This window comes from Oncorhynchus clarkii, unplaced genomic scaffold (assembly GCF_045791955.1).
Source record: "Oncorhynchus clarkii lewisi isolate Uvic-CL-2024 unplaced genomic scaffold, UVic_Ocla_1.0 unplaced_contig_358_pilon_pilon, whole genome shotgun sequence".
NCBI classification, from domain to species: domain Eukaryota; kingdom Metazoa; phylum Chordata; class Actinopteri; order Salmoniformes; family Salmonidae; genus Oncorhynchus; species Oncorhynchus clarkii.
Genome location: NW_027257955.1, coordinates 188367 through 332545, shown reverse-complemented (window position 1 = coordinate 332545; position 144179 = coordinate 188367). Strand labels below are relative to the sequence as shown.

At 44.4% G+C, this 144179-nt stretch overlaps 5 protein-coding genes across 6 annotated transcripts in view; 2 read left to right on the top strand and 3 right to left on the bottom strand.

Annotated features, from left to right (window-relative positions):
* Positions 1–14503: 14503 nt before the first annotated feature.
* LOC139394250 (zinc finger protein ZFP2-like) lies at positions 14504–19910 on the bottom strand. Its single transcript, XM_071142276.1, has 2 exons — positions 19110–19910; positions 14504–15735 (listed from the first exon to the last, which is right to left on the bottom strand). The coding sequence occupies exons 1-2, from the start codon at positions 19720–19722 to the stop codon at positions 14504–14506; spliced, it is 1845 nt and encodes a 614-aa protein (XP_070998377.1). The 5' UTR covers positions 19723–19910.
* Positions 19911–29789: 9879 nt separating this feature from the next.
* On the bottom strand, positions 29790–36975 carry LOC139394249 (zinc finger protein 391-like). Its single transcript, XM_071142275.1, has 2 exons — positions 36321–36975; positions 29790–30586 (listed from the first exon to the last, which is right to left on the bottom strand). Exons 1-2 carry the CDS (start codon positions 36973–36975, stop codon positions 29790–29792), a joined length of 1452 nt encoding a protein of 483 aa, XP_070998376.1.
* Positions 36976–65567: 28592 nt separating this feature from the next.
* On the bottom strand, positions 65568–96716 carry LOC139394239 (uncharacterized). Of its 2 annotated transcripts, none has more exons than XM_071142263.1 (9): positions 94664–96716; positions 94294–94379; positions 89291–89349; positions 81731–81894; positions 80617–80782; positions 80114–80305; positions 78215–78436; positions 75634–75796; positions 65568–66187 (listed from the first exon to the last, which is right to left on the bottom strand). In XM_071142263.1, exons 1-9 carry the CDS (start codon positions 96426–96428, stop codon positions 66113–66115), a joined length of 2892 nt encoding a protein of 963 aa, XP_070998364.1. In that variant the 5' UTR covers positions 96429–96716; the 3' UTR covers positions 65568–66112. The 2 variants fall into 2 exon arrangements, with proteins under 2 accessions (XP_070998364.1, XP_070998363.1); XM_071142262.1 differs by having other exon boundaries at positions 65956–66187; positions 94294–94382.
* An 8527-nt stretch (positions 96717–105243) lies between these two features.
* LOC139394248 (zinc finger protein ZFP2-like) lies at positions 105244–126209 on the top strand. The gene is made up of 4 exons (XM_071142274.1): positions 105244–105344; positions 105465–105599; positions 105687–105856; positions 125059–126209. The coding sequence occupies exons 1-4, from the start codon at positions 105244–105246 to the stop codon at positions 126207–126209; spliced, it is 1557 nt and encodes a 518-aa protein (XP_070998375.1).
* A 14538-nt stretch (positions 126210–140747) lies between these two features.
* The window catches only part of LOC139394240 (zinc finger protein 271-like), a 23263-nt gene continuing 19831 nt past the window's right edge, over positions 140748–144179 (top strand). Inside the window, exon 1 of the mRNA XM_071142264.1 lies at positions 140748–141172. Coding sequence (XP_070998365.1) covers positions 140912–141172 — 261 coding nt within the window. The 5' untranslated portion in view covers positions 140748–140911. The remainder of the gene's footprint in view (positions 141173–144179) is intronic.

Here is a 144179-nt window from a genome sequence, read left to right as displayed (position 1 = left end):
TTGTAATAATGCAGGGTAGAGTTTTGGGGATAGATGTTAAGTTTAGAGAAGCTAGATATAGGTTAATTGGGGTGTATGGGCCACAGGTGGCGGCAGACAGGAGGGAGATGGTGGACTGTCTGGCGCCCCTGTGTGTTACAAACAGGCACTTGGTGATAGGAGGAGACTTTAATATAGATTTAGGGTTAGGCGGTGATAGCAGTGCAGGTACCATCTCTGGGCTAATGGCTTGCCATGGTCTGGTTGATGGTGGCCTGCACACTACTCCGGCGGAACAGCTGCCGTGGCATTTTGGCCATGCGGCCAAGTGGCTGCGTGCGCACCCCGAGGTTGAAGTTGCCCGAGTAGGTTTAGACCACAGGCACCTACCTGTACGAGGAGGTCAGGCAGGCAGGGAGTCCTGCGCCTGTAGCGGGCATCTCGTCAGTGGTCTGGGAGGGAGTGCAGGCGCGGGGCCTGGACAACAGGCTCAAGGACCTGAATTGGTTGGGCCTCCATAAGTGCTTGCCGGTACGTGCCATCTTGTACCGGTATAGTTTGGTGCAATCCCCCACCTGTCCAAGATCCTCTTGTGGCAGGGAGGAGACTGTGCGCCATGCCTTTTGGGACTGTGCCTTTGCCGGACTAGTCTGGGCTAGGGCACGGGTAATGCTAGGTGTGGTTAGGAGTGATTTTGTTGTGACATGGGCTAGGCTAGAGAGAGGCGTAGGGAGAGCAAAGGGAACGGATAGGGACAGGTTTCTGCTCTGGCTTCTCATGAGTCTCTTTAAAAAGGGACTGTGGGAAGCCAGGCAGAATTTAGTCAAGACAGGGAGAGATTGGGGGGTGGAAGGGATAGTGAGAAGGGTGGAAGGTGATTTGAGGGGGAAGATGAAGAGGGAGGAGAGGAAGTGGGGGAAGCATGCGGCACGGGAGAGGTGGAAAGGGGGTTTAGGGCTGGGAGTGTTAGAGTGAGTTTGGTAAGGGGATAGATTAGGGAAGGGGAGATAGGGAAAGGGTTAGGTATTGGTTAGGTATGACGGGGAGGGACGATGCTCCCCTGAGGTTTGTTTTTGTTTGATGTTTTTGTAAATACAATGAATTAAGAATGAATGAGAATTATGATTTTGTAATAGTATGAATGGTATTGATTGTAATAAATTATTTTAACCACCACCGTTTTGGTTTGCTTCCTGTTTTTAAGTTTGTTGTGGGTTTTTCTCTTGTTTGCCTCTTCTTGGGCAGATTTAGTGGGTCTCATGGTGGGTGTCTTTTAGGTCCCAGTTGTTGTTACTAGTCAACTTTCAGTGGACACTGTGAGAGCAAAACTGCAACATTATGTTATTGTACTTTTATTGTATCAAATGGTTGTTTTATGCAACAGAATAGAGGGTTCTTAGAACTATTGTGTCTGTGTTCTACTGAGGATGGGCCTCTGGGAGGAAACACTGACAGGAGATTTACAATGTCTTTTGGGTGATTAAAACCTAAAGAGACAGTATTCCAGATTATGAGTTAATGTTTCTGTTCTATATGTTACCAGGGAGAGATGACCCCAGGGCCAGACCCTGGTTTCTACTCAGAGTACTGTTTTTACAGCAGATGCTTATAATTCTCAGCAGACAGTATCTTTCATACAAATCTTAACCTTGTGACCCGTTCCATACATCTGTTGGTCATATAGGTTGAAAGGGGTGTATCTTAGCTATAAAAGACCTTTGTACTTTTGTCTCGTGGCTCTCAACGAATCATCTGGGGGTGATTTGTTGACCAGCCAATATTATCGTAGAGCACTCAATTGATTCACTTTATATGTGTGTGTTGTATTGACCTGCTCCCTTATTAATAAGTGAATAAAGATTTAGTTTAAGAATACATCTGACTTGTGTGATAAGTTTGTTTCTCATTTGATATTAAAGAAATTTAGAACCACATTTGGCAATGTGAATCTTGACTTGGTGACCGCTCCTGACGACCTGGGTAAATCGTCCTTGAGGGATCCCTCAAACTTGGAATCTCATGGAGACCACACTTCGGGAACGGAGCAGATGGACCCACCTGAGGCAGCGAGCAGATTCTATACACCTAGTTTTTTTTAAAGTGAGTTTTTAGAATATCCTCGTAGGCTCTTGAGTGTATATTCCTGTGTGAGGGGGGCACCTTGGAAATGTAAACTGAGCCGAGGCAGTAGGCTCTGAGTGTGTATTCCTATGTGAGGGGGCACCTTGGAGGCGTAAACAGGGCCGAGTCAGGACCTGAGTGTGTACTCCTGTGTGGGGGTGTAAACAGAGCCCAGTCAGGAGGCTCTGAGTGTGTATTCCTATGTGAGGGGGCACCTTGGAGGCGTAAACAGGGCCGAGTCAGGACCTGAGTGTGTACTCCTGTGTGGGGGTGTAAACAGAGCCCAGTCAGGAGGCTCGGAGTGTGTATTCCTATGCGAGGGGGCACCTTGGAGGCGTAAACAGGGCCGAGTCAGGACCTGAGTGTGTACTCCTGTGTGGGGGTGTAAACAGGGCCCAGTCAGGAGGCTCTGAGTATAAATGTATGAGTTGCATTATTCTAGGAACTAACCATGAGATAGAATTGTGAAAATATTCCTGCAGGTAAAAATATTGTTGAAAAACTAATTGATTAGGTATGTTTGGGAATAGCATTGTGTGACATGAGAGTTGTGTGAATGTGGAAATGAGTCTTAATCTGACGTTTGGATAGTAACATATAGAAATATGATTACTCAGATTATTGAAATTTGGATAATAAACGGGATGATATTTTAGAAAGCAGCGGAAGGTCTCTTGTTCCTGGGAGGCTTGATTTTGCCGTGGTCTCTGGGAGGTTTAGAGAACAGTTGAGGATCCCGTGGTCATTGTCTGGGAAACAAAAGTTTATTTTTTTATTCTGCTGGGAGTATGTTTGGAGAGTTGCTTCTTAGCTATGGAGAGTCCTTGAAAAAACAAATTGAATGGTTTTCGTGAGTAGCTAAGAATTTATTTTTATATGGATTCTGTGAATATATGAACATATGATGAATTGTATGTGTGTTTAATGATTACTAGAGATTTGATAAAGTAAAACTCGGAATATAATTAGATATAATTTAAGCAACCCGTATGTAGACAAACGTAGGTTTTAAGTTGGTATCTTTAATGGATAATTTGATAAAGATGAGGTTTAAGCATTATTAAACAGTCTGCAAAGTCTGTGCAGTTGTCTCAGAAACTGATGGGAGTGTGTCCACTACAAAACACTTATAGGATTTTCTCAGTCGGGGTACTACATTTGAAATAAAACTGCCCTTAAGGCCTGTTGGGGTCTTCCCAGTATGAGAGGAGTTGCTAGATTTATTGAATAAACCTTTTTTCCATCAAGTTTGAGTGAACCAAAGTGTCTGACTAACTGTTGATGTTGAAGGAGCGTCCCATCCACTAGATTATACGTCACAGTGGCAGAATCACCTGAAAGACACATCGCCATCTGCTGACTGGAGTTGGTATCGCAGTTGAGAAAATAACTTTCAGACAAAAAGCTGAAAAAGTTATTTGAAGAACCTTTTGTGGGAACCCCTATATGTCATTTGAAGAACCCCTTATCATGGTTCCTCAAAGAACCTTTGGGGTTCATTTTTTAACTCCCTGTCCACCTTCCCTCCATTATAAAAACATATTATAATAATATTGACAATATTGACTTAAATAATTCATTGTTTATTTAGTGGCACAACAAATGTGAATTAATATTTACAAAACAATTTACCCAACAACATTTTTTTTAAATGATGATGTACAATAAAAACAACATACATTAAAAATGAATCATAGGTAAACTAACAACATGGTAGACTTGGTAATAAATGCAGAATTTTCAGCTTTAGTGTGTATATCATATTCACCTAGTTATGTTAGGAAGTTTGCCATCTTTATGACCGGCCCTGGTAACTTCACCCCAACTTCTCCTATCCCCAGAACACAGTAACTTAACAACATAAGTGTTTTTCTGACATTTTTGGGAAATTTAAGGGAAATTTTTAAAAAAAATACAGCCGAAGCAGAGCCCCAAGTCCCATGGAGACGTCCTCGAGGGCGTGGATGTTCTCCCCATCAAAGGCCAGCGGGATTTCACTCTCATGGTGAAATGGATTTCCGCCGATGTGCAGTAAAGGAGTGAAGAGCGGGGAAATCTGTGTCAACAAAAGTAAGAAAAGATTAATACACATACAATTAACAAAGACCATAACAAATGTTCAGCTGTAGTTTTATATAAGCGTGCACACCTATGTTTATGAAGAAACAGATGAATGGTGCATAAGCATACCATGTCACGGACATAAAAGGCCACTCGGGTCCTGAAGAGGTAGGGCAAGAGCAGAATCGCTGCTGTGGTCTCCAGTCCTAGTAAAGCATTGATCTTACTACACTTGCTAATTTTATTACAAAATACATTAGAGGAAGGGAAGGAATAAGAGCAAATCCCTCTTCTGTATTTTCCTTCAGGGACTGTCAAAATAGCAGGAAGATGTCCTCCCCCCTGCCTCGCCTCTCTACCTCTGCTAGTCATTGAATTCTCTTTTTGTCTATATCCATTCCATGGACTTGATTCATTTCTGAGAAGTTCTGAAAAGATAATTAACGCGGACATGTAACGTTTCCAAAATGGGATAGTATTGTACATGTAACGTTTCTAAAATGGGATAGTATTGTACATGTAACGTTATGCCCCCTTGTGAGTTAATAGTGTTGCTGGCTGTAGCAGGCTATATGAAGAGAAAGACCTCCATTGACGATTCAGTTCGTTGTACATCTCGTCTGGACAGGTCACCGTCCTTACTTAGTTAAGATTTGCTAGTTCATTATCACAAAACTGAGAACTGCACTAGATTGGAAACTTACGTTAATGAGAGTGTAAAGCCATGTTGGCTTTATGGAAACGATATACAATACATGGGAACAAATATAGTTGAGGGAAATAATCCAAACCTTGTTGTGCCTAGTTAGGACACAACGTTATCTAGCTAGATAACGGTACTGTACTGTAGCTCATACAACGCCGACGGTCAAACCCGGCTTTCTAATATTTACGGTAATTAACTATAGTAACGTTACGGAAGATACTCACAGAAAACCATCATTGTCTTCGTTATTCATTATTAGTATGTTATATTATTGTAATTATTATTTATAGACATATTCAGAGCCAAACATCAATTAACCTTTTTAACTTGTTGTCGCATCCAAACTTGTCACCGTCGTTTTCAGTTGCAATTGCGAAGTTCCCGGAAAAAGTCCAGCAACAACGGAGGTTCCTCGATGAACCCACCTTCTAACAAGTTCTTTGAAGAACCTTTTGGGGCTGTTTTTCATTGACCAAGAACCCTACGGTTCTTAGGGGATCTGAGAACAACTCCAGTTGAACCCTTCATTTTTGGAGTTGTAATCGGATCTATTTACTCTCAGATTCAAAACATGATGATTAGCATCAACGAACAAGTCAGCTGCTGCTCCAATACAGTATGAGGTGAGACGGTGAACTGATGTTGAATCATAATAATTAAGTTAATTAAAATTAATTAGTGAAACTGTTAAAAAAATAGTGTATGGCATATTAAATATATTACTCTATTGTTATCATATAGAAACATCATGGAATATTGTACATCATATTAGCATCAACATACATTGTTGTTTCATTAGATTTCACATAATAAAGATATTTCATATTTAAAAGTCCAGAAGTCAGAACCCATCACTTGCTATGTAAAAGAGACAGAAGAATGCACAATGGTCAATGCTATCTGGGATCCTTGGGACATCCCTACCCTAAACCCTACCTTAACCATTGTAAATGTCAACTTCAACGGGCTAGTGACTTCCCAAGGATCTATCTCTACCTGAAAATACATGATCTATGTGATTAATAGTTGCTATTCAGCAGTCATAAAGCCTTATTTCCTTTAATGAACTACTAAAATAGTGATTTTGTCAGACAGCAGCTCTACACTTTATTGACTGACTGATCCATTCATCCTTCCATCCCTCCATCCCTCCATCCCTCCTCAGCCTTCCTCTCCTCTGAAGACCCAGTGAGGTTGGAGCTCAGTCAGAGAGCTGTTGAGGGACTGGTTAGGAAGAACACTTCTACAGCCAGAGAGGTGAGAGGTCAAAGATGGTAAATATTTATGTCCCCTTAGTGGTTCATCACATCAGCAAAAGGTAATATGTTCCATCATCCATGTTTATTTACATTAGTACAAATTGTCCACTGATATTGGTGTAATTCCTCACCCCTTCTGGCTGTATGAAAGTTAATTTCCCCTCAGACACAAACATTTGTTCTTCGATATTATGAAGGTAATTTGTGTAGAATTTACTTTCCCCACATCTCTTTACATTGCTTATGCATATTTGGTGGCCTGACTGCGTCGAAGGCCCATCCTGTCAGATCTGAACCTAATGGAGCTTAGTGATCGGATGACAGAAATCACATTTAGGTGCCAGGTGTAACCGAGGCCATAGATGCTCCATATCCATGACTTTGAGTGTTTTATATAATATTACTAAATATATTTCTTTCTGTGTTGCAGGGGCAGTCAAGAAATGGAACGGCAAGGCCACAGAACATGACATAAGCAGAGCTGTGGGAGACCACCTCAAGCCCCTGGTAGAGCCGGGGGTGGTGTTTACCACTCCACCACGCCTTCAGCAGGCTGGAAAAGTGGGATTGATACTGTTTTTCATACTAAGAGGGACCAAGAGTCTGTTGATTGGTCAGTCTTTGGGTTCATTTGTTGAAATCAAATCAAGCTTTATTTATACAGCACATTTCAGACATGGATGCAACACAATGGATTCACAGGAAAAAAACTACATGAAAATAAACTAAAATATTTAGTACACAACAAACAGAATAACAACAACTGAAAGACTAATGAACATTTAAGGAAATTTCATTGATTCAAATATTAATTGGATGCAATATCCAACCCAAAATATAAGCTTGTTTTTTAGGAGGGGCTCTGAAAGACACTATGAGGGTGTCCACTGGAGGTTGACGAGTAACAACAACTGGGACATAAGACACCCACCATGAGACCCACTAAATCTGCCCAAGAAGAGGGAAACAAAAAAAAAACCCTCAAACTTAGAAAGGAAGCAAACCAAAAAGGTGGTGGTTAAAATAATTTATTACAATCAATACCATTCATACTATTACAAAATCATAATTCTCATTCATTCTTAATTAATTGTATTTACAAAAACATCAAACAAAAACAAACCTCAGGGGAGCATCGTCCCTCCCCGTCATACCTAACCAATACCTAACCCTTTCCCTATCTCCCCTTCCCTAATCTATCCCCTTACCAAACTCGCTCTAACACTCCCAGCCCTAAACCCCCTTTCCACCTCTCCCGTGCCGCATGCTTCCCCCACTTCCTCTCCTCCCTCTTCATCTTCCCCCTCAAATCACCTTCCACCCTTCTCACTATCCCTTCCACCCCCCAATCTCTCCCTGTCTTGACAAAATTCTGCCTGGCTTCCCACAGTCCCTTTTTAAAGAGACTCATGAGAAGCCAGAGCAGAAACCTGTCCCTATCCGTTCCCTTTGCTCTCCCTACGCCTCTCTCTAGCCTAGCCCATGTCACAACAAAATCACTCCTAACCACACCTAGCATTACCCGTGCCCTAGCCCAGACTAGTCCGGCAAAGGCACAGTCCCAAAAGGCATGGCGCACAGTCTCCTCCCTGCCACAAGAGGATCTTGGACAGGTGGGGGATTGCACCAAACTATACCGGTACAAGATGGCACGTACCGGCAAGCACTTATGGAGGCCCAACCAATTCAGGTCCTTGAGCCTATTGTCCAGGCCCCGCGCCTGCACTCCCTCCCAGACCACTGACGAGATGCCCGCTACAGGCGCAGGACTCCCTGCCTGCCTGACCTCCTCGTACAGGTGCCTGTGGTCTAAACCTACTCGGGCAACTTCAACCTCGGGGTGCGCACGCAGCCACTTGGCCGCATGGCCAAAATGCCAGGGCAGCTGTTCCGCCCGAGGACCCGCGTTAGACCACACCATTACGCTTCTCGCCTTATACGAGAAGAACACCCGCAGGAGGTAACCGGACCACCACTCTAACACCCCCTCGCACATGGACCGGAGGCCGTCAAGCCTCCGAAAGAAACAAAAAAATTTGTCAACGAAAGCCTGCTCCTCCAGTATATCCCGATCTAACTTCCAGTACCCCCTACCGAAGAGGCAGACTGGCGACCCCACCTGCAGGAACACCCCGTCGTGATCCGTGAAGAAAACAGGCAACAGCCGCCCAGACAACTGACCCAAAGACCTGGATACAAAAATGTAGTCGAGCCTCCGCGCAACCCCCCTGGAGTTGCGCCATGTAGGACCGACCATTGCCGGAGTAGTGTGCAGGCCACCATCAACCAGACCATGGCAAGCCATTAGCCCAGAGATGGCACCTGCACTGCTATCACCGCCTAACCCTAAATCTATATTAAAGTCTCCTCCTATCACCAAGTGCCTGTTTGTAACACACAGGGGCGCCAGACAGTCCACCATCTCCCTCCTGTCTGCCGCCACCTGTGGCCCATACACCCCAATTAACCTATATCTAGCTTCTCTAAACTTAACATCTATCCCCAAAACTCTACCCTGCATTATTACAAAAGTGTTCTCTATTTTAACCTCTCTATGCCCACACAAAATCCCTACTCCTGTTGAGTGCACCCCTCCTATGCCCCAAAAAGATTCCCCCTTATCCCACTCCCTCTTAAATCTACACACATCCCCACCATCCCTCAGGTGAGCCTCCTGTAAAAAACAGAAATCAAACCCCACACCCTCTAAATAACAAAAAACCGCCCTCCTTTTAACATTATCCCTTAACCCCCTAACATTTAGACTAAAAAAAGAAACAGAACTATTCATTTAATTATTTACAACAAATAAAAAACCCAAAACCCAAAGAAAAACCAGGAGACTCACCCGATGCTCCCCTGGTCCATCTCCACCGGCGGGGACGTCCTCTCCTCTCCTGACGCCCCCCCGTCCTCCATCCCAACCCATGATCCAGGCAGTGTGTTGGGTCCTCCCTCCCCACCCACCATCCCCCCCTCCCTGTTTGCCTCGGGGCTGCATATAGGGGACCCCATCTCCCCAAACAGGAGTTGGGATCCCTCTAGCAAACAACCCACCGACCCCTCACTGGAGTCATCCACTAAAATGCAAGGGGCTGAGGCAAACCGGGAGGACAAATTACCCTCCCCTCCCCCCCCCCCGCCACTCTCTTAACCCCCCCCTCCCCCTCCACACCCCCCTCCCTCTCACTTCCTGCCAAGCTCCCCCTCTTTATCCCTTTCTTCTTTGGTGAAGGAGGTAGCGGGGAGACACAACGTCCCATCCCCACTAACCCCTCCACCAAATCCCTCATTTCGACCTCGAGGAAGCCTGGCAGGCTGTCCCCCCACTCCTTCCCCCCATCCCCCCCCCCTCCCACCTCCCCTCCCACCTCCACTCCTCCCTCCTTCTCCGTCCCCGTTCCCTCTTCCACTCCTTCTCGTACCACTGTCCCCGTTCCCTCTTCCACTCCTTCTCGTACCACTGTCCCCTTCTCCCTCTTCTCAGCTCCTCCACCTTCTTCTTCTTCCGTCCCCTTTTTCTTCTCTCCTTCTGTTCCATTCTTTTCTTCTCCTCGCCTCTTTCTTCTCACCTCATCCTTCTTCCCATCTTCTTCCTGCGCCGTCTTTTCCCCTGTGCCATCCATGCAATCCGCACGCGTCCTTTCTTTCCTCCCCCCATCCCCCGCTCCCCCCCCAGCTGCAGACGCGTATAACCTGTGACGAGCCGGGCAATCACGCCACAGGTGTGCTCTTGAGCCACACCCGTGGCAAGCCTTGGGCTCGTCACACTCCTTGGCCTCGTGCTCTTCCGACCCACAAAAACGACATTTCTTGGCGCTGCACGAGGCCAGGATATGGCCGTAGGCCATACAACGCCTGCAGAACGGGGGCTGACGTGCATAGTAGAGTGTTCCCCTGTCAGCCCCCAGGGAGAACATCGCCGGAGGATGGAGGTAGCCATCCACACTCTTCGGGGACTCCCTGAGTAACGCCTGGAAACCTCTCCTCCCGTTCCAGAAACCCAGGGAGTCCCTGAGGTACCTCGCTGAGGAGACATTGTCCATGTACCTCCCCAGAAAGGCCCTCACCTCTTCATCTTTCACATGCGGATTGTACATGGTTACGGTGACCACCCTGAAGTTGTTCTTCGCCAGGCTGGTCACCGCATAATGGCACAGGGGTCCCGTTTTCTCCGCTTCCTTTGCCATCTTCATTACTTCGTCATGTTTCTCTTGCTTGTGAAACGTCACATCAAAACCCTTTTCATTTGGGTTGCCTTGAAGGCAGAGTACTTCCTTCACCTCTATCCTGAGGCATCCCATCAATATGGTCCTTCCAAAAGTTTCCCTGCCCCAAGGTTCCATCTCCTTTTCAGTCCATGAAAATCTTACGGTATTTGCTATACCAATCCCCGGAACCGACCAGGTTTGCTTGTTTGTATTCATTTTTTTTTGAAGAAAAAAAGCTCTCTTCAGAAAGAAGCTACAACCTGAAGTGAAAACATCTTTAACCAAAAAGGTGGTGGTTAAAATAATTTATTACAATCAATACCATTCATACTATTACAAAATCATAATTCTCATTCATTCTTAATTAATTGTATTTACAAAAACATTAAACAAAAACAAACCTCAGGGGAGCATCGTCCCTCCCCGTCATACCTAACCAATACCTAACCCTTTCCCTATCTCCCCTTCCCTAATCTATCCCCTTACCAAACTCACTCTAACACTCCCAGCCCTAAACCCCCTTTCCACCTCTCCCGTGCCGCATGCTTCCCCCACTTCCTCTCCTCTCCTCCCTCTTCATCTTCCCCCTCAAATCACCTTCCACCCTTCTCACTATCCCTTCCACCCCCCAATCTCTCCCTGTCTTGACTAAATTCTGCCTGGCTTCCCACAGTCCCTTTTTAAAGAGACTCATGAGAAGCCAGAGCAGAAACCTGTCCCTATCCGTTCCCTTTGCTCTCCCTACGCCTCTCTCTAGCCTAGCCCATGTCACAACAAAATCACTCCTAACCACACCTAGCATTACCCGTGCCCTAGCCCAGACTAGTCCGGCAAAGGCACAGTCCCAAAAGGCATGGCGCACAGTCTCCTCCCTGCCACAAGAGGATCTTGGACAGGTGGGGGATTGCACCAAACTATACCGGTACAAGATGGCACGTACCGGCAAGCACTTATGGAGGCCCAACCAATTCAGGTCCTTGAGCCTATTGTCCAGGCCCCGCGCCTGCACTCCCTCCCAGACCACTGACGAGATGCCCGCTACAGGCGCAGGACTTCCTGCCTGCCTGACCTCCTCGTACAGGTGCCTGTGGTCTAAACCTACTCGGGCAACTTCAACCTCGGGGTGCGCACGCAGCCACTTGGCCGCATGGCCAAAATGCCACGGCAGCTGTTCCGCCCGAGGACCCGCGTTAGACCACACCATTACGCTTCTCGCCTTATACGAGAAGAACACCCGCAGGAGGTAACCGGACGGGTGTATAACCGGACGAGCAAGCTCCGTCAACAAGAAAGAAACAAAAATGGCGTCCAGCTTGAGGGGGAAATGTGGTACCCCCCTACCTCCCTCCCCGATGGGACAGATCATGCGTGCCCTGGCGACCCACTCGCACCTGCCACTCCACATAAACTGAAACACAAGCCTCACTAGAGGCCTCCTCAGACAAGCCGGCAATGGGTAGATGTATGCCACATACAAAAGAGACGGCAACACATCCACCTTTAGGACCAGGACTTTGCCCATAAAAGACAAATACCTAGCCTTCCACATTGCTAGCTTCCTCTGTACCACTGCGATACGCATGTTCCAGTTTAGCGTCGCTGAGCCGGAGGTCTCAAAATGAACCCCGAGAATCCTCAGGGCCCCTTCACAGAGAGATAACCCCCCAGGCACATCCGTTCTACCGCGCCATCTTCCGAAAAACTTGACGGAAGACTTTGCATGGTTCAGAACTGCTCCCGACGCTCGGGTGAAATCCCCAAAGATGGCAAGGGACCTTGTCAGGCACGAGTCCTTTCTTTCCTCCCCCCATCCCCCGCTCCCCCCCCAGCTGCAGACGCGTATGACCTGTGACGAGCCGGGCAATCACGCCACAGGTGTGCTCTTGAGCCACACCCGTGGCAAGCCTTGGGCTCGTCACACTCCTTGGCCTCGTGCTCTTCCGACCCACAAAAACGACATTTCTTGGCGCTGCACGAGGCCAGGATATGGCCGTAGGCCATACAACGCCTGCAGAACGGGGGCTGACGTGCATAGTAGAGTGTTCCCCTGTCAGCCCCCAGGGAGAACATCGCCGGAGGATGGAGGTAGCCATCCACACTCTTCGGGGACTCCCTGAGTAACGCCTGGAAACCTCTCCTCCCGTTCCAGAAACCCAGGGAGTCCCTGAGGTACCTCGCTGAGGAGACATTGTCCATGTACCTCCCCAGAAAGGCCCTCACCTCTTCATCTTTCACATGCGGATTGTACATGGTTACGGTGACCACCCTGAAGTTGTTCTTCGCCAGGCTGGTCACCGCATAATGGCACAGGGGTCCCGTTTTCTCCGCTTCCTTTGCCATCTTCATTACTTCGTCATGTTTCTCATGCTTGTGAAACGTCACATCAAAACCCTTTTCATTTGGGTTGCCTTGAAGGCAGAGTACTTCCTTCACCTCTATCCTGAGGCATCCCATCAATATGGTCCTTCCAAAAGTTTCCCTGCCCCAAGGTTCCATCTCCTTTTCAGTCCATGAAAATCTTACGGTATTTGCTATACCAATCCCCGGAACCGACCAGGTTTGCTTGTTTGTATTCATTTTTTTTTGAAGAAAAAAAGCTCTCTTCAGAAAGAAGCTACAACCTGAAGTGAAAACATCTTTAACCAAAAAGGTGGAGCAACTAACGGTGTTGACTCTCCACATCTATCAAGACAACTGGAGCACTGGGCCAGACACTCTTAAATAGAACCTGGACCAGCTCAGGTGAAACACCTTCCCACTAACGAGATGGACAAGCCAGCTCAGGTGTAACACATACTGACTAACGAGGTGGCACCAATCGGTGCGACCTACGTGCTAACGAGCTATACGGGCGAAAGTCCAACCTCAAAACATAAATGGAAAAACTGAAGACGAACACCTTCCCCCTTAAGAGAATGCTTACCACCAACATAAAACAACTTCAATTACACATTATAATCAACTACAATGCTTCACCGTCACCAGTATAAACATGGTGTCTACTGGCTGTCAACAATTGAAAACTTCTCGAACTCTCGTCCCCCTGGAACGAGCCCAAACAAAAATCATCTTCAATACGGAAAAACGAGCAGTCAAAATAAATTGTGATCCATGGCAACTCACTGGCTAAGCGCAAAACACAACACTTTTTGACTGCCCACCCTTGAGACAATCAACAACCAAGTTGTCCTTACCACAGACATGTCTGATTTCAAGAGGAAACTCCTGCAATATCCGTAGTAACTTTCCAACTCACTGCGGAGCTTCTCTCTCTTTTCAGGGTTCACTAGATAGGCATGTTGTTGGATCGGGGCCCAGTCCCCAATGTCATGCTCTAGTACATTTGGGTTGGCACATCTGAGAATGAACCCTGATATTCTATAAGAAGGGAAACAATGTCAACATAATTGTAGCCACAAAAATTGTCAGTTGGTTACATAAATAATAATGTATTTTATAAAACAAGCACCTTATAAACTAAGCACCAGAAACGCTGATGTTTTGACAAGTCGCAATAAATCACTGATATCGATTGGGGGGGGATAGTTTCAACAGCACGTACAACCTAACACACAAAAAAACACATGGAAAGTGGAGATACCTTTTACCTCACCAATTAGAGGACAACCTGCAGAAGACAGTCAGCTACATTTTAGAACAAATGAACACAACACTTATTTGTCATAACTCATCAATATCATGTTGAAATCAAGTATGCGAGAGGATGAGGTTGCACGTCCTGTTAAAACTAACAGCTCAAAACCCACACGGTATCTGGGAATAATGTGTACGTCCCTGGTTAGAGGACCATTTGTAGAAAAAAAGCTCGCTACATTTTAAAGTGTTGCTTTTTGTTTCAAGTGTAACATGGTAAGTGTAACTCAACTCTTTTTTTGTTAGTCAATTTTTGTTAAATCACATAAATAGTACTCTTTCAATTCAGAGCCTGAATTTTTCCGTGAAGCTAATATCCCCATCAAGTTGAAATCAATAGAACAGGGGGCAAACATTTAGGGTTCGACATTGTGACATTATTAAAATACTCCTTCTACAATGTTAAAACATTGTACATTGTGACATAAATTCATTGATATCATGAAACAACTTCTTCATGTATGTATTTTCTGATGTTTGATCAGAGGTATTTTATCAAGATCACACACTGATCACAGCTGAGATTTCTCTCCTGTGTGTTTTTTCTGGTGTTTAGTCCGCTTGCTAGACGTAGTATAACTCTTCCCACATTGAGCACAGCTATAAGATTTCTCTCCTGTGTGTGTTCTCTGGTGTTTAGTCCGCTTGCTAGACGTAGTATAACTCTTCCCACATTGAGCACAGCTATAAGGTTTCTCTCCTGTGTGTATTCTCTGATGTGATATCAGGCTGGTTGACTGAGAAAAACTCTTCCCACATTGAGTACAGATAAAAGGTTTCTCTCCTGTGTGTGTTTTCTGGTGTTCAGTCAGACTGCCAGATGTAGTAAACCTCTTCCCACATTCATTACAGCTATAAGGCTTCTCTCCTGTGTGTGTTCTATGGTGCACTGTCCGCTTGCTAGAAGTAGTAAAACTCTTCCCACATTGAACACAGCCATATGGCTTCTCTCCTGTATGTGTTCTCTGGTGTGATATAAGGCCGGTTGAATGAGTAAAACTCTTCCCACACTGAGTACAGCTATAAGGTTTCTCTCCTGTGTGTGTTCTCTGGTGTGATATCAGACCGGTTGAATGAGTAAAACTCTTCCCACATTGAGCACAGCTATAAGGTTTCTCTCCTGTGTGTGTTCTCTGATGTGATATCAGGCTGGTTGACTGAGTAAAACTCTTCCCACATTGAGTACAGATAAAAGGTTTCTCTCCTGTGTGTGCTCTCCGGTGTATAATCAGACTGCTAGATGTGACAAAACTCTTTCCACATTCATCACAGCTATAAGGTTTCTCTCCTGTGTGTGTTCTATAGTGTCGAGTCAGCTTGCTAGACATCGTAAAACTCTTCCCACATTGAGTACAGCTATAAGGTTTCTCTCCTGTGTGTATTCTCTGGTGTATAATCAGACTGCTAGATGTGACAAAACTCTTTCCACATTCATCACAGCTATAAGGTTTCTCTCCTGTGTGTGTTCTATAGTGTCGAGTCAGCTTGCTAGACATCGTAAAACTCTTCCCACATTGAGTACAGCTATAAGGTTTCTCTCCCGTGTGTATTCTCTGGTGTGCTTTTAAATGTCCTGAAGAAACAAAACTCTTCCCACAGTCAGAGCAGCAGTGAGTTCTCTTCCCTGTGGGTCTCTGCTGGTGTTTCTTGGGGTGTTTTGATCTGGAGAGACTCTTCTCTGCGTCATCAGCATCATGAGGTTGTTGAGGCTCCCCAGAGGATCCAAGATAGTCACTTCTCTCTCCTGCGTGAACAACAATATCAGGCAGATGGTTAAAGGCCCACAAAATGAGCAAGAATAGTCATATTTTGTGTTGTTTTCACATTAGTAGTAACTGATGATTGTAGGCTAGAAATGAGTTATTCAAGTTGAAATCCTACGCAGTGTGCCAGGTGACTTTTGGTCTCCAATAAAGGGGCCATTCTGTGCTAAAATTGCGGCATGACGTCGATGCACACGCAATTTGCTTGTAGAATCTCCTCCCTGCTAATGAGGAACCCGATTGTTATGGACGTAGTATAACTGCTAATGAGGAAACCACTAGTTATGGACGTAGTATATCTGCTAATGAGGAAACCACTAGTTATGGATGTACTATATCTGCCTGGAGCAAAAATGGTGAGCAAAGATTTTAGTTTTTCACAATGTATTCTGAATGTGAATGGGGGAAAACTCAGGGAAGTTACCTCCATTTCCAGGTTGCTTATGAGAGCATTTCACACTACTTTGGATTAGAATTGTAAGGCTCGTTTGAATGTCCTGCTTAAAATCATGTTTGTGTCGTCATCACAAATCAACCGCATTGTATTTAAAAAACACTTCAACCAGTAAAATGCTCTTTTTGCTAGATTTTCCATCAGCCTGACAACGAGGGTTTGAACACTAAGTGTTTGCCAAATTTGCCTATAACATCACCTAACAGAAGCATAGACCTACTGTAGGACCAATAACTTCACCTAACAACAACACAGACCTACAGTAGGACCCATGACTTACAACACAGACCTACTGTAGAACCCATAACTTACAACACAGACCTACTGTAGGACCCTTACAACAGACCGAGGACTATAAATCATTTAATATTTCAGGTGAAACATGGAAACTAAAATGTCTTTGTCATGACATTTCATAACCTGATCACCAGATAATTTTGTGAATAATCCCACTAGGCTACTCTGTAATGTGTTGTCATTCTAAATGTCCTGAATAAAGGAAAATATCTCTGTGTTTTGTACAATAGCCTATCCATCAAGGGACAGTTCTCTACACATTATTAACTCAGTGTCTCTGTGTGCAAACAGACTAACAAGCCCCTACTGTAAATCAAGCAGACAATAACACATTATAAACATCAATTTGTTAGGGATGTTGGATCCAACGTGGAGCACGGCATGACTGTCTTTACCAGAGTAATGAATGAAGAAGCACTTTGGTTGTTGTTGCATGTCGTGATGTTTGTTATTCAGAAAATGATTCCCAAGATCCGTATTGAAGTTGAAGTTCATCATATTACAAGCATAACGTTATGACTATAACTACTGTTCCCTGAAGGAGGGAAACTAGGTACAACATACTATTAAATCCGTGCCTCGCTGGAAGCCCCGCCTTCTACAGGTGATGAGTGAGGCTTGGATTTATTCCTTAAATTTAATACCGCTCTTCGCCGACCCAGGAAGGGGCGGGTTCAAACAGGTGTTGTACCTCGTTTCCCTCCTTCAGGAAAGAGTAATTATAGTCAGTTACATTTGGGGATGTCTGATAGTATTTCTGATTGTCTTAACGCTGCACCACCAATGAGTTGTGAAGCTTCTCAAAGTCATTTTTTCTTCACCTCAAACAGCAACAAAGTCTAATCAAAATCAATTGCGAATGACAATAGTTCCTCAAAGTATTTTCGTAAAATATTTCCAGCTCTCGCCCTTTCGATTACCACTCAGAATAAAAGGGAAAAATGTAATGCTCTGATCCAGTGGAAATGTCATACAATACCTGATTACTTCTTATCCTTTTCACAAATAGCCGACAACTGTGTCTGTCCAGAACTCACTGGAACAGGAAACCGAGGGCCTAGAATATTTTATACAATGTTACAAACTTGCTATCACGAGATTCGGGCCAACCATGTTTAAAGTTAATTGTAGACAGGTCATGTGCAGCCAATGTGATTTATAGGATATTTATTTTCATCAGTATATTTTCAACCTGGGTTCAACTTTTTTTTGTGAATTTTGCCCCAATTTCGTTGCATCCAATTGTTAGTAGTTACTATCTTGTCTCATCGCTACAACTCCTGTACGGGCTCGGGAGAGACGAAGGTTGAAAGCCACGCGACCCCTGAAACACAACCCAACCAAGTCGCACTGCTTCTTAACACAGCGCACATCCAACCCGGAAGCCTGCCGCACCAATGTGTCGGAGGAAACATCGTCCGGGGTAGGCAGTCATTGTAAATAAGAATTTGTTCTTGACTGACTTGCCTAGTTAAATAAAGGTTACATTTAAATAAATAAAAAATATTATTTTATGACAAAACATTTTCTATGAATCTGTCAAGGCACCAACTTTGAGAAAGTTTTAAAATTAAGGTCTCAAACCAATTCATGAATGTAATTGAATATAGGTATGTTTCGCCTGAAAATAAATTGGCTGAATATTATACAATGACTTATCAACAGCTGTAACAATTTGACCCCCACAGGAAATCTACACTGGCAATTCTGGAATATACTATATAGCGTAGAAACCTGGTTAAACTATCATTATGACATCATGGATCAATTCTAGAATATACTATATATCCTAGAAACCTGGTTAAACTATCATTATGACATCACGGATCAATTCTAGAATATACTATATAGCCTAGAAACCTGGTTAAACTATCATTATGACATCACGGATCAATTCTAGAATATACTATATAGCCTCAATCTGTTTAAAATGATCATTTTGACCTCATGGATGGCCAGTCTTTGTATTCATAGTGTATTTAATTCAGGGGGAGGCCCTGAGCTGAACTCAAACCTGGGTCCAGTGACTGTCAAGCCAACACCTTATAACTGTTACGCCAAGATGTACGGTTGCTACAATAGATTTCTCTATGCATTTGAGAGTGGTTACACTTCTCCTTACCCCATCCCTCAACTGTTTACCAAACCATGTCTCTGGGCAGCCATTTTCTTGATGTTTAAAAAACCCTCACAACTAATCTGCAGTTGTGACAATAACAAAGCTGTCATTCCACCACTGTTTTGGTAATAAGATGATGGATGGGACTGGAGAAATGTAACTACTCTCAAATTCATAGACAGACCTATGGATGCAAGGACTGACCATCCATGATATCAACATTATAGTTTTAACCATGTTGAGGCTATACAGTGTTGGTTTACATTGTTTCTAAACATTGGAGCAAAAAAAGCTTATTTGGGGTTTTGATGGGGTACAACAGTTGAACTAAGCGGCATGTGTTATATTCCTCAATAATCAATAGCTATAAATAAATAATTTAAAAGTAACAAAATGGATGTAGCAATTGCAGATTTCTGCTTTAACACCAAACATCAGTTCAACAACTGCAGAGTTTGTGCCTCTGTTGTTAAGACAGTACTTACTAGTGTTAATCAGGGCCGGTTCATCGTTAGAACCATTGGATGCCTTAAGATGCGTTTGGGAAACCGGGCCCAGATATCCAGGTTCCTCCTCTTCTTTTGATGTAACAGTCATTTCCCACTCCTCCTCTTTCACTCCAAAAACGGAATCCTCCTCTCCTTTTACAGTAACACCCCCCTCTTCTTTTATAGTAACATCCTCCTCTTCTTTTACAGTAACATCCTCCTCTTCTTTTACAGTAACATCCTCCTCCTCTTTTACAGTAACATCCTCCTCCACTTTTAAAGTAACAACATCCTCCTCCTCTTTTAAAGTAACATCCTCCTCCTCGTTCACTCTGAACGTGTCTTTCTCTTCTTCTTTCACAGTAACGGCCCCACCCTCTACTTCTTGTTTTACTGTGATATCCACCTCTTCCTTAGCAGCAGGAGTGTATTCCTCTTCTTTCAAAGTAACAGCCTCACTCTCTACTTCTTGTTTTACTGTGATATCTTCCTCGTCTTTCACTCTGAACGCGTCCTCCTCTTCTTTCACAGTAAAGGCCCCACTCTCTACTTCTTGATTTACTGTGATATCCTTCTCTTCATTAGAAGGAGAGTAGCTTAGTGACCGCATGGTCGGAGATGTTAGCTAGCTAGGCTAATGCTAACTTAACCAGCCCGCTAGCTGACTAATAACAACACTCTAAATATGAAATGAAATCGGATAACTAACTAGACGACAGAAGTGGTTTTAAAAGACAGTGGCTAATAAACACTAAAGCGTCTAAAGAGCTTTATTGGTTCGGCTATTTGTCTAGCAAGCTACCGAGGTTTCTGACAAACTGTTGCTGCTGTTGAAAGAAGCGTTCCGTCCACTAGATTATACGTCACACCAACAGCATCGCCTTAAAGTCTCAGACCGCCATCTGCTGACTGGAGTGGGTAACGCAGTTGAGTAAAATGTATATTTTATCTTCAGACAACAAGTTAAAGTGTAGGAAGCATGAGTTTTTACTCACCAGTGTAACAATACAGTGTGGTTAAAGACTTAGTAAGCTAATTGTAATCACGATCTGGTTACCTATAAGAACAAACAGTTATGTTTTTGCGTTATTACATATTTATTAACTTATTTTGTGACTCTTCCAAACTACACACATTGCAGTATTTCTCAACGTCATATGGATAATATTCTCTGTGCTACTGAGTTTGTTTGCCAGTGTAACGAAGTTACATTTAAAACATATTTGTATCCTCTATTTAGCTAGGCAATTCAGTGTGAAGGAATTCCGGTCACGACATTTCCGGTCACGACTTGCAGACTTGTTTTTGAGTTGCTGTGCGTTTTGTTGCCAACCTGTTTTGCTACCTGACAAATTTACGGTTTTTACTTTTTAATTACCGTTTATATGTTTGTTTTTTCCTACTCAACTTTTTCACTCCGGACGCTTTATCTGGACACGATTCGTCAGGACCTCCAACAGCCGAAGCTAAGTAGTAACATTAACATGATGCCTTCTAATTGCAGTCGCTGTACTCGCCTTACGGCGAGGATAGCTGTGCTACAAGCCCAGCTTCAGACGCAATCGCTAGGCAAGGGTAATTTCAGTGTAGGAAAGGATGAAACAGCGTCTGTGCCACCAGTAAGTACAGATAGTAGTATAAATCCCCTGGCACAGTCCCCGCAGCCGGACAACTTTCTCACGGTTTCTGGAAGGAAATGCTGTAGGAACGCTCAACCGGTGTCGCTCATTCAGCCGACAGAAACTTTCAACCGGTTTTCCCCATTAAGCAGCGGGTCGGAGTCAGAGGCCGAGTCTTCTCTGGTCTCTACTCCTCCCGTTACGGGGTCTGAGACGCCGAAGCTTCCCACCATTAGCTCGGACAAATTGAAAACTCTAGTCATTGGCGACTCCATTACCCGCAGTATTAGACTTGAGAATCATCCAGCGATCATACACTGTTTACCGGGGGGCAGGGCTACCGACGTTAAGGCTAATCTGAAGATGGTGCTGGCTAAAGCTAAAACTGGCGAGTGTAGAGAGTATAGAGATATTGTTATCCACGTCGGCACCAACGATGTTAGGATGAAACAGTCAGAGATCACCAAGCGCAACATAGCTTCTGCGTGTAAATCAGCTAGAAAGATGTGTCGGCATCGAGTAATTGTCTCTGGCCCCCTCCCAGTTAGGGGGAGTGATGAGCTCTACAGCAGAGTCTCACAACTCAATCGCTGGTTGAAAACTGTTTTCTGCCCCTCCCAAAAGATAGAATTTGTAGATAATTGGCCCTCTTTCTGGGACTCACCCACAAACAGGACCAAGCCTGACCTGCTGAGGAGTGACGGACTCCATCCTAGCTGGAGGGGTGCTCTCATTTTATCTACCAACATAGACAGGGCTCTAACTCCTCTAGCTCCACAATGAAATAGGGTGCAGGCCAGGCAGCAGGCTGTTAGCCAGCCTGCCAGCATAGTGGAGTCTGCCACTAGCACAGTCAGTGTAGTCAGCTCAGCTATCACCATTGAGACCGTGTCTGTGCCTCGACCTAGGTTGGGCAAAACTAAACATGGCGGTGTTCGCCTTAGCAATCTCACTAGGATAAAGACCACCTCCATTCCTGTCATTATTGAAAGAGATCATGATACCTCACATCTCAAAATAGGGCTACTTAATGTTAGATCCCTTACTTCAAAGGCAATTATAGTCAATGAACTAATCACTGATCATAATCTTGATGTGATTGGCCTGACTGAAACATGGCTTAAGCCTGATGAATTTACTGTGTTAAATGAGGCCTCACCTCCTGGCTACACTAGTGACCATATCCCCCGTGCATCCCGCAAAGGCGGAGGTGTTGCTAACATTTACGATAGCAAATTTCAATTTACAAAAAAAAAATGACGTTTTCGTCTTTTGAGCTTCTAGTCATGAAATCTATGCAGCCTACTCAATCACTTTTTATAGCTACTGTTTACAGGCCTCCTGGGCCATATACAGCGTTCCTCACTGAGTTCCCTGAATTCCTATCGGACCTTGTAGTCATAGCGGATAATATTCTAATCTTTGGTGACTTTAATATTCACATGGAAAAGTCCACAGACCCACTCCAAAAGGCTTTCGGAGCCATCATCGACTCAGTGGGTTTTGTCCAACATGTCTCTGGACCCACTCACTGTCACAGTCATACGCTGGACCTAGTTTTGTCCCATGGAATAAATGTTGTGGATCTTAATGTTTTTCCTCATAATCCTGGACTATCGGACCACCATTTTATTACGTTTGCAATTGCAACAAATAATCTGCTCAGACCCCAACCAAGGATCATCAAAAGTCGTGCTATAAATTCACAGACAACACAAAGATTCCTTGATGTCCTTCCAGACTCCTTCTGCCTACCCAAGGACGCCAGAGGACAAAAATCAGTTAACCACCTAACTGAGGAACTCAACTTAACCTTGCGCAATACCCTAGATGCAGTTGCACCCCTAAAAACTAAAAACATTTCTCATAAGAAACTAGCTCCCTGGTACACAGAAAATACCCGAGCTCTGAAGCAAGCTTCCAGAAAATTGGAACGGAAATGGCGCCACACCAAACTGGAAGTCTTCCGACTAGCTTGGAAAGACAGTACCGTGCAGTATCGAAGAGCCCTTACTGCTGCTCGATCATCCTATTTTTCTAACTTAATTGAGGAAAATAAGAACAATCCGAAATTCCTTTTTGATACTGTCGCAAAGCTAACTAAAAAGCAGCATTCCCCAAGAGAGGATGACTTTCACTTTAGCAGTGATAAATTCATGAACTTCTTTGAGGAAAAGATTATGATTATTAGAAAGCAAATTACGGACTCTTCCTTAAATCTGCGTATTCCTTCAAAGCTCAGTTGTCCTGAGTCTGCACAACTCTGCCAGGACCTAGGATCAAGAGAGACACTCAAGTGTTTTAGTACTATATCTCTTGACACAATGATGAAAATAATCATGGCCTCTAAACCTTCAAGCTGCATACTGGACCCTATTCCAACTAAACTACTGAAAGAGCTGCTTCCTGTGCTTGGCCCTCCTATGTTGAACATAATAAACGGCTCTCTATCCACCGGATGTGTACCAAACTCACTAAAAGTGGCAGTAATAAAGCCTCTCTTGAAAAAGCTAAACCTTGACCCAGAAAATATAAAAAACTATCGGCCTATATCGAATCTTCCATTCCTCTCAAACATTTTAGAAAAGGCTGTTGCGCAACAACTCACTGCCTTCCTGAAGACAAACAATGTATACGAAATGCTTCAGTCTGGTTTTAGACCCCATCATAGCACTGAGACGGCACTTGTGAAGGTGGTAAATGACATTTTAATGGCATCGGACCGAGGCTCTGCATCTGTCCTCGTGCTCCTAGACCTTAGTGCTGCTTTTGATACCATCGATCACCACATTCTTTTGGAGAGATTGGAAACCCAAATTGGTCTACACGGACAAGTTCTGGCCTGGTTTAGATCTTATCTGTCGGAAAGATATCAGTTTGTCTCTGTGAATGGTCTGTCCTCTGACAAATCAACTGTAAATTTCGGTGTTCCTCAAGGTTCCGTTTTAGGACCACTATTGTTTTCACTATATATTTTACCTCTTGGGGATGGTATTCGAAAACATAATGTTAACTTTCACTGCTATGCGGATGACACACAGCTGTACATTTCAATTAAACATGGTGAAGCCCCAAAATTGCCCTTGCTAGAAGAATGTGTTTCAGACATAAGGAAGTGGATGGCTGCAAACTTTCTACTTTTAAACTCGGACAAAACAGAGATGCTTGTTCTAGGTCCCAAGAAACAAAGAGATCTTCTGTTGAATCTGACAATTAATCTTAATGGTTGTACAGTCGTCTCAAATAAAACTGTGAAGGACCTCGGCGTTACTCTGGACCCTGATCTCTCTTTTGAAGAACATATCAAGACCATTTCAAGGACAGCTTTTTTCCATCTACGTAACATTGCAAAAATCAGGAACTTTCTGTCCAAAAATGATGCAGAAAAATTAATCCATGCTTTTGTCACTTCCAGGTTAGACTACTGCAATGCTCTACTTTCCGGCTACCCGGATAAAGCACTAAATAAACTTCAGTTGGTGCTAAATACGGCTGCTAGAATCCTGACTAGAACCAAAAAATTTGATCATATTACTCCAGTGCTAGCCTCTCTACACTGGCTTCCTGTCAAAGCAAGGGCTGATTTCAAGGTTTTACTGCTAACCTACAAAGCATTACATGGGCTTGCTCCTATCTATCTCTCTGATTTGGTCCTGCCGTACATACCTACACGTACGCTACGGTCACAAGACGCAGGCCTCCTAATTGTCCCTAGAATTTTTAAGCAAACAGCTGGAGGCAGGGCTTTCTCCTATAGAGCTCCATTTTTATGGAACGGTCTGCCTACCCATGTCAGAGACGCAAACTCGGTCTCAACCTTTAAGTCTCTACTGAAGACTCATCTCTTCAGTGGGTCATATGATTGAGTGTAGTCTGGCCCAGGAGTGGGAGGGTGAACGGAAAGGCTCTGGAGCAACGAACCACCCTTGCTGTCTCTGCCTGGCCGGTTCCCCTCTTTCCACTGGGATTCTCTGCCTCTAACCCTATTACAGGGGCTGAGTCACTGGCTTTACTGGGGCTCTCTCATGCCGTCCCTGGAGGAGGTGCGTCACCTGAGTGGGTTGAGTCACTGATGTGGTCATCCTGTCTGGGTTGGCGCCCCCCCCCCCCCCCCCCTTAAGTTGTGCCGTGGCGGAGGTCTTTGTGGGCTATACTCAGCCTTGCCTCAGGATGGTAAGTTGGTGGTTGAAGATATCCCTCTAGTGGTGTGGGGGCTGTGCTTTGGCAAAGTGGGTGGGGTTATATCCTTCCTGTTTGGCCCTGTCCGGGGGTGTCCTCGGAGTGGGCCACAGTGTCTCCTGACCCCTCCTGTCTCAGCCTCCAGTATTTATGCTGCAGTAGTTTATGTGTCGGGGGGCTAGGGTCAGTTTGTTATATCTGGAGTACTTCTCCTGTCCTATTCGAATCTAAGTGTGCGTTCTCTAATTCTCTCCTTCTCTCTTTCTCTCTCTCGGAGGACCTGAGCCCTAGGACCATGCCCCAGGACTACCTGACATGATGACTCCTTGCTGTCCCCAGTCCACCTGGCTGTGCTGCTGCTCCAGTTTCAACTGTTCTGCCTTATTATTATTCGACCATGCTGATCATTTATGAACATTTGAACATCTTGGCCATGTTCTGTTATAATCTCCACCCGGCACAGCCAGAAGAGGACTGGCCATCCCACATATGCTCTCTCTAATTCTCTCTTTCTTTCTCTCTCTCGGAGGACCTGAGCCCTAGGACCATGCCCCAGGAATACCTGACATGATGACTCCTTGCTGTCCCCAGTCCACCTGACTGTGCTGCTGCTCCAGTTTCAACTATTCTGCCTTATTATTATTCGACCATGCTGGTCATTTATGAACATTTGAACATCTTGACCATGTTTTGTTATAATCTCCACCCGGCACAGCCAGAAGAGGACTGGCCACCCCACATAGCCTGGTTCCTCTCTAGGTTTCTTCCTAGGTTTTGGCCTTTCTAGGGAGTTTTTCCTAGCCACCGTGCTTCTTCACCTGCATTGCTTGCTGTTTGGGGTTTTAGGCTGAGTTTCTGTACAGCACTTTGAGATATCAGCTGATGTACGAAGGGCTATATAAAATAAATTTGATTGATTGATTGAGTTAAGAACAGTGCCTTAGACCGCTGCCCCGCTCGTGTGATAAAGGTGTGGGATTCTGGGTAATCCACAGCAGATTTACTGAGAACTTGAAAATTGAGTGGTCCTGGGATAGAAAGGTATAAAATTGACATTACATCATTAAATCCACGTTTTAAATCACACATTAGCAATTTATGTTTTAGTAACTACTGTTGTTGGTTTGGTGTCAAGTCAGCCTCTCTTTATATGTTATTTGCCAAATCTCTGTTTTCCTTGTGGGTTTTATGCTAAAGATCCCTCTTTCAAGTTGGTATCTAACTGGAAAATGCATCTTCTTTTAGGAGTGCTATTTTTACCCTGTTGACTACTGATCATTCATCCACACTGTGTGTCTCATCAATGCAGGTCATTTATGACAAATGTATAAAGTATATGTCTTATAAACTCATGAACACCACCGGTTTTATTAGTTTAGGTGTATTATACTTCTTCGCCGCCAGAGGGGGACTTTGAGTAATATTTGAGGTTAATTTGATAAGTTTTTGATACTAAAATGGATGACAGTTTATTCTGATGTAGTGAATATAAGACACATGGAAATAATGTATTTATTTTTATTATAGTAAATGAGGAATTAGTAGGAATTGTTAAATCCACTATACGATCAATAACTTTGATCGACATTTCAACTGTTTTTTTTGTTAGTATATTACAGGGCAGATTAATGTAGAATTGCTGTGGGAGTGGTATTTATATCATGTCACTACTGATCATTCATCCAGACTGTGTGTGTCCCATCATTGCAGCTTTGGAAATAAATGAACTATCCATCCATTGCACCTTCCTGTGTTGACTCACTGACTTGAGAGACCAGGAAGGTCACACTAGCTCGATAGGTTGATATCGAGCTCAAGCTTCATCTCATATGAACTGTGTGGAACGCGTTAGCACGGTAGGCTCTGGTGCTTTCTTGCCGTGGGATCAAAACGACAGAGGAAATCAACCTGCTTGCTCCTTTTTGTTTTGTCAACTTTTCAATGGGGATGTTACGTTTGATACCGGAGGTACGAGGCACGCGTCCAAATCGCTCAGCAGTAAACTTCAAAGCAGTGTGCTGATTGATGCCTGTCTCGCTTTATCAGCAGCACGTCATCAATGACGTCTGAGGCTTCGTTTCATCGAACAACCACCTGATTGGTTTGGTATTGTGCTTGTTTGACACTGCAGGCGACTGCCAACTGACTGATCTTCAAATCAACTTACATCATAAATAACGACTCATTATTATTTAAGCAGTGTGTCCCTTTATCAGCATTGATCAATGACTTTTGAAGATTAATTTTCTCCCATCATTCTCTATGTCTCTGATCTTTTGATCTGCAAACACGTTTAGGTTTTGTTAGTTTGGTTCAAAATGGTCTCGGTGCTGGTTGGCTTTTTTTTGTTGTTGATACAATTGTCTGGAAAGAGCCAATGCTTCAGGAAGCTTTGTTTCCCCATCACTACTTTTCAGCATGTTTTCTGTGAATTAGACCACGGGAGTTTTGTAGCATTTTCCACCTTGGCTTACTGTTAGATGGGTTATAATTGGTCTCCGGTAGTTGGTCTCGCTGACCATAACCGTACTATGCTGGTTAGGCTAATAGCTAGTTGGCTAAATAGCTAACGTTAGCTGGCTGGCTAAGATAACTGCATATAGCTAACATTCTTTGATATTTGGTTAGATGGTGTTTTTCCAAAACGTTGGTTTACTTTAAACACTCAAGTCATGAGAGCAAACGATTAGTTTAATTTAAAGTTCTACATTTTAAATTATTTCGGTTGTAGTTTACATCATAGGGAATAGGCTGGGCCTCCATATTAATTCACACCTGACTTTGGCATTCTCCTGAATTCTGATTGGTTTAATGTAATAACTCCAAATATAGAACAGTAAGGTGTAACTTTGCATTGGGAAAATATTTTATTTATCTTTTTATAAACAATTACAAAACATACAAACGAGAACATCATACAAACATGAAGTACATCACACCTGCCCAGACCCACTAGATCACCTCCATCTCCATTAACTACATCACACCTGCCCAGACCCACTAGATCACCTCCATCTCCATTAACTACATCACACCTGCCCAGACCCACTAGATCACCTCCATCTCCATTAACTACATCACACCTGCTCAGACCCACTAGAACACACCCCCGTCTCCATTAACTACATCACACCTGCCCAGACCCACTAGAACACACCTCCATCTCCATTAACTACATCACATCTTCCCAGACCCACTAGAACCCACCTCCATCTCCATTAACTACATCACACCTGCCCAGACCCACTAGAACACACCTCCATCTCCATTAACTACATCACACCTGCCCAGACCCACAAGAACACACTTCCAACTCCACTAACTACATCACACCTGCCCAGACCCCCTAGAACACACCCCTATCTCCATTAACTACATCACACCTGCCCAGACCCACTAGAACACACCTCCATCTCCATTAACTACATCACACCTGCCCAGACCCACTAGAACACACCTCCATCTCCCTTAACTACATCACACCTGCCCAGACCCACTAGAACACAGCCCCATCTCCATTACCTACATCACACCTGCCCAGACCCACTAGAACACACCTCCATCTCCATTAACTATATCACACCTCCAACTCTGTCAGTTGGTTGCATGAATAACTGTGATTACTAAATGTTACATTAATTATAATTATGAAAATCAAAACCAGATGTTCACCCCTTTGTTAATATGTATTGGCAATACTTCACTTAATGGTGAGGCATGGAATAATAAAACATGTATATTTTGTCAGGCTGAATGTTTGAAATAAGACGTGATTTGAGACATGCTTCTTCAGTAGTGGAATAAAGACAATTAGCACTTGAATGTTGTCAAGAAATACTGGAGCGATGTAGGATTGTTAATAAAATTGATTATAGACTCAATTCATTATACTGCTTCCAGGCTGCAAGTAACATTCATTATACTGCGTCCATGTGTATAGGCTGCAAGTACATTGAAATTAAGTTGTTTTCAAGTAATTGAAAAAAAACGACCCGAAAAGACATCTCAACTTTCACTTTCAACCGAACATATATTGGACTTCGGGCATCTTTTTAATGACATTTTTGGGGTGTCCAAATCAATAACCAATATGCATTAACAGTTTGATAAATTGAAAAACATAAAATTTAAACAAACGTGCAACAATAATCATTTTACTTTTTAAAACAAGCTGTTAAAACATTCTACATTGTGACATCATTAGAACACTCCTACTACAAACTTTTTAAAACAAGCTCCACAGAAACACTGTTTTGACAAGTAGCAATAAATCACTGACATCGATTAGAAATCAGGTTGTTAGTGATGTTGGAACTAACACACACAAAAAAAACACATGGAAATGGGAGATATCTTTTACCTCACTGGTTAGAGGACAACCTGCAGAAGACAGTCAGCTACATTTTGGAGTGATGCTTTTAAATTTAGGGGTCACTAAACAAAGGAAAGCAACACTTATTTGTCATAACTCATTGATATCATGTTGAAATCATTTGTGTGACAGGAGGGAGATGAGGTTGCACGTCCTGTTAAAACTAACGCAGCAAAAACCACACGGAATCTGGGAATAATGTGTACATCACTGGTTAGAGGACAATTTGTAGAAAACAGCCAGATACATTTTGAAGTGTTGCATTTTGATTTTAAGTGGGTCACCAACGTGGTAAGTGGAACAACTCTTTTTTTGTTAGTCACTTTTTGTGACCAATTCAAGCCTAGATTTCCCCCCTGATGCTAATATCCATATCATGTTGAAATCAATAGAACAGAGGACAAACATTTAGGGTTCTACATTGTGACATCATTAAAATACTCCTTCTACAATGTTAAAACATTCTACATTGTGACATTATTTCATTGATATCATGAAACAACTCCTTCAACTATGTATTTTCTGATGTTTAATCAGAGATCTTTTATCAGAGTATCTCTTGTCACATTGATCACAGCTATGAGGTTTCTCTCCTGTGTGTGTTCTCTGATGTGATACCAGGCTGTTTGACTGAGTAAAACTCTTCCCACATTGAGTACAGCTATAAGGATTCTGTCCTGTGTGTGTTCTCTGGTGCAAAGTCAGCTGGCTAGATGTAGTAAAACTCTTCCCACACTGATCACAGCTGTAAGGTTTCTCTCCTGTGTGTGTTCTCTGGTGTATTGTCAGACGACCAGATGAAAGAAAACTCTTCCCACATTGATCACAGTTATAAGGTTTCTCTCCTGTGTGTGTTCTCTGGTGTACTATCAAGCTGCTTGAGTGAGTAAAACTCTTCCCACATTGAGTACAGCTATAGGGTTTCTCTACTTTGTGTGTTCTCTGGTGAGATTTTAAATGTCCTGACGAAACAAAACTCTTTCCACAGTCAGAGCAGCTAAAAGGTTTCTCTCCTGTGTGGATTCTCTGATGTCTTTTAAGGTCTGCCGAGGAGGTGAATTTCTTCCCACAGTCAGAGCAGCAAAAAGGTTTCTCTCCAGTGTGACTTCTCTGGTGTAGTTTCAGTGAATCTGATCTTAAGTAACTCTTCCCACAGTCAGAGCAGCGGTGAGTTTTCGTTTTGGGTCTCCGCTGGTGTTTCTTGAGGTGTTCTGATCTGGATGCGGAGCGACTCTTCTCTGCCTCGTCAGCATCGTGATGTCGTTGAGGCTCCCCAGAGGATCCACGGCGGTCCCGTCTCTCTCCTGTGTGAACGACAAAGTCAGACAGATGGTTAAAGGACAACAGCAGATTATATGTTTATTTGTTGTATTTTTAAATCACATGAGAAGTAACATCGATGAGGAACGAGAAAGTTATTACAGTTGCTGAAACCCAGTGTGCCAGACGACTCTGTCGCTAAAATTGCCGCACAATTGCCATATAGTTGAAGAAGTCGGATGTTTAAATGTATTTGGCTAAGGCGTGTAAACTCAGTTTTTCACAATTCCTGACATTTTAATCCTAGTAAAAATTCCCTGTTTTAGGTCAGTTAGGATCACCACTTTATTTTTATGAATGTGAAATGTCAGAATAATAGTAGAGAATTATTTATTTCAGGTTTTATTTCTTTCATCACATTCCCAGTGGGTCAGAAGTTTACACACACTCAATTGGTATTTGGTAGAATTGCATTTAAATTGTTTAACTTGGGTCAAATGTTTCAGGTCGCCTTCCACAAGCTTCCCACAATAAGTTGGGTGAATTTTTGCCCATTCCTCTTGACAGAGCTGGTGTAACGGAGTCAGGTTTGTAAAGGCCTCCTTGCTCACACACGCTTTTTCAGTTCTGCCCACAAACTTTCTATGGGATTGAGGTCAGGGCTTTGTGATGGCCACTCCAGTACCTTGACAATGTCAAAACACCAGTCTCAACAATGCTGGCCTTCGAGGCAGAGTTGCAAAGAAAAAGCCATATCTCAGACTGGCCAATAAAATAAAATAAATTAAGATTGGCAAAAGAACACAGATACTGGACAGAGGAACTCTGGGAATTCAAGCTACCCATGTTTACTATTATAATAAATAAACTATTACTGTTATAATAAATGGAAAATCTAAATACAAATTACAGATCTCGGGCATTTATTTTATGGATGTATCAAAACCGTCTAGAATGCATCCATGATGTCATAATGATAGTTTAACCAGGTTTCTAGGCTATATAGTATATTCTAGAATTCATCCATGATGTCATAATGATAGTTTAACCAGGTTTCTAGGCTATATAGTAGAGGTCGACCGATTATGATTTTTCATACCGATTATTGGAGGACCCCAAAAAAAAGCCGATACCGATTAATCGGCTGATTTAAATTTTAAAAAATGATTTGTAGTAATGACAATTACAACAATACTGAATGAACACTTATTTTAACTTAATATAATACATCAATAAAATCAATTTATCCTCAAATAAATAATGAAACATGTTCAATTTGGTATAAATAATGCAAAAACAAAGTGTTGGAGAAGAAAGTAAAAGTGCAATATGTGCCATGTAAGAAAGCTAACGTTTAAGTTCCTTGCTCAGAACATATGAAAGCTGGTGGTTCCTTTTAACATGAGTCTTCAATATTCCCAGGTAAGAAGTTTTAGGTTGTAGTTATTATAGGAATTATAGGACTATTTCTCTCTATACCATTAGTATTTCATTAACCTTTGACTATTGGATGTTCTTATAGGCACTTTAGTATTGCCAGTGTAACCGTATAGCTTCCATCCCTCTCCTCGCTCCTACCTGGGCTTGAACCAGGAACACGACGACAACAGCCACCCTCAAAGCAGCGTTACCCATGCAGAGCAAGGGGGAAAAACTACTCCAAGTCTCAGAGCGAGTGACGTTTGAAACTCTATTAGCACCCCGCTAACTAGCTAGCCATTTCACATCGGTTACACCAGCCTCATCTCGGGAGTTGATTGGCTTGAAGCACAGCGAAGAGCTTCTGGCAAAGCGCAGGAAAGTGCTGTTTGAATGAATGCTTACGACCCTGCTGCTGCCTACCACCGCTCAGTCAGACTGCTCTATCAAATCATAGACTTAATTATAATATAATAACACACAGAAATACGAGCCTTAGGTCATTAATATGGTCGAATCCGGAAACTATCATCTCGAAAACAAGACGTTTATTCTTTCAGTGAAATACGGAACCGTTTCATATTTTATCGAACGGGTGGCATCCATAAGTCTAAATATTGCTGTTACATTGCACAACCTTCAATGTTATGTCATAATTACGTAAAATTCTGGCAAATTAGGCGGCCCAAACTGCTGCATATACACTGACTCTGCGTGCAATGAACGCAAGAGAAGTGACACAATTTCACCTGGTTAATATTGCCTGCTAACCTGGATTTCTTTTAGCTAAATATGCAGGTTTAAAAATATATACTTCTGTGTATTGATTTTAAGAAAGGCATTGATGTTTATGGTTAGGTACACATTGGAGCAACGATACACACTGCATCGATTATATGCAACGCAGGACACGCTAGATAATATCTAGTAATATCATCAACCATGTGTAGTTAACTAGTGATTATGATTGATTGATTGTTTTTTTATAAGATAAGTTTAATGCTAGCTAGCTAAATACCGTTCCTAGGCCATCATTGAAAACAAGAATGTGTTCTTAACTGACTTGCCTCGTTAAATAAAGATTAAATAAAGGTGTAAAAAAAATATTTTAAAATCATAAAATCGGCCAAAACGGTGTCCAAAAATACCGATTTACGATTGTTATGAAAACTTGAAATCGTCCCTAATTAAATCGCCCATTCCCATTAATCGGTCGACCTCTAGTACCGTCACACCACTGTGCCGTATCGTACAGAACCGTGAGTTTTGTGAACCGTGAAACACACGGTGCGGTACGATACCGCGACACCACAGGACCGTTCGGTACGATACGGTTTAGGGACATCAACACTATCTATACACACACTACCGGTCAAAAGTTTTAGAACACCTACTCATTCAAGGGTTTTCATTTGACTATTTTCTACATTGTAGAATAATAGTGAAGACATCAAAACTATGAAGTAACTCATATGGAATCATGTAGTAACCACAAAAGTGTTAAACAAATCAAAATATCTTTTATATTTGAGATTCTTCAAAGTAGCCAGCCGTTACCATGACAGCTTTGCACACGCTTGGCGTTCTCTCAACCAGCATCATGAAGTTCATTTATGGAATTTATGTATTTCTTAACCTCTTGGGGCTAGGAACTATCTTGGAACTATTTTCATTTTTGGAAAAATAATATTACCAAAGTAAACAGGCTATTTCTCAGGACCAGATGCTAGAATATGCATATAATTGACAGCTTAGGATAGAAAACACTCTAAAGTTTCCAAAACTGTAAAAATATTGTCTGTGAGTATAACAGAACTAATATTGCAGGCGAAAGCCTGAGAAAAATCCAATCAGGAAGCAACTCTTATTTTGAAACATCTGTGTTCCTATGCATCCCTATTGACCATTGAAAGGGATATCAACCAGATTTTTCTATGGCTTCCCTAATGTGTCTACAGCCTTTAGACATAGTTTCAGGCTTTTATTTAGAAAAATGAGCGTGAACGACAACATTGCGTCAGTGGTCAGGTGGTGGCTCTCAGAGTGATTTGTGCGTAATAGACAAAGGCGGCCATTGTTCCTCTCACTCCTACTGAAAAGCCAATTGTCCCGGTTGATATATTATCGAATAGATATTTGAAAAACACCTTGAGGATTGATTATAAAAAACGGTTGCCATGTTTCTGTCGATATTATGGAGCTAATTCGTACATTTTTTCGCCGTTGTCGTGACCGCAATTTCCGGTGGATTTCTCAACAAAACGTGAACAACAAAAGGAGGTATTTCGGCTAAAAAAATAATCTTTAAGGAAAAAAATGAACATTTGTTGTCTAACTGGGAGTCTCGTGAGTGAAAACATCCGAAGCTCATCAAAGGTAAACAATTTAATTTGACTGCTTTTCTGATTTTTGTGACCAAGCTTCTTGCCAGTACTGTTTATATATTAGGAGCTCCACTATACAGTTAATCTGATATTCTATAAGAGGAACAGGAGCTCCACTATACTGTTGATCTGATATAAGAGGAACAGGAGCTCCACTATACTGTTGATCTGATATAAGAGGAACAGGAGCTCCACTATACTGTTGATCTGCTATAAGAGGAACAGGAGCTCCACTATACTGTTGATCTGATATAAGAGGAACAGAAGCTCCACTATACTGTTGATCTGATATAAGAGGAACAGGAGCTCCACTATACTGTTGATCTGATATAAGAGGAACAGGAGCTCCACTATATTGTTGATCTGCTATAAGAGGAACAGGAGCTCCACTATACTGTTGATCTGATATAAGAGGAACAGAAGGTCCACTATACTGTTAATCTGATATTCTATAAGAGGAACAGGAGCTCCACTATACTGTTGATCTGATATAAGAGGAACAGGAGCTCCACTATACTGTTGATCTGCTATAAGAGGAACAGGAGCTCCACTATACTGTTGATCTGATTTTAGAGGAACAGGAGCTCCACTATACTGTTGATCTGATTTTAGAGGAACAGGAGCTCCACTATACTGTTGATCTGCTGATTTTAGAGGAAAAGGAGCTCTCCTGTCCTATTCGGTGTCCTGTGTGAATTTAAGTGTGGTCTCTCTAATTCTCTCTATCGGAGGACCTGAGCCCTAGGACCATGCCTCAGGACTACCTGACATGATGACTCCTTGCTGTCCCCAGTCCACCTGGCCGTGCTGCTGCTCCAGTTTCAACTGTTCTGCCTTATTATTATTGGACCATGCTGGTCATTTATGAACATTTGAACATCTTGGCCATGTTCTGTTATAATCTCCACCCGGCACAGCCAGAAGAGGACTGGCCACCCCACATAGCCTGGTTCCTCTCTAGGTTTCTTCCTAGGTTTTGGCCTTTCTAGGGAGTTTTTCCTAGCCACTGTGCTTCTACACCTGCATTGCTTGCTGTTTGGGGTTTTAGGCTGGGTTTCTGTACAGCACTTTGAGATATCAGCTGATGTACGAAGGGCTATATAAACACATTTGATTTGATTTGATCCACTACACTGTTGATCTGATATAAGAGGAACAGGAGCTCCACTATACTGTTGATCTGCTATAAGAGGAACAGGAGCTCCACTATACTGTTGATCTGATATAAGAGGAACAGAAGCTCCACTATACTGTTGATCTGATATAAGAGGAACAGGAGCTCCACTACACTGTTGATCTGATATAAGAGGAACAGGAGCTCCACTATACTGTTGATCTGATTTTAGAGGAACAGGAGCTCCACTATACTGTTGATCTGCTATAAGAGGAACAGGAGCTCCACTATACTGTTGATCTGATATAAGAGGAACAGAAGGTCCACTATACTGTTAATCTGATATTCTATAAGAGGAACAGGAGCTCCACTATACTGTTGATCTGATATAAGAGGAACAGAAGCTCCACTATACTGTTGATCTGATATAAGAGGAACAGGAGCTCCACTACACTGTTGATCTGATATAAGAGGAACAGGAGCTCCACTACACTGTTGATCTGATATAAGAGGAACAGGAGCTCAAATTTCTGCCCTGCTTGAGCTGCCCCGGTCATCTGTATGTGCTGTTATTGTGAAGTGGAAACGTCTTGGAGCAACAATGGCTCAGCCGCGAAGTGGTAGGCCACGCAAGCTCACAGGACGGGACCGCAGAGTGCTGAAGCGAGTAGCACATAAAAATCGTCTGTGCTCGATTGCAACACTCACTACTGAGTTCCCAACTGCCTCTGGAAGCAAGGTCAACACAATAACTGTTCGTAGGGAGCGCCATGAAAGGGTTTCCATGGCCGAGCAGCCGCACACAAGGCTAAGATCACCATGCTCAATGCCAAGCGTCGGCTGGAGTGGTGTAAAGCTCACCGCCATTGGACTGTGGACCGTTGGCTGGAGTGGTGTAAAGCTCACCGCCATTGGACTGTGGAGCGTTGGCCTGAGTGGTGTAAAGCTCGTTCCCATTGGACTGTGGAGCGTTGGCCTGAGTGGTGTAAAGCTCGTTCCCATTGGACTGTGGAGCGTTGGCCTGAGTGGTGTAAAGCTCGTCCCCATTGGACTGTGGAGCGTTGGCTGGAGTGGTATAAAGCTCACCGCCATTGGACTGTGGAGCGTTGGCCTGAGTGGTATAAAGCTCGTCCCCATTGGCCGGAGTGGTATAAAGCTCGTCCCCATTGGCCTGAGTGGTATAAAGCTCGTCCCCATTGGCCTGAGTGGTGTAAAGCTCGTCCCCATTGGCCTGAGTGGTGTAAAGCTCGTCCCCATTGGCCTGAGTGGTGTAAAGCTCGTTCCCATTGGCCTGAGTGGTGTAAAGCTCGTCCCCATTGGCCTGAGTGGTGTAAAGCTCGTCCCCATTGGCCTGAGTGGTATAAAGCTCGTCCCCATTGGCCCGAGTGATATAAAGCTCGTCCCCATTGGCCCGAGTGGTGTAAAGTTCGTTCCCATTGGCCCGAGTGGTGTAAAGCTCGTCCCCATTGGCCTGAATGTTATGTTTGCCGAGTATTACTTTGTGGATGCCAATCATCCATTTAGTATGTGTTATTAAATCACAATTTGTATTATATGTTACAAATTTGTTATGAATTTGCAAAACAAACTATATGTTACAATTTTTTTTATTTATTATAATGATATGTTACGAATTCTAGCTAGGTGGCTAATGTTAGCTAGGCTAGGGGTTAAGGTCACATGTAGGAGTTAGGTTAAAGGGGATTGGGGAAGGGTTTTGCTAACATGCTAAGCAGCTAGGTGGCTAACGTTAGCTAGGCTAGGGGTTAAAGGTTAAATGTAGGAGTTAGGTTAAAGGGGATTGGGGAAGGGTTAGCTAACATGCTAAGCAGTTGTAAAGTAGCAAAAAAAATGTAAGTAGTTGAAAAGTTGACTGTGATTCGAACTCACAACCTTTGGGTTGCTAGGCGTTTGTGTTTACATCAATAAATGATCTCTTCTCTAGCCTTTCTTTTTTGGTTTTGAGAGAGTAGAGGTTCCATCCTACCTGGAGTAGGATCCTTTCGGGTTAAAGTAGTGGGTTGGTGTAGGATCCTATAGGGTTAAAGTAGTGGGATGGTGTAGGATCCTATAGGGTTAAAGTAGTGGGATGGGATGGTGTTGGATCCTATAGGGTTGAAGTAGTGGGATGGTGTAGGATCCTTTAGGGTTAAAGTAGTGGGATGGTGTAGGATCCTTTATGGTTAAAGTAGTGGGATGGGATGGTGTAGGATCCTATAGGGTTAAAGTAGTGGGATGGGATGGTGTAGGATCCTATAGGGTTAAAGTAGTGGGATGGTGTAGGATCCTTTAGGGTTAAAGTAGTGGGCTGGTGTAGGATCCTTTAGGGTTAAAGTAGTGGGCTGGTGTAGGATCCTTTAGGGTTAAAGTAGTGGGGTGGTGTTGGATCCTTTAGGGTTAAAGTAGTGGGATGGTGTAGGATGCTTTAGGGATAAAGTAGTGGGATGGTGTAGGATCCTTTAGGGTTAAAGTAGTGGGATGGGATGGTGTTGGATCCTTTAGGGTTAAAGTAGTGGGCTGGGATGGTGTTGGATACTTTAGGGTTAAAGTAGTGGGATGGTGTAGGATCCTTTAGGGTTAAAGTGGTGGGATGGTGCAGGATCCTATAGGGTTAAAGTAGTGGGATGGTGTAGGATCCTATAGGGTTAAAGTAGTGGGATGGTGTAGGATCATTTAGGGTTAAAGTAGTGGGATGGGCTGGTGTTGGATCCTTTAGGGTTAAAGTAGTGGGATGGTGTAGGATCCTTTAGGGTTAAAGTAGATGGGCTGGGATGGTGTTGGATCCTTTAGGGTTAAAGTAGTGGGATGGTGTAGGATCCTTTAGGGTTAAAGTAGTGGGATGGGATGGTGTTGGATCCTATAGGGTTAAAGTGGTGGGCTGGTGTAGGATCCTATAGGGTTAAAGTAGTGGGATGGTGTAGGATCCTTTAGGGTTAAAGTAGTGGGATGGTGTAGGATCCTATAGGGTTAAAGTAGTGGGATGGGATGGTGTAGGATCCTATAGGGTTAAAGTAGTGGGATGGGATGGTGTAGGATCCTATAGGGTTAAAGTAGTGGGATGGTGTAGGATCCTATAGGGTTAAAGTAGTGGGGTGGTGTTGGATCCTTTAGGGTTAAAGTAGTGGGATGGTGTAGGATAATTTAGGGTTAAAGTAGTGGGATGGTGTAGGATCCTTTAGGGTTAAAGTAGTGGGATGGTGTAGGATCCTTTAGGGTTAAAGTAGTGGGATGGGATAGTGTTGGATCCTTTAGGGTTAAAGTATTGGGCTGGGATGGTGTTGGATACTTTAGGGTTAAAGTAGTGGGATGGTGTAGAATCCTTTAGGGTTAAAGTAGTGGTATGGGCTGGTGTTGGATCCTTTAGGGTTAAAGTAGTGGGATGGTGTAGGATCCTTTAGGGTTAAAGTAGATGGGCTGGGATGGTGTTGGATCCTTTAGGGTTAAAGTAGTGGGATGGTGTAGGATCCTTTAGGGTTAAAGTAATGGGACGGGATGGTGTTGGATCCTATAGGGTTAAAGTAGTGGGATGGTGTAGGATCCTATAGGGTTAAAGTAGTGGGATGGGATGGTGTTGGATCCTATAGGGTTAAAGTAGTGGGATGGGATGGCGTAGGATCCTATAGGGTTAAAGTAGTGGGATGGGATGGTGTAGGATCCTATAGGGTTAAAGTAGTGGGATGGTGTAGGATCCTTTAGGGTTAAAGTGGTGGAATGGTGCAGGATCCTATAGGGTTAAAGTAGTGGGATGGTGTAGGATCCTTTAGGGTTAAAGTAGTGGGATGGGATGGTGTAGGATCCTATAGGGTTAAAGTAGTGGGATGGGATGGTGTAGGATCCTATAGGGTTAAAGTAGTGGGATGGGATGGCGTAGGATCCTATAGGGTTAAAGTAGTGGGATGGGATGGTGTAGGATCCTATAGGGTTAAAGTAGTGGGATGGTGTAGGATCCTTTAGGGTTAAAGTAGTGGGATGGTGTAGGATCCTTTAGGGTTAAAGTGGTGGAATGGTGCAGGATCCTATAGGGTTAAAGTAGTGGGATGGTGTAGGATCCTATAGGGTTAAAGTAGTGGGGTGGTGTAGGATCATTTAGGGTTAAAGTAGTGGAATGGTGTAGGATCCTTTAGGGTTAAAGTAGTGGGTGTGGGCTGGTGTTGGATCCTTTAGGGTTAAAGTAGTGGGATGGTGTAGGATCATATAGGGTTAAAGTAGTGGGATGGTGTAGGATCATTTAGGGTTAAAGTAGTGGGATGGTGTAGGATCCTTTAGGGTTAAAGTAGTGGTATGGGCTGGTGTTGGATCCTTTAGGGTTAAAGTAGTGGGATGGTGTAGGATCCTTTAGGGTTAAAGTAGATGGGCAGGGATGGTGTTGGATCCTTTAGGGTTAAAGTAGTGGGATGGTGTAGGATCCTTTAGGGTTAAAGTAGTGGGATGGTGTTGGATCCTTTAGGGTTAAAGTAGTGGGATGGTGTAGGATCCTATAGGGTTAAAGTAGTGGGATGGTGTAGGATCCTTTAGGGTTAAAGTAGTGGGATGGGATGATGTAGGATCATTTAGGGTTAAAGTAGTGGGATGGGATGGTGTTGGATCCTTTAGGGTTAAAGTAGTGGGATGGTGTAGGATCCTTCAGGGTTACAGTAGAGGGATGGTGTAGGATCCTTCAGGGTTAAAGTAGTGGGATGGGATGGTGTAGGATCCTTTAGGGTTAAAGTAGTGGGATGGGATGGTGTTGGATCCTTTAGGGTTAAAGTAGTGGGATGGTGTAGGATCCTATAGGGTTAAAGTAGTGGGATGGTGTAGGATCCTATAGGGCCAAAGTAGTGGGCTGGTGTAGGATCCTTTAGGGTTAAAGTAGTGGGATGGTGTAGGATGCTTTAGGGATAAAGTAGTGGGATGGTGTAGGATCCTTTAGGATTAAAGTAGTGGGATGGGATGGTGTTGGATCCTTTAGGGTTAAAGTAGTGGGATGGTGTAGGATCCTTTAGGGTTAAAGTAGTGGGATGGTGTAGGATCCTATAGGGCCAAAGTAGTGGGCTGGTGTAGGATCCTTTAGGGTTAAAGTAGTGGGATGGTGTAGGATCCTATAGGGTTAAAGTAGTGGGATGGTGTAGGATCCTTTAGGGTTAAAGTAGTGGGCTGGTGTTGTATCCTTTAGGGTTAAAGTAGTGGGCTGGTGTTGGATCCTTTAGGGTTAAAGTAGTGGGATGGTGTAGAATCCTTTAGGGTTAAAGTAGTGGGATGGTGTAGGATCCTATAGGGTTAAAGTAGTGGGATGGTGTAGGATCCTTTAGGGTTAAAGTAGTGGGTTGGGATGGTGTTGGATCCTATAGGGTTAAAGTAGTGGGATGGTGTAGAATCCTTTAGGGTTAAAGTAGTGGGATGGTGTAGAATCATTTAGGGTTAACGTAGTGGGATGGTGTAGGATCCTTTAGGGTTAAAGTAGTGGATGGTGTTGGATCCTTTAGGGTTAAAGTAGTGGGATGGGATGGTGTTGGATCCTTTAGGGTTAAAGTAGTGGGATGGTGTAGGATAATTTAGGGTTAAAGTAGTGGGATGGTGTAGGATCCTTTAGGGTTAAAGTAGTGGTATGGGCTGGTGTTGGATCCTTTAGGGTTAAAGTAGTGGGATGGTGTAGGATCCTTTAGGGTTAAAGTAGATGGGCTGGGATGGTGTTGGATCCTATAGGGTTAAAGTAGTGGGATGGTGTAGGATCCTATAGGGTTAAAGTAGTGGGATGGGATGGTGTTGGATCCTATAGGGTTAAAGTAGTGGGATGGGATGGCGTAGGATCCTATAGGGTTAAAGTAGTGGGATGGGATGGTGTAGGATCCTATAGGGTTAAAGTAGTGGGATGGTGTAGGATCCTTTAGGGTTAAAGTGGTGGAATGGTGCAGGATCCTATAGGGTTAAAGTAGTGGGATGGTGTAGGATCCTATAGGGTTAAAGTAGTGGGGTGGTGCAGGATCATTTAGGGTTAAAGTAGTGGAATGGTGTAGGATCCTTTAGGGTTAAAGTAGTGGGTGTGGGCTGGTGTTGGATCCTTTAGGGTTAAAGTAGTGGGATGGTGTAGGATCATTTAGGGTTAAAGTAGTGGGATGGTGTAGGATCCTTTAGGGTTAAAGTAGTGGTATGGGCTGGTGTTGGATCCTTTAGGGTTAAAGTAGTGGGATGGTGTAGGATCCTTTAGGGTTAAAGTAGATGGGCTGGGATGGTGTTGGATCCTTTAGGGTTAAAGTAGTGGGATGGTGTAGGATCCTTTAGGGTTAAAGTAGTGGGATGGTGTTGGATCCTTTAGGGTTAAAGTAGTGGGATGGTGTAGGATCCTTTAGGGTTAAAGTAGTGGTATGGGATGGTGTTGGATCCTATAGGGTTAAAGTAGTGGGATGGGATGGCGTAGGATCCTATAGGGTTAAAGTAGTGGGATGGGATGGTGTAGGATCCTATAGGGTTAAAGTAGTGGGATGGTGTAGGATCCTTTAGGGTTAAAGTGGTGGGATGGGATGGTGTTGGATCCTATAGGGTTAAAGTAGTGGGATGGGATGGCGTAGGATCCTATAGGGTTAAAGTAGTGGGATGGGATGGCGTAGGATCCTATAGGGTTAAAGTAGTGGGATGGGATGGTGTAGGATCCTATAGGGTTAAAGTAGTGGGATGGTGTAGGATCCTTTAGGGTTAAAGTGGTGGAATGGTGCAGGATCCTATAGGGTTAAAGTAGTGGGATGGTGTAGGATCCTTTAGGGTTAAAGTAGTGGGATGGGATGGTGTAGGATCCTATAGGGTTAAAGTAGTGGGATGGGATGGTGTAGGATCCTATAGGGTTAAAGTAGTGGGATGGGATGGCGTAGGATCCTATAGGGTTAAAGTAGTGGGATGGGATGGTGTAGGATCCTATAGGGTTAAAGTAGTGGGATGGTGTAGGATCCTTTAGGGTTAAAGTAGTGGGATGGTGTAGGATCCTTTAGGGTTAAAGTGGTGGAATGGTGCAGGATCCTATAGGGTTAAAGTAGTGGGATGGTGTAGGATCCTATAGGGTTAAAGTAGTGGGGTGGTGTAGGATCATTTAGGGTTAAAGTAGTGGAATGGTGTAGGATCCTTTAGGGTTAAAGTAGTGGGTGTGGGCTGGTGTTGGATCCTTTAGGGTTAAAGTAGTGGGATGGTGTAGGATCATATAGGGTTAAAGTAGTGGGATGGTGTAGGATCATTTAGGGTTAAAGTAGTGGGATGGTGTAGGATCCTTTAGGGTTAAAGTAGTGGTATGGGCTGGTGTTGGATCCTTTAGGGTTAAAGTAGTGGGATGGTGTAGGATCCTTTAGGGTTAAAGTAGATGGGCAGGGATGGTGTTGGATCCTTTAGGGTTAAAGTAGTGGGATGGTGTAGGATCCTTTAGGGTTAAAGTAGTGGGATGGTGTTGGATCCTTTAGGGTTAAAGTAGTGGGATGGTGTAGGATCCTATAGGGTTAAAGTAGTGGGATGGTGTAGGATCCTTTAGGGTTAAAGTAGTGGGATGGGATGATGTAGGATCATTTAGGGTTAAAGTAGTGGGATGGGATGGTGTTGGATCCTTTAGGGTTAAAGTAGTGGGATGGTGTAGGATCCTTCAGGGTTACAGTAGAGGGATGGTGTAGGATCCTTCAGGGTTAAAGTAGTGGGATGGGATGGTGTAGGATCCTTTAGGGTTAAAGTAGTGGGATGGGATGGTGTTGGATCCTTTAGGGTTAAAGTAGTGGGATGGTGTAGGATCCTATAGGGTTAAAGTAGTGGGATGGTGTAGGATCCTATAGGGCCAAAGTAGTGGGCTGGTGTAGGATCCTTTAGGGTTAAAGTAGTGGGATGGTGTAGGATGCTTTAGGGATAAAGTAGTGGGATGGTGTAGGATCCTTTAGGATTAAAGTAGTGGGATGGGATGGTGTTGGATCCTTTAGGGTTAAAGTAGTGGGATGGTGTAGGATCCTTTAGGGTTAAAGTAGTGGGATGGTGTAGGATCCTATAGGGCCAAAGTAGTGGGCTGGTGTAGGATCCTTTAGGGTTAAAGTAGTGGGATGGTGTAGGATCCTATAGGGTTAAAGTAGTGGGATGGTGTAGGATCCTTTAGGGTTAAAGTAGTGGGCTGGTGTTGTATCCTTTAGGGTTAAAGTAGTGGGCTGGTGTTGGATCCTTTAGGGTTAAAGTAGTGGGATGGTGTAGAATCCTTTAGGGTTAAAGTAGTGGGATGGTGTAGGATCCTATAGGGTTAAAGTAGTGGGATGGTGTAGGATCCTTTAGGGTTAAAGTAGTGGGTTGGGATGGTGTTGGATCCTATAGGGTTAAAGTAGTGGGATGGTGTAGAATCCTTTAGGGTTAAAGTAGTGGGATGGTGTAGAATCATTTAGGGTTAACGTAGTGGGATGGTGTAGGATCCTTTAGGGTTAAAGTAGTGGATGGTGTTGGATCCTTTAGGGTTAAAGTAGTGGGATGGGATGGTGTTGGATCCTTTAGGGTTAAAGTAGTGGGATGGTGTAGGATAATTTAGGGTTAAAGTAGTGGGATGGTGTAGGATCCTTTAGGGTTAAAGTAGTGGTATGGGCTGGTGTTGGATCCTTTAGGGTTAAAGTAGTGGGATGGTGTAGGATCCTTTAGGGTTAAAGTAGATGGGCTGGGATGGTGTTGGATCCTATAGGGTTAAAGTAGTGGGATGGTGTAGGATCCTATAGGGTTAAAGTAGTGGGATGGGATGGTGTTGGATCCTATAGGGTTAAAGTAGTGGGATGGGATGGCGTAGGATCCTATAGGGTTAAAGTAGTGGGATGGGATGGTGTAGGATCCTATAGGGTTAAAGTAGTGGGATGGTGTAGGATCCTTTAGGGTTAAAGTGGTGGAATGGTGCAGGATCCTATAGGGTTAAAGTAGTGGGATGGTGTAGGATCCTATAGGGTTAAAGTAGTGGGGTGGTGCAGGATCATTTAGGGTTAAAGTAGTGGAATGGTGTAGGATCCTTTAGGGTTAAAGTAGTGGGTGTGGGCTGGTGTTGGATCCTTTAGGGTTAAAGTAGTGGGATGGTGTAGGATCATTTAGGGTTAAAGTAGTGGGATGGTGTAGGATCCTTTAGGGTTAAAGTAGTGGTATGGGCTGGTGTTGGATCCTTTAGGGTTAAAGTAGTGGGATGGTGTAGGATCCTTTAGGGTTAAAGTAGATGGGCTGGGATGGTGTTGGATCCTTTAGGGTTAAAGTAGTGGGATGGTGTAGGATCCTTTAGGGTTAAAGTAGTGGGATGGTGTTGGATCCTTTAGGGTTAAAGTAGTGGGATGGTGTAGGATCCTTTAGGGTTAAAGTAGTGGTATGGGATGATGTGTCATTTAGGGTTAAAGTAGTGGGATGGGATGGTGTTGGATCCTTTAGAGTTAAAGTAGTGGGATGGTGTAGGATCCTTTAGGGTTAAAGTAGTGGGATGGTGTTGGATCCTTTAGGGTTAAAGTAGTGGGATGGTGTAGGATCCTTTAGGGTTAAAGTAGTGGGATGGTGTTGGATCCTTTAGGGTTACAGTAGTGGGATGGTGTAGGATCCTATAGTTAAAGTAGTGGGATGGGATGGTGTAGGATCCTATAGGGTTAAAGTAGTGGGATGGTGTAGGATCCTTTAGGGTTAAAGTAGTGGTATGGGATGATGTAGGATCATTTAGGGTTAAAGTAGTGGGATGGGATGGTGTTGGATCCTTTAGAGTTATTAAAGTAGTGGGATGGTGTAGGATCCTATAGTTAAAGTAGTTGGTGTAGGATCCTATAGGGTTAAAGTAGTGGGATGGGATGGTGTAGGATCCTATAGGGTTAAAGTAGTGGGATGGGATGGTGTAGGATCCTATAGGGTTAAAGTAGTGGGATGGGATGGTGTAGGATCCTATAGGGTGTAGTGGGATGGTGTAGGATCCTATAGGGTTAAAGTAGTGGGCTGGTGTTGGATCCTTTAGGGTTAAAGTAGTGGGCTGGTGTTGGATCCTTTAGGGTTAAAGTAGTGGGATGGTGTAGAATCCTTTAGGGTTAAAGTAGTGGGATGGTGTAGGATCCTATAGGGTTAAAGTAGTGGGATGGTGTAGGATCCTTTAGGGTTAAAGTAGTGGGTTGGGATGGTGTTGGATCCTATAGGGTTAAAGTAGTGGGATGGTGTTGGATCCTTTAGGGTTAAAGTAGTGGGATGGTGTAGAATCATTTAGGGTTAACGTAGTGGGATGGTGTAGGATCCTTTAGGGTTAAAATAGTGGATGGTGTTGGATCCTTTAGAGTTAAAGTAGTGGGCTGGTGTTGGATCCTTTAGGGTTAAAGTAGTGGGATGGGATGGTGTTGGATCCTTTAGGGTTAAAGTAGTGGGATGGTGCAGGATCCTTTTGGGTTAAAGTAGTGGTATGGGCTGGTGTAAGATCCTTTAGGGTTAAAGTAGTGGGTTGGTGTAGGATCCTTTAGGGTTAAAGTAGTGGGATGGTGTAGGATCCTTTAGGGTTAAAGTAGTGGGATGGTGTAGGATCCTTTAGGGTTAAAGTAGTGGGATGGTGTAGGATCCTTTAGGGTTAAAGTAGTGGGATGGTGTAGGATCCTATAGGGTTAAAGTAGTGGGATGGGATGGTGTAGGATCCTATAGGGTTAAAGTAGTGGGATGGGGTATAGGGTTAAAGTGGTGTGGGATGGTGTAGGATCCTATAGGGTTAAAGTAGTGGGATGGGATGGTGTAGGATCCTATAGGGTTAAAGTAGTGGGATGGGCTGGTGTAGGATCCTATAGGGTAAAAGTAGTGGGATGGGATGGTGTAGGATCCTTTAGGGTAGGGTTAATCCTTTAGTAAATGGGATGGTGGGATGGTGGTAGGATGCTTTAGGGATAAAGTAGTGGGATGGTGTAGGATCCTTTAGGATTAAAGTAGTGGGATGGGATGGTGTAGGATCCTTTAGGGTTAAAGTGGTGGAATGGTGCAGGATCCTATAGGGTTAAAGTAGTGGGATGGTGTAGGATCCTATAGGGTTAAAGTAGTGGGATGGGATGGTGTAGGATCCTATAGGGTTAAAGTAGTGGGATGGTGTAGGATCCTTTAGGGTTAAAGTAGTGGGATGGTGTAGGATCCTTTAGGGTTAAAGTGGTGGAATGGTGCAGGATCCTATAGGGTTAAAGTAGTGGGATGGTGTAGGATCCTATAGGGTTAAAGTAGTGGGGTGGTGTAGGATCATTTAGGGTTAAAGTAGTGGAATGGTGTAGGATCCTTTAGGGTTAAAGTAGTGGGTGTGGGCTGGTGTTGGATCCTTTAGGGTTAAAGTAGTGGGATGGTGTAGGATCATATAGGGTTAAAGTAGTGGGATGGTGTAGGATCATTTAGGGTTAAAGTAGTGGGATGGTGTAGGATCCTTTAGGGTTAAAGTAGTGGTATGGGCTGGTGTTGGATCCTTTAGGGTTAAAGTAGTGGGATGGTGTAGGATCCTTTAGGGTTAAAGTAGATGGGCAGGGATGGTGTTGGATCCTTTAGGGTTAAAGTAGTGGGATGGTGTAGGATCCTTTAGGGTTAAAGTAGTGGGATGGTGTTGGATCCTTTAGGGTTAAAGTAGTGGGATGGTGTAGGATCCTATAGGGTTAAAGTAGTGGGATGGTGTAGGATCCTTTAGGGTTAAAGTAGTGGGATGGGATGATGTAGGATCATTTAGGGTTAAAGTAGTGGGATGGGATGGTGTTGGATCCTTTAGGGTTAAAGTAGTGGGATGGTGTAGGATCCTTCAGGGTTACAGTAGAGGGATGGTGTAGGATCCTTCAGGGTTAAAGTAGTGGGATGGGATGGTGTAGGATCCTTTAGGGTTAAAGTAGTGGGATGGGATGGTGTTGGATCCTTTAGGGTTAAAGTAGTGGGATGGTGTAGGATCCTATAGGGTTAAAGTAGTGGGATGGTGTAGGATCCTATAGGGCCAAAGTAGTGGGCTGGTGTAGGATCCTTTAGGGTTAAAGTAGTGGGATGGTGTAGGATGCTTTAGGGATAAAGTAGTGGGATGGTGTAGGATCCTTTAGGATTAAAGTAGTGGGATGGGATGGTGTTGGATCCTTTAGGGTTAAAGTAGTGGGATGGTGTAGGATCCTTTAGGGTTAAAGTAGTGGGATGGTGTAGGATCCTATAGGGCCAAAGTAGTGGGCTGGTGTAGGATCCTTTAGGGTTAAAGTAGTGGGATGGTGTAGGATCCTATAGGGTTAAAGTAGTGGGATGGTGTAGGATCCTATAGGGTTAAAGTAGTGGGATGGTGTAGGATCCTTTAGGGTTAAAGTAGTGGGCTGGTGTTGGATCCTTTAGGGTTAAAGTAGTGGGCTGGTGTTGGATCCTTTAGGGTTAAAGTAGTGGGATGGTGTAGAATCCTTTAGGGTTAAAGTAGTGGGATGGTGTAGGATCCTATAGGGTTAAAGTAGTGGGATGGTGTAGGATCCTTTAGGGTTAAAGTAGTGGGTTGGGATGGTGTTGGATCCTATAGGGTTAAAGTAGTGGGATGGTGTTGGATCCTTTAGGGTAGGGTTAAAGTAGTGGGATGGTGTAGAATCCTTTAGGGTTAAAGTAGTGGGATGGTGTAGGATCCTTTAGGGTTAAAGTAGTGGATGGTGTAGGATCCTTTAGGGTTAAAGTAGTGGGATGGGATGGTGTTGGATCCTTTAGGGTTAAAGTAGTGGGATGGTGGTGTTGGATCCTTTATTTAGGGTTAAAGTAGTGGGATGGTGTAGGATCCTTTAGGGTTAAAGTAGTGGGATGGGATGGTGTTGGATCCTTTAGGGTTAAAGTATTGGGCTGGGATGGTGTTGGATACTTTAGGGTTAAAGTAGTGGGATGGTGTAGGATCCTTTAGGGTTAAAGTAGATGGGCTGGGATGGTGTTGGATCCTTTAGGGTTAAAGTAGTGGGATGGTGTAGGATCCTTTAGGGTTAAAGTAATGGGATGGGATGGTGTTGGATCCTATAGGGTTAAAGTAGTGGGATGGTGTAGGATCCTATAGGGTTAAAGTAGTGGGATGGGATGGTGTTGGATCCTATAGGGTTAAAGTAGTGGGATGGGATGGCGTAGGATCCTATAGGGTTAAAGTAGTGGGATGGGATGGTGTAGGATCCTATAGGGTTAAAGTAGTGGGATGGTGTAGGATCCTTTAGGGTTAAAGTGGTGGAATGGTGCAGGATCCTATAGGGTTAAAGTAGTGGGATGGTGTAGGATCCTATAGGGTTAAAGTAGTGGGGTGGTGTAGGATCATTTAGGGTTAAAGTAGTGGAATGGTGTAGGATCCTTTAGGGTTAAAGTAGTGGGTGTGGGCTGGTGTTGGATCCTTTAGGGTTAAAGTAGTGGGATGGTGTAGGATCCTTTAGGGTTAAAGTAGTGGTATGGGCTGGTGTTGGATCCTTTAGGGTTAAAGTAGTGGGATGGTGTAGGATCCTTTAGGGTTAAAGTAGATGGGCTGGGATGGTGTTGGATCCTTTAGGGTTAAAGTAGTGGGATGGTGTAGGATCCTTTAGGGTTAAAGTAGTGGGATGGTGTTGGATCCTTTAGGGTTAAAGTAGTGGGATGGTGTTGGATCCTTTAGGGTTAAAGTAGTGGGATGGTGTAGGATCCTTTAGGGTTAAAGTAGTGGTATGGGATGATGTAGGATCATTTAGGGTTAAAGTAGTGGGATGGGATGGTGTTGGATCCTTTAGAGTTAAAGTAGTGGGATGGTGTAGGATCCTTTAGGGTTAAAGTAGTGGGATGGTGTTGGATCCTTTAGGGTTAAAGTAGTGGGATGGTGTAGGATCCTTTAGGGTTAAAGTAGTGGGATGGTGTTGGATCCTTTAGGGTTACAGTAGTGGGATGGTGTAGGATCCTATAGGGTTAAAGTAGTGGGATGGGATGGTGTAGGATCCTATAGGGTTAAAGTAGTGGGATGGGCTGGTGTAGGATCCTATAGGGTTAAAGTAGTGGGATGGGATGGTGTAGGATCCTATAGGGTTAAAGTAGTGGGATGGGATGGTGTAGGATCCTATAGGGTTAAAGTAGTGGGATGGTGTAGGATCCTATAGGGTTAAAGTAGTGGGCTGGTGTTGGATCCTTTAGGGTTAAAGTAGAGGGCTGGTGTTGGATCCTTTAGGGTTAAAGTAGTGGGATGGTGTAGAATCCTTTAGGGTTAAAGTAGTGGGATGGTGTAGGATCCTATAGGGTTAAAGTAGTGGGATGGTGTAGGATCCTTTAGGGTTAAAGTAGTGGGTTGGGATGGTGTTGGATCCTATAGGGTTAAAGTAGTGGGATGGTGTTGGATCCTTTAGGGTTAAAGTAGTGGGATGGTGTAGAATCATTTAGGGTTAACGTAGTGGGATGGTGTAGGATCCTTTAGGGTTAAAATAGTGGATGGTGTTGGATCCTTTAGAGTTAAAGTAGTGGGCTGGTGTTGGATCCTTTAGGGTTAAAGTAGTGGGATGGGATGGTGTTGGATCCTTTAGGGTTAAAGTAGTGGGATGGTGTAGGATCCTTTTGGGTTAAAGTAGTGGTATGGGCTGGTGTAAGATCCTTTAGGGTTAAAGTAGTGGGTTGGTGTAGGATCCTTTAGGGTTAAAGTAGTGGGATGGTGTAGGATCCTTTAGGGTTAAAGTAGTGGGATGGTGTAGGATCCTTTAGGGTTAAAGTAGTGGGATGGTGTAGGATCCTTTAGGGTTAAAGTAGTGGGATGGTGTAGGATCCTTTAGGGTTAAAGTAGTGGGATGGTGTAGGATCCTATAGGGTTAAAGTAGTGGGATGGGATGGTGTAGGATCCTATAGGGTTAAAGTAGTGGGATGGGCTGGTGTAGGATCCTATAGGGTTAAAGTAGTGGGATGGGATGGTGTAGGATCCTATAGGGTTAAAGTAGTGGGATGGGATGGTGTAGGATCCTTTAGGGTTAAAGTAGTGGGCTGATGTAGGATCCTTTAGGGTTAAAGTAGTGGGATGGTGTAGGATGCTTTAGGGATAAAGTAGTGGGATGGTGTAGGATCCTTTAGGATTAAAGTAGTGGGATGGGATGGTGTTGGATCCTTTAGGGTTAAAGTAGTGGGATGGTGTAGGATCCTATAGGGCCAAAGTAGTGGGCTGGTGTAGGATCCTTTAGGATTAAAGTAGTGGGATGGTGTAGGATCCTATAGGGTTAAAGTAGTGGGATGGTGTAGGATCCTATAGGGTTAAAGTAGTGGGATGGTGTAGGATCCTTTAGGGTTAAAGTAGTGGGATGGTGTAGGATCCTTTAGGGTTAAAGTAGTGGGATGGGCTGGTGTTGGATCCTTTAGGGTTAAAGTAGTGGGCTGGGATGGTGTTGGATCCTATAGGGTTAAAGTAGTGGGATGGTGTAGGATCCTTTAGGGTTAAAGTATGGGCTGGTGTTGGATCCTTTAGGGTTAAAGTAGTGGGCTGGTGTTGGATCCTTTAGGGTTAAAGTAGTGGGATGGTGTAGGATCCTTTAGGGTTAAAGTAGTGGGTTGGGATGGTGTTGGATCCTATAGGGTTAAAGTAGTGGGATGGTGTTAGATCCTTTAGGGTTAAAGTAGTGGGATGGTGTAGAATCATTTAGGGTTAACGTAGTGGGATGGTGTAGGATCCTTTAGGGTTAAAGTAGTGGATGGTGCTGGATCCTTTAGAGTTAAAGTAGTGGGCTGGTGTTGGATCCTTTAGGGTTAAAGTAGTGGGATGGGATGGTGTTGGATCCTTTAGGGTTAAAGTAGTGGGATGGTGTAGGATCCTTTTGGGTTAAAGTAGTGGTATGGGCTGGTGTAAGATCCTTTAGGGTTAAAGTAGTGGGATGGTGTAGGATCCTTTAGGGTTAAAGTAGTGGTATGGGCTGGTGTAGGATCCTTTAGGGTTAAAGTAGTGGGATGGTGTAGGATCCTTTAGGGTTAAAGTAGTGGGATGGTGTTGGATCCTTTAGGGTTAAAGTAGTGGGATGGTGTAGGATCCTTTAGGGTTAAAGTAGTGATATGGTGTAGGATCCTTTAGGGTTAAAGTAGTGGGATGGTGTAGGATCCTTTAGGGTTAAAGTAGTGGGATGGTGTAGGATCCTATAGGGTTAAAGTAGTGGGATGGGATGGTGTAGGATCCTATAGGGTTAAAGTAGTGGGATGGGCTGGTGTAGGATCCTATAGGGTTAAAGTAGTGGGATGGGATGGTGTAGGATCCTATAGGGTTAAAGTAGTGGGATGGGATGGTGTAGGATACTTTAGGGTTAAAGTAGTGGGCTGATGTAGGATCCTTTAGGGTTAAAGTAGTGGGATGGTGTAGGATGCTTTAGGGATAAAGTAGTGGGATGGTGTAGGATCCTTTAGGATTAAAGTAGTGGGATGGGATGGTGTTGGATCCTTTAGGGTTAAAGTAGTGGGATGGTGTAGGATCCTATAGGGCCAAAGTAGTGGGCTGGTGTAGGATCCTTTAGGGTTAAAGTAGTGGGATGGTGTAGGATCCTATAGGGTTAAAGTAGTGGGATGGTGTAGGATCCTATAGGGTTAAAGTAGTGGGATGGTGTAGGATCCTTTAGGGTTAAAGTAGTGGGATGGTGTAGGATCCTTTAGGGTTAAAGTAGTGGGATGGGCTGGTGTTGGATCCTTTAGGGTTAAAGTAGTGGGCTGGGATGGTGTTGGATCCTATAGGGTTAAAGTAGTGGGATGGTGTAGGATCCTTTAGGGTTAAAGTAGTGGGCTGGTGTTGGATCCTTTAGGGTTAAAGTAGTGGGCTGGTGTTGGATCCTTTAGGGTTAAAGTAGTGGGATGGTGTAGAATCCTTTGGGGTTAAAGTAGTGGGATGGTGTAGGATCCTATAGGGTTAAAGTAGTGGGATGGTGTAGGATCCTTTAGGGTTAAAGTAGTGGGTTGGGATGGTGTTGGATCCTATAGGGTTAAAGTAGTGGGATGGTGTAGAATCATTTAGGGTTAACGTAGTGGGATGGTGTAGGATCCTTTAGGGTTAAAGTAGTGGATGGTGCTGGATCCTTTAGAGTTAAAGTAGTGGGCTGGTGTTGGATCCTTTAGGGTTAAAGTAGTGGGATGGGATGGTGTTGGATCCTTTAGGGTTAAAGTAGTGGGATGGTGTAGGATCCTTTTGGGTTAAAGTAGTGGTATGGGCTGGTGTAAGATCCTTTAGGGTTAAAGTAGTGGGATGGTGTAGGATCCTTTAGGGTTAAAGTAGTGGTATGGGCTGGTGTAGGATCCTTTAGGGTTAAAGTAGTGGGATGGTGTAGGATCCTTTAGGGTTAAAGTAGTGGGATGGTGTTGGATCCTTTAGGGTTAAAGTAGTGGGATGGTGTAGGATCCTTTAGGGTTAAAGTAGTGATATGGTGTAGGATCCTTTAGGGTTAAAGTAGTGGGATGGTGTAGGATCCTTTAGGGTTAAAGTAGTGGGATGGTGTAGGATCCTATAGGGTTAAAGTAGTGGGATGGGATGGTGTAGGATCCTATAGGGTTAAAGTAGTGGGATGGGCTGGTGTAGGATCCTATAGGGTTAAAGTAGTGGGATGGGATGGTGTAGGATCCTATAGGGTTAAAGTAGTGGGATGGGATGGTGTAGGATCCTTTAGGGTTAAAGTAGTGGGCTGATGTAGGATCCTTTAGGGTTAAAGTAGTGGGATGGTGTAGGATGCTTTAGGGATAAAGTAGTGGGATGGTGTAGGATCCTTTAGGATTAAAGTAGTGGGATGGGATGGTGTTGGATCCTTTAGGGTTAAAGTAGTGGGATGGTGTAGGATCCTATAGGGCCAAAGTAGTGGGCTGGTGTAGGATCCTTTAGGGTTAAAGTAGTGGGATGGTGTAGGATCCTATAGGGTTAAAGTAGTGGGATGGTGTAGGATCCTATAGGGTTAAAGTAGTGGGATGGTGTAGGATCCTTTAGGGTTAAAGTAGTGGGATGGTGTAGGATCCTTTAGGGTTAAAGTAGTGGGATGGGCTGGTGTTGGATCCTTTAGGGTTAAAGTAGTGGGCTGGGATGGTGTTGGATCCTATAGGGTTAAAGTAGTGGGATGGTGTAGGATCCTTTAGGGTTAAAGTATGGGCTGGTGTTGGATCCTTTAGGGTTAAAGTAGTGGGCTGGTGTTGGATCCTTTAGGGTTAAAGTAGTGGGATGGTGTAGGATCCTTTAGGGTTAAAGTAGTGGGTTGGGATGGTGTTGGATCCTATAGGGTTAAAGTAGTGGGATGGTGTTAGATCCTTTAGGGTTAAAGTAGTGGGATGGTGTAGAATCATTTAGGGTTAACGTAGTGGGATGGTGTAGGATCCTTTAGGGTTAAAGTAGTGGATGGTGCTGGATCCTTTAGAGTTAAAGTAGTGGGATGGTGTTGGATCCTTTAGGGTTAAAGTAGTGGGATGGTGTTGGATCCTTTAGGGTTAAAGTAGTGGGATGGTGTAGGATCCTTTAGGGTTAAAGTAGTGGTATGGGATGATGTAGGATCATTTAGGGTTAAAGTAGTGGGATGGGATGGTGTTGGATCCTTTAGAGTTAAAGTAGTGGGATGGTGTTGGATCCTTTAGGGTTAAAGTAGTGGGATGGTGTAGGATCCTTTTGGGTTAAAGTAGTGGTATGGGCTGGTGTAAGATCCTTTAGGGTTAAAGTAGTGGGATGGTGTAGGATCCTTTAGGGTTAAAGTAGTGGTATGGGCTGGTGTAGGATCCTTTAGGGTTAAAGTAGTGGGATGGTGTAGGATCCTTTAGGGTTAAAGTAGTGGGATGGTGTTGGATCCTTTAGGGTTAAAGTAGTGGGATGGTGTAGGATCCTTTAGGGTTAAAGTAGTGATATGGTGTAGGATCCTTTAGGGTTAAAGTAGTGGGATGGTGTAGGATCCTTTAGGGTTAAAGTAGTGGGATGGTGTAGGATCCTATAGGGTTAAAGTAGTGGGATGGGATGGTGTAGGATCCTATAGGGTTAAAGTAGTGGGATGGGCTGGTGTAGGATCCTATAGGGTTAAAGTAGTGGGATGGGATGGTGTAGGATCCTATAGGGTTAAAGTAGTGGGATGGGATGGTGTAGGATCCTTTAGGGTTAAAGTAGTGGGCTGATGTAGGATCCTTTAGGGTTAAAGTAGTGGGATGGTGTAGGATGCTTTAGGGATAAAGTAGTGGGATGGTGTAGGATCCTTTAGGATTAAAGTAGTGGGATGGGATGGTGTTGGATCCTTTAGGGTTAAAGTAGTGGGATGGTGTAGGATCCTATAGGGCCAAAGTAGTGGGCTGGTGTAGGATCCTTTAGGGTTAAAGTAGTGGGATGGTGTAGGATCCTATAGGGTTAAAGTAGTGGGATGGTGTAGGATCCTATAGGGTTAAAGTAGTGGGATGGTGTAGGATCCTTTAGGGTTAAAGTAGTGGGATGGTGTAGGATCCTTTAGGGTTAAAGTAGTGGGATGGGCTGGTGTTGGATCCTTTAGGGTTAAAGTAGTGGGCTGGGATGGTGTTGGATCCTATAGGGTTAAAGTAGTGGGATGGTGTAGGATCCTTTAGGGTTAAAGTATGGGCTGGTGTTGGATCCTTTAGGGTTAAAGTAGTGGGCTGGTGTTGGATCCTTTAGGGTTAAAGTAGTGGGATGGTGTAGGATCCTTTAGGGTTAAAGTAGTGGGTTGGGATGGTGTTGGATCCTATAGGGTTAAAGTAGTGGGATGGTGTTAGATCCTTTAGGGTTAAAGTAGTGGGATGGTGTAGAATCATTTAGGGTTAACGTAGTGGGATGGTGTAGGATCCTTTAGGGTTAAAGTAGTGGATGGTGCTGGATCCTTTAGAGTTAAAGTAGTGGGATGGTGTTGGATCCTTTAGGGTTAAAGTAGTGGGATGGTGTTGGATCCTTTAGGGTTAAAGTAGTGGGATGGTGTAGGATCCTTTAGGGTTAAAGTAGTGGTATGGGATGATGTAGGATCATTTAGGGTTAAAGTAGTGGGATGGGATGGTGTTGGATCCTTTAGAGTTAAAGTAGTGGGATGGTGTAGGATCCTTTAGGGTTAAAGTAGTGGGATGGTGTTGGATCCTTTAGGGTTAAAGTAGTGGGATGGTGTAGGATCCTTTAGGGTTAAAGTAGTGGGATGGTGTTGGATCCTTTAGGGTTACAGTAGTGGGATGGTGTAGGATCCTATAGGGTTAAAGTAGTGGGATGGGATGGTGTAGGATCCTATAGGGTTAAAGTAGTGGGATGGGCTGGTGTAGGATCCTATAGGGTTAAAGTAGTGGGATGGGATGGTGTAGGATCCTATAGGGTTAAAGTAGTGGGATGGGATGGTGTAGGATCCTATAGGGTTAAAGTAGTGGGATGGTGTAGGATCCTATAGGGTTAAAGTAGTGGGCTGGTGTTGGATCCTTTAGGGTTAAAGTAGAGGGCTGGTGTTGGATCCTTTAGGGTTAAAGTAGTGGGATGGTGTAGAATCCTTTAGGGTTAAAGTAGTGGGATGGTGTAGGATCCTATAGGGTTAAAGTAGTGGGATGGTGTAGGATCCTTTAGGGTTAAAGTAGTGGGTTGGGATGGTGTTGGATCCTATAGGGTTAAAGTAGTGGGATGGTGTTGGATCCTTTAGGGTTAAAGTAGTGGGATGGTGTAGAATCATTTAGGGTTAACGTAGTGGGATGGTGTAGGATCCTTTAGGGTTAAAATAGTGGATGGTGTTGGATCCTTTAGAGTTAAAGTAGTGGGCTGGTGTTGGATCCTTTAGGGTTAAAGTAGTGGGATGGGATGGTGTTGGATCCTTTAGGGTTAAAGTAGTGGGATGGTGTAGGATCCTTTTGGGTTAAAGTAGTGGTATGGGCTGGTGTAAGATCCTTTAGGGTTAAAGTAGTGGGTTGGTGTAGGATCCTTTAGGGTTAAAGTAGTGGGATGGTGTAGGATCCTTTAGGGTTAAAGTAGTGGGATGGTGTAGGATCCTTTAGGGTTAAAGTAGTGGGATGGTGTAGGATCCTTTAGGGTTAAAGTAGTGGGATGGTGTAGGATCCTTTAGGGTTAAAGTAGTGGGATGGTGTAGGATCCTATAGGGTTAAAGTAGTGGGATGGGATGGTGTAGGATCCTATAGGGTTAAAGTAGTGGGATGGGCTGGTGTAGGATCCTATAGGGTTAAAGTAGTGGGATGGGATGGTGTAGGATCCTATAGGGTTAAAGTAGTGGGATGGGATGGTGTAGGATCCTTTAGGGTTAAAGTAGTGGGCTGATGTAGGATCCTTTAGGGTTAAAGTAGTGGGATGGTGTAGGATGCTTTAGGGATAAAGTAGTGGGATGGTGTAGGATCCTTTAGGATTAAAGTAGTGGGATGGGATGGTGTTGGATCCTTTAGGGTTAAAGTAGTGGGATGGTGTAGGATCCTATAGGGCCAAAGTAGTGGGCTGGTGTAGGATCCTTTAGGATTAAAGTAGTGGGATGGTGTAGGATCCTATAGGGTTAAAGTAGTGGGATGGTGTAGGATCCTATAGGGTTAAAGTAGTGGGATGGTGTAGGATCCTTTAGGGTTAAAGTAGTGGGATGGTGTAGGATCCTTTAGGGTTAAAGTAGTGGGATGGGCTGGTGTTGGATCCTTTAGGGTTAAAGTAGTGGGCTGGGATGGTGTTGGATCCTATAGGGTTAAAGTAGTGGGATGGTGTAGGATCCTTTAGGGTTAAAGTATGGGCTGGTGTTGGATCCTTTAGGGTTAAAGTAGTGGGCTGGTGTTGGATCCTTTAGGGTTAAAGTAGTGGGATGGTGTAGGATCCTTTAGGGTTAAAGTAGTGGGTTGGGATGGTGTTGGATCCTATAGGGTTAAAGTAGTGGGATGGTGTTAGATCCTTTAGGGTTAAAGTAGTGGGATGGTGTAGAATCATTTAGGGTTAACGTAGTGGGATGGTGTAGGATCCTTTAGGGTTAAAGTAGTGGATGGTGCTGGATCCTTTAGAGTTAAAGTAGTGGGCTGGTGTTGGATCCTTTAGGGTTAAAGTAGTGGGATGGGATGGTGTTGGATCCTTTAGGGTTAAAGTAGTGGGATGGTGTAGGATCCTTTTGGGTTAAAGTAGTGGTATGGGCTGGTGTAAGATCCTTTAGGGTTAAAGTAGTGGGATGGTGTAGGATCCTTTAGGGTTAAAGTAGTGGTATGGGCTGGTGTAGGATCCTTTAGGGTTAAAGTAGTGGGATGGTGTAGGATCCTTTAGGGTTAAAGTAGTGGGATGGTGTTGGATCCTTTAGGGTTAAAGTAGTGGGATGGTGTAGGATCCTTTAGGGTTAAAGTAGTGATATGGTGTAGGATCCTTTAGGGTTAAAGTAGTGGGATGGTGTAGGATCCTTTAGGGTTAAAGTAGTGGGATGGTGTAGGATCCTATAGGGTTAAAGTAGTGGGATGGGATGGTGTAGGATCCTATAGGGTTAAAGTAGTGGGATGGGCTGGTGTAGGATCCTATAGGGTTAAAGTAGTGGGATGGGATGGTGTAGGATCCTATAGGGTTAAAGTAGTGGGATGGGATGGTGTAGGATACTTTAGGGTTAAAGTAGTGGGCTGATGTAGGATCCTTTAGGGTTAAAGTAGTGGGATGGTGTAGGATGCTTTAGGGATAAAGTAGTGGGATGGTGTAGGATCCTTTAGGATTAAAGTAGTGGGATGGGATGGTGTTGGATCCTTTAGGGTTAAAGTAGTGGGATGGTGTAGGATCCTATAGGGCCAAAGTAGTGGGCTGGTGTAGGATCCTTTAGGGTTAAAGTAGTGGGATGGTGTAGGATCCTATAGGGTTAAAGTAGTGGGATGGTGTAGGATCCTATAGGGTTAAAGTAGTGGGATGGTGTAGGATCCTTTAGGGTTAAAGTAGTGGGATGGTGTAGGATCCTTTAGGGTTAAAGTAGTGGGATGGGCTGGTGTTGGATCCTTTAGGGTTAAAGTAGTGGGCTGGGATGGTGTTGGATCCTATAGGGTTAAAGTAGTGGGATGGTGTAGGATCCTTTAGGGTTAAAGTAGTGGGCTGGTGTTGGATCCTTTAGGGTTAAAGTAGTGGGCTGGTGTTGGATCCTTTAGGGTTAAAGTAGTGGGATGGTGTAGAATCCTTTGGGGTTAAAGTAGTGGGATGGTGTAGGATCCTATAGGGTTAAAGTAGTGGGATGGTGTAGGATCCTTTAGGGTTAAAGTAGTGGGTTGGGATGGTGTTGGATCCTATAGGGTTAAAGTAGTGGGATGGTGTAGAATCATTTAGGGTTAACGTAGTGGGATGGTGTAGGATCCTTTAGGGTTAAAGTAGTGGATGGTGCTGGATCCTTTAGAGTTAAAGTAGTGGGCTGGTGTTGGATCCTTTAGGGTTAAAGTAGTGGGATGGGATGGTGTTGGATCCTTTAGGGTTAAAGTAGTGGGATGGTGTAGGATCCTTTTGGGTTAAAGTAGTGGTATGGGCTGGTGTAAGATCCTTTAGGGTTAAAGTAGTGGGATGGTGTAGGATCCTTTAGGGTTAAAGTAGTGGTATGGGCTGGTGTAGGATCCTTTAGGGTTAAAGTAGTGGGATGGTGTAGGATCCTTTAGGGTTAAAGTAGTGGGATGGTGTTGGATCCTTTAGGGTTAAAGTAGTGGGATGGTGTAGGATCCTTTAGGGTTAAAGTAGTGATATGGTGTAGGATCCTTTAGGGTTAAAGTAGTGGGATGGTGTAGGATCCTTTAGGGTTAAAGTAGTGGGATGGTGTAGGATCCTATAGGGTTAAAGTAGTGGGATGGGATGGTGTAGGATCCTATAGGGTTAAAGTAGTGGGATGGGCTGGTGTAGGATCCTATAGGGTTAAAGTAGTGGGATGGGATTGTGTAGGATCCTATAGGGTTAAAGTAGTGGGATGGGATGGTGTAGGATCCTTTAGGGTTAAAGTAGTGGGCTGATGTAGGATCCTTTAGGGTTAAAGTAGTGGGATGGTGTAGGATGCTTTAGGGATAAAGTAGTGGGATGGTGTAGGATCCTTTAGGATTAAAGTAGTGGGATGGGATGGTGTTGGATCCTTTAGGGTTAAAGTAGTGGGATGGTGTAGGATCCTATAGGGCCAAAGTAGTGGGCTGGTGTAGGATCCTTTAGGGTTAAAGTAGTGGGATGGTGTAGGATCCTATAGGGTTAAAGTAGTGGGATGGTGTAGGATCCTATAGGGTTAAAGTAGTGGGATGGTGTAGGATCCTTTAGGGTTAAAGTAGTGGGATGGTGTAGGATCCTTTAGGGTTAAAGTAGTGGGATGGGCTGGTGTTGGATCCTTTAGGGTTAAAGTAGTGGGCTGGGATGGTGTTGGATCCTATAGGGTTAAAGTAGTGGGATGGTGTAGGATCCTTTAGGGTTAAAGTAGTGGGCTGGTGTTGGATCCTTTAGGGTTAAAGTAGTGGGCTGGTGTTGGATCCTTTAGGGTTAAAGTAGTGGGATGGTGTAGAATCCTTTGGGGTTAAAGTAGTGGGATGGTGTAGGATCCTTTAGGGTTAAAGTAGTGGGTTGGGATGGTGTTGGATCCTATAGGGTTAAAGTAGTGGGATGGTGTTGGATCCTTTAGGGTTAAAGTAGTGGGATGGTGTAGAATCATTTAGGGTTAACGTAGTGGGATGGTGTAGGATCCTTTAGGGTTAAAGTAGTGGATGGTGCTGGATCCTTTAGAGTTAAAGTAGTGGGCTGGTGTTGGATCCTTTAGGGTTAAAGTAGTGGGCTGGGATGGTGTTGGATCCTATAGGGTTAAAGTAGTGGGATGGTGTAGGATCCTTTAGGGTTAAAGTAGTGGGCTGGTGTTGGATCCTTTAGGGTTAAAGTAGTGGGCTGGTGTTGGATCCTTTAGGGTTAAAGTAGTGGGCTGGTGTTGGATCCTTTAGGGTTAAAGTAGTGGGATGGTGTAGAATCCTTTGGGGTTAAAGTAGTGGGATGGTGTAGGATCCTTTAGGGTTAAAGTAGTGGGTTGGGATGGTGTTGGATCCTATAGGGTTAAAGTAGTGGGATGGTGTTGGATCCTTTAGGGTTAAAGTAGTGGGATGGTGTAGAATCATTTAGGGTTAACGTAGTGGGATGGTGTAGGATCCTTTAGGGTTAAAGTAGTGGATGGTGCTGGATCCTTTAGAGTTAAAGTAGTGGGCTGGTGTTGGATCCTTTAGGGTTAAAGTAGTGGGATGGGATGGTGTTGGATCCTTTAGGGTTAAAGTAGTGGGATGGTGTAGGATCCTTTTGGGTTAAAGTAGTGGTATGGGCTGGTGTAAGATCCTTTAGGGTTAAAGTAGTGGGATGGTGTAGGATCCTTTAGGGTTAAAGTAGTGGTATGGGCTGGTGTAGGATCCTTTAGGGTTAAAGTAGTGGGATGGTGTAGGATCCTTTAGGGTTAAAGTAGTGGGATGGTGTTGGATCATTTAGGGTTAAAGTAGTGGGATGGTGTAGGATCCTTTAGGGTTAAAGTAGTGATATGGTGTAGGATCCTTTAGGGTTAAAGTAGTGGGATGGGTTGGTGTAGGATCCTTTAGGGTTAAAGTAGTGGGTTGGTGTAGGATCCTTTGGGGTTAAAGTAGTGGGATGGTGTAGGATCCTTTAGGGTTAAAGTAGTGGGATGGTGTAGGATCCTTTAGGGTTAAAGTAGTGGGATGGTGTAGGATCCTTTAGGGTTAAAGTAGTGGGATGGTGTAGGATCCTATAGGGTTAAAGTAGTGGGATGGGATGGTGTAGGATCCTATAGGGTTAAAGTAGTGGGATGGGCTGGTGTAGGATCCTATAGGGTTAAAGTAGTGGGATGGGATGGTGTAGGATCCTATAGGGTTAAAGTAGTGGGATGGGATGGTGTAGGATCCTTTAGGGTTAAAGTAGTGGGATGGTGTAGGATCCTATAGGGTTAAAGTAGTGGGATGGTGTAGGATCCTATAGGGTTAAAGTAGTGGGATGGTGTAGGATCCTTTAGGGTTAAAGTAGTGGGATGGTGTAGGATCCTTTAGGGTTAAAGTAGTGGGATGGTGGTTTTGGGGGATAGTGTATGTAGTGTATAGTGGATGGTGTATAGCTGCAGGGTTAAAGTAGTGGGATGGGATGGTGGGTTTTGGGGGATAGTGTATGTAGTGTATAGTGGATGGTGTATAGCTGCAGGGTTAGATGGTGGTGCCATTTACATTTTTCCTCATTCCCGTTTTTTGGGGGTGACCAAAATATGCCAAAACTGCGCTCTGACCTGCGAAAGGCAGCAATATGCAATACAGCGTCTAGTCTGACGAAAAGTCACACGAAGAAGAACAAGAACAAGGGTTCAGAGAGCAAGAGCTGGACCTGATTGTAACAACAACAAAATGTACGACCGTTTTGATAGTGGGAGTGTGACTCTGTAGCTTGCCCTTTAATTCAACAACAGCTTATGTTTTTAAGACCGTACTTACTGGTGTTAATCCGATCTCCTGTCTCTTCCTCTTCCAATGTGACAGTTATCTCTCCCTTCTCCTTCACTCCCAACACAGTAACCTCCTCTTCCTCTTTCACTGTAACATCCTGCTCTTCCTCTACTTTTGTTACTGTGATATCCTCCTCTTCATTCTCCTCTTTCACGACAACGTTCAGCCACAGACCCTCTTTCTCCGTCCAGCAGACCCCCTCCTCTTTATCAGGAGGCGAGTAGCTTGGTGAACTCATGGTCGGGGGGTGATAGCTAACAGTTAGCTAACAAGGCTAATGCTAACTTAACCAGCCAGCTACCGTTAGCTAACTAATAACAACGTAAATATGCAATGAAATTATATAATTAGCTAGATTGACAGAAGTGTGTTCAAAGCACAGTGGCTAACATACATTAAAGCGGGTTAATATTTCGGCTAGCAAGCTACCAAGGTGGTTGACCAGTTTCCAATGAACTATAAAATAACGTGGCTGGGTTGTCACTAGTTACCACAGCCACAAAGTCAGAATTGGCTTCGGTAAAAATAAGAAAAATACAAATAGTAATTTTTATTTTTGGGTCTTAATTTAAAAGTTAGGGTTGGACATGTTGTTAAGATTAGGTTTAAATCGTTTTTTTTTAAATCTGATTTTTAATAGAAGAGAGGATGTAGAAATGGGCGTGGTTTACGTCTTTGTGACTGTGGTAACTAGTGTCGACCGAATAGCTTGTTGTTGAAGAAGCGTCCGGTCTACTTGCGCCTGACTCCCGGGGAAGACCTGCCTGAAACACACACATCGCCGTCTGCTGACCGGAGTGTGTAACGCAGTTTGAGGGAAAGTTTTTTAAATTTATTTTCAAACAAAAAGTTAATCATTTTCTTCAACGATTTTATTTTCAATAATTATATATATATATATATATATATATATATATATATATATATATATATATATATATATATATATATATATATAGAGGGAACCACAAAATTCAAATTGAACATTTAGACTGGGATCGCTCCACACAGTCGACTCATTGCAGTTCTTTACGGAAGCCCTCTCTCAACACAGTAGCAGCTCTCTACGGAACCTCTAAAGCTACATTTTTAAATAATATGTAAAGTTATATGTAGAACCTAGTCCCCAAGCCTGACATGTTGCATGTTATGAAGGTGGACTTGGTGGCGTTTATTGCATTGGTAAACAAGTGCACAGCGCAAACAGAGAGAAAACACATTTTTCTTGGATTTATCATTGTGAGTGCGACTGAGCGCATCACAGGGAATCCTGCCGATGAATGCTGAGCCTGTGACACCTTAAAGTTGGTTAGAGTTCCGATATTCGACAGTCAGACCTTTAAACTTCGCAAACGATGTGACCTTCATACCTCAGGTTAGCCTCTGTTAGGAAAGACATTCCACAGGTATTTTCCCGATTCCTCCCCGAGTTTCATACTCACACAGCTCAAGCATTCTGGTGCACCGTCAAAAGCAACTAGTTAGGGACCGTCAACAAAGTGCATGATCACAATATTCAAATGTCAATAGCTCTTCGACCACTTGACTTAGCAACCTAATTTCAATAGTCCATTATTCCTTACTTAGAGAGGCATGTTGCATACTCTTGGGATTTCTCATACAATTATTCAAATTTGTAGATATATACACTACCAGCCAAATGTTTGGACACACCTACTCATTCAAGGGTTTTTCTTTATTTGTACTATTTTCTACATTGTAGAAGAATTGTGAAGACATCAAAACTATCAAAACTATGAGAACACATATGGAATCATGTAGTAACCAAAACAAGTGTTAAACAAATCTAAATATATTTTAGATTTTTCAAAGTAGCCACCATTTGCCCTTGATAACAGAGTTGCACACTCTTGAGATTCGATCAACCAGCTTCACCAGGAATTATTTGCCAACAGTCTTGGAAGGAATTCCCACATATGCTGAGTACTTGTTGGCTGCTTTTCCTTCAGTCTGCATTTATTTGGGCTGCAATTTCTGAGGCAGGTAACTCTAATGAACTTACGCTCTGGGTCTTCCTTTCCTGTGGCTGTCCTCATGAGAGCCATTTTCATCATATTGCTTGATTGTTTTTGCTACTGCACTTGAAGAAACTTTGAAAGTTCTATACATTTTTCAGAATTGACTGAACTTCATGTGATGATGGCCTATTGTTTGGTCTTTCACCAAATCACCCCTACCTTGTCACAACACAACTGATTGGCTCAAACGCATTAAGAAGGAAAGAAATTCCACAAATTAACTTTTAACAGACACATCTGTTAATTGAAATGCATTCCAGGTGACTACCCCATGAAGCTGGTTGAGAGAATGCCAAGATTGTGCAAAGCTGTCATCAAGGTCAAGGGTGGCTACTTTGAAGAATTTAAAATATTACATATTCTTCAGTTCTATTTTTTGTTTCATCAGACCAGAGGACATTTCTCCAAAAAGTAAGATCTATGTCTCCATGTGCCGTTGCAAACCTTTGACCCTCTGAAGCGCCGCCCCTCCCTGACAGCCTGGGCTTTTTTTATGGCTGTTCTGGAGCCGTGGCTTCTTCCTTGCTGTTTCGCCTTGCAGGTTATGTCGATGTAGGACTCGTTTTACTGTGGGTATAGATACTTTTGCACCTGTTTCCTCCAGCATCTTCACAAGGTCCTTTGCTGTTGTTCTGGGATTGATTTTGCACTTTTCACACCAAAGTACGTTCATCTCTAGGAGACAGAACGGGTCTCCTTTCTGAGCGGTATGGCGGCTGCGTGGTCCCATGGTGTTTATACTTGCAAACTATTGTTTGTACAGATGAATGTGGTACCCTCAGGCATTTGGATATTGCTCCCAAGGATGAACCAGACTTGTGGAGGTCTACAATTTTTTGTTGTTGAGGTGTTGGCTTATTTCTTTTGATTTTCCCACGATGTCAAGCAAAGAGGCACTGAGTTTGAAGGTCGGCCTTGAAATACATCCACAGGCACACTTCCAATTGACTCAAATGTTGTCAATTAGCCTATCAGAAGCTTCTAAAGCTATGACATCATTTTCTGGAATTTTCAAAGCTGTTTAAAGGCACAGTCAACTTAGTGAATGTAAACTTCTGACCCACGGGAATTGTGATACAGTGAATTATAAGTGAAATAATCTGTCTGTAAACAATTGTTGGAAAATTTATGTCATGCACAAAGTAGATGTCCTAACCGACTTGCCAAAACTATAGTTTAACAAGAAATTTGTGGAGTGGTTGAAAAACGTGTTTTAATGACTCCAACCTAAGTATATGTAAACTTCCAACTTCAACTGTATGTGTACACACAAATATATACAGTATGCACATTTGCAAAAAGATGTTGAGTCTTTACTAGGGGCCACCTCTCTCAGCTTCATGACCACAGACAGATGTTGAGTCTTTACTAGGGGCCACCTCTCTCAGCTTCATGACCACAGACAGATGTTGAGTCTTTACTAGGGGCCACCTCTCTCAGCTTCATGACCACAGACAGATGTTGAGTCTTTACTAGGGGCCACCTCTCTCAGCTTCATGACCACAGACAGATGTTGAGTCTTTACTAGGGGCCACCTCTCTCAGCTTCATGACCACAGACAGATGTTGAGTCTTTACTAGGGGCCACCTCTCTCAGCTTCATGACCACAGACAGATGTTGAGTCTTTACTAGGGGCCACCTCTCTCAGCTTCATGACCACAAACAGATGTTGAGTCTTTACTAGGGGCCACCTCTCTCAGCTTCATGACCACAGACAGATGTTGAGTCTTTACTAGGGGCCACCTCTCTCAGCTTCATGACCACAGACAGATGTTGAGTCTTTACTAGGGGCCACCTCTCTCAGCTTCTAGCTTTGTGACTACAAAGAGAGGGGAAATGTCAATCATTTCAAGCCTAGTTGAATACTCATGGACACGACTGACAACAATAACAAAACAGAATAAATGTAATTTTTTTTCTCTCTCTCTCTCTCACACACACACACACACACACACACACACACACACACACACACACACACACACACACACACACACACACACACACACACACACACACACACACACACCTTTCCTCTGTATAATCATGGGAAGGGCTACAGAATCAGTGTTAAGTTCAAGACAGCCAGTAAGAGTGAGTCATGATTCAGTGATACCATTGACTGAGTGATTCAGTGAATCAGTGATACAGTTTATTCAGTGATTCAGTTATCCCATTGACTCAGTGAATCAACGATACAGTTTATTCAGTGATTCAGTTATCCCGTTGACTCAGTTATACAGTTTATTCAGTGACTCAGCGATTCAGTGATAGTTTATTCAGTGATTCAGTTGTTCAACCTTTCCTCACGACTGACTCCACTCAACGGTTCAGTGGTTGCTAGGCCGTCCAGCTCTTCTCCAGTTCCACCAGCTCCATACCTTCACAGTAGGACCGAGGACGCAGCGCCCTCACCTGGACAAACAAACAAACAAACAACAGCTTACCATCTCTCTCTCTTCCTCTGTCTCTTTCTCCCTGTCTCTCTCTTCTCCCTCTCTATCTCTACCTCTGTCTCTTTCTCCCTCTCTCTCTTCTCCCTCTCTATCTCTTCCTCTGTCTCTTTATGTCTCTCTCTTCTCCCTCTCTATCTCTACCTCTGTCGCTCTTTCTCCTCTCTCTCTCTATCTGTCTCTTCTAACTCTCCCCCTCCAGCCCTAATAGGTTGTAATCTCTAGGTACCTCCCTCCTAATAGGTGGTAATCTGTAGGTACCTCCATCCTAATAGGTGGTAATCTGTAGGTACCTCCCTCCTAATAGGTGGTAATCTGTAAGTACCTCCCTCCTAATAGGTGGTAATCTCTAGGTACCTCCCTCCTAATAGGTGGTAATCTCTAGGTACCTCCCTCCTAATAGGTGGTAATCTCTAGGTACCTCCCTCCTAATAGGTGGTAATCTCTAGGTACCTCCCTCCTAATAGGTACCGGGGTGGTTCTGTGTGTAGAGGATAGTTTAGCAGGGGGAAGGGTTGTAGTCTGTAGGTACCGGGGTGGTTCTGTGTGTAGAGGATAGTTTAGCAGGGGGAAGGGTTGTAGTCTGTAGGTACCGGGGTGGTTCTGTGTGTAGAGGATAGTTTAGCAGGGGGAAGGGTTGTAATCTGTAGGTACCAGGGTGGTTCTGTGTGTTGTAGATAGTTGCTGTAGCAGGGGGAAGGGTTGTAGTCTGTAGGTACCGGGGTGGTTCTGTGTGTAGAGGATAGTTGCTGTAGCAGGAGGAAGGGTTGTAGTCTGTAGGTACCGGGGTGGTTCTGTGTGTAGAGGATAGTTTAGCACGGGGAAGGGTTGTAGTCTGTAGGTACCGGGGTGGTTCTGTGTGTAGAGGATAGTTTAGCAGGGGGAAGGGTTGTAATCTGTAGGTACCAGGGTGGTTCTGTGTGTTGTAGATAGTTGCTGTAGCAGGGGGAAGGGTTGTAGTCTGTAGGTACCGGGGTGGTTCTGTGTGTAGAGGATAGTTGCTGTAGCAGGAGGAAGGGTTGTAGTCTGTAGGTACCGGGGTGGTTCTGTGTGTAGAGGATAGTTTAGCACGGGGAAGGGTTGTAGTCTGTAGGTACCGGGGTGGTTCTGTGTGTAGAGGATAGTTGCTGTATCAGAGGGAAGGGTTGTAGTCTGTAGGTACCGGGGTGGTTCTGTGTGATGTAGATAGTTGCTGTAGCAGGGGGAAGGGTTGTAGTCTGTAGGTACCGGGGTGGTTCTGTGTGTAGAGGATAGTTGCTGTAGCAGGGGGAAGGGTTGTAGTCTGTAGGTACCGGGGTGGTTCTGTGTGTTGTAGATAGTTGCTGTAGCAGGGGGAAGGGTTGTAGTCTGTAGGTACCGGGGTGGTTCTGTGTGTTGTAGATAGTTGCTGTAGCAGGGGGAAGGGTTGTAGTCTGTAGGTACCGGGGTGGTTCTGTGTGTAGAGGATAGTTTAGCAGGGGGAAGGGTTATAGTCTGTAGGTACCGGGGTGGTTCTGTGTGTTGTAGATAGTTGCTGTAGCAGGGGGAAGGGTTGTAGTCTGTAGGTACCGGGGTGGTTCTGTGTGTAGAGGATAGTTGCTGTAGCAGGGGGAAGGGTTGTAGTCTGTAGGTACCGGGGTGGTTCTGTGTGTAGTAGAGGATAGTTGCTGTAGCAGGGGGAAGGGTTGTAGTCTGTAGGTACCGGGGTGGTTCTGTGTGTTGTAGATAGTTGCTGTAGCAGGGGGAAGGGTTGTAGTCTGTAGGTACCGGGGTGGTTCTGTGTGTTGTAGATAGTTGCTGTAGCAGGGGGAAGGGTTGTAGTCTGTAGGTACCGGGGTGGTTCTGTGTGTAGAGGATAGTTGCTGTAGCAGGGGGAAGGGTTGTAGTCTGTAGGTACCGGGGTGGTTCTGTGTGTTGTAGATAGTTGCTGTAGCAGGGGGAAGGGTTGTAGTCTGTAGGTACCGGGGTGGTTCTGTGTGTAGAGGATAGTTGCTGTAGCAGGGGGAAGGGTTGTAGTCTGTAGGTACCGGGGTGGTTCTGTGTGTTGTAGATAGTTGCTGTAGCAGGGGGAAGGGTTGTAGTCTGTAGGTACCGGGGTGGTTCTGTGTGTAGAGGATAGTTGCTGTAGCAGGGGGAAGGGTTGTAGTCTGTAGGTACCGGGGTGGTTCTGTGTGTAGAGGATAGTTGCTGTAGCAGGGGGAAGGGTTGTAGTCTGTAGGTACCGGGGTGGTTCTGTGTGTAGAGGATAGTTGCTGTATCAGGGGGAAGGGTTGTAGTCTGTAGGTACCGGGGTGGTTCTGTGTGTAGAGGATAGTTTAGCAGGGGGAAGGGTTGTAGTCTGTAGGTACCAGGGTGGTTCTGTGTGTTGTAGATAGTTGCTGTAGCAGGGGGAAGGGTTGTAGTCTGTAGGTACCGGGGTGGTTCTGTGTGTTGTAGATAGTTGCTGTAGCAGGGGGAAGGGTTGTAGTCTGTAGGTACCGGGGTGGTTCTGTGTGTTGTAGATAGTTACTGTAGCAGGGGGAAGGGTTGTAGTCTGTAGGTACCGGGGTGGTTCTGTGTGTTGTAGATAGTTACTGTAGCAGGGGGAAGGGTTGTAGTCTGTAGGTACCGGGGTGGTTCTGTGTGTTGTAGATAGTTGCTGTAGCAGGGGGAAGGGTTGTAGTCTGTAGGTACCGGGGTGGTTCTGTGTGTTGTAGATAGTTACTGTAGCAGGGGGAAGGGTTGTAGTCTGTAGGTACCGGGGTGGTTCTGTGTGTTGTAGATAGTTGCTGTAGCAGGGGGAAGGGTTGTAGTCTGTAGGTACCGGGGTGGTTCTGTGTGTAGAGGATAGTTGCTGTTGCAGGGGGAAGGGTTGTAGTCTGTAGGTACCGGGGTGGTTCTGTGTGTAGAGGATAGTTGCTGTAGCAGGGGGAAGGGTTGTAGTCTGTAGGTACTGGGGTGGTTCTGTGTGTTGTAGATAGTTGCTGTAGCAGGGGGAAGGGTTGTAGTCTGTAGGTACCGGGGTGGTTCTGTGTGTAGAGGATAGTTGCTGTAGCAGAGGGAAGGGTTGTAGTCTGTAGGTACCGGGGTGGTTCTGTGTGTTGTAGATAGTTGCTGTAGCAGGGGGAAGGGTTGTAGTCTGTAGGTACCGGGGTGGTTCTGTGTGTAGAGGATAGTTGCTGTAGCAGGGGGAAGGGTTGTAGTCTGTAGGTACCGGGGTGGTTCTGTGTGTAGAGGATAGTTGCTGTAGCAGGGGGAAGGGTTGTAGTCTGTAGGTACCGGGGTGGTTCTGTGTGTTGTAGGTAGTTGCTGTAGCAGGGGGAAGGGTTGTAGTCTGTAGGTACCGGGGTGGTTCTGTGTGTAGAGGATAGTTGCTGTAGCAGGGGGAAGGGTTGTAGTCTGTAGGTACCGGGGTGGTTCTGTGTGTTGTAGATAGTTGCTGTAGCAGGGGGAAGGGTTGTAGTCTGTAGGTACCGGGGTGGTTCTGTGTGTTGTAGATAGTTGCTGTAGCAGGGGGAAGGGTTGTAGTCTGTAGGTACCGGGGTGGTTCTGTGTGTAGAGGATAGTTGCTGTTGCAGGGGGAAGGGTTGTAGTCTGTAGGTACCGGGGTGGTTCTGTGTGTTGTAGATAGTTGCTGTAGCAGGGGGAAGGGTTGTAGTCTGTAGGTACCGGGGTGGTTCTGTGTGTAGAGGATAGTTGCTTTAGCAGGGGGAAGGGTTGTAGTCTGTAGGTACCGGGGTGGTTCTGTGTGTTGTAGATAGTTGCTGTAGCAGGGGGAAGGGTTGTAGTCTGTAGGTACCGGGGTGGTTCTGTGTGTTGTAGATGGTTGCTGTAGCAGGGGGAAGGGTTGTAGTCTGTAGGTACCGTGGTGGTTCTGTGTGTAGAGGATAGTTGCTGTAGCAGGGGGAAGGGTTGTAGTCTGTAGGTACCGGGGTGGTTCTGTGTGTTGTAGATAGTTGCTGTAGCAGGGGGAAGGGTTGTAGTCTGTAGGTACCGGGGTGGTTCTGTGTGTTGTAGATAGTTGCTGTAGCAGGGGGAAGGGTTGTAGTCTGTAGGTACCGGGGTGGTTCTGTGTGTAGAGGATAGTTGCTGTAGCAGAGGGAAGGGTTGTAGTCTGTAGGTACCGGGGTGGTTCTGTGTGTTGTAGATAGTTGCTGTAGCAGGGGGAAGGGTTGTAGTCTGTAGGTACCGGGGTGGTTCTGTGTGTAGAGGATAGTTGCTGTAGCAGGGGGAAGGGTTGTAGTCTGTAGGTACCGGGGTGGTTCTGTGTGTAGAGGATAGTTGCTGTAGCAGGGGGAAGGGTTGTAGTCTGTAGGTACCAGGGTGGTTCTGTGTGTTGTAGATAGTTGCTGTAGCAGGGGGAAGGGTTGTAGTATGTAGGTACCGGGGTGGTTCTGTGTGTTGTGGATAGTTGCTGTAGCAGGGGGAAGGGTTGTAGTCTGTAGGTACCGGGGTGGTTCTGTGTGTAGAGGATAGTTGCTGTAGCAGGGGGAAGGGTTGTAGTCTGTAGGTACCGGGGATGTTCTGTGTGTTGTAGATAGTTGCTGTAGCAGGGGGAAGGGTTGTAGTCTGTAGGTACCGGGGTGGTTCTGTGTGTTGTAGATAGTTGCTGTAGCAGAGGGAAGGGTTGTAGTCTGTAGGTACCGGGGTGGTTCTGTGTGTTGTAGATAGTTGCTGTAGCAGGGGGAAGGGTTGTAGTCTGTAGGTACCGGGGTGGTTCTGTGTGTTGTAGATAGTTGCTGTAGCAGGGGGAAGGGTTGTAGTCTGTAGGTACCGGGGTGGTTCTGTGTGTAGAGGATAGTTGCTGTAGCAGGGGGAAGGGTTGTAGTCTGTAGGTACCGGGGTGGTTCTGTGTGTAGAGGATAGTTGCTGTATCAGGGGGAAGGGTTGTAGTCTGTAGGTACCGGGGTGGTTCTGTGTGTAGAGGATAGTTTAGCAGGGGGAAGGGTTGTAGTCTGTAGGTACCAGGGTGGTTCTGTGTGTTGTAGATAGTTGCTGTAGCAGGGGGAAGGGTTGTAGTCTGTAGGTACCGGGGTGGTTCTGTGTGTTGTAGATAGTTACTGTAGCAGGGGGAAGGGTTGTAGTCTGTAGGTACCGGGGTGGTTCTGTGGGTTGTAGATAGTTGCTGTAGCAGGGGGAAGGGTTGTAGTCTGTAGGTACCGGGGTGGTTCTGTGTGTTGTAGATAGTTACTGTAGCAGGGGGAAGGGTTGTAGTCTGTAGGTACCGGGGTGGTTCTGTGTGTTGTAGATAGTTGCTGTAGCAGGGGGAAGGGTTGTAGTCTGTAGGTACCGGGGTGGTTCTGTGTGTAGAGGATAGTTGCTGTTGCAGGGGGAAGGGTTGTAGTCTGTAGGTACCGGGGTGGTTCTGTGTGTAGAGGATAGTTGCTGTAGCAGGGGGAAGGGTTGTAGTCTGTAGGTACCGGGGTGGTTCTGTGTGTTGTAGATAGTTGCTGTAGCAGGGGGAAGGGTTGTAGTCTGTAGGTACCGGGGTGGTTCTGTGTGTAGAGGATAGTTGCTGTAGCAGAGGGAAGGGTTGTAGTCTGTAGGTACCGGGGTGGTTCTGTGTGTTGTAGATAGTTGCAGTAGCAGGGGGAAGGGTTGTAGTCTGTAGGTACCGGGGTGGTTCTGTGTGTTGTAGATAGTTGCTGTAGCAGGGGGAAGGGTTGTAGTCTGTAGGTACCGGGGTGGTTCTGTGTGTTGTAGATAGTTACTGTTGCAGGGGGAAGGGTTGTAGTCTGTAGGTACCGGGGTGGTTCTGTGTGTAGAGGATAGTTGCTGTAGCAGGGGGAAGGGTTGTAGTCTGTAGGTACCGGGGTGGTTCTGTGTGTAGAGGATAGTTGCTGTAGCAGGGGGAAGGGTTGTAGTCTGTAGGTACCGGGGTGGTTCTGTGTGTTGTAGATAGTTGCTGTAGCAGGGGGAAGGGTTATAGTCTGTAGGTACCGGGGTGGTTCTGTGTGTTGTAGATAGTTGCTGTAGCAGGGGGAAGGGTTGTAGTCTGTAAGTACCGGGGTGGTTCTGTGTGTTGTAGATAGTTGCTGTAGCAGGGGGAAGGGTTGTAGTCTGTAGGTACCGGGGTGGTTCTGTGTGTTGTAGATAGTTGCTGTAGCAGGGGGAAGGGTTGTAGTCTGTAGGTACCGGGGTGGTTCTGTGTGTAGAGGATAGTTGCTGTAGCAGAGGGAAGGGTTGTAGTCTGTAGGTACCGGGGTGGTTCTGTGTGTTGTAGATAGTTGCTGTAGCAGGGGGAAGGGTTGTAGTCTGTAGTTACCGGGGTGGTTCTGTGTGTAGAGGATAGTTGCTGTAGCAGGGGGAAGGGTTGTAGTCTGTAGGTACCGGGGTGGTTCTGTGTGTAGAGGATAGTTGCTGTAGCAGGGGGAAGGGTTGTAGTCTGTAGGTACCGGGGTGGTTCTGTGTGTTGTAGATAGTTGCTGTAGCAGGGGGAAGGGTTGTAGTCTGTAAGTACCGGGGTGGTTCTGTGTGTTGTAGATAGTTGCTGTAGCAGGGGGAAGGGTTGTAGTCTGTAGTTACCGGGGTGGTTCTGTGTGTTGTAGATAGTTGCTGTAGCAGGGGGAAGGGTTGTAGTCTGTAGGTACCGGGGTGGTTCTGTGTGTTGTAGATAGTTGCTGTAGCAGGGGGAAGGGTTGTAATCTGTAGGTACCGGGGTGGTTCTGTGTGTAGAGGATAGTTGCTGTAGCAGGGGGAAGGGTTGTAGTCTGTAGGTACCGGGGTGGTTCTGTGTGTAGAGGATAGTTGCTGTTGCAGGGGGAAGGGTTGTAGTCTGTAGGTACCGGGGTGGTTCTGTGTGTAGAGGATAGTTGCTGTAGCAGGGGGAAGGGTTGTAGTCTGTAGGTACCGGGGTGGTTCTGTGTGTTGTAGATAGTTGCTGTAGCAGGGGGAAGGGTTGTAGTCTGTAGGTACCGGGGTGGTTCTGTGTGTAGAGGATAGTTGCTGTAGCAGAGGGAAGGGTTGTAGTCTGTAGGTACCGGGGTGGTTCTGTGTGTTGTAGATAGTTGCAGTAGCAGGGGGAAGGGTTGTAGTCTGTAGGTACCGGGGTGGTTCTGTGTGTTGTAGATAGTTGCTGTAGCAGGGGGAAGGGTTGTAGTCTGTAGGTACCGGGGTGGTTCTGTGTGTTGTAGATAGTTACTGTTGCAGGGGGAAGGGTTGTAGTCTGTAGGTACCGGGGTGGTTCTGTGTGTAGAGGATAGTTGCTGTAGCAGGGGGAAGGGTTGTAGTCTGTAGGTACCGGGGTGGTTCTGTGTGTTGTAGATAGTTGCTGTAGCAGGGGGAAGGGTTGTAGTCTGTAGTTACCGGGGTGGTTCTGTGTGTAGAGGATAGTTGCTGTAGCAGGGGGAAGGGTTGTAGTCTGTAGGTACCGGGGTGGTTCTGTGTGTAGAGGATAGTTGCTGTAGCAGGGGGAAGGGTTGTAGTCTGTAGGTACCGGGGTGGTTCTGTGTGTTGTAGATAGTTGCTGTAGCAGGGGGAAGGGTTGTAGTCTGTAAGTACCGGGGTGGTTCTGTGTGTTGTAGATAGTTGCTGTAGCAGGGGGAAGGGTTGTAGTCTGTAAGTACCGGGGTGGTTCTGTGTGTTGTAGATAGTTGCTGTAGCAGGGGGAAGGGTTGTAGTCTGTAGGTACCGGGGTGGTTCTGTGTGTAGAGGATAGTTGCTGTAGCAGAGGGAAGGGTTGTAGTCTGTAGGTACCGGGGTGGTTCTGTGTGTTGTAGATAGTTGCTGTAGCAGGGGGAAGGGTTGTAGTCTGTAGTTACCGGGGTGGTTCTGTGTGTTGTAGATAGTTGCTGTAGCAGGGGGAAGGGTTGTAGTCTGTAGGTACCGGGGTGGTTCTGTGTGTTGTAGATAGTTGCTGTAGCAGGGGGAAGGGTTGTAATCTGTAGGTACCGGGGTGGTTCTGTGTGTTGTAGATAGTTGCTGTAGCAGGGGGAAGGGTTGTAGTCTGTAGGTACCGGGGTGGTTCTGTGTGTAGAGGATAGTTGCTGTAGCAGGGGGAAGGGTTGTAGTCTGTAGGTACCGGGGTGGTTCTGTGTGTAGAGGATAGTTGCTGTAGCAGGGGGAAGGGTTGTAGTCTGTAGGTACCGGGGTGGTTCTGTGTGTAGAGGATAGTTGCTGTAGCAGGGGGAAGGGTTGTAGTCTGTAGGTACCGGGGTGGTTCTGTGTGTAGAGGATAGTTGCTGTAGCAGGGGGAAGGGTTGTAGTCTGTAGGTACCGGGGTGGTTCTGTGTGTAGAGGATAGTTGCTGTAGCAGGGGGAAGGGTTGTAGTCTGTAGGTACCGGGGTGGTTCTGTGTGTTGTAGATAGTTGCTGTAGCAGGGGGAAGGGTTGTAGTCTGTAGGTACCGGGGTGGTTCTGTGTGTAGAGGATAGTTGCTGTAGCAGGGGGAAGGGTTGTAGTCTGTAGGTACCGGGGTGTTTCTGTGTGTTGTAGATAGTTGCTGTAGCAGGGGGAAGGGTTGTAGTCTGTAGGTACCGGGGTGGTTCTGTGTGTAGAGGATAGTTGCTGTAGCAGGGGGAAGGGTTGTAGTCTGTAGGTACCGGGTTGGTTCTGTGTGTTGTAGATAGTTGCTGTAGCAGGGGGAAGGGTTGTAGTCTGTAGGTACCGGGGTGGTTCTGTGTGTTGTAGATAGTTGCTGTAGCAGGGGGAAGGGTTGTAATCTGTAGGTACCGGGGTGGTTCTGTGTGTTGTAGATAGTTGCTGTAGCAGGGGGAAGGGTTGTAGTCTGTAGGTACCGGGGTGGTTCTGTGTGTAGAGGATAGTTGCTGTAGCAGGGGGAAGGGTTGTAGTCTGTAGGTACCGGGGTGGTTATGTGTGTTGTAGATAGTTGCTGTAGCAGGGGGAAGGGTTGTAGTCTGTAGGTACCGGGTTGGTTCTGTGTGTAGAGGATAGTTGCTGTAGCAGGGGGAAGGGTTGTAGTCTGTAGGTACCGGGGTGGTTCTGTGTGTTGTAGATAGTTGCTGTAGCAGGGGGAAGGGTTGTAGTCTGTAGGTACCGGGGTGGTTCTGTGTGTTGTAGATAGTTGCTGTAGCAGGGGGAAGGGTTGTAGTCTGTAGGTACCGGGGTGGTTCTGTGTGTAGAGGATAGTTGCTGTAGCAGAGGGAAGGGTTGTAGTCTGTAGGTACCGGGGTGGTTCTGTGTGTAGAGGATAGTTGCTGTAGCAGGGGGAAGGGTTGTAGTCTGTAGGTACCGGGGTGGTTCTGTGTGTTGTAGATAGTTGCTGTAGCAGGGGGAAGGGTTGTAGTCTGTAGGTACCGGGGTGGTTCTGTGTGTTGTAGATAGTTGCTGTTGCAGGGGGAAGGGTTGTAGTCTGTAGGTACCGGGGTGGTTCTGTGTGTTGTAGATAGTTGCTGTAGCAGGGGGAAGGGTTGTAGTCTGTAGGTACCGGGGTGGTTCTGTGTGTTGTAGATAGTTGCTGTAGCAGGGGGAAGGGTTGTAGTCTGTAGGTACCGGGGTGGTTCTGTGTGTTGTAGATAGTTGCTGTAGCAGGGGGAAGGGTGTCCACTGGATGGGTTCTATGGGCCAGCTGCACACTGACAGGTCACTGGCTTTCCCAGAATCCAACACACACTCCGCCAGGCTGACCTCGCTGACCGCCCAGCCGTACTGGGAACTGGAGGGGAGAGAGGGAGGGAGGGAGGGAGGGAGGGAGGGAGGGAGAGAGAGAAAGAGGGAGGGAGGGGGAACCATGACAACGTTTTACTATAGTTCTCTCTCATACACCTGTGTTACAGTCTGTGTGTGTTCTCTCTGTGTTACAGTCTGTGTGTGTTCTCTCTGTGTTACAGTCTGTGTGTGTTCTCTCTGTGTGTGTTCTCTCTGTGTTACAGTCTGTGTGTGTTCTCTCTGTGTTACAGTCTGTGTGTGTTCTCTCTGTGTGTGTTCTCTCTGTGTTACAGTCTTTGTGTGTTCTCTCTGTGTTACAGTCTGTGTGTGTTCTCTCTGTGTTACAGTCTGTGTGTGTTCTCTCTGTGTTACAGTATGTGTGTGTTCTCTCTGTGTGTGTGTTCTCTCTGTGTGTGTGTTCTCTCTGTGTGTGTTCTCTGTGTGTGTGTGTTCTCTCTGTGTGTGTGTTCTCTGTGTATGTGTTCTCTCTATGTGTGTGTGTTCTCTGTGTGTGTGTTCTCTGTGTGTGTGTTCTCTGTGTGTGTGTTCTCTCTCTGTGTGTTCTCTGTGTGTGTGTGTTCTCTCTGTGTGTGTTCTCTGTGTGTGTGTGTGTTTTCTCTGTGTGTGTTCTCTGTGTGTGTGTGTTCTCTCTGTGTGTGTGTTCTCTGTGTATGTGTTCTCTCTATGTGTGTGTGTTCTCTGTGTGTGTGTTCTCTGTGTGTGTGTTCTCTCTGTGTGTGTTCTCTCTGTGTGTGTTCTGTGTGTGTGTTCTCTCTGTGTGTGTTCTCTCTGTGTGTGTTCTGTGTGTGTGTGTGTGTTCTCTCTGTGTGTGTTCTCTCTGTGTTAGTGTGTGTGTGTTCTCTCTGTGTGTGTTCTTTCTGTGTGTGTGTTCTCTGTCTCTGTGTTACAGTGTATGTGTGTGTTCTCTCTGTGTGTGTTCTCTCTGTGTGTGTTCAATCTGTGTGTGTGTTCTCTGTGTTACAGTGTATGTGTGTGTTCTCTCTGTGTGTGTTCTCTCTGTGTGTATTCTCTCTGTCTGTATTCTCTCTGTGTGTATTCTCTCTGTGTGTGTTCTCTGTGTGTGTGTTCTCTGTTTGTGTGTTCTCTCTGTGTGTGTATTCTCTATGTGTGTGTGTCACCAACTTGTGTGTGTAGACGGTATTGAGGTGTGTTCTCTCTGTGTGTGTATTCTCTGTGTGTGTGTATTCTCTGTGTGTGTGTGTCACCAACTTGTGTGTGTAGACGGTCTTGAGGTGTGTTCTCTCTGTGTGTGTATTCTCTGTGTGTGTGTTCTCTGTGTGTGTGTTCTCTCTGAGTGTGTGTATTCTCTGTGTGTGTGTGTGTCACCAACTTGTGTGTGTAGACGGTGTTGAGGTGTGTTCTCTCTGTGTGTGTATTCTCTGTGTGTGTGTGTGTCACCAACTTGTGTGTGTAGACGGTGTTGAGGTGTGTTCTCTCTGTGTGTGTATTCTCTGTGTGTGTGTGTGTCACCAACTTGTGTGGGTAGACGGTGTTGATGTGTGTTCTCTCTGTGTGTGTATTCTCTGTGTGTGTGTTCTCTGTGTGTGTGTTCTCTCTGTGTGTGTGTATTCTCTGTGTGTGTGTGTGTCACCAACTTGTGTGTGTAGACGGTGTTGAGGTGTGTTCTCTCTGTGTGTGTATTCTCTGTGTGTGTGTGTGTCACCAACTTGTGTGGGTAGACAGTGTTGAGGTGTGTTCTCTCTGTGTGTGTATTATCTGTGTGTGTGTATTCTCTGTGTGTGTGTGTGTGTCACCAACTTGTGTGTGTAGACGGTGTTGAGGTGTGTTCTCTCTGTGTGTGTATTCTCTGTGTGTGTGTGTGTCACCAACTTGTGTGTGTAGACGGTGTTGAGGTGTGTTCTCTCTGTGTGTGTATTCTCTGTGTGTGTGTGTGTCACCAACTTGTGTGGGTAGACGGTGTTGATGTGTGTTCTCTCTGTGTGTGTATTCTCTGTGTGTGTGTTCTCTGTGTGTGTGTTCTCTCTGTGTGTGTGTATTCTCTGTGTGTGTGTGTGTCACCAACTTGTGTGTGTAGACGGTGTTGAGGTGTGTTCTCTCTGTGTGTGTATTCTCTGTGTGTGTGTGTGTCACCAACTTGTGTGGGTAGACAGTGTTGAGGTGTGTTCTCTCTGTGTGTGTATTATCTGTGTGTGTGTATTCTCTGTGTGTGTGTGTGTGTCACCAACTTGTGTGTGTAGACGGTGTTGAGGTGTGTTCTCTCTGTGTGTGTATTCTCTGTGTGTGTGTGTGTCACCAACTTGTGTGTGTAGACGGTGTTGAGGTGTGTTCTCTCTGTGTGTGTATTCTCTGTGTGTGTGTGTGTCACCAACTTGTGTGTGTAGACGGTGTTGAGGTGTGTTCTCTCTGTGTGTGTATTCTCTGTGTGTGTGTGTGTGTCACCAACTTGTGTGGGTAGACGGTGTTGAGGTGTGTTCCGTTGCTAGGGCAGGTGGAGGCCAGGGACAGCGTATCGTCGTGGTAACAGCAGGTGCGGTCGAGCGCCCTCCGGTGTAGCAACTCGTCGGAGCGGGTGAAGACGGGGTTATCCAACGAGTCAGCTGATCCACCGATGGACCGCCCCCAGAAACGACCTGACAGCTCGTCAAAGTGGTTGAACCTACGGTAGCTAACACACACACACACACAGGTCAATAAACCACGTTATGTTATGATATCGTACGGTACCTAACACACACACACACAGGTCAATAAACCACGTTATGTTATGATATCGTACGGTAGCTAACACACACACACACACACAGGTCAATAAACCACGTTATGTTATGATATCTATGACAAACACACACACACTCCCTCTGTCGGAAGGGAGACGCCCGTGTTTTCACACCAGAAACAGGAAGTCAGGTTGGACAGGAAGTGCGACGCCAGGAAACAGGGAGGGTCAGTAGAGTTGTTTCTGAAGTAACTTTAGAACCTCGTAGTGGATCAGAGAGAGACGGTACCAACCAGAACAGAGATGGGTTGGATCAGACACAGAGAGAGAGAGACAGTACCAACCAGAACAGAGATGGGTTGGATCAGAGAGAGACAGTACCAACCAGAACAGAGATGGGTTGGATCAGAGAGAGACGGTACCAACCAGAACAGAGATGGGTTGGATCAGAGAGAGACGGTACCAACCAGAACAGAGATGGGTTGGATCAGAGAGAGACGGTACCAACCAGAACAGAGATGGTTTGGATCAGAGAGAGACAGTACCAACCAGAACAGAGATGGGTTGGATCAGAGAGAGACAGTACCAACCAGAACAGAGATGGGTTGGATCAGAGAGAGACGGTACCAACCAGAACAGAGATGGGTTGGATCAGAGAGTGTGTTGAGGTGTGTTCCCAGACACGCAGCAGGTAACCCACCACACCACCACACTACACCACACCACCACACCACACCACCCCACACCCACCACACCACCACACCACCACACCACACCACCCCACACACCACACCACCCACCGCCACACCCACCGCCACACCACACCACACCCACCACACCACACACCACACCCAACCACACCCACCACACCACCACACCACACCACACCCACTGTGGTGTAGTGTGGTGGTGTGGTGGGTGTGGGGTGGTGTGGTGTGGTGGTGTGGTGTAGTGTGGTGGGTGTAGTGTGGTGGGTGTGGTGTGGTGTGGTGGTGTGGTGGGTGTGGTTGGGTGTGGTGTGTGGTGTGGTGTGTGTGGTGTGGTGTGTGGTGTGGTGTGTGTGGTGTGGTGTGGTGTGTGGTGTGTGGTGTGGTGTGTGTGATGTCTGGTGGGTGGTGTGGTGTGGTGTGGTGTGTGGTGTGGTGGGTGTGGTGTGTGGTGTGGTGGGTGTGGGTGTGGTGTAGTGTGGTGGGTGTGGTGTGTGTGGTGTGATGGGTGTGGTTGGGTGTGGTGTGTGGTGTGGTGGGTGTGGTGTGGTGGGTGTAGTGTGGTGGGTGTGGTGTGGTGGGTGTAGTGTGGTGGGTGGGTGTGTGGTGTGGTGTAGTGTGGTGGGTGTAGTGTGGTGGGTGTGGTGTGGTGTGGTGGTGTGGTGGGTGTGGGGTGGTGTGGTGTGGTGGTGTGGTGTAGTGTGGTGTAGTGTGGTGTAGTGTGGTGGTGTGGTGGGTGTGGGGTGGTGTGGTGTGGTGGTGTGGTGTAGTGTGGTGGGTGTAGTGTGGTGGGTGTGGTGTGGTGTGGTGGTGTGGTGGGTGTGGTTGGGTGTGGTGTGGGGTGTGGTGGGTGTGGTGTGGTGTGGCGGTGGGTGGTGTGGTGTGTGGGGTGGTGTGGTGTGGTGGTGTGGTGGGTTACCTGCTGCGTGTCTGGTCTACTTTAGTCTTTATCAACATGGCTCTGTATCGTCGCACCGCCAGCCAGGCCACGGCGCCAATCAGTGTAACTATGGCAACCAGCACACCAAGACACGCCCCCACCAGCCGCTGCTGCGTCATCCTCACATCACAACGACGACCCATGAACCAGAAATGATCCCCCACAGGGCACCTGGAGAGAGAGAGAGAACACCTGGAGAGAGATACAGAGCACCTGGAGAGAGAGACAGAGCACCTGGAGAGAGAGAGCGAGACAGAGCACCTGGATGGAGACACAGAGCACCTGGAGAGAGAGACAGAGCACCTGGAGAGAAGGAGAGAGAGAGAGAGACAGCGACAGGGAACCTGGAGAGACACTATCTTTCAATATATACATTTATTAGCATGTCAGTGATGTCTCTTTTTACTGTCAGTGTGTGTGTGTGTGTGTGTGTGTGTGTGTGTGTGTGTGTGTGTGTGTGTGTGTGTGTGTGTGTGTCTTACTGGCAGAGGGGTGGTTGGTGAGGGTGGTGGGTACAGATGCCCTGGTTGTGACAGTAGTCAGAGTGACAGACCGAGGAACAGACGGCCATGTGACCTGGTCTGGACAAACATTCAAAACCTGCTGCAGGGCAGTTGAACAACCACAAACACACATCATCCTGCACACCTGGGGGAGGAGGAGAGGGAGAGAGAAGAGAGGGAAGGAGAGGGAGAGAGGGAAGGAAAGAGGAGAGAGAAGGAGAGAGGAGAGAGGGAAGGAGAGAGGAGAGGGAAGGAGAGAGGAGAGAGAAGGAGAGAACGCAGAGGGAAGGAGAGAGGAGAGAGAAGGAGAGAACAGAGAGGGAGAGAGGGAACGAGAGAATGGAGAGGGAGAGGAGAGAGGGAGAGAGGGAGAGAGGAAGAGAGGGAAGGAGAGAACAGAGAGAGAGAGGAGAGAGGGTGAGAGGAGAGAGGGAGAGAGGAAGAGAGAGGAGAGAGGGAAGAAGAGAACAGAGAGAGAGAGAAGAGAGGGAGAGAGAGAAGAGAGGGAAGGAAAGAACGGAGAGAGAGGGAGAGAGAATGGAGAGGGAGAGGAGAGAAGAGAGGGAAGGAGAGAGAGGAGGAGAGAGAAGAGGGAAGGAGAGAAATGAGAGGGAGAGGATGAGATAAGAAGAGAGGGAGGGAGAGAAAGGAGAGGGAGAGGGAAAGAGAGAACAGAGAGGGAGAGAAGAAGAGAAAGGAAGAGAAGAACAGAAGCAAGGAGAGAACGGAGAGAACGGAGAGGGAGAGGAGAGAAGAAGAAGAGTAGGAAGGAAGGAGAGAACAGAGAGGGAAATTGAGAAGAAAGGGAAGGACAGGAGGAGAGAGAAGAGAGGGAAGGAGAAAAAGGAGAGGGGAAGAGGAGAGAAGAAGAGAGATTTTTTAACAAAAAGCTTTGACCAAAAAGCTAACAGTGTTTAATAGTTGAACAGTTCTGAGGATCTGGAGAACTCAAACAGAGCAGGCTTTGGTTACAGCCCAGCACTAACACACCCAATTACACAGAGCAAGGCCTTGATGAGCAGTTCATTGGTTGAGCGGTATTAGTGCTGGGCTAAAACAAAACCTTGCACCGTCTGACAGACCCCTGACTCACCTCCCACAGTGACGTTTGTAACCTTTGACCCTCTGAAGCTCCGCCCCTCCCTGACAGCCTGGGCCAATCCGGTGCGTTCCAGCAGAGACCCCGCTCCTGATACGCCCAGCCAGGCCAACGCTCCCGAGGTCCTAAACACCACCACACTCTGCACCGCTCGACCGCTAGACGATAGTTTAATATATTAATCACACTCTGTACCTCTAGAGGATAGTTTAATATATTAATCACACTCTGTACCTCTAGAGGTTTAATATATTAATCACACTCTGTACCTCTAGAGGATAGTTTAATATATTAATCACACTCTGTACCTCTAGAGGTTTAATATATTAATCACACTCTGTACCTCTAGAGGATAGTTTAATATATTAATCACACTCTGTACCTCTAGAGGTTTAATATATTAATCACACTCTGTACCTCTAGAGGTTTAATATATTAATCACACTCTGTACCTCTAGAGGTTTAATATATTAATAACACTCTGTACCTCTAGAGGATAGTTTAATATATTAATCACACTCTGTACCTCTAGAGGATAGTTTAATATATTAATCACACTCTGTACCTCTAGAGGTTTAATATATTAATCACACTCTGTACCTCTAGAGGTTTAATATATTAATCACACTCTGTACCTCTAGAGGTTTAATATATTAATCACACTCTGTACCTCTAGAGGTTTAGGTATATTAATCACACTCTGTACCTCTAGAGGATAGTTTAATATATTAATCACACTCTGTACCTCTAGAGGATAGTTTAATATATTAATCACACTCTGTACCTCTAGAGGTTTAATATATTAATCACACTCTGTACCTCTAGAGGTTTAATATATTAATCACACTCTGTACCTCTAGAGGTTTAATATATTAATCACACTCTGTACCTAGAGGTTTAATATATTAATCACACTCTGTACCTCTAGAGGATAGTTTAATATATTAATCACACTCTGTACCTCTAGAGGTTTAATATATTAATCACACTCTGTACCTCTAGAGGATAGTTTAATATATTAATCACACTCTGTACCTCTAGAGGATAGTTTAATATATTAATCACACTCTGTACCTCTAGAGGTTTAATATATTAATCACACTCTGTACCTCTAGAGGTTTAATATATTAATCACACTCTGTACCTCTAGAGGATAGTTTAATTTATTAATCACACTCTGTACCTCTAGAGGTTTAATATATTAATCACACTCTGTACCTCTAGAGGTTTAATATATTAATCACACTCTGTACCTCTAGAGGTTTAATATATTAATCACACTCTGTACCTCTAGAGGATAGTTTAATTTATTAATCACACTCTGTACCTCTAGAGGTTTAATATATTAATCACACTCTGTACCTCTAGAGGTTTAATATATTAATCACACTCTGTACCTCTAGAGGTTTAATATATTAATCACACTCTGTACCTCTAGAGTATAGTTTAATATATTAATCACACTCTGTACCTCTAGAGGTTTAATATATTAATCACACTCTGTACCTCTAGAGGTTTAATATATTAATCACACTCTGTACCTCTAGAGGTTTAATATATTAATCACACTCTGTACCTCTAGAGGTTTAATATATTAATCACACTCTGTACCTCTAGAGTATAGTTTAATATATTAATCACACTCTGTACCTCTAGAGGTTTAATATATTAATCACACTCTGTACCTCTAGAGGTTTAATATATTAATCACACTCTGTACCTCTAGAGGTTTAATATATTAATCACACTCTGTACCTCTAGAGGAGAGTTTAATATATTAATCACACTCTGTACCTCTAGAGGTTTAATATATTAATCACACTCTGTACCTCTAGAGGTTTAATATATTAATCACACTCTGTACCTCTAGAGGTTTAATATATTAATCACACTCTGTACCTCTAGAGGTTTAATATATTAATCACACTCTGTACCTCTAGAGGTTTAATATATTAATCACACTCTGTACCTCTAGAGGTTTAATATATTAATCACACTCTGTACCTCTAGAGGTTTAATATATTAATCACACTCTGTACCTCTAGAGGATAGTTTAATATATTAATCACACTCTGTACCTCTAGAGGTTTAATATATTAATCACACTCTGTACCTCTAGAGGATAGTTTAATATATTAATCACACTCTGTACCTCTAGAGGATAGTTTAATATATTAATCACACTCTGTACCTCTAGAGGTTTAATATATTAATCACACTCTGTACCTCTAGAGGTTTAATATATTAATCACACTCTGTACCTCTAGAGGATAGTTTAATTTATTAATCACACTCTGTACCTCTAGAGGTTTAATATATTAATCACACTCTGTACCTCTAGAGGTTTAATATATTAATCACACTCTGTACCTCTAGAGGTTTAATATATTAATCACACTCTGTACCTCTAGAGGATAGTTTAATTTATTAATCACACTCTGTACCTCTAGAGGTTTAATATATTAATCACACTCTGTACCTCTAGAGGTTTAATATATTAATCACACTCTGTACCTCTAGAGGTTTAATATATTAATCACACTCTGTACCTCTAGAGTATAGTTTAATATATTAATCACACTCTGTACCTCTAGAGGTTTAATATATTAATCACACTCTGTACCTCTAGAGGTTTAATATATTAATCACACTCTGTACCTCTAGAGGTTTAATATATTAATCACACTCTGTACCTCTAGAGGTTTAATATATTAATCACACTCTGTACCTCTAGAGTTTAATAGTTTAATATATTAATCACACTCTGTACCTCTAGAGGTTTAATATATTAATCACACTCTGTACCTCTAGAGGTTTAATATATTAATCACACTCTGTACCTCTAGAGGTTTAATATATTAATCACACTCTGTACCTCTAGAGGTTTAATATATTAATCACACTCTGTACCTCTAGAGGTTTAATATATTAATCACACTCTGTACCTCTAGAGGAATATATTAATCACACTCTGTACCTCTAGTTTAATATATTAATCACACTCTGTACCTCTAGAGGTTTAATATATTAATCACACTCTGTACCTCTAGAGGTTTAATATATTAATCACACTCTGTACCTCTAGAGGTTTAATATATTAATCACACTCTGTACCTCTAGAGGTTTAATATATTAATCACACTCTGTACCTCTAGAGGTTTAATATATTAATCACACTCTGTACCTCTAGAGGTTTAATATATTAATCACACTCTGTACCTCTAGAGGTTTAATATATTAATCACACTCTGTACCTCTAGAGGTTTAATATATTAATCACACTCTGTACCTCTAGAGGATAGTTTAATATTTTAATCACACTCTGTACCTCTAGAGGTTTAATATATTAATCACACTCTGTACCTCTAGAGGTTTAATATATTAATCACACTCTGTACCTCTAGAGGTTTAATATATTAATCACACTCTGTACCTCTAGAGGATAGTTTAATATATTAATCACACTCTGTACCTCTAGAGGATAGTTTAATATATTAATCACACTCTGTACCTCTAGAGGTTTAATATATTAATCACACTCTGTACCTCTAGAGGATAGTTTAATATATTAATCACACTCTGTACCTCTAGAGGATAGTTTAATATATTAATCACACTCTGTACCTCTAGAGGTTTAATATATTAATCACACTCTGTACCTCTAGAGGTTTAATATATTAATCACACTCTGTACCTCTAGAGGATAGTTTAATATATTAATCACACTCTGTACCTCTAGAGGTATATTAATCACACTCTGTACCTCTAGAGGTTTAATATTAATCACACTCTGTACCTCTAGAGGTTTAATATATTAATCACACTCTGTACCTCTAGAGGTTTAATATATTAATCACACTCTGTACCTCTAGAGGATAGTTTAATTTATTAATCACACTCTGTACCTCTAGAGGTTTAATATATTAATCACACTCTGTACCTCTAGAGGTTTAATATATTAATCACACTCTGTACCTCTAGAGGTTTAATATATTAATCACACTCTGTACCTCTAGAGTATAGTTTAATATATTAATCACACTCTGTACCTCTAGAGGTTTAATATATTAATCACACTCTGTACCTCTAGAGGTTTAATATATTAATCACACTCTGTACCTCTAGAGGTTTAATATATTAATCACACTCTGTACCTCTAGAGGTTTAATATATTAATCACACTCTGTACCTCTAGAGGTTTAATATATTAATCACACTCTGTACCTCTAGAGGTTTAATATATTAATAACACTCTGTACCTCTAGAGGATAGTTTAATATATTAATCACACTCTGTACCTCTAGAGGATAGTTTAATATATTAATCACACTCTGTACCTCTAGAGGTTTAATATATTAATCACACTCTGTACCTCTAGAGGTTTAATATATTAATCACACTCTGTACCTCTAGAGAGTTTAATATATTAATCACACTCTGTACCTCTAGAGGATCTGTACCTCTAGAGGTTTAATATATTAATCACACTCTGTACCTCTAGAGGTTTAATATATTAATCACACTCTGTACCTCTAGAGGTTTAATATATTAATCACACTCTGTACCTCTAGAGGTTTAATATATTAATCACACTCTGTACCTCTAGAGGATATATTAATCACACTCTGTACCTCTAGAGGTTTAATATATTAATCACACTCTGTACCTCTAGAGGTTTAATATATTAATCACACTCTGTACCTCTAGAGGTTTAATATATTAATCACACTCTGTACCTCTAGAGGTTTAATATATTAATCACACTCTGTACCTCTAGAGGATAGTTTAATATTTTAATCACACTCTGTACCTCTAGAGGTTTAATATATTAATCACACTCTGTACCTCTAGAGGTTTAATATATTAATCACACTCTGTACCTCTAGAGGTTTAATATATTAATCACACTCTGTACCTCTAGAGGATAGTTTAATATATTAATCACACTCTGTACCTCTAGAGGATAGTTTAATATATTAATCACACTCTGTACCTCTAGAGGTTTAATATATTAATCACACTCTGTACCTCTAGAGGTTTAATATATTAATCACACTCTGTACCTCTAGAGGATAGTTTAATATATTAATCACACTCTGTACCTCTAGAGGTTTAATATATTAATCACACTCTGTACCTCTAGAGGATAGTTTAATATATTAATCACACTCTGTACCTCTAGAGGTTTAATATATTAATCACACTCTGTACCTCTAGAGGATAGTTTAATATATTAATCACACTCTGTACCTCTAGAGGATAGTTTAATATATTAATCACACTCTGTACCTCTAGAGGTTTAATATATTAATCACACTCTGTACCTCTAGAGGTTTAATATATTAATCACACTCTGTACCTCTAGAGGTTTAATATATTAATCACACTCTGTACCTCTAGAGGTTTAATATATTAATCACACTCTGTACCTCTAGAGGTTTAATATATTAATCACACTCTGTACCTCTAGAGGTTTAATATATTAATCACACTCTGTACCTCTAGAGGATAGTTTAATATATTAATCACACTCTGTACCTCTAGAGGATAGTTTAATATATTAATCACACTCTGTACCTCTAGAGGTTTAATATATTAATCACACTCTGTACCTCTAGAGGTTTAATATATTAATCACACTCTGTACCTCTAGAGGTTTAATATATTAATCACACTCTGTACCTCTAGAGGTTTAATATATTAATCACACTCTGTACCTCTAGAGGTTTAATATATTAATCACACTCTGTACCTCTAGAGGTTTAATATATTAATCACACTCTGTACCTCTAGAGGATAGTTTAATATATTAATCACACTCTGTACCTCTAGAGGTTTAATATATTAATCACACTCTGTACCTCTAGAGGTTTAATATATTAATCACACTCTGTACCTCTAGAGGATAGTTTAATATATTAATCACACTCTGTACCTCTAGAGGATAGTTTAATATATTAATCACACTCTGTACCTCTAGAGGATAGTTTAATATATTAATCACACTCTGTACCTCTAGAGGTTTAATATATTAATCACACTCTGTACCTCTAGAGGATAGTTTAATATATTAATCACACTCTGTACCTCTAGAGGTTTAATATATTAATCACACTCTGTACCTCTAGAGGATAGTTTAATATATTAATCACACTAAGTACCTCTAGAGGATAGTTTATTATATTAATCACACTCTGTACCTCTAGAGGATAGTTTAATATATTAATCACACTCTGTACCTCTAGAGGTTTAATATATTAATCACACTCTGTACCTCTAGAGGATAGTTTAATATATTAATCACACTCTGTACCTCTAGAGGTTTAATATATTAATCACACTCTGTACCTCTAGAGGATAGTTTAATATATTAATCACACTCTGTACCTCTAGAGGATAGTTTAATATATTAATCACACTCTGTACCTCTAGAGGTTTAATATATTAATCACACTCTGTACCTCTAGAGGTTTAATATATTAATCACACTCTGTACCTCTAGAGGGTAGTTTAATATATTAATCACACTCTGTACCTCTAGAGGTTTAATATATTAATCACACTCTGTACCTCTAGAGGTTTAATATATTAATCACACTCTGTACCTCTAGAGGTTTAATATATTAATCACACTCTGTACCTCTAGAGGTTTAATATATTAATCACACTCTGTACCTCTAGAGGATAGTTTAATATATTAATCACACTCTGTACCTCTAGAGGATAGTTTAATATATTAATCACACTCTGTACCTCTAGAGGTTTAATATATTAATCACACTCTGTACCTCTAGAGGTTTAATATATTAATCACACTCTGTACCTCTAGAGGTTTAATATATTAATCACACCTAATAAATTGGCCATGAGTGTACACTTTTGGTAAATTTTTTAGCTAGCTCTCTGTCTAATTGACCACTCAACAGCGCTAACACTAGCTAGCCACTTAATGTAACTTGTTTTCTCTAAGTGTATGTTAGCTAGCTAAGTTAGCCACTTAATGTAACTTGTTTTCTCTTAGTGTATGTTAGCTAGCTAAGTTAGCATCTTAATGTAACTTTTTTTCTCTAAGTGTATGTTAGCTAGCTAAGTTAGCCATGTTATGAATAAAACTACCATCTTCTGTAGACATCAGGGTCAGATTTGAGAGCGCTAGTTAGCTCCAAAAGTGGTTATAGCTCCGACTGCATGCTGACAGTGGTAGTGAATTCAGAGGCCATTCAGTGGCTAGCTACACTACAAACATAATTTTTACCAGTTTCCCGTTAAGCACTTATAATGGCTGTCCACCACAACATAACAGAGAGTTTCCTGATTGACAGTCTGTGTTTAATTTCATTGTGTATCAGAAACACAGTCTAAATTCACTTCAATGTGTATCAGAAACACACTCAATTCACTTCAATGTGTATCAGAAACACAGTCTCAATTCAATTCAATGTGTATCAGAAACACAGTCTAAATTCACGTCAATGTGTATCAGAAACACAGTCTCAATTCACTTCAATGTTTATCAGAAACACAGTCTCAATTCATTTCAATGTAAATAATCACCTGCTCCAAACCCCCTGCAGGTCCTGGAACCCCGGGGCTCTCTGGAGGTAGGGCGCCACCTGCAGAATGGGAGGAGGAAGTACACCGTCAATTCACGACTACAGACTGGTGTTCATTACAGAGAACTACAATGGATAATAACCTGATAACTACTACAGACTGGTGTGGATAATAACCTGTTAACTGACTGGTGTGGATAATAACCTGTTAACAGACTGGTGTGGATAATAACCTGTTAACTACTACAGACTGGTGAGGATAATAACCTGTTAACAGACTGGTGTGGATAATAACCTGTTAACAGACTGGTGTGGATAATAACCTGTTACCAGACTGGTGTGGATAATAACCTGCTAACTACTACAGACTGGTGTGGATAATAACCTGTTAACAGACTGGTGTGGATAATAACCTGTTAACAGACTGGTGTGGATAATAACCTGTTAACAGACTGGTGTGGATAATAACCTGTTAACTACTACAGACTGGTGTGGATAATAACCTGTTAACAGACTGGTGTGGATAATAACCTGTTAACAGACTGGTGTGGATAATAACCTGTTAACAGACTGGTGTGGATAATAACCTGTTAACTACTACATACTGGTGTTGATAATAACCTGTTAACAGACTGGTGTGGATAATAACCTGTTAACAGACTGGTGTGGATAATAACCTGTTAACAGACTGGTGTGGATAATAACCTGTTAACTACTACAGACTGGTGTGGATAATAGCCTGTTAACAGACTGGTGTGGATAATAACCTGTTAACAGACTGGTGTGGATAATAACCTGTTAACTACTACAAACTGGTGTGGATAATAACCTGTTAACAGACTGGTGTGGATAATAACCTGTTAACAGACTGGTGTGGATAATAACCTGTTAACTACTACAGGCTGGTGTGGATAATAACCTGTTAACAGACTGGTGTGGATAATAACCTGTTAACAGACTGGTGTGGATAATAACCTGTTAACTACTACAGACTGGTGTGGATAATAACCTGTTAACTACTACAGACTGGTGTGGATAATAACCTGTTAACAGACTGGTGTGGATAATAACCTGTTAACATACTGGTGTGGATAATAACCTGTTAACAGACTGGTGTGGATAATAACCTGTTAACTACTACACCCTGGTGTGGATAATAACCTGTTAACAGACTGGTGTGGATAATAACCTGTTAACTACTACAGACTGGTGTGGATATTAGCCTGTTAACAGACTGGTGTGGATAATAACCTGTTAACTACTACAGACTGGTGTGGATAATAACCTGTTAACTACTACAGACTGGTGTGGATAATAACCTGTTAACAGACTGGTGTGGATAATAACCTGTTAACTACTACAGACTGGTGTGGATAATAGCCTGTTAACAGACTGGTGTGGATAATAACCTGTTAACTACTACAGACTGGTGTGGATAATAACCTGTTAACAGACTGGTGTGGATAATAACCTGTTAACAGACTGGTGCGGATAATAACCTGTTAACAGACTGGTGTGGATAATAACCTGTTAACAGACTGGTGTGGATAATAACCTGTTAACTACTACAGACTGGTGTGGATAATAACCTGTTAACAGACTGGTGTGGATAATAACCTGTTAACTACTACAGGCTGGTGTGGATAATAACCTGTTAACAGACTGGTGTGGATAATAACCTGTTAACAGACTGGTGTGGATAATAACCTGTTAACAGACTGGTGTGGATAATAACCTGTTAACTACTACAGACTGGTGTGGATAATAACCTGTTAACAGACTGGTGTGGATAATAACCTTGTCACGTTCTGACCATCGTTCGTGTGTGTTTTCCTTGTTTTAGTGTTGGTCAGGACATGAACTGGGTGGGCATTCTATGTTGGATGTCTTGTTTGTCTATTTCTATGTCTGGCCTGATATGGTTCTCAATCAGAGGCAGGTGTTAGTCATTGTCTCTGATTGGGAACCATATTTTGGTAGCCTGGGTTTCACTGTGTGTTTGTGAGTGATTGTTCCTGTCTATGTGTTTTCACCAGATAGGCTGTTTAGGTTTTCGTTACGTTTATTGTTTTTGTAGTGTTTGTGTTTAGTGTGTTTTTCATTAAACATGAATCGCAATAATCACGCTGCATTTTGGTCCGACTCTCCTTCTCATACGGAAAACCGTTACAGAATCACCCACCACCAACGGACCAAGCAGCGTGTCAACAGGCAGCAACAGCAGCGTAAAGAGGAATGGACATGGGAGGACGTTTTGGATGGCAAGGGCTGTTACACTTGGGAGGAGATACTGGCTGGAAGAGATCGCCTCCCATGGGAACAGGTGGAGGCACTTAGGAGAGCTGAGGCAGCCGGAGAGAGGATCCGGCGATATGAGGGAACACGGCTGGCAAGGAAGCCCGAGAGGCAGCCCCAAAAATTTCTTGGGGGGGGGCTAACAGGGAGTATGGCTACGCCAGGTAGGAGACCTGCGCAAACTCCCTGTGCTTACCGGGGGGCTAGAGAGACCGGGCAGGCACCGTGTTATGCTGTGGTGCGCACGGTGTCTCCAGTGCGGGTGCATAGCCCGGTGCGGTACATTCCAGCTCGGCGCATCGAGCCAAGTGCCATGAAGCCGGCTCTACGCAGCTGGTCCCCAGTGCGTCTCCTTGGGCCGGCTTACATGGCACCAGCCTTGCGCTCGGTGTCTCCGGTTCGCCTGCATAGCCCAGTGCGGGCTATTCCACCTCGCCGCACTGGCAGGGCGACCGTGAGCATTCAACCAGGTAAGGTTGGGCAGGCTCGGTGCTCAAGAGCTCCAGTGCGCCTGCACGGTCCGGTTTTTCCAGTACCACCTCCACACCCCAGCCCTCCGGTAGCAGCTCCCCGCACCAGGCTTCCTGTGCGTGTCCTTGGCCCAGTACCACCAGTGCCAGCACCACGCATCAGGCCTACAGTGCGCCTCGCCTGTCCAGCGCTGTCGGAGCCCTCCTCCTCTCCAGCGCTGCCGGAGTCTCCCGCCTGTTCAGAACTGCCAGTCTGCAAGGAGCTGCCAGTCTGCAAGGAGCTGCCAGTCTGCAAGGAGCTGCCAGTCTGCAAGGAGCTGCCAGTCTGCATGGAGCTGCCAGTCTGCATAGACCTGCCAGTCTGCATAGAGCTGCCAGTCTGCATAGAGCTGCCAGTCTGCAGGGAGCTGCCAGTCTGCAGGGAGCTGCCAGTCTGCAAGGAGCCGCCAGAGCTGCCAGTCTGCAGGATGCCGCCAAAGCTGCCAGTTTGCAAGGAGCCGCCAGAGCTGCCAGTCTGCAAGGAGCCGCCAGAGCTGCCAGTTAGCATGGAGCAGCCAGAGCCGCCAGTCAGCATGGAGCAGCCAGGGCCGCCAGTCAGCATGGAGCAGCCAGGGCCGCCAGTCAGCATGGAGCAGCCAGGGCCGCCAGTCAGCATGGAGCAGCCAGGGCCGCCAGTCAGCATGGAGCAGCCAGGGCCGCCAGTCAGCATGGAGCAGCCAGGGCCGCCAGTCAGCATGGAGCAGCCAGGGCCGCCAGTCAGCATGGAGCAGCCAGAGCAGCCAGTCAGCATGGAGCAGCCAGTCAGCATGGAGCAGCCGGAGCTGCCAGTCAGCATGGAGCAGCCAGAGCTGCCAGTCAGCATGGAGCAGCCAGAGCTGTCAGTCAGCATGGAGCAGCCAGTCAGCATGGAGCAGCCAGAGCTGCCAGTCAGCATGGGGCAGCCAATCAGCATGGAGCAGCCAGAGCTGCCAGTCAACCAGACTCTTCCAGATCTGCCAGTCGACCAGACTCTTCCAGATCTGCCAGTCGACCAGACTCTTCCAGATCTGCCAGTCGACCAGACTCTTCCAGATCTGCCAGTCGACCAGACTCTTCCGGATCCGCCAGTCAGCCAGGATCTTCCGGATCCGCCAGTCAGCCAGGATCTTCCGGATCCGCCAGTCAGCCAGGATCTTCCAGAACCGCCAGCCAGCCAGGATCTGCCGGATCCAACCACCTGCCTGAGCTTCCTCTCAGTGCTGAGCTTCCTCTCAGTGCTGAGCTACCCATCAGTCCCGAGCTACCTCTGTCCCGAGCTGTCCTTCTGTTCCGAGCTTCCCCTCTGTCCCGAGCTGTCTCTTAGGAGGGTCACCTATCTAGGGACGCTAAGGAGGTGGACAAAGACTATTATGGAGTGGGGTCCACGTCCAGCGCCAGAGCCGCCACCGCGGACAGATGCCCACCCACACCCTCCCCTATAGGTTTAAGTTGTGCGTCCGGAGTCCGCACCTTGGAGGGGGGGTACTGTCACGTTCTGACCATCGTTCGTGTGTGTTTTCCTTGTTTTAGTGTTGGTCAGGACGTGAACTGGGTGGGCATTCTATGTTGGATGTCTTGTTTGTCTATTTCTATGTCTGGCCTGATATGGTTCTCAATCAGAGGCAGGTGTTAGTCATTGTCTCTGATTGGGAACCATATTTAGGTAGCCTGTGTTTCACTGTGTGTTTGTGGGTGATTGTTCCTGTCTATGTGTTTTCACCAGATAGGCTGTTTAGGTTTTCGTTACGTTTATTGTTTTTGTAGTGTTTGTGTTTAGTGTGTTTTTCATTAAACATGAATCGCAATAATCACGCTGCATTTTGGTCCGACTCTCCTTCTCATACGGAAAACCGTTACAAACCTGTTAACAGACTGGTGTGGATAATAACCTGTTAACTACTACAGACTGGTGTGGATAATAACCTGTTAACAGACTGGTGTGGATAATAACCTGTTAACAGACTGGTGTGGATAATAACCTGTTAACTACTACAGACTGGTGTGGATAATAACCTGTTAACAGACTGGTGTGGATAATAACCTGTTAACAGACTGGTGTGGATAATAACCTGTTAACTACTACAGACTGGTGTGGATAATAGCCTGTTAACAGACTGGTGTGGATAATCACCTGTTAACTACTGTGTGCGTGTGTGTGTGTGTGTGTGTGTGTGTGTGTGTGTGTGTGTGTGTGTGTGTGTGTGTGTGTGTGTGTCTGTACCCAGGCTATAGTGTCGTCCTCTAGACTGCTGGTCGGGTCAGAGCTGCTCTCCTCCAGAATCACCTGCAGCAGCAACTCAATGGACTCTTCTGGGAGACACACACACACTTTTAATATACACACACACACACACACACACACACACACACACACACACACACACACACACCGCAAACTGCACATTGTTAATATACACACACACTATCATCCTCAACATCACAGGTACACACACACACACACACACACACACACACACACACACACACACACACACACACACACACACACACACACACACACACACACACACACTGTCAACACACACACACACACACTGTTAATACACACACACACACACTCGGTCTCCTACCTTTGATGGTAGCCGGCCGGTCAGGCAGGATGAAGACTCTGGGTCTGTGTGTGGAGCTGATGGTGGAGGGGGACAGGCCAGAGGATGTACCCGCTGATAGGCTGCCCTGGCTGGGGTGAGGGGCGGACCAGGGTGGGGGTCTGGTTGTCCTGAGCCTGGGGAACGACTGTGTGGAAGAGATTGGTTGTGTTGTGGTTGTGGATGGTTGTTTCGTGGTCAGTGGTGGTTGTGTTGTGGTTGTGGATGGTTGTGTTGTGGTTGTGGATGGTTGTGTTTTGGTTGTGGATGGTTGTTTCGTGGTCAGTGATGGTTGTGTTGTGGTTGTGGATGGTTGTTTCGTGGTCAGTGATGGTTGTGTTGTGGTTGTGGTAGTGACCACAGGACTGGTTGTGACGACAGAGTAGAGGGGAGTTGTGTTCGGACCACTGGGAGAGGTCAGAGCTGTTGGGGTCGGGGTCAAAACAGAATGGTCAGGATGGGTGGCGGTGTGTTCCTGGATAGGATTGAGTGGTGAGGGGGGGGACACCGCGGTTGAGGAGAGTACAGGTGTCTGTGAGAGAGGTGTGTGTGCAGGTGACATGTCCAACAAAGGTGTGTGTGTTTGGATGGTGTGTGTAGCGTGTGTGTCTTCAGGTGTGTGTGTAGCGTGTGTGTGTGAGAGCAGGGGTGTGTCCGTCTCTGGCCATTGTGATTCACTGTCCGTCGTCGTGGTGCTGGTCGTCGTGGTAACCAGTAGAGGTTGATCAGGGGTCAGAGGTGAGGCGATGGTCTGGACTACATCTCCCAGAGGCAGCTCTGCTGTGGTGAATGGAGAGGAGATGAAGGGATTTGTAGTCCCGTTGTAGTCTCTGTCTCTGTCAGGACTGAGGGGTGAGGAAGAGGAGGAGAGGGGTGAGTCAGGGTGGGTATGGAGGAGAGGAGAGGAAGAGGAGGAGGAGGAGGAGGAGAGGGGTGAGTCCGGGAGGGTAGGGAGGAGAGGAGAGGAAGAGGAGGAGGAGGAGGAGGAGGAGGAGAGGGGTGAGTCATGAAGGGTAGGGAGGAGAGGAGATGAAGAGGAGGAGGAGGAGGAGAGGGGTGAGTCATGGAGGGTAGGGAGGAGAGGAGAGGAAGAGGAGGAGGAGGAGGAGAGGGGTGAGTCATGGAGGGTAAGGAGGAGAGGAGATGAAGAGGAGGACGATGAGGAGGAGGAGAGGGGTGAGTCATGGAGGGTAGGGAGGAGAGGAGAGGAGGATGAGGAGGAGGACAGGGGTGAGTCAGGGGGGAGAGAAGAGGAAGAGGAGGAGGAGGAGAGGGGTGAGTCAGGGGGGAGAGGAGAGGAAGAGGAGGAGGAGAGGTATGAGTCAGGGAGGAGAGGAGAGGAAGAGGAGGAGGAGGAGGAGGAGTGGGGTGAGTCAGGGAGGGAAGGGAGGAGAGGAGAGGAAGAGGAGGAGGAGGAGGAGAGGGGTGAGTCAGTGAGGGTGTTTGGGGGGGTGTGTGTGGGGTGTGTTAGGATGGGAGGAGTCAGAGTGATTTGTGATGTTAGAGTGTTTGAGGGAGATAGAGATCCACTAGTAATGTCTGTCTCTAAAGAGAATGATGAATCCGTTCCACTGTTGATTTCTGTCCTGGTTGTCTGTCTTTGATTACTTCTGTCTGGATCCGGAGAGGAGGATGTTGGTGTTCGACTAGTAATGTCTGATTCAGGTAGCCCCTCAGTCACAGGTCCGCTGGTCTGACTCAAGGTGTTCTCAGAGGTGACCTTTAACCCCTCAGGGTCAGGGGTCATCCCAGGTCCCCTCTCACCCCACCCTACTCTGACGCTCCTGGTGCTCCTCCCCCCAGGGGGCCGGCCCCACTCCGTCAGCCCAGCCAGGGTGTATCGTTGTGGGGTTAGGGTCCGGCCAGGCTTTCCTGGGCCTGCTAGAGGGCTGGAGGTCAGAGAGAGAGGGAGACGCAGGGCTCTGGGGAGGGAGATGGATGGGTCTCTGTGAGAGGTGTGTTGGTCTGTGGGTGAATCTGTAGGTGAGTGTGTGTGTTGGTCTGCAGGTGAGTCTGTGGGTGAGTGTGTGGGTGAGTGTGTGGGTGAGTGTGTGGGTGAGTCTGTGGGTGAGTGTGTGGGTGAGTGTGTGGGTGAGTCTGTGGGTGAGTGTGTGGGTGAGTGTGTGGGTGAGTCTGTGGGTGAGTGTGTGGGTGAGTCTGTGGGTGAGTCTGTGGGTGAGTGTGTGTGTTGGTCTGTGGGTGAGTGTGTGGGTGAGTCTGTGGGTGAGTCTGTGGGTGAGTGTGTGGGTGAGTCTGTGGGTGAGTCTGTGGGTGAGTCTGTGGGTGAGTCTGTGGGTGAGTCTGTGGGTGAGTCTGTGGGTGAGTGTGTGGGTGAGTGTGTGGGTGAGTCTGTGGGTGAGTGTGTGGGTGAGTGTGTGGGTGAGTCTGTGGGTGAGTCTGTGGGTGAGTGTGTGTGTTGGTCTGTGGGTGAGTCTGTGGGTGAGTGTGTGGGTGAGTCTGTGGGTGAGTGTGTGTGCTGGCCTGTGGGTGAGTGTGTGGGTGAGTCTGTGGGTGAGTGTGTGTGCTGGTCTGTGGGTGAGTGTGTGTGTTGGTCCGTGGGTGAGATGTGTGTGTCCGTGTGTGTGTTCATTCCGGCAGGGTCCATGGGTAAGGTGTGTGTGTCAGTGTGTGTGTCCGTGTGTGTGTTCATTCCGGCAGGGTCGTACCCTGTAGTGACGTGGTCAACAGACTGAGGAGTTCCAGACATATCCCTTCTATTGTCTGGTTCTTCCTCAGGAAGCAGGGGGACTTCCCTATCGGCGTGCCCAGCCACGGTGAGGCCCGCCTGGGGAGAGGACCGGGTTGACGGCCACTGTAGGGTGGGGGTAGAACCAGGGATCCAGTCCAACTCTAAATCTCCCACAAAGCTTTCAGATGGTTGAAGACTGCCCTCATCAACCCTCTCTCCCATCTCTCCCCCATCACCCCTCCCTCCCATCTCTCCCATCTCTCCCATCTCTCCCCTCTCACCCCTCCCTCCCATCTCTCCCCTCTCTCCCCTCTCTCCCATCTCTCCCCTCTCTCCCCTCTCTCCCCTCTCTCCCCCATCACCCCTCCGTCCCGTCAGAGTCAACATGTATTTGTTCCGGGCAGTTCCGTTGAAGCTTTCGGAGCGTTGGACTGAAGACACACCCATCCAAGGGCCTTGACGCTCCGAGGAATTCCAGTCGGCTTCCTGACCTGGAAACCGCAGGAACACACACACACACACACACACACACACACACACACACACACACACACACACACACACACACACACACACACACACAGACCTTAAACAACGGCCCATAATCATGTCGGGAAAACAATCACCAGTCACCATAGTAACAGCATAGACAGATTCACAAAGCTTCTCAGAGTTAGATCTAGAATCAGCAATTAGAGCTCTGGTCAACAGTAGTATACCACTATATAGAGAATAGGGCTCTGGTCAACGGTAGTCCACTATATAGAGAATAGGGCTCTGGTCAACGGTAGTCCACTATATAGGGAATAGGGCTCTGGTCAACGGTAGTCCACTATATAGAGAATAGAGCTCTGGTCTATAGTAGTACCACTATATTGGGAATAGGGCTCTGGTCAACAGTAGTCCACTATATAGAGAATAGGGCTCTGGTCTATAGTAGTACCACTATATAGAGAATAGGGCTCTGGTCAACGGTAGTCCACTATATAGAGAATAGGGCTCTGGTCAACGGTAGTCCACTATATAGGGAATAGGGCTCTGGTCAACGGTAGTCCACTATATAGAGAATAGAGCTCTGGTCAACGGTAATCCACTATATAGGGAATAGAGCTCTGGTCAACAGTAGTCCACTATATAGGGAATAGGGCTCTGGTCTATAGTAGTACCACTATATAGGGAATAGAGCTCTGGTCAACGGTAGTCCACTATATAGGGAATAGGGCTCTGGTCAACAGTAGTCCACTATATAGAGAATAGGGCTCTGGTCAACGGTAGTCCACTATATAGGGAATAGAGCTCTGGTCAACGGTAATCCACTATATAGGGAATAGAGCTCTGGTCAACAGTAGTCCACTATATAGGGAATAGGGCTCTGGTCTATAGTAGTACCACTATATAGGGAATAGAGCTCTGGTCAACAGTAGTCCACTATATAGGGAATAGGGCTCTGGTCTATAGTAGTACCACTATATAGGGAATAGAGCTCTGGTCAACAGTAGTCCACTATATAGGGAATAGGGCTCTGGTCAACAGTAGTCCACTATATAGGAAATAGAGCTCTGGTCAACAGTAGTCCACTATATAGAGAATAGGGCTCTGGTCATTGGTAGTCAACTATATAGAGAATAGAGCTCTGGTCAACAGTAGTCCACTATATAGAGAATAGGGCTCTGGTCAACGGTAGTCCACTATATAGAGAATAGGGCTCTGGTCAACAGTAGTCCACTATATAGAGAATATGGCTCTGGTCTATAGTAGTACCACTATATAGGGAATGGGGCTCTGGTCTATAGTAGTACCAGTATATAGGTAATAGGGCTCTGGTCAACAGTAGTCCACTATATAGGTAATAGGGTCTCTAAGGTCAGGGTGTGACTATATAGGGAATAGAGCTCTCTCTCTAAGGTCAGGGTGTGACTATATAGGGAATAGAGATCTCTCTCTCTAAGGTCAGGGCGTGACTATATAGGGAATAGAGCTCTCTCTCTAAGGTCAGGGCGTGACTATATAGGGAATAGAGATCTCTCTCTAAGGTCAGGGTGTGACTATATAGGGAATAGAGCTCTCTCTCTAAGGTCAGGGTGTGACTATATAGGGAATAGAAAGGGCTCTCTAAGGTCAGGGTGTGACTATATAGGGAATAGAGCTCTCTCTCTAAGGTAAGGGCGTGACTATATAGTAGTCCACTATATAGGGAACAGGGTACCGTTTGTTCCCATGACTAACCTGTATAGAACAGCTGTAAGTTGTGTTGAGAGCTGGTGGGTCTCAGGACCCTCCAGGTGACTACAGCTTTACTAATGCCCAGGAGGAGAGCCCTCTGCCCGGCCACCAACCCCCGCTGCTCCCCGCTGGCTCCACAGAGCCTCTGACCCCCGGTCCACAGACACCCGCTCCAGCCGTACTGTCCTGTTAGCAGGGACACCTATAACCCAGGTCACTACATAGACTATATAGACTATATAGACTACAGGCCTACTGATAGACTATATAGATTACAGGCCCACTGATAGAAACATACCTTCTACAGTCAATCAACTATATAGACTACAAGCCTACTGATAGACTATATAGACTACAGGCCTACTGATAGACTATATAAACTACAGGCCTACTGATAGACTATGTAGACTACAGGCCTACTGATAGACTATATAGACTACAGGCCTACTGATAGACTATATAGGCTACAGGCCTACTGATAGACTATATAGACTACAGACCTACTGATAGACTATATAGACTACAGACCTACTGATAGACTATATAGACTACAGGCCTACTGATAGAAACATACCTTCTACAGTCAATCAACTATATAGACTACAAGCCTACTGATAGACTATATAGACTACAGGCCTACTGATAGACTATATAGACTACAGGCCTACTGATAGACTATGTAGACTACAGGCCTACTGATAGACTATATAGACTACAGGCCTACTGATAGGCTATATAGACTACAGGCCTACTGATAGACTATATAGACTACAGGCCTACTGATAGACTATATAGACTACAGGTCTACTGATAGACAATATATAGACTGCAGGCCTACTGATAGACTATATAGACTACAGGCCTACTGATAGACTATATAGACTACAGGCCTACTGATAGACTATATAGACTACAGGCCTACTGATAGACTATATAGACTACAGGTCTACTGATAAGACTATACAGACTACAGGCCCTACTGATAGACTATATAGACTACAGGCCTACTGATAGACTATATAGACTACAGGCCTACTGATAGACTATATAAACTACAGGCCCTACTGATAGACTATATAGACTACAGGCCTACTGATAGACTATATAGACTTCGCGCCTACTGATAGACTATATAGACTACAGGCCTACTGATAGACTACATGCCTACTGATTGACTATATAGACTACAGGCCTACTGATAGACTACAGGCCTACTGATAGACTATATAGACTACAGGTCTACTGATAGACTATACAGACTACAGGCCCTACTGATAGACTATATAGACTACAGTCCTACTGATAGACTATATAGACTACAGGCCTACTGATAGACTACAGGCCTACTGATAGACTATATAGACTACAGGTCTACTGATAGACTATACAGACTACAGGCCCTACTGATAGACTATATAGACTACAGACCTACTGATAGACTACAGGCCTACTGATAGACTATATAGACTACAGGCCTACTGATAGACTACAGGCCTACTGATAGACTATATAGACTACAGGCCTACTGATAGACTACAGGCCTACTGATAGACTATATAGACTACAGGTCTACTGATAGACTATACAGACTACAGGCCCTACTGATAGACTATATAGACTACAGTCCTACTGATAGACTATATAGACTACAGGCCTACTGATAGACTACAGGCGTACTGATAGACTATATAGACTACAGGTCTACTGAGAGACTATACAGACTACAGGCCCTACTGATAGACTATATAGACTACAGACCTACTGATAGACTACAGGCCTACTGATAGACTATATAGACTACAGGCCTACTGATAGACTATATAGACTACAGGCCTACTGATAGACTATATAGACTACAGGCCCTACTGATAGACTATATAGACTACAGGCCTACTGATAGACTACAGGCCTACTGATAGACTATATAGACTACAGGCCTACTGATAGACTATATAGACTACAGGCCTACTGATAGACTATATAGACTACAGGCCCTACTGATAGACTATATAGACTACAGGCCTACTGATAGACTATATAGACTACAGGCCTACTGATAGACTACAGGCCTACTGATAGACTATATAGACTACAGGCCTACTGATAGACTACAGGCCTACTGATAGACTATATAGACTACAGGCCTACTGATAGACTATATAGACTACAGGCCTACTGATAGACCATATAGACTACAGGCCTACTGATAAATAATAAATAAACAGGGACGTTCCATACCTGTTATAACCTGTCTAGGACAATAAACAGGTACATTCCAAACCTGTTATAACCTGTCTAGGACAATAAACAGGGACATTCCATACCTGTTATAACCTGTCTAGGACAATAAACAGGGACGTTCCATACTTGTTATAACCTGTCTAGGACAATAAACAGGGGCGTTCCATACCTGTTATAACCTGTCTAGGACAATAAACAGGGACATTCCATACCTGTTATAACCTGTCTAGGACAATAAACAGGGACGTTCCATACCTGTTATAACCTGTCTAGGACAATAAACAGGGACGTTCCATACCTGTTATAACCTGTCTAGGACAATAAACAGGGACATTCTATACCTGTTATAACCTGTCTAGGACAATAAACAGGGACATTCTATACTTGTTATAACCTGTCTAGGACAATAAACAGGGACATTCTATACCTGTTATAACCTGTCTAGGACAATAAACAGGGACATTCTATACCTGTTATAACCTGTCTAGGACAATAAACAGGGACGTTCCATACCTGTTATAACCTGTCTAGGACAATAAACAGGTACATTCCATACCTGTTATAACCTGTCTAGGACAATAAACAGGGACGTTCCATACCTGTTATAACCTGTCTAGGACAATAAACAGGGACGTTCCATACCTGTTATAACCTGTCTAGGACAATAAACAGGGACATTCTATACCTGTTATAACCTGCCTAGGACAATAAACAGGGACATTCTATACTTGTTATAACCTGTCTAGGACAATAAACAGGGACATTCTATACCTGTTATAACCTGTCTAGGACAATAAACAGGGACATTCTATACCTGTTATAACCTGTCTAGGACAATAAACAGGGACGTTCCATACCTGTTATAACCTGTCTAGGACAATAAACAGGGACGTTCCATACCTGTTATAACCTGTCTAGGACAATAAACAGGTACATTCCAAACCTGTTATAACCTGTCTAGGACAATAAACAGGTACATTCTATACCTGTTATAACCTGTCTAGGACAATAAACAGGGACGTTCCATACCTGTTATAACCTGTCTAGGACAATAAACAGGGACGTTCCATACCTGTTATAACCTGTCTAGGACAATAAAGTCAACGACTTATAGAAGTAAACGTTTCTAAAAGTCAACCACTGTCACTCCGCCACCTCCCCACCAACAAAAAACAATATGATTGAGGACATTGGCAAGTAGCCTAGTGACTAGAGCGTTGGACTAGTAACCCGAAAGGTTGCTAGATCGAATTCCCCGAGCTGACAAGGTAAAAACCTGTCGTTCTTTCCCTCAAACAAGACCGTTAACCCACTGTTTCTAGACCGTCATTATAAATAAGAATTTGTTTTTAATTGACTCGTTAAATAAAGGTTAAAAAAACAACAACAACAACAAAAGAAAGAAAGAAATCCGACCCTCTCCTCCTCTGGCCTCTCCTGTAATCTAATTAGTTTGGTTTAACAGGCCGGGCGCTATAAACGTCAGCCGCATTCCTCAGCATATAGAGAGGTAGATACAGTGACCCACTCTCATACTGTACTCAACTCTCAGACAAAAAAAAGTTGTCTATGAACAACACGAATGAACCATGTTGTCCCAGGAGTGTAGCCCCAGTCATCAGACCTACTGTACAGAAACAGCATTTTGGTTAACAATCTAAAGATTTTTTTAAAAAACGCAACATTTTAGGGTTTAAATACCTAAATCCTTTCTCACTGCTTCCAGGGTTCAGATCAGGACTATCCACACACCTATTGTCTGACACAATTGTCAAATAAATGTATATATATATATATATATATAAAGACAAAATATGTCATGTCTTACCTGTGGTGAAAATGAAGAGAAGTAGAAGTCCCAACCCCGACCAAGAGATGTGTAGCCGCCGCATCTTGTGTCTGTACACATCTCAGTGACAGTCGGTCCAATAATTCCATCCAGACAGCTGAGGTCAGGAGAGAGCTGTGCGCTGCGTAATCGTTACCAGTCCTCAATCTGCCCAAACACTCGCTGACAAAACCAAGACAAGAGAAAACCTTGATTTCACTTCCCCCCCCTCTCACTTTTCTCCTCCCAGCCGAGTCTCCCGACCATCCCAGAGAAGAGAAGTGAACAAGGCTGGAATTCCCCGCCCCATTTTTTCCACTCTCTCTCTCTGTCCCTCTCCAACGGAAACCGGAGTGTTGTCAGCGGGAAAGACAGCCTGTAAATGAGACGCACGGGGCGTGTTTGTGTCTGTGTGCATGGAGGTGCTCTGCGTGTGTGTGTGTGTGTCTGTGTGTGTGTGAAAGCGAGAGAGGCAGAGAGAGAGAGAGAGAGAGTAGTGGCAGTAGTACTAGGGTAGAGCCAACATCAGTCCTCCCGGCGTTTCCCGTGGTGTGTGTGGGGGAGGGGGGGGGGGGGGAGACAGGCGGACTACAGTGATCGCCACAAGAGGCGCGCTGCTCTGTTTTAATTAACACACAGTTTAAACGGTGAGCAGGAAGCTGTTAGCTTTTAATGGGACAGGAACAGATGACAGAGCAGGTAATGAGTGTTTTAATGGGACAGGAACAGATGACAGAGCAGGTAATGAGTGTTTTAATGGGACAGGAACAGATGACAGAGAAGGTAATGAGTGTTTTAATGGGACAGGAACAGATGACAGAGCAGGTAATGAGTTGTTTAATGGGACAGGAACAGATGACAGAGCAGATAATGAATGTTTTAATGGGACAGGAACAGATGACAGAGCAGGTAATGAGTGTTTTAATGGGACAGGAACAGATGACAGAGCAGGTAATGAGTGTTTTAATGGGACAGGAACAGATGACAGAGCAGGTAATGAGTGTTTTAATGGGACAGGAACAGATGACAGAGCAGGTAATGAGTGTTTTAATGGGACAGGAACAGATGACAGAGCAGGTAATGAGTGTTTTAATGGGACAGGAACAGATGACAGAAAAGGTAATTAGTTGTTTAATGGGACAGGAACAGATGACAGAGCAGGTAATGAGTGTTTTAATGGGACAGGAACAGATGACAGAGCAGGTAATGAGTGTTTTAATGGGACAGGAACAGATGACAGAGCAGGTAATGAGTGTTTTGAAAGGCTGGTCATGGCTCACATCAACACCATCATCCGAGTCACTCTGTACTGACTCCAATTCACATACCGTCCCAACAGATCCACAGATGACGCAATCTCTATTGCACTCCACACTGCCCTTTCCGACTTAGACAAAAGGACCAACTATGTGAGAATGCTGTTCATTGACTACAGCTCAGCGTTCAACATCATAGTGCCCTCAAAGATCATCACTTAGTTAATAAGGACTCTGGGACTAAACACCTCCCTCTGCAACTGGATCCTGGACTTCCTGACAGGCTGCCCCCAGGTGGTAAGGGTAGGTAAACAACACATACGCCATGCTGATCCTCAACACAGGGGTCCCTCAGGGGTGCGTGCTCAGTCCCCTCCTGTACTCCCTGTTCACCCAAGACTGCGTGGTCGCGCACACCATCATCAAGTTTGCTTACGACACGACGGTAGTAGTCCTGATCACCGGTGACGATTAGACAGCCTATAGGGAGGAGGTCAGTGACCTGGCAGTGTGTTGCCGGGACAACAACCTCTCCCTCAACGTCAGTAAGACCAAGGAGCTGATCGTGGACTACAGGAAACAAAGGCCCGAGCACACCCCAAATCACATCAACATGGCTGTAGTGGAGCGGGTTGAGTGCTTCAAGTTCGTCGGTGTCCACATCACTAAGGACCTATCATGGTCCAAACACACCAACACAGTAGTGAAGGTGGCAGGAGGCTGAAAAGATTTGGCATGGGCCCTCAGATTCTCAAAAACGTTCTACAGCTGCACCATCGAGAGAATCTTGACTGGCTGCATCACCGCCTGGTATGGCAACTGCTTGGCATCCGTCCACAAGGCGCTACAGAGCGTAGTGCGTATTGCCCAGTACTTTACTGGGGACGAGCCCCCTGCCATCCAGGATCTCTATACCAGGTGGTGTCAGAGGGTAGTGGGTACAGCCCAGTACATCACTGGGGACGAGCCCCCTGCCATCCAGGATCTCTATAACAGGTGGTGTCAGAGGGAAGTGATACGGCCCAGTACACCACTGGAGACGAGCTCCCTTCCATCCAGGACCTCTATACCAGGTGGTGTCAGAGGGTAGTGGGTACGGCCCAGTACACCACTGGGGACGAGCCCCCTGTTATCCAGGATCTCTATACCAGGTGGTGTCAGAGGGAAGGGGTACGGCCCAGTACACCACTGGGGACGAGCCCCCTGTTATCCAGGATCTCTATACCAGGTGGTGTCAGAGGGAAGTGGTACGGCCCAGTACACCACTGGGGACGAGCCCCCTGCCATCCAGGATCTCTATACCAGGTGGTGTCAGAGGGAAGTGGTACGGCCCAGTACACCACTGGGGACGAACCCCCTGCCATCCAGGATCTCTATACCAGGTGGTGTCAGAGGGAAGTGGTACTGCCCAGTACACCACTGGGGACGAGCCCCCTGCCATCCAGGATCTCTATACCAGGTGGTGTCAGAGGAATGGCCCCTGCATTTTCAAAGCCACCCAAGCCAAAGACTGTTCTCTCTGCTATTACACGACATGCGTTACCAATGCACCAAATGAACTCTACCCACACACTGGACTCTACTCACACACACATACTGACACTCCTCACACAGAAACACATACTGACACTCCACACACACATGCATACTGACGCCACACACTCTCACACATTAATTAAATAGTTATTTTCCTCATCAATCTACACAAAAAAAACATAATGACATCACAATACTACATAATGACATCACAATACCCCATAATGACATCACAATACCCCAGAATGACATCACACTACCCCATAATGACATCACAATACCCCATAATGACATCACAATACCCCATAATAATAAACAAAAACAGTTTTTATTTTTTTTGTTGCTAATTTATCAAATAAAAAATGAAATATCACATTTACATAAGTATTCAGACCCTTTACTCAGTACTTTGTTGAATCCCCTTTGGCAGTGATTAAAGCCTCGAGTCTTCTTGGGTATGACGCCACAAGCTTGGCACACCTGTATTTGGGGAGTTTCTCCCATTCTTCTCTGCAGATCCTCTCAAGCTCTGTCAGGTTGGATGGGGAGCATCGCTGCACAGCTATTTTCAGGTCTCTCCAGAGCTGTTAGATCAGGTTCATGTCCGGGCTCTGGCTGCGACACTGAAGGACATTCAGAGACTTGTCCCAGAAGCCACTCCTGCGTTGTCTTGGCTGTGTGCTTAGGGGTCGTTGTCCTGTCGGAAGGTGAACCTTCGCTCCAGTCTGAGGTCCTAGGCTCTCTGGAGCAGGTTTTCATCAACGATCTCTCTCTCTCTCTACTTTGCTCAGTTCATCTTTACGTGCATCCCATAGTCTGTTCTGGACTTGGGGACTGTGAAGTGACCTCTTGTGGCATGTCTTGTGGGGTATGCATGGGTGTCCGAGCTGTGTGCCAGTAGTTAGGAAAGACAGCTCAGTGCATTCAACATGTTCAACACCTCTCTCTCATGGTGAGATTGTAGACACCTGTATTGATAGCGCAGTTTGTTTAGGGCAATTTTACAGATAACTAGCTACTTCACATGCTGATATTGACTTTGGTATTATTGTGTGGATCAATCGATTATTAATTATTATTATTATTTTTTTTAAAGTACTTTATTTTTTATTTTTACTGCTGTTAGTCGACTGCGTTGGTGTGTTGTGTACGTTACACAGGGAGAGAGAGGGTCAGAAAGAGGGAGAGAGGGAGAGAGGGTCAGAGAAAGAGGGTCAGAAAGAGGGAGAGAGAGGGAGAGAGGGACAGAAAGAGGGAGAGAGGGTGAGAGGGTCAGAGAAAGAGGGTCAGAAATAGTGGGAGAGGGTCAGAAAAACGTGGTAGAGAGGGTCAGAGGAAAGAGGGGAGGGATTGAGGGGGGTAACGTTATGAACTTTGTCTAAAAAATAAAATACACTTTTCCCTCAACTGCGTTACCCTCTCCAGTCAACAGATGGCGACGTAGGTCTTGAAGGTGTCAGAGTGACGTATAATATAATGGACGGGGGGCGCTTCTTCAAACAACAGTTAGACACATCTATCCGATATAGCCGACATAATAAAGCTCTTTACAGAGATTTATTAGCCACTGTGTTTAAAACACAATTCTGTCGTGTTTACTTGTTACCCCTATTTTAATTTCATATTTACGTTTTGTTGTTTTGCCGACTGGCTCGTTAAGTTAGCAATAGCCTAGCTAATCCCCGATATGAGCTCACTTAGCTTCGCTCTTGTTAAAGAAGAGGTAGAGGAGGAGGAGGTCTGCTGGACGGAGAAAGAAGTTATCGTGAAAGAGGAGGAGGAAGAAGAGGATGTTACCATAAAACAAGAAGTAGAGGGTGAGGATGGTACAGTGAAAGAAGAAGAGAAAGACGTTTCAGTGAAAGAAGAGGAAGACGCGTTCAGAGTGAAAGAGGAGGAAGAGGAGGCAGAGACAGGAGATCTGATTAACACTGGTAAGTACTATCTTAAAAACGGAGGCACTCTGCAGTTTAACTGATGTATGATTTTTAAAGGGTCAATCTGCAGTTCCTACATCTGTTTTTGGACTATAAATGAATGATGTATGGTCATTGATTCTTGAAGAATATAACTTAGAAATGCCCCGTGACCTAAATTCAGCTGTGGTTCCCCATCAGGACTTAAAATAGATGCTCCCTTTTACTCCAGTGTTTGTAAACAAAGTAAATGTTAACATGGTTGAAACTGTCGTTTTGATGTCATGGATGGTCAGTCCTTGCACCCATAACTCGTCAGCTACTACAGCGATTTGAAATGACTGCAACACTTAACAAAGAGATGCAATTAGTTTCAGAGTGGGTGGCAAGGAATAAATTAGCCCTAAATATTTCTAAAACTAAAATCATTGTATTTGGGCAAAATTATTCACTAAACCCTAAACCTCAACTACATCTCGTAATGAATAATGTGGAAATTGAGCAAGTTGAGGTGACTAAACTGCTTAGAGTAACCCTGGATTGTAAACTGTCATGGTGAAAACATATTGATACAACAGTAGCTAAGATGGGGAGAAGTCTGTCCATAATAAAGCTCTGCTCTGTCTTCTTAACAACACTATCAACAAGACAGGTCCTACAGGCCCTAGTTTCTACCTTCTTAACAACACTATCAACAAGGCAGGTCCTACAGGCCCTAGTTTCTACCTTCTTAACAACACTATCAACAAGACAGGTCCTACAGGCCCTAGTTTCTACCTTCTTAACAACACTATCAACAAGACAGGTCCTACAGGCCCTAGTTTCTACCTTCTTAACAACACTATCAACAAGACAGGTCCTACAGGCCCTAGTTTCTACCTTCTTAACAACACTATCAACAAGGCAGGTCCTACAGGACCTAGTTTCTACCTTCTTAACAACACTGTCCACAAGGCAGGTCCTAGTTTCTACCTTCTTAACAACACTATCAACAAGGCAGGTCCTAGTTTCTACTTTCTTAACAACACTATCAACAAGGCAGGTCCTAGTTTCTACCTTCTTAACAACACTATCAACAAGGCAGGTCCTACAGGCCCTAGTTTCTACCTTCTTAACAACACTATCAACAAGACAGGTCCTACAGGCCCTAGTTTCTACCTTCTTAACAACACTATCAACAAGACAGGTCCTACAGGCCCTAGTTTCTACCTTCTTAACAACACTATCAACAAGGCAGGTCCTAGTTTCTACCTTCTTAACAACACTATCAACAAGGCAGGTCCTACAGGCCCTAGTTTCTACCTTCTTAACAACACTATCAACAAGACAGGTCCTACAGGCCCTAGTGTCTACCTTCTTAACAACACTATCAACAAGACAGGTCCTACAGGCCCTAGTTTCTACCTTCTTAACAACACTATCAACAAGGCAGGTCCTAGTTTCTACCTTCTTAACAACACTATCAACAAGGCAGGTCCTACAGGCCCTAGTTTCTACCTTCTTAACAACACTATCAACAAGACAGGTCCTACAGGCCCTAGTTTCTACCTTCTTAACAACACTATCAACAAGACAGGTCCTACAGGCCCTAGTTTCTACCTTCTTAATAACACTATCAACAAGACAGGTCCTACAGGCCCTAGTTTCTACCTTCTTAACAACACTATCAACAAGGAAGGTCCTAGTTTCTACCTTCTTAACAACACTATCAACAAGACAGGTCCTACAGGCCCTAGTTTCTACCTTCTTAACAACACTATCAACAAGACAGGTCCTACAGGCCCTAGTTTCTACCTTCTTAACAACACTATCAACAAGACAGGTCCTACAGGCCCTAGTTTCTACCTTCTTAACAACACTATCAACAAGGCAGGTCCTAGTTTCTACCTTCTTAACAACACTATCAACAAGGCAGGTCCTACAGGCCCTAGTTTCTACCTTCTTAACAACACTATCAACAAGACAGGTCCTACAGGCCCTAGTTTCTACCTTCTTAACAACACTATCAACAAGACAGGTCCTACAGGCCCTAGTTTCTACCTTCTTAACAACACTATCAACAAGACAGGTCCTACAGGCCCTAGTTTCTACCTTCTTAACAACACTATCAACAAGACAGGTCCTACAGGCCCTAGTTTCTACCTTCTTAACAACACTATCAACAAGACAGGTCCTACAGGCCCTAGTTTCTACCTTCTTAACAACACTATCAACAAGGCAGGTCCTAGTTTCTACCTTCTTAACAACACTATCAACAAGGCAGGTCCTACAGGCCCTAGTTTCTACCTTCTTAACAACACTATCAACAAGACAGGTCCTACAGGCCCTAGTTTCTACCGTCTTAACAACACTATCAACAAGACAGGTCCTACAGGCCCTAGTTTCTACCTTCTTAACAACACTATCAACAAGACAGGTCCTACAGGCCCTAGTTTCTACCTTCTTAACAACACTATCAACGAGGCAGGTCCTACAGGCCCTAGTTTCTACCTTCTTAACAACACTATCAACAAGGCAGGTCCTAGTTTCTACCTTCTTAACAACACTATCAACAAGGCAGGTCCTACAGGCCTTAGTTTCTACCTTCTTAACAACACTATCAACAAGGCAGGTCCTAGTTTCTACCTTCTTAACAACACTATCAACAAGGCAGGTCCTACAGGCCTTAGTTTCTACCTTCTTAACAACACAATCAACAAGGCAGGTCCTAGTTTCTACCTTCTTAACAACACTATCAACAAGGCAGGTCCTACAGGCCCTAGTTTCTACCTTCTTAACAGCACTATCAACAAGGCAGGTCCTACAGGCCCTAGTTTCTACCTTCTTAACAACACTATCAACAAGGCAGGTCCTCGTTTCTACCTTCTTAACAACACCATCAACAAGGCAGGTCCTACAGGCCCTAGTTTCTACCTTCTTAACAACACTATCAACAAGGCAGGTCCTCGTTTCTACCTTCTTAACAACACTATCAACAAGGCAGGTCCTACAGGCTTTAGTTTCTACCTTCTTAACAACACTATCAACAAGGCAGGTCCTAGTTTCTACTTTCTTAACAGCACTATCAACAAGGCAGGTCCTACAGGCCCTAGTTTCTACCTTCTTAACAGCACTATCAACAAGGCAGGTCCTACAGGCCCTAGTTTCTACCTTCTTAACAACACTATCCACAAGGCAGGTCCTACAGGTCCTAGTTTCTACCTTCTTAACAACACTATCAACAAGGCAGGTCCTAGTTTCTACCTTCTTAACAACACTATCAACAAGGCAGGTCCTACAGGACCTAGTTTCTACCTTCTTAACAGCACTATCAACAAGGCAGGTCCTACAGGTCCTAGTGTCTACCTTCTTAACAACACTATCAACAAGGCAGGTCCTACAGGTCCTAGTTTCTACCTTCTTAACAACACTGTCAACAAGGCAGGTCCTAGTTTCTACCTTCTTAACAACACTATCAACAAGGCAGGTCCTACAGGCCCTAGTTTCTACCTTCTTAACAACACTATCAACAAGACAGGTCCTACAGGCCCTAGTTTCTACCTTCTTAACAACACTATCAACAAGACAGGTCCTACAGGCCCTAGTTTCTACCTTCTTAACAACACTATCAACAAGACAGGTCCTACAGGCCCTAGTTTCTACCTTCTTAACAACACTATCAACAAGGCAGGTCCTACAGGACCTAGTTTCTACCTTCTTAACAACACTGTCCACAAGGCAGGTCCTAGTTTCTACCTTCTTAACAACACTATCAACAAGGCAGGTCCTAGTTTCTACCTTCTTAACAACACTATCAACAAGGCAGGTCCTAGTTTCTACCTTCTTAACAACACTATCAACAAGGCAGGTCCTACAGGCCCTAGTTTCTACCTTCTTAACAACACTATCAACAAGACAGGTCCTACAGGCCCTAGTTTCTACCTTCTTAACAACACTATCAACAAGACAGGTCCTACAGGCCCTAGTTTCTACCTTCTTAACAACACTATCAACAAGGCAGGTCCTAGTTTCTACCTTCTTAACAACACTATCAACAAGGCAGGTCCTACAGGCCCTAGTTTCTACCTTCTTAACAACACTATCAACAAGACAGGTCCTACAGGCCCTAGTGTCTACCTTCTTAACAACACTATCAACAAGACAGGTCCTACAGGCCCTAGTTTCTACCTTCTTAACAACACTATCAACAAGGCAGGTCCTAGTTTCTACCTTCTTAACAACACTATCAACAAGGCAGGTCCTACAGGCCCTAGTTTCTACCTTCTTAACAACACTATCAACAAGACAGGTCCTACAGGCCCTAGTTTCTACCTTCTTAACAACACTATCAACAAGACAGGTCCTACAGGCCCTAGTTTCTACCTTCTTAACAACACTATCAACAAGACAGGTCCTACAGGCCCTAGTTTCTACCTTCTTAACAACACTATCAACAAGGCAGGTCCTAGTTTCTACCTTCTTAACAACACTATCAACAAGACAGGTCCTACAGGCCCTAGTTTCTACCTTCTTAACAACACTATCAACAAGACAGGTCCTACAGGCCCTAGTTTCTACCTTCTTAACAACACTATCAACAAGACAGGTCCTACAGGCCCTAGTTTCTACCTTCTTAACAACACTATCAACAAGGCAGGTCCTAGTTTCTACCTTCTTAACAACACTATCAACAAGGCAGGTCCTACAGGCCCTAGTTTCTACCTTCTTAACAACACTATCAACAAGACAGGTCCTACAGGCCCTAGTTTCTACCTTCTTAACAACACTATCAACAAGACAGGTCCTACAGGCCCTAGTTTCTACCTTCTTAACAACACTATCAACAAGACAGGTCCTACAGGCCCTAGTTTCTACCTTCTTAACAACACTATCAACAAGGCAGGTCCTAGTTTCTACCTTCTTAACAACACTATCAACAAGACAGGTCCTACAGGCCCTAGTTTCTACCTTCTTAACAACACTATCAACAAGGCAGGTCCTACAGGCCCTAGTTTCTACCTTCTTAACAACACTATCAACAAGGCAGGTCCTAGTTTCTACCTTCTTAACAACACTATCAACAAGGCAGGTCCTACAGGCCTTAGTTTCTACCTTCTTAACAACACTATCAACAAGGCAGGTCCTAGTTTCTACCTTCTTAACAACACTATCAACAAGGCAGGTCCTACAGGCCCTAGTTTCTACCTTCTTAACAGCACTATCAACAAGGCAGGTCCTACAGGCCCTAGTTTCTACCTTCTTAACAACACTATCAACAAGGCAGGTCCTCGTTTCTACCTTCTTAACAACACCATCAACAAGGCAGGTCCTACAGGCCCTAGTTTCTACCTTCTTAACAACACTATCAACAAGGCAGGTCCTCGTTTCTACCTTCTTAACAACACTATCAACAAGGCAGGTCCTACAGGCTTTAGTTTCTACCTTCTTAACAACACTATCAACAAGGCAGGTCCTAGTTTCTACTTTCTTAACAGCACTATCAACAAGGCAGGTCCTACAGGCCCTAGTTTCTACCTTCTTAACAGCACTATCAACAAGGCAGGTCCTACAGGCCCTAGTTTCTACCTTCTTAACAACACTATCAACAAGGCAGGTCCTACAGGTCCTAGTTTCTACCTTCTTAACAACACTATCAACAAGGCAGGTCCTAGTTTCTACCTTCTTAACAACACTATCAACAAGGCAGGTCCTACAGGACCTAGTTTCTACCTTCTTAACAGCACTATCAACAAGGCAGGTCCTACAGGTCCTAGTGTCTACCTTCTTAACAACACTATCAACAAGGCAGGTCCTACAGGCCCTAGTTTCTACCTTCTTAACAACACTATCAACAAGGCAGGTCCTAGTTTCTACCTTCTTAACAACACTATCAACAAGGCAGGTCCTACAGGCCTTAGTTTCTACCTTCTTAACAACACTATCAACAAGGCAGGTCCTAGTTTCTACCTTCTTAACAACACTATCAACAAGGCAGGTCCTACAGGCCTTAGTTTCTACCTTCTTAACAACACAATCAACAAGGCAGGTCCTAGTTTCTACCTTCTTAACAACACTATCAACAAGGCAGGTCCTACAGGCCCTAGTTTCTACCTTCTTAACAGCACTATCAACAAGGCAGGTCCTACAGGCCCTAGTTTCTACCTTCTTAACAACACTATCAACAAGGCAGGTCCTCGTTTCTACCTTCTTAACAACACCATCAACAAGGCAGGTCCTACAGGCCCTAGTTTCTACCTTCTTAACAACACTATCAACAAGGCAGGTCCTCGTTTCTACCTTCTTAACAACACTATCAACAAGGCAGGTCCTACAGGCTTTAGTTTCTACCTTCTTAACAACACTATCAACAAGGCAGGTCCTAGTTTCTACTTTCTTAACAGCACTATCAACAAGGCAGGTCCTACAGGCCCTAGTTTCTACCTTCTTAACAGCACTATCAACAAGGCAGGTCCTACAGGCCCTAGTTTCTACCTTCTTAACAACACTATCAACAAGGCAGGTCCTACAGGTCCTAGTTTCTACCTTCTTAACAACACTATCAACAAGGCAGGTCCTAGTTTCTACCTTCTTAACAACACTATCAACAAGGCAGGTCCTACAGGACCTAGTTTCTACCTTCTTAACAGCACTATCAACAAGGCAGGTCCTACAGGTCCTAGTGTCTACCTTCTTAACAACACTATCAACAAGGCAGGTCCTACAGGTCCTAGTTTCTACCTTCTTAACAACACTGTCAACAAGGCAGGTCCTAGTTTCTACCTTCTTAACAACACTATCAACAAGGCAGGTCCTACAGGCCCTAGTTTCTACCTTCTTAACAACACTATCAACAAGACAGGTCCTACAGGCCCTAGTTTCTACCTTCTTAACAACACTATCAACAAGACAGGTCCTACAGGCCCTAGTTTCTACCTTCTTAACAACACTATCAACAAGACAGGTCCTACAGGCCCTAGTTTCTACCTTCTTAACAACACTATCAACAAGGCAGGTCCTACAGGACCTAGTTTCTACCTTCTTAACAACACTGTCCACAAGGCAGGTCCTAGTTTCTACCTTCTTAACAACACTATCAACAAGGCAGGTCCTAGTTTCTACCTTCTTAACAACACTATCAACAAGGCAGGTCCTAGTTTCTACCTTCTTAACAACACTATCAACAAGGCAGGTCCTACAGGCCCTAGTTTCTACCTTCTTAACAACACTATCAACAAGACAGGTCCTACAGGCCCTAGTTTCTACCTTCTTAACAACACTATCAACAAGACAGGTCCTACAGGCCCTAGTTTCTACCTTCTTAACAACACTATCAACAAGGCAGGTCCTAGTTTCTACCTTCTTAACAACACTATCAACAAGGCAGGTCCTACAGGCCCTAGTTTCTACCTTCTTAACAACACTATCAACAAGACAGGTCCTACAGGCCCTAGTGTCTACCTTCTTAACAACACTATCAACAAGACAGGTCCTACAGGCCCTAGTTTCTACCTTCTTAACAACACTATCAACAAGGCAGGTCCTAGTTTCTACCTTCTTAACAACACTATCAACAAGGCAGGTCCTACAGGCCCTAGTTTCTACCTTCTTAACAACACTATCAACAAGACAGGTCCTACAGGCCCTAGTTTCTACCTTCTTAACAACACTATCAACAAGACAGGTCCTACAGGCCCTAGTTTCTACCTTCTTAACAACACTATCAACAAGACAGGTCCTACAGGCCCTAGTTTCTACCTTCTTAACAACACTATCAACAAGGCAGGTCCTAGTTTCTACCTTCTTAACAACACTATCAACAAGACAGGTCCTACAGGCCCTAGTTTCTACCTTCTTAACAACACTATCAACAAGACAGGTCCTACAGGCCCTAGTTTCTACCTTCTTAACAACACTATCAACAAGACAGGTCCTACAGGCCCTAGTTTCTACCTTCTTAACAACACTATCAACAAGGCAGGTCCTACAGGCCCTAGTTTCTACCTTCTTAACAACACTATCAACAAGACAGGTCCTACAGGCCCTAGTTTCTACCTTCTTAACAACACTATCAACAAGGCAGGTCCTACAGGCCCTAGTTTCTACCTTCTTAACAACACTATCAACAAGGCAGGTCCTAGTTTCTACCTTCTTAACAACACTATCAACAAGGCAGGTCCTACAGGCCTTAGTTTCTACCTTCTTAACAACACTATCAACAAGGCAGGTCCTAGTTTCTACCTTCTTAACAACACTATCAACAAGGCAGGTCCTACAGGCCCTAGTTTCTACCTTCTTAACAGCACTATCAACAAGGCAGGTCCTACAGGCCCTAGTTTCTACCTTCTTAACAACACTATCAACAAGGCAGGTCCTCGTTTCTACCTTCTTAACAACACCATCAACAAGGCAGGTCCTACAGGCCCTAGTTTCTACCTTCTTAACAACACTATCAACAAGGCAGGTCCTCGTTTCTACCTTCTTAACAACACTATCAACAAGGCAGGTCCTACAGGCTTTAGTTTCTACCTTCTTAACAACACTATCAACAAGGCAGGTCCTAGTTTCTACTTTCTTAACAGCACTATCAACAAGACAGGTCCTACAGGCCCTAGTTTCTACCTTCTTAACAACACTATCAACAAGGCAGGTCCTACAGGCCCTAGTTTCTACCTTCTTAACAACACTATCAACAAGACAGGTCCTACAGGCCCTAGTTTCTACCTTCTTAACAACACTATCAACAAGGCAGGTCCTACAGGCCCTAGTTTCTACCTTCTTAACAACACTATCAACAAGGCAGGTCCTAGTTTCTACCTTCTTAACAACACTATCAACAAGGCAGGTCCTACAGGCCTTAGTTTCTACCTTCTTAACAACACTATCAACAAGGCAGGTCCTAGTTTCTACCTTCTTAACAACACTATCAACAAGGCAGGTCCTACAGGCCCTAGTTTCTACCTTCTTAACAGCACTATCAACAAGGCAGGTCCTACAGGCCCTAGTTTCTACCTTCTTAACAACACTATCAACAAGGCAGGTCCTCGTTTCTACCTTCTTAACAACACCATCAACAAGGCAGGTCCTACAGGCCCTAGTTTCTACCTTCTTAACAACACTATCAACAAGGCAGGTCCTCGTTTCTACCTTCTTAACAACACTATCAACAAGGCAGGTCCTACAGGCTTTAGTTTCTACCTTCTTAACAACACTATCAACAAGGCAGGTCCTAGTTTCTACTTTCTTAACAGCACTATCAACAAGGCAGGTCCTACAGGCCCTAGTTTCTACCTTCTTAACAGCACTATCAACAAGGCAGGTCCTACAGGCCCTAGTTTCTACCTTCTTAACAACACTATCAACAAGGCAGGTCCTACAGGTCCTAGTTTCTACCTTCTTAACAACACTATCAACAAGGCAGGTCCTAGTTTCTACCTTCTTAACAACACTATCAACAAGGCAGGTCCTACAGGACCTAGTTTCTACCTTCTTAACAGCACTATCAACAAGGCAGGTCCTACAGGTCCTAGTGTCTACCTTCTTAACAACACTATCAACAAGGCAGGTCCTACAGGTCCTAGTTTCTACCTTCTTAACAACACTGTCAACAAGGCAGGTCCTAGTTTCTACCTTCTTAACAACACCATCAACAAGGCAGGTCCTACAGGCCCTAGTTTCTACCTTCTTAACAACACTATCAACAAGGCAGGTCCTCGTTTCTACCTTCTTAACAACACTATCAACAAGGCAGGTCCTACAGGCTTTAGTTTCTACCTTCTTAACAACACTATCAACAAGGCAGGTCCTAGTTTCTACTTTCTTAACAGCACTATCAACAAGGCAGGTCCTCGTTTCTACCTTCTTAACAACACTATCAACAAGGCAGGTCCTACAGGCTTTAGTTTCTACCTTCTTAACAACACTATCAACAAGGCAGGTCCTAGTTTCTACTTTCTTAACAGCACTATCAACAAGGCAGGTCCTACAGGCCCTAGTTTCTACCTTCTTAACAGCACTATCAACAAGGCAGGTCCTACAGGCCCTAGTTTCTACCTTCTTAACAACACTATCAACAAGGCAGGTCCTACAGGTCCTAGTTTCTACCTTCTTAACAACACTATCAACAAGGCAGGTCCTAGTTTCTACCTTCTTAACAACACTATCAACAAGGCAGGTCCTACAGGACCTAGTTTCTACCTTCTTAACAGCACTATCAACAAGGCAGGTCCTACAGGTCCTAGTGTCTACCTTCTTAACAACACTATCAACAAGGCAGGTCCTACAGGTCCTAGTTTCTACCTTCTTAACAACACTGTCAACAAGGCAGGTCCTAGTTTCTACCTTCTTAACAACACTATCAACAAGGCAGGTCCTACAGGCCCTAGTTTCTACCTTCTTAACAACACTATCAACAAGACAGGTCCTACAGGCCCTAGTTTCTACCTTCTTAACAACACTATCAACAAGACAGGTCCTACAGGCCCTAGTTTCTACCTTCTTAACAACACTATCAACAAGACAGGTCCTACAGGCCCTAGTTTCTACCTTCTTAACAACACTATCAACAAGGCAGGTCCTACAGGACCTAGTTTCTACCTTCTTAACAACACTGTCCACAAGGCAGGTCCTAGTTTCTACCTTCTTAACAACACTATCAACAAGGCAGGTCCTAGTTTCTACCTTCTTAACAACACTATCAACAAGGCAGGTCCTAGTTTCTACCTTCTTAACAACACTATCAACAAGGCAGGTCCTACAGGCCCTAGTTTCTACCTTCTTAACAACACTATCAACAAGACAGGTCCTACAGGCCCTAGTTTCTACCTTCTTAACAACACTATCAACAAGACAGGTCCTACAGGCCCTAGTTTCTACCTTCTTAACAACACTATCAACAAGGCAGGTCCTAGTTTCTACCTTCTTAACAACACTATCAACAAGGCAGGTCCTACAGGCCCTAGTTTCTACCTTCTTAACAACACTATCAACAAGACAGGTCCTACAGGCCCTAGTGTCTACCTTCTTAACAACACTATCAACAAGACAGGTCCTACAGGCCCTAGTTTCTACCTTCTTAACAACACTATCAACAAGGCAGGTCCTAGTTTCTACCTTCTTAACAACACTATCAACAAGGCAGGTCCTACAGGCCCTAGTTTCTACCTTCTTAACAACACTATCAACAAGACAGGTCCTACAGGCCCTAGTTTCTACCTTCTTAACAACACTATCAACAAGACAGGTCCTACAGGCCCTAGTTTCTACCTTCTTAACAACACTATCAACAAGACAGGTCCTACAGGCCCTAGTTTCTACCTTCTTAACAACACTATCAACAAGGCAGGTCCTAGTTTCTACCTTCTTAACAACACTATCAACAAGACAGGTCCTACAGGCCCTAGTTTCTACCTTCTTAACAACACTATCAACAAGACAGGTCCTACAGGCCCTAGTTTCTACCTTCTTAACAACACTATCAACAAGACAGGTCCTACAGGCCCTAGTTTCTACCTTCTTAACAACACTATCAACAAGGCAGGTCCTACAGGCCCTAGTTTCTACCTTCTTAACAACACTATCAACAAGGCAGGTCCTACAGGCCCTAGTTTCTACCTTCTTAACAACACTATCAACAAGACAGGTCCTACAGGCCCTAGTTTCTACCTTCTTAACAACACTATCAACAAGACAGGTCCTACAGGCCCTAGTTTCTACCTTCTTAACAACACTATCAACAAGGCAGGTCCTACAGGCCCTAGTTTCTACCTTCTTAACAACACTATCAACAAGGCAGGTCCTAGTTTCTACCTTCTTAACAACACTATCAACAAGGCAGGTCCTACAGGCCTTAGTTTCTACCTTCTTAACAACACTATCAACAAGGCAGGTCCTAGTTTCTACCTTCTTAACAACACTATCAACAAGGCAGGTCCTACAGGCCCTAGTTTCTACCTTCTTAACAGCACTATCAACAAGGCAGGTCCTACAGGCCCTAGTTTCTACCTTCTTAACAACACTATCAACAAGGCAGGTCCTCGTTTCTACCTTCTTAACAACACCATCAACAAGGCAGGTCCTACAGGCCCTAGTTTCTACCTTCTTAACAACACTATCAACAAGGCAGGTCCTCGTTTCTACCTTCTTAACAACACTATCAACAAGGCAGGTCCTACAGGCTTTAGTTTCTACCTTCTTAACAACACTATCAACAAGGCAGGTCCTAGTTTCTACTTTCTTAACAGCACTATCAACAAGGCAGGTCCTACAGGCCCTAGTTTCTACCTTCTTAACAGCACTATCAACAAGGCAGGTCCTACAGGCCCTAGTTTCTACCTTCTTAACAACACTATCAACAAGGCAGGTCCTACAGGTCCTAGTTTCTACCTTCTTAACAACACTATCAACAAGGCAGGTCCTAGTTTCTACCTTCTTAACAACACTATCAACAAGGCAGGTCCTACAGGACCTAGTTTCTACCTTCTTAACAGCACTATCAACAAGGCAGGTCCTACAGGTCCTAGTGTCTACCTTCTTAACAACACTATCAACAAGGCAGGTCCTACAGGTCCTAGTTTCTACCTTCTTAACAACACTGTCAACAAGGCAGGTCCTAGTTTCTACCTTCTTAACAACACCATCAACAAGGCAGGTCCTACAGGCCCTAGTTTCTACCTTCTTAACAACACTATCAACAAGGCAGGTCCTCGTTTCTACCTTCTTAACAACACTATCAACAAGGCAGGTCCTACAGGCTTTAGTTTCTACCTTCTTAACAACACTATCAACAAGGCAGGTCCTAGTTTCTACTTTCTTAACAGCACTATCAACAAGGCAGGTCCTACAGGCCCTAGTTTCTACCTTCTTAACAGCACTATCAACAAGGCAGGTCCTACAGGCCCTAGTTTCTACCTTCTTAACAACACTATCAACAAGGCAGGTCCTACAGGTCCTAGTTTCTACCTTCTTAACAACACTATCAACAAGGCAGGTCCTAGTTTCTACCTTCTTAACAACACTATCAACAAGGCAGGTCCTACAGGCCCTAGTTTCTACCTTCTTAACAGCACTATCAACAAGGCAGGTCCTACAGGTCCTAGTTTCTACCTTCTTAACAACACTATCAACAAGGCAGGTCCTAGTTTCTACCTTCTTAACAGCACTATCAACAAGGCAGGTCCTACAGGTCCTAGTTTCTACCTTCTTAACAACACTGTCAACAAGGCAGGTCCTAGTTTCTACCTTCTTAACAGCACTATCAACAAGGCAGGTCCTACAGGCCCTAGTTTCTACCTTCTTACCAACACTATCAACAAGGCAGGTCCTCGTTTCTACCTTCTTAACAACACCATCAACAAGGCAGGTGCTACAGGCCCTAGTTTTGTCATACCTAGACATTTGCTCAGTCGGGTGCCACAAAGAGGGACTCCAAGGGCCAATTGGCTCAGAACAGGGCAGCACGGCTGGCCCTTGGATGAACACAGAGAGCTGATATTAATACTATACATGTCAATCTCTCCTGGCTCAAAGTGGAGGAGAGATTGACTTCATCACTACTTGTTATTCATGAGAGGTATTGTCATGTTGAAAGCACCGAGCTGTCTGTCTGATATGCCGAGTCCCCTAAGAGCTGAAAGCTTTGCTGGCCTTTCTGGTTAATATAGGCGCCCTGGTGTTAATGTAGGCGCCCTGGGGTTAATGTAGGCACCCTGGTGTTAATGTGGGCACCCTGGTGTTAATGTAGGCGCCCTGGTGTTAATGTAGGCACCCTGGTGTTAATGTAGGCGCCCTGGTGTTAATGTGGGCACCCTGGTGTTAATGTAGGCACCCTGGTGTTAATGTAGGCACCCTGGTGTTAATGTGGGCACCCTGGTGTTAATGTAGGCACCCTGGTGTTAATGTGGGCACCCTGGTGTTAATGTAGGCACCCTGGTGTTAATGTAGGCACCCTGGTGTTAATGTAGGCACCCTGGTGTTAATGTAGGCACCCTGGTGTTAATGTAGGCACCCTGGTGTTAATGTAGGCACCAGCCGGCTGGTTGGTTGACTGTACACTCCACTCTCCCAGCCAGCTGATTGGTTGGTTGACTGTACACCCCACTCTCCCAGCCAGCTGATTGGTTGGTTGACTGTACACCCCACTCTCCCAGCCAGCTGATTGGTTGACTGTACACTCCACTCTCCACTTGCCTCGAAGTGAGCAAAGAAGTAGTTTAGCTCATCTGGTAGGCTCGTGTCACTGGGCAGCTCTCGGCTGTGCTTCTCTTTGTAGTCTGTAATAGTTTGAAAGCCCTGCCACATCCGACGAGCGTCGGAGCCGGTGTAGTACGATTAAAACCTACCTAACAGAACACAGAGGGTGTTCTTTAATGGAAGTCTCTCCAATAAAATCCAGGTAGAATCAGGAATTCCCCAGTGCAGATGTCTAGGCTGCTTACTTTTTTCAATCTTTACTAATGACGACATGTCAGTTATAGTGTGTGCATTTATGCGGATGACTCAACACTATACACAAAATAAATTAGTCCTAAATATTTCAAAAACTAAAAGCATTGTATTTGGGACAAATCATTCACTAAACCCTAAACTGTCATGGTCAAAACATGTTGATACAAGATGGTGAGAAGTCTGTCCATATTAAAGCTCTGCTTTGCCTTCTTAACAATACTGTCAACCAGGCAGGTCCTACAGGCCCTTGTTTTTGTCGCACCTGGACTACTGTTCAGTCGTGTGGTCAGGTGCCACAAAAAAGGAATTTCAATTGGCTCAGAACAGAACAGAGCAGCACGGCTCTTAAATGTAGACAGAGAGCTAACATTAATAATATGCATGTCAATCTCTCCTGCCTCAAAGTGGAGGAGAGATTGACTTCATCACTACTTGTATTTATGAGAGTTGACATGTTGAATGTACCGAGCTGTCTGTTTAAACTACTGGCACACAGCTCAGAGACACCAATTCATACCCTACAAGACATGCCACCAGTGGTCTCCTCACAATCCCTAAGTCCAGAACAGACTATGGGAGGCACACAGTACTACATAGAGCCATGACTACATGGAACTCTATTCCATATCAAGTAACTCATGGAAGCAGTAACATTTGATTTAAGCAAACAGCTAAAAAGAATACACCTTCTGGAACAGCGGGGCTGTTAAGAGACACAAACATAAACACACCATAACATACGCACTATATACACAAATACACATGGATTTTGTGTTATAGATAAGTGGTAGATTTGAAGCCTGAGGGCTTAACACTTAATGTGTTGTGAAATCTGTTTATAAATGTATTGTAATGTTGTTTTTAAATATATTAACTCCCTTAATTTAGCTGGACCCCAGGAAGAGTAGCTGCTGCCTTGGCAGGAACTAATGGGGATCCATAATAAACCCCAGGAAGAGTAGCTGCTGCCTTGACAGGAACTGATGGGGATCCATAATAAACCCCAGGAAGAGTAGCTGCTGCCTTGGCAGGAACTAATGGGGATCCATAATAAACCCCAGGAAGAGTAGCTGCTGCCTTGACAGGAACTAATGGGGATCCATAATAAACCCCAGGAAGAGTAGCTGCTGCCTTGGCAGGAACTGATGGGGATCCATAATAAACCCCAGGAAGAGTAGCTGCTGCCTTGGCAGGAACTGATGGGGATTCATAATAAACCCCAGGAAGAGTAGCTGCTGCCTTGGCAGGAACTAATGGGGATCCATAATAAACCCCAGGAAGAGTAGCTGCTGCCTTGGCAGGAACTGATGGGGATCCATAAATACAAATTGTCCCCTTTATTCGTAGAAAGTCCCATTTATATAATAAAGTCCAAAAATAGACCCTTCCTGGATCACCCCTTTAAATTTGCTTTTAAAGGGGCGTTCTACAGATTTGACGGGTCAAAGTTCATAAGGTCAGGAAGTCTGATCCTGTATTATTGACTAATTGATTCATATTTCCTGTGGTTTTATTTCCTCTGGTTTTATTGGCTGTGGTTTTTATTGGCTGTGGTTATATTGGCTGTGGTTTTATTGGCTGTGGTTTTATTGGCTGTGGTTTTATTGGCTGTGGTTTTATTGGCTGTGGTTTTATTGGCTGTGGTTTTATTGGCTGTGGTTTTATTGGCTGTGGTTTTATTGGATGTGGTTTTATTTTCTGTGGTTTTATTGGCTGTGGTTTTATTGGCTGTGGTTTTATTGGCTGTGGTTTTTATTGGCTGTGGTTTTTATTGGCTGTGGTTTTATTTCCTCTGGTTTTATTGGCTGTGGTTTTTATTGGCTGTGGTTTTTATTGGCTGTGGTTTTATTTCCTCTGGTTTTATTGGCTGTGGTTTTATTGGCTGTGGTTTTATTGGCTGTGGTTTTTATAGGCTGTGGTTTTATTGGCTGTGGTTTTATTGGCTGTGGTTTTATTTCCTCTGGTTTTATTGGCTGTGGTTTTTATTGGCTGTGGTTTACCTGATATTCAGTAAAGCTGATAATAAAATAATACCATTAATAATATTGGTGACCTAAAGTCGTCTGGATCACTGCTGAAGGTTTCAACAACTTTAATAACTTATTGTCAGACTGACATCTACTTTACTCCTGTGAAAAATGAAGACAAAATCTGACTATTGTTCTTCACTTGACCATCTTATTGTTAGAAGACAATTGTCAAAAAAAGGTTTGTAAAAGCATTTAAACATTCACTACATTGACTGTCTGACTTTGTCGTTCACACAGGAGAGAGACGTGACTGTCGTGGATGCTCTGGGGAGCCTCAACAACATCATGATGCTGACGAGGCTGAGAAGAGTCTCTCCAGATCAGAACACCTCAAGAAACTCCAGCGGAGATCCACAGGGAAGAAACCTCACCACTGCTCTGACTGTGGGAAGAGTTTCACCTCTTCAACAGAACTTAAAATACACCACAGAATCCATACAGGAGAGAAACCTTATAGCTGCACTGACTGTTTGAAGAGATTTTCTCAACTAGGGAACCTGACAAAACACCAGTTGACACACACAGGAGAGAAGCATCACCACTGCTCTGACTGTGAGAGGGCCTTTTCAACATCACAGCGTTTAAAGCTGCACCAGCGAACGCACACTGGAGAGAAGCCTTACCACTGCTCAGACTGTGGGAAAAGCTTAACCTCCTCAAGTGAACTGATTATACACCAGAGAACACATACAGGAGAGAGGCCTTATGGCTGTGATCAATGCGGGAAGCGATTCACTCAGTCATCAAACCTGACTGTACACAAGAGAATACACACTGGAGAGAAGCCTTATCGCTGCACCAACTGTGGAATGAGCTTTACTACCTCAAGCTATCTGATAACACACCGGAGAACACATACAGGAGAGAAACCTTATAGCTGTGATCAATGTGGGAAGAGTTTTACTCAGCCAAGTCACCTGATTGTACACCAGAGAATACACACGGGAGAAAAACCGTACCACTGCTCTGACTGTGGGAAGGGTTTTGTTAGATCATCACATTTAAAATCTCACCAGAGAACACACACAGGAGAGAAGCCTCACCACTGCTCTGAATGTGGGAAGCGTTTTGCTTTATTAGACATACTGATAGTACATCAGAGAACCCACACTGGTGAAAAGCCTTACCACTGCCCAGACTGTGGGAAGAGATGTACTACCTCAAGTAACCTGATATCACACAAGAGAACCCACACTGGAGAGAAACCTTACCACTGCTCTGACTGCGGGACGAGTTGTTCTACCTCAAGCAACCTGGCAGTACACCAGAGAACACACACAGGAGAGAAGCCTTATGGCTGTGATCAGTGTGACAAGAGATACTCTCATTCAAGTTCTCTGATTAAACATCAGAAAATACACTCAGGAGATCCACAGAGTGTAGAATGATCTCCAACACCAGACCTGGGTAGTAGAACACAGAGTGTGGAATGATCTCCAACACCAGACCTGGATAGTAGAACACAGAGTGTAGAATGACCTCCAACACCAGACCTGGGTAGTAGAACACAGAGTGTAGAATGATCTCCAACACCAGACCTGGATAGTAGAACACAGAGTGTAGAATGAGCTCCAACACCAGACCTGGGTAGTAGAACACAGAGTGTAGAATGAGCTCCAACAGCAGTCCTGGGTAGTAGAACACAGAGTGTAGAATGACCTCCAACACCAGACCTGGGTAGTAGAACACAGAGTGTGGAATGATCTCCAACACCAGACCTGGGTAGTAGAACACAGAGTGTAGAATGATCTCCAACACCAGACCTGGGTAGTAGAACACAGAGTGTAGAATGATCTCCAACACCAGACCTGGGTAGGAGAGGCCACTCTGTGTTCTATCTTGTAAAAAAACATATTTAGGAAGCTGTGGAAATTCATTTATTAATGTTAATATTTTAATATGAATTAAAACACGTTTATTCTCTTATACACCTTAATACTTAATATTTTCAAATTATATTATGTGAGTTTATAACATAAAAATAATAAAAAATATAAAAATGTTTAAAGTATAGTTTTTTTTGTTGAAAAGTACTAATGTTACTTTACCTAACAAGCAAAATACTTAAATACATGTCATTATGTTAAATACATGTAATTTTGTTAAATACATGTAATTTTGTTAAATACATGTAATTTTGTTAAATACATGTAATTTTGTCCTTGGAAACATTTAACTGAACTACTGGTGAATACCATTCATTCCTCTGGGTGACGTATCCAGGAGTTTTATATATAAACATTTAACTGAACTACTGGTGAATACCATTCATTCCTCTGGGTGACGTATCCAGGAGTTTAATATATAAACATTTAACTGAACTACTGGTGAATACCATTCATTCCTCTGGGTGACGTATCCAGGAGTTTAATATATAAACATTTAACTGAACTACTGGTGAATACCATTCATTCCTCTGGGTGACGTATCCAGGAGTTTAATATATAAACATTTAACTGAACGACTGGTGAATACCATTCATTCCTCTGGGTGACGTCACGGTATCCAGGGGTTTAATATATAAACATTTAACTGAACGACTGGTGAATACCATTCATTCCTCTGGATGACATCACGGTATCCAGGAGTTTAATATATAAACATTTAACTGAACTACTGGTGAATACCATTCATTCCCCTGGATGACATCACGGTATCCAGGGTTTAATATATAAACTGTTGGTCTCACAGTCTCATGGTACAGCGTAAAGTATTCACCCCCCTTGGCATTTTTCCTATTTCGTTGCATTACAACCTGTAATTTAAATGTATTTTTATTTGGATTTCATTTAACGGACATAAACACAAAATAGTCCCAATTGGTGAAGTGAAATGAAAAAATATATTTATTTCAAAAAATTATTTCAAAAAAATACAAAAATTGAATAGTGGTGTGTGCATATGTATTCACCCCTTTGCTATGAAGCCCCTAAATAAGATCTGGTGCAACCAGTTACCTTCAGAAGTCACATAATTAGTTAAATTATACACAGGTAGACTTTATTTAAGTGTCACATGATCTCAGTGTATGACCTCACATGACCTGTTCTGAAAGGCCCCAGAGTCTGCAACACCACCAAGCAAGCGACACCATGAAGACAAAGGAGCTCTCCCAACAGGTCAGGGACAAAGTTGTGGAGAAGTACAGATCAGGGTTGGGTTATAAAAAAATATCAGAAACTTTGAACATCCCATTATTATTATTATTAAAAAATGTAAAGAATATGGAACCACAACAAACCTGCCAAGAGAGGGCCGCCCACCAAAACTCGCGGACCAGGCAAGGAGGGCATTAATCAGAGAGGCAACAAAGAGACCAAAGATAACCCTGAAGGAGCTACAAAGCTCCACAGCGGAGATTGGAGTATCTGTCCGTAGGACCACTTTAAGCCGTACAATCCCCAGAGCTGGGCTTTATGGAAGAGTGTCCAGAAAAAAGCAATTTCTTAAAAAAAAAAGTAAGCAATCATGTTTGGTGTTTGCCAAAGGGCATGTGGGAAACTCCCAAAACATATGGAAGAAGGTACTCTGGTCAGATGAGACTGAAATTGGGCTTTTTGGCCATCAATCAAAACGCTATGTCTGGCGCAAACCCAACACCTCTCATCACCCCAAGAACAACATCCCAGTGAAGCATGGTGGAGGCAGCATCATGCTGTGGGGATATTTTTCATCGGCAGGGACTGGGAAACTGGTCAGAATTGAAGGAATGATGGATGGCGCTAAATACAGGGTAATTCTTGAGGGAAAACCTGTTTCAATCTTCCGGAGATTTGAGACCGGACGGAGGTTCACCTTCCAGCAGGACAATGACCCTAGGCATACTGCTAAAGCAACACTTGAGTGGTTTAAGGGGAAACATTTAAATGTATTGGAATGGCCTAGTCAAAGCCCAGACCTCAATCCAATTGAGAATCTGTGGTATTACCTAAAGAAGGTGGCTCTACAAAGTATTGACTTTTGGGGGGGGGGGGGGGGGGGGGTGAATAGTTATGCACGCTCAAGTCTTCAGTTGTTTTGCCTTATTTCTTGTTTGTTTCACAATAAAAAATATTTAGAATCTTCAAAGTGGTAGGCATGTTGTGTTAATCAAGTGATACAATCCCCCCCCAAAATCAATTTTAATTCCAGGTTGGAAGGCAACAAAATAGGGAAAATGCCGAGGGGGGTGAATACCTTCGCAAGCCACTGTAGCTTGCATCTTATTTCATGATCAACTGAATAATGTTGAATGTTTCTATCAATGTTTATTTTGTTTTTCATCAATAAACTGATTGATTTATAGATTCATGATTTTTTTCGGGGGGGGGGGGGGGGGGGGTGAAATCGACCTCACGTCTTGTTGGGGGAGGGGGGGGGAATATATGCAATGGTGTTTTTATCAGGTCTCATTGGTTGACCTTTTCTGTCTCTGTTCACTGGTAAAACACTTTTTTCCACTTTTAGAGAGAGGGTGGACCTACTCGCTGTGAGTCATTGCTCTGGATAAGAGCATCTGCAGGAAGAGGTTAGATTGAGGCCTATATGGCAAATGGGGGAGGGGAGATGAGAAACAGAAAGAGGTTAGATTGAGGACTATATGGCAAATGGGGGAGGGGAGATGAGAAACAGGAAGAGGTTAGATTGAGGACTATATAGTAAATGGGGGAGGGGAGGTGAGACACAGGAAGAGGTTAGATTGAGGCCTATATGGTAAATGGGGGAGGGGAGAAACAGGAAGAGGTTAGATTGAGGCCTAGATTGTAAATGGGGGAGGGGAGATGAGAAACAGGAAGAGGTTAGATTGAGGCCTATATGGTAAATGGGGGAGGGGAGATGAGAAACAGGAAGAGGTTAGATTGAGGCCTATATGGTAAATGGGGGAGGGGAGAAACAGGAAGAGGTTAGATTGAGGCCTATATGGTAAATGGGGGAGGGGAGATGAGAAACAGGAAGGGGTTAGATTGAGGCCTAGATGGTAAATGGGGGAGATGAGAAACAGGAAGAGGTTAGATTGAGGACTAGATGGTAAATGGGGGAGGGGAGATGAGAAACAGGAAGAGGTTAGATTGAGGCCTATATGGTAAATGGGGGAGGGGAGATGAGAAACAGGAAGGGGTTAGATTGAGGCCTAGATGGTAAATGGGGGAGATGAGAAACAGGAAGAGGTTAGATTGAGGACTAGATGGTAAATGGGGGAGGGGAGATGAGAAACAGGAAGAGGTTAGATTGAGGCCTATATGGTAAATGGGGAGGGGAGATGAGAAACAGGAACGGGTTAGATTGAGGCCTATATGGTAAATGGGGGAGGGGAGATGAGAAACAGGAAGAGGTTAGATTGAGGCCTAGATGGTAAATGGGGGAGGGGAGATGAGAAACAGGAAGAGGTTAGATTGAGGCCTATATGGTAAATGGGGGAGGGGAGATGAGAAACAGGAAGAGGTTAGATTGAGGACTATATGGTAAATGGGGGAGGGGAGAAACAGGAAGAGGTTAGATTGAGGACTATATGGTAAATGGGGGAGATGAGAAACAGAAAGAGGTTAGATTGAGGACTATATGGTAAATGGGGGAGGGGAGATGAGAAACAGGAAGAGGTTAGATTGAGGCCTATATGGTAAATGGGGGAGATGAGAAACAGGAAGAGGTTCAATTGAGGCCTATATGGTAAATGGGGGAGATGAGAAACAGGAAGAGGTTAGATTGAGTCCTAGATGGTAAATGGGGGAGGGGAGATGAGAAACAGGAAGAGGTTAGATTGAGGCCAATGCGGTAAATGGGGGAGGGGAGAAACAGGAAGAGGTTAGATTGAGTCCTAGATGGTAAATGGGGGAGGGGAGATGAGAAACAGGAAGAGGTTAGATTGAGGCCTAGATGGTAAATGGGGGAGGGGAGATAAGAAACAGGAAGAGGTTAGATTGATGTGAATGATTACCATGAAGTTGAAGCATTTTATCAATGTCCCTTTCAGGCAAAAAAAATTAAAGGAGGGTGGATGGTCAGGGTGGGTGGTCAGGGGGGTCAGGGTGGGTGGTCAGGGTCAGGGTGGATGGTCAGGGTGGAGGGTCAGGGTGGATGGTCAGGGTGGTTGTTAGGGTGGTTGGTTAGGGTCAGGGTGGATGGTCAGGGTGGTTGGTTAGGGTGGTTGGTTAGGGTCAGGGTGGATGATTAGGGTGGACGGTCAGGGTGGTTGGTCAGGGTGGTTGGTCAGGGTGGTTGGTTAGGGTCAGGGTGGATGGTCAGGGTGGTTGGTTAGGGTCAGGGTGGATGGTCAGGGTGGTTGGTTAGGGTCAGGGTGGTTGGTCAGGGTGGATGGTCAGGGTGGTTGGTCAGGGTGGATGGTCAGGGTGGTTGGTCAGGGTGGTTGGTCAGGGTGGATGGTCAGGGTGGATGGTCAGGGTCAGGGTGGCTGGTCAGGGTTGATGGTCAGGGTGGTTGGTCAGGGTGGTTGGTCACGGTGGTTGGTCAGGGTCAGAGTGGTTGGTCAGGGTGGTTTGTCAGGGTGGATGGTCAGGGTGGTTTGTCAGGGTAGATGGTCAGGGTGGATGGTCAGGGTGGATGGTCAGGGTGGTTGGTCAGGGTGGATGGTCAGGGTCAGAGTGGTTGGTCAGGGTGGTTGGTCAGGGTGGATGGTCAGGGTGGTTGGTCAGGGTGGATGGTCAAGGTGGATGGTCAGGGTGGTTGGTCAAGGTCAGGGTGGTTGGTCAGAGTGGTTGTTCAGGGTGGTTGGTCAGGGTGGATGGTCAGGGTAGTTGGTCAGGGTGGATGGTCAGGGTGGTTGGTCAGGGTAGATGGTCAGGGTGGATGGTCAGGGTGGATGGTCAGGATGGTTGGTCAGGGTGGATGTCAGGGTGGTTGGTCAGGGTGGTTGGTCAGGGTCAGGGTGGATGGTCAGGGTGGATGTCAGGGTGGTTGGTCAGGGTGGTTGGTCAGGGTCAGGGTGGATGGTCAGGGTGGATGGTCAGGGTGGTTGGTCAGGGTGGATGGTCAGGGTGGTTGGTCAGGGTGGATGGTCAGGGTGGATGGTCAGGGTGGATGGTCATGGTCATGGTGAATGGTCAGGGTGGTTGGTCAGGGTGGATGGTTAGGGTGGATGGTCAGGGTCAGGGTTGATGGTCAGGGTGGATGGTCAGGGTGGTTGGTCAGGGTGGATGGTCAGAGTGGTCAGGGTCAGGGTGGATGGTCAGGTTGGTTGGTCAGGGTGGATGATCAGGGTGGATGGTCAGGGTGGATGGTCAGGGTGGATGGTCTGGGTGGATGGTCAGGGTTGATGGTCAGGGTGGATGGTCAGGGTGGATGGTCAGGGTCAGGGTGGATGGTCTGGGTGGATGGTCAGGGTGGATGGTCAGGGTGGATGGTCAGGGTGGATGGTCAGGGTTGATGGTCAGGGTGGATGGTCAGGGTGGTTGGTCAGGGTGGATGGTCAGGGTGGATGGTCAGGGTGGATGGTCAGGGTGGATGGTCAGGGTCAGGGTGGTTGGTCAGGGTGGATGGTCTGGGTGGATGGTCAGGGTTGATGGTCAGGGTGGATGGTCAGGGTCAGGGTGGATGGTCTGGGTGGATGGTCAGGGTGGATGGTCAGGGTGGATGGTCAGGGTGGATGGTCAGGGTTGATGGTCAGGGTGGATGGTCTGGGTTGATGGTCACGGTGGACAGACAAAATGAGAAAAAAAATCAAGAAAATCACATTGTAGGATTTTTAATGAATTTATTTGCAAATTATGGTGGAAAATAGATATTTGGTCACCTACAAACAAGCAAGATTTCTGGCTCTCACAGACCTGTAACTTCTTCTTTAAGAGGCTCCTCTGTCCTCCACTCGTTACATATATTAATGGCACCTGTTTGAACTTGTTATCAGTATAAAAGACACCTGTCCACAACCTCAAACAGTCACACTCCAAACTCCACTATGGCCAAGACCAAAGAGCTTTCAAAGGACACCAGAGCCTTCACGTACAGAGAGAGGTGACTTCACAGAGCCTTCACCTACAGAGAGAGGTGACATCACAGAGCCTTCACCTACAGAGAGATTAACCTGGAGAAGAGTCCCCTCAGCCAGCTGGTTCTAGTGCTCTGTTCACAAACACAAACAGACTCCACAGAGCCCTCACCTACAGAGAGATTAACCTGGAGAAGAGTCCTCTACAGAGAGAGGTGACATCACAGAGCCCTCACCTACAGAGAGATTAACCTGGAGAAGAGTCCTCTACAGAGAGAGATGACATCACAGAGCCCTCACCTACAGAGAGATGAACCTGGAGAAGAGTCCTCTACAGAGAGAGGTGACATCACAGAGCCCTCTACAGAGAGAGGTGACATCACAGAGCCCCAGGATAGCAGCACATTTAGACCCAACCAAATTATGAGAAAGCAACAAAGATAACTATTTGACACATTGGAAAGAATTAACCAAAAAAGGAAATGTGGTTATTATTTGTCCCGAAACAGAGAGCACACAATTTAGAAAATGTAAAGAAATGAAGGAAATTCTTGACTATGTGCCCACTGCCCACAAACTGTGGTGGAAACCGAGCTGCACTTCCTAAACCACATTAGAGATACATATTTCCCACAAATCACAGTCCCACAAAGATTTTTTTAATGAATTTTATTAATCAAACATTGATGAACTCCCATATCTATTAGGTGAAATACCACAGTGTGAAATCACAGCAGCAAGATGTATGGCCCGTTGCCATGAGAATAGGGCAACCAGTGGAGAACAAACAATATTGTAAATACCACCTATATGTATATGTGTATTTATCTACCTACTATTCGTACTACAACTATTGGCACATTGCTAAAACACTGGTAATATAACACTTGACATGTCTTTTGTATTTTTTAAACCTTTTTGAGTATAATAATATTTTTGATGTTGATGTTTTTGTGTCTTCTCTATTTTGTTTATTGGAGAGGAGAGGATGAGACAGCAATAGACAGAGAGAGAGAGAAAGTGGTATAGATACAGAGAGGCTGAGAGTGAGTCAGACGGGAAATATATATATATATAAATAGAGAAAGAGAGAGAGAGAGAGAGAGAGAGAGAGAGAGAAATTGACGATGACATTAAGCAGATTCTGATTGACTCATATATATATAGAGAGAGAGACATTAGGCAGATTCTGATTGACTCATATATATATATATATAGAGAGAGACATTAGGCAGATTCTGATTGACTCATATATATATAGAGAGAGAGACATTAAGCAGATTCTGATTGACTCATATATATATATATATATATATATATATATATATATATATATAGAGAGAGAGACATTAGGCAGATTCTGATTGACTCATATATATATATAGAGAGAGAGACATTAGGCAGATTCTGATTGACTCATATAGATATATATATAGAGAGAGAGACATTAGGCAGATTCTGATTGACTCATATATATATATATATATATATATATATATATATATATATATAGAGAGAGACATTAGGCAGATTCTGATTGACTCATATATATATATATATATATATATAGAGAGAGACATTAGGCAGATTCTGATTGACTCATATATATATAGAGAGAGAGACATTAGGCAGATTCTGATTGACTCATATATATATATATATATATATATATATATATATATAGAGAGAGAGACATTAAGCAGATTCTGATTGACTCATATATATATAGGGAGAGAGACATTAAGCAGATTCTGATTGACTCATATATATATAGAGAGAGAGAGACATTAGGCAGATTCTGATTGACTCATATATATAGAGAGAGAGAGACATTAGGCAGATTCTGATTGACTCATATATATATATATATATAGAGAGAGAGAGAGACATTAGGCAGATTCTGATTGACTCATATATATATAGAGAGAGAGACATTAAGCAGATTCTGATTGACTCATATATATATATAGAGAGAGACATTAAGCAGATTCTGATTGACTCATATATTGGGGCGGCAGGGTAGCCTAGTGGTTAGAGCGTTGGACTAGTAACCGGAAGGTTGCGAGTTCAAACCCCCGAGCTGACAAGGTACAAATCTGTCGTTCTGCCCCTGAACAGGCAGTTAACCCACTGTTCCCAGGCCGTCATTGAAAATAAGAATTTGTTCTTAACTGACTTGCCTGGTTAAATAAAGGTAAAATAAAAAAAAAATAAAATAAATATATATATATAGAGAGAGACATTAGGCAGATTCTGATTGACTCATATATATATAGAGAGAGAGACATTAAGCAGATTCTGATTGACTCATATATATATATATAGAGAGAGACATTAGGCAGATTCTGATTGACTCATATATATATATTATATATATAGAGCAGATTCTCAGCCTAAATGTTTAAAATTATCACTTTGTATTAGCATTAATCAATGCATGGTTCCCTTTATGTACGTTTCATATGGTGTTATAATATTATCATTGAAATATATATACATTTTTTTAAACAAATCGTTAAAAGTGATTCACTTTTTGCCTCTAAATAAAATAAAATGTTTCCCCTCAACTGCGTTACCCAGATGGCTGCTGACTGTGACGTGTTATTTAGTGGACGGAACTCTTCTTTTTCTTTCTTTTTTAACACAACAACAGCTCGTCAGCCATCTCGGAAACCAAAAATAGCTGAAACATTAAAGCTCTCTTTACGCTTTCTGGTATATTAGCCACGGTGTTTGGACACATTTATGTCATCTAGTTAGTTATCCCAATTAATTAAATATTTACGTTGTTGTTTTTGGTCAGCTAGCTGGCTGGTTAAGTTAGCACTAGCATAGCTAGCTAACATCTCCGACCATGAGGTCACTAAGCTACTCTCCTGTTAAAGAAGTGAAAGAGGAGGAGGAAGAGGAGGCTGTTACAGTGAAACAAGAAGAGGAAGACGTTTCAGTGAAAGAAGAGGAAGACGCGTTCAGAGTGAAAGAGGAGGATGAGGATGTTACAGTAAAAGAAGAGGATGAAGAGATGGACATTTCAGTGAAAGAAGAGGAAGAAGCGTTCCGAGTGAAAAAGGAGGAGGATGTTAAGGTGAAGGAGGAAGAGAAAGAGGAGGATACCGTTTTTGTAATGAAGGATGAAGGAGAGATAACTGTCATATTGGAGGAGGAAGAGGAGGAGATTGGGGATCTGATTAACACCAGTAAGTATTGTCCTAACAGTAGCGCACACTATGAATGCCTCATGAGCTTTAGTTCAACTGTCATAACCCATCAGAAACCCCAAATATAAGCCTATTTTACTCTGTAAACTAATTAAATGTAAACCAACACTGTATAGCCTCAACATGGTTAAAGCTATAATGTTGATATCATGGATGGTTTGCATCCATAGGTCTGTCTATGAATTTGAGAGCAGTTACTTAAGTGATAATGCCCACGAAGCTGGTGTTTGTTGTATATTGGCACGAGTGTTGTTCCTCTGGGCCGGCAAACCGTGCCAATATATCCAACAAAACACCGGCTTCAATGGGAATGACCAGTTTTATACAACGGGTTACCAACATATTCAAATAATGATTGACATATTTTCATTAAAAACGTAATTTTGATTAATTTATTCATACTATTTCATCCTTCCACAATTATATAGTCCAGACACAAATCTAGGGTTGCTATAGACGCGACCCAGTCGTTCGTTCTTTTTGTTCTATATCTGTAGACGCGAACCAGTCGTTCGTTCTTTTTGTTCTATATCTATAGACGCGAACCAGTCGTTCGTTCTTTTTGTTCTATATCTATAGACGCGAACCAGTCATTCGTTCTTTTTGTTCTATATCTATAGACGCGACCCAGTCGTTCGTTCTTTTTGTTCTATATCTATAGACGCGACCCAGTCGTTCGTTCTTTTTGTTCTATATCTATAGACGCATCCCAGTCGTTCGTTCTTTTTGTTCTGTATCTGTAGACCCGACCCAGTCGTTCGTTCTTTTTGCTCTATATCTATAGACGCGACCCAGTCGTTCGTTCTTTTTGTTCTGTATCTATATTCTCGCGACTATCCAGTCGTTCGTTCTAAATGTTCCATTGCCATACTGACTGGTAGCGTTCTTATCCCTCGCTTGCTATCTAGCCAACTACGGCTAATTTACAGTCACGTCAAACAGTACAGCCAGGCAGAATAACAGCAAAGTAGCTGCATTTGTTTAAGCTGTTTTCTAGTAACATTTATTTGGATAAATCCATAACAATGAGATCATGAGGCACGATTTCGCCTGGAATAGAAAATACAAATTCAATTTGTCAATTTACATTGAAAAGGGTTATTACGGAAATGTAAATTGAAAAAGGTCAAACGAAACAAAGTGCATTTTGTTTGCAGTCTTTCCAGCTTCAGTTAGCCATAGTTGACCATGCTATATATGATGCCAGGCTGATTCATGATTTCGACTGGATGAGAAACGCTACCTGCCTCTCTCTCTCTCTCGTCCAGACCCCTACACAAACAATGTTGCAAATGTCAGCGAGACAGACAGCAAGGTTTATACAAATCTCCATTGTTGAAAACTAAATGTGAGTCTAAAAGACACGTGAGATAATGTCTAGATGCTTTTTATAGTGGAGATCAAGTGTATAAATTGCCTGGCTGGGCTGATGACACAGTGTATTGGGCAGTCAGACGGAACAGAGTACATTTTCATTTTAATGTTATAGATTTAGCCGGTGGTAACTTGTGGAATAGACACCAGCTGGAATGCGGTTTTAACCAATCAGCATTCAGGATTAGACCCACCTGTTGTATACATTTCTCCACCCCCATTCTTCAGTTTATTAGCAAGTCGCTTTATCGTTTCAGCTGCAGATTCCTATCCAAGATTTAATCGGCAACAAAATGGCCTCTCTGATGCAAGGAATGTCCAGAATATTTTGGTGTCTCATTCCCTATGCTGGTGAAAACACTTATGTCGTGCTCCATGTTGGATTTTATATCTCTAGTAATGAGACAGTTATGGTATCCTCCATGTTGGATCTAATATCTCTAGTAATAAGACAGTTATCCTCCATGTTGGATCTAATATCTTTAGCAATAAGACAGTTATGCTACTGTACGACTGGAGTTTAACAGCGGTGCCTAAAGACTCCATCTTTCATGTTTTTTCTTCAGAGATGCCTTATTAAAACAGGAGACTGAGGTCACAGTAGAAGGTCACGAGTTAACCGTCTGACTCTGTCGTTCACACAGGAGAGACACGTGACCGTCGCGGATCCTCTGGGGAGCCTCAACGACATCATGATGCTGACGAGGCAGAGGAGAGTCTCTCCAGATCAGAACTCCTCAAGAAACACCAGCGGAGACCCAAAACGAAAACTCACTGCTGCTCTGACTGTGGGAAAGGTTACAAATATTCATCAGCTCTTAAAAAACACCAGAGGTTCCACACCGGAGAGAAAGTATACCACTGCTCAGACTGTGGGAGGAGGTTTACTTCCTCAGTCGGAATGCAATTACATCAGAGAACCCACACTGGAGAGAAACCGTACCACTGCTCAGATTGCGGGATGGGTTTTACTACCTCATGTAGACTGATATCACATCAGAGAATCCACACGGGAGAGAAACCATACATCTGCTCTGACTGTGGGATGAGTTTTACAACCTCCGGTGGAATGATATCACACCAGAGAGTACACACTGAGAAGACTTTTGCTGCCCGGACAGCCCTGGCTACTCACAAACGAATCCACACTAGGGAGAAACCGTTTCACTGCTCCGACTGTGGAATGAGCTATATTACCTTCAGCGGCCTGAAAACACACCAGGCTAAACATACCGGAGAGAAACCGTATAGCTGTGATGTATGTGGGGATAGTTTTTCTCTCTCCACAACCCTATCTATTCATAAACGAATACACACAGGTGAGAAACCTTACCACTGCCTTGACTGTGGAATTAGCTTTTCTGCCTCAAGTGGCCTGAGAAGACACCAGAGAAAACATACAGGAGAGAAGCCTTATAGCTGTGATCAGTGTGGGAAGGGTTTTCTTCGATCAGACTCCCTGGCAAAACACAAGGCAAGAGCCACAGAGTGTGGAATGATCTCCAACACCAGACCTGGGTAGTAGAACACAGAGTGTAGAATGATCTCCAATACTAGACCAGGGTAGTAGAACACAGAGTGTAGAATGATCTCCAATACTAGACCAGGGTAGTAGAACACAGAGTGGAATGATCTATGTGTGATACCTTTTGATGTGGTAGTGTGTGTGTTTGTGTTCAACTTGTATTTAAAAATCCTACCACTTTTGATTGATCTAATGTCACATGATCACAATTTTAATGTTGTAAAAATGGTGGAACATTTATAGAACATGTTATAGATGGAGCATCAGGACAATAAATGTGATGTTTTGGTGTAGTTGAGAGACCCTAGAAGTTTTCACATTCCGGATGGTGCTGCATATAAACAGAAAAAATGAGTTTCTAATATCATGTAGCCTCGACTCCAGGTTTCACTGACGTTGCTCTCCAAAAGCCTGAGCAAGTTCATGTTGGAAAAGTAGGTATGAGAGGAGCAGCCTGATTACCTGTGGCTGGTGGCTGATTGGCTGAGAGTATATGCCATTTTTCCAAATCAACCAGAATTTCCATCCCTCTTCAGAAACAGAGTAAGCTAAGAAAACCCATTTCAGTCTTCTGGGACCCTGGCCCTGGGACCCTGACCCTGGGACCCTAACCCTGGGACCCTAATCCCTGACCCTGGGACCCTGACCCTGGAACCCTGACCCTGGGACCCTGACCCTGGGACCCTGACCCTGGGACCCTAACCCTGGGACCCTGACCCTGGGACCCTGGCCCTGGGACCCTGGCCCTGGGACCCTAACCCTGGGACCCTGACCCTGGGACCCTAACCCTGGGACCCTGGCCCTGGGACCCTGGGACCCTGACCCTGGGACCCTGACCCTGGGACCCTGACCCTGGGACCCTGACCCTGGGACCCTAACCCCTGACCCTGACCCTGGGATTGAGTCTTACTTTCCAGTGGGGACAATGACACACATGTTAATACCAAACGCACACCAGAATGTCTTTCCAAGAAGTGTTGTGTGTTCCTGACTGGTCCAGTCTCAGTCCTGATTTATATCTACCTGAAAATCAGAGACATGGTGTTGGATTCTGGGTAAACATTGGAACATTGTTATACGTGTAAGTGAATAAAGGACTGGAAGAGAGACTGGGTTTTTATGTCCGAGGTTAATGGTTCTCTGTAGAAAGTTAGCTTGCTAGACTAGCTGGGTAAGTTAGCTTGCTAGACTAGCTGGGTAAGTTAGCTTGCTAGCCTAGCTGGGTAAGTTAGCTTGCTAGACTAGCTGGGTAAGTTAGCTTGCTAGACTAGCTGGGTAAGTTAGCTTGCTAGCCTAGCTGGGTAAGTTAGCTTGCTAGACTAGCTGGGTAATGGCTGTGGAATGTGTTTAGTGGACTGGAGGAGATCACAGGATTGCTATAAGGGAAGCGGATGGACATCTGTGGATTAGGTGGAAGAGGGGTTGAGGTCAGGTCAGATCCCCTGAAGGGAGTAATAAGGGTCGAACCATAAGATGTAAGGATTGGAGAGGAGTGTCCCAAGTGGTGTGTATATACTGGTGATGGTGGAAACATGTTGTCTGAATTACAGCTGTAACGACCCTTTGGGGAAGAATTAAACTTGCTTAAGCTTCTCTAGTGTCTGTGAGTTATTTACTCTGAAAAATTAGAACCTAACAGATGGTTTGAATATTCCAGTCCATCAATGATTCCCAATCAAAATTTACTGAGCTTCAGCAATTGTCACAAAATACATTTTGTACTCAACTGCGTTACCCACTCCAGTCAGCAGATGGCGGTCTGGGAATTTAAGGTTATGCTGTTGGTGTGACGTATAATCTAGTGGACGGAACGCTTCTTTCAACAGCAGCAACAGTTCGTCAGACAGCTCGGTAGCTTGCTAGACAAAATAGACGAACCAATATAGCTCTTTAGACCCTTTCGTGTATATTAGCCACTGTGTTTTAAACACACTTCTGTCGTCTAGTTAGTTATCCGATTTAATTTCATATTTACGTTGTTATTGGTCAGCTAGCTGGCTGGTTAAGTTAGCTTTAGCCTAGCTAGCTAACTGTTAGCTAACATCACCGACCATGAGCTCCCTAAACTACTCTCCTCCTGTTGGAGAGGAGGAGGTCTGCTGGACGGAGAAAGAGGGTCGGTGGCTGAACATTGTCGTGAAAGAGGAGGAGGAAGAGGAGGATGTCACAGTAACAAAAGTAGAGGAAGTGGAGGATGTTACAGTAAAACAAGAAGTAGAGTGTGAGGATGTTACAGTGAAAGAAGAGGAAGACGCGTTCAGAGTGAAAGAGGAGGTAGATATTACAGTAAAAGAAGAGGAGGGGGAGATAACTGTCATATTGGAAGAAGAAGAAGAGGTTGGAGAACTGATTAACACCAGTAAGTAACGTCTTAATAACAGAAGCACACACTATGAATGCCTCATGCTCCTGGTACCTACTACAATACCCCGTTTGAAGGCACTTAAATCTTCACCCACCCTCTGAATTGGCACACATACACAATCCATGTCTCAGTTGTCTCGAGGCTTTAAAAAAACGTATTTTAACCTGTCTCTTCCTTTTCCTCTACACTGATTTTGAAGTGGATTTTAACAAGTGACATCAATGAGGGTCAGTCTGTCCTGGTAAGAGACGGTGTTTCCTGATGTTTTGTAAACTCCGTGTATATGAGGCGTTTATCAGTTATATTCTTCAAGAATCAGTTGCTATATATGGATCTTTCTATAACGTCGAGTGCCCGCGAGGATTTCCTGTGGTGGACATCTTGTTACGGCTGTTTAATAAGTCATGAATAATAATGTCCCATTTTGTCATGTCGTTATAATAAGATATAAAGTAGGGATGATATATCAGAATCGGACAATATTATTAACTAAAAATGCCAACATCGGTATCGTTCCAACGTCTAGTTTATTAAAGCCGATGTGCAAAACCGATGTCAAAGCTGACGTGTAACGAAGGTTACATGACGTAATGACGCCACGTAAAATGTACACGGTCAACACAGCATTCCTAATCTAGCCCACCGTGTCTGCTGTGTGGATCTAGCGGTCATTTGAAAGAGTAAGAACATTTCAGCGAGACAACTCAAAGGCGAAATACATTCACGCCAAGATAATGGAATTCATTGCCCTTGACAATCAACCGTTCTCTGTCTTGGGGGATGTTGGCTTTCGCCGACTGATCGAGCACCGGTACACACAGATGTAAATTCCCTACCGGAGTTACACAGTATTAGCGTCACTGCTATTAGCTTCACAACATACTATGGAACGCCGTTTGGGTCTTTGCGTGTCAAAAAAGATACGCGTCAAATAACACTATTCGACGTGTTAAATAAGCTTTTAATTTAACACGTCAAATAAGCTTCTATTCCCTCGCCCTTTATTTCATGTTTAAAAATCGGTGTCCGAAAATACAGATTACCGATTTGTTATGAAAACTTGAAATCGGCCCTAATTAATTGGCCATTCTGATTCTGATTAATCGGTCAATCTCTACTTCAGTATCCCTGCACATTGTTAATATGGTACTGACCCTGTATATAGTCACCTTACCCCTCTACATATCTACCTCCATCACTCCAGTATCCCTTTCCCCTTACCCCTATACATATCTACCTCCATCACTCCAGTATCCCTGTCACATTCCCCCTATACATATCTACCTCCATCACTCCAGTATCCCTGTCACATTCCCCCTATACATATCTACCTCCATCACTCCAGTATCCCTGTCACATTCCCCCTATACATATCTACCTCCATCACTCCAGTATCCCTGTCACATTCCCCCTATACATATCTACCTCCATCACTCCAGTATCCCTGTCCCCTTACCCCTATACATATCTACCTCCATCACTCCAGTATCCCTGTACATTGTTAATATGGTACTGACCCTGTATATAGTATGATTAGTATGTTTTTGTTCTACATTGTTATTGATTACATTATTGATTATTACATTGTTATTGATTATTGTTATTGATTATTACATTGTTATTGATTATGCATTGATTTGCAACGATGACATAAACATTATATTAAGCAGGACATTCAAATAAGCCTTACAATTGGGACGGCAGGTAGCCTCGTGTTTAGAGTGTTGGTCCAGTGACCGAAAGGTTGCTAGATCGAAATCCCCAAGCTGACAAGGTAAAAAATCTGTCGTTCTGCCCCTGAACAAGGCAGTTAACTCACTGTTCCCCGGTAGGCCGTCGTTGTAAAAAATAATTTGTTCTTAACTGACTTGCCTAGTAAAATAAAGGTTAAATAAATAAATAAAATATTATCCAACAGTAGTGTGAAATGCACTCATATTCAACCTGTAAATGAGGCTGTTTTTGCTGTCAGCACTGTGAATTAATAGATCATGCACTGTGAATTAGCAGATAATGCGCTGTGAATTAATAGATCATGCACTGTGAATTAATAGATCATGCACTGTGAATTAATAGATCATGCACTGTGAATTAGCAGATAATGCGCTGTGAACGAATAGATAATGCACTGCGAATTAGATCATGCTCCGCAAATTTGCAGATAATGCACCACGAATTGGTAGATAATGCACTGCGAATTAGTAGAAATGCACTGCGAATTGGTAGATAATGCACTGCGAATTAGTAGATAATGCACTGTGAATTGGTAGATAATGCACTGTGAATTGGTAGATAATACACTGCGAATTAGTAGATAATGCACTGTGAATTGGTAGATAATACACTGCGAATTAGTAGATAATGCACTGTGAGAAATGCAGATATAAACTCATCAAAAAAACAAGCGTCCTCACTGTCAACTGCGTTTATTTTCAGAAAACAACAAAATAAATAAATAAATGAATATTTTTATGAACATAACAAGATTCAACAACTGAGACATAAACTGAACAAGTTCCACAGACATGTAACTAACAGAAATGGAATAACGTGTCCCTGAACAAAGGGGGGGTAACAATCAAAAGTAACAGTCAGTATCTGGTGTGGCAACCAGCTGCTTTAAGTACTGCAGTGCATCTCCTCGTGGCCTGCACCAGATCTGCCAGTTCTTGCTGTGAGATGTTACCCCACTCTTCCACCAAGACACCTGCAAGTTCCCGGACATTTCTGGGGGGAATTGCCCTAGCCCTCACCCTCCTATCCAACAGGTCCCAGGCGTGCTCAATGGGATTGCGATCCGGGCTCTTCGCTGGCCATGGCAGAACACTAACATTCCTGTCTTGCAGGAATTCACGCACAGAACGAGCAGTATGGCTGGCGGCATTGTCATGCTGGAGGTTCATGTCAGGATGAGCCTGCAGGAAGGGTTCCACATGAGGGAGGAGGATGTCTTCC

What these genes read in the sequence shown, in the direction of transcription:
- LOC139394249 (XM_071142275.1), bottom strand. Translation starts at nt 36,975, where the DNA reads ATGATTGGCATCCACAAAGTAATACTCGGCAAACATAACATTCAGGCC. An exon ending in CGGTCCACAGTCCAATGGCG is followed by an intron (nt 30,587 to 36,320) that starts GTGAGCTTTACA and finishes TCGTTCACACAG; the next exon opens with GAGAGAGACGGGACCGCCGT.
- LOC139394239 (XM_071142262.1), bottom strand. Translation starts at nt 96,428, where the DNA reads ATGACCCCTGACCCTGAGGGGTTAAAGGTCACCTCTGAGAACACCTTG. An exon ending in CCGGCCGGCTACCATCAAAG is followed by an intron (nt 94,383 to 94,663) that starts GTAGGAGACCGA and finishes TGTGTCTCCCAG; the next exon opens with AAGAGTCCATTGAGTTGCTG. An exon ending in AACACCGTCTACCCACACAA is followed by an intron (nt 75,797 to 78,214) that starts GTTGGTGACACA and finishes TCTCCCCTCCAG; the next exon opens with TTCCCAGTACGGCTGGGCGG.
- LOC139394250 (XM_071142276.1), bottom strand. Translation starts at nt 19,722, where the DNA reads ATGCGGTCACTAAGCTACTCTCCTTCTAATGAAGAGAAGGATATCACA. An exon ending in ACCGGCCCTGATTAACACTA is followed by an intron (nt 15,736 to 19,109) that starts GTAAGTACTGTC and finishes TTGTTCACGCAG; the next exon opens with GAGAGAGAAGTGACTATCTT.
- LOC139394248 (XM_071142274.1), top strand. Translation starts at nt 105,244, where the DNA reads ATGCTGATCCTCAACACAGGGGTCCCTCAGGGGTGCGTGCTCAGTCCC. An exon ending in GTCGCGCACACCATCATCAA is followed by an intron (nt 105,345 to 105,464) that starts GTTTGCTTACGA and finishes CCTCAACGTCAG; the next exon opens with TAAGACCAAGGAGCTGATCG. An exon ending in ATCACTAAGGACCTATCATG is followed by an intron (nt 105,600 to 105,686) that starts GTCCAAACACAC and finishes AACGTTCTACAG; the next exon opens with CTGCACCATCGAGAGAATCT.